The sequence below is a fragment of the Hirundo rustica genome, chromosome 16 (genome assembly GCF_015227805.2).
Source record: "Hirundo rustica isolate bHirRus1 chromosome 16, bHirRus1.pri.v3, whole genome shotgun sequence".
NCBI classification, from domain to species: domain Eukaryota; kingdom Metazoa; phylum Chordata; class Aves; order Passeriformes; family Hirundinidae; genus Hirundo; species Hirundo rustica.
The window spans coordinates 6921120-7045434 of NC_053465.1; the positions used below are offsets into that span (position 1 = coordinate 6921120).

A 124315-nucleotide genomic window follows, 5' to 3' on the forward strand; every position below is an offset into this window, starting at 1 on the left:
CAAATTTAAACTTGACGGAATAGATGACAGCCCAGACCTGCCTCAATTGCTAAGACTTCGTTATTTTGTTAATGAAGCACAAAAGTTGTCAGTTCACTGCCAGCAACTCTGAGATTTGAAGAGACACTGGGTTTGAATTCTACAACCAAGGGAAATAGGAAACTTTTGTTAAAATGCAGCTGACTTTTCAATTTTATTAAGAATAAAATTTTATTAGCATAAAATTTTCCAAATTCCATTGATATGAAAATCACCTACAGGGTACAACTTGCTCCTGCCAGGGCCATTAGGACTCAATGTCCAATGTTTTTATATCTGGCTATTTTTTTTAAATTCCTTTTTTTATCAAACCAAATTTAGACAAAATGGTTTTATTTTACACTCTAATTTACAGCAGCTACAGAAGATTTAAAATTGATACAATTTTTTTTAGGTTAACCATTTATACCCACTACTCACAGAGAGTGGAAGTAGTAAGGAATTTTTTTTTTTTTTTTTTTTAACCCATCTAACTCGATTAATTTAAAAGTTTTAAAACGTTTAGCTCCTTCTTCTTGGAAAGCAAATCAGGTAATACATGCAGGTGGAAACACCGGCACTGAGCGAAGAATAAAACCTCCTTAGAAGCACGTTCCAAAAAATCCCACCGTGGTGGATGATGGCATCAGGCTTTGGGGGGCACAGCAGACGAGAAGCAGCTTCTGCTCACCATCCCCCAGTGGAATTTGTCTGTAAAAATTGATCCTTTCAGTATCTCTGCTGCTGGAGACAGTGGCTGCTGCCAAACCCAAGCAGTGAAGGTGAATCACCTCTTCCAGGAACACCAGTGGGGTAGGGATGGGTAGCCTGGCCTCCTGAGCCAGCTCAGTTCCATGGTAGGACTGCTCCTGGGGTTTTCCCATGATCTGGTATTACCTGTAGGGCCCATAAATGACAGCTGCCTGCAGGATATAAAATTTCAGCCTCAGGGTGGCCACAGGAGGATTCAGAGGATTAAGTAAATAAAAAATTAATTTAGTTCTAACAGAGGACAATGTTCTGCTTTGTCTGAGGCAGTGAGACCTTTCAGGCTTGATCACCTTTGTCAGAAGACGACCTGTGCTGGGGCTCAGCTCCTAATCCAGAGACAAGGATGACAGGGATTTAAAGGAAGCTCCATCCTGCTCCTGCTCAGCCAGAGCCAGAGCACAGCCATTGCCTTCTGCTGGCACAAAGGGCCTCCTGCCCCTCCTGAGGGTGGCATCAGGACCAGAAGAAAGCTTGGAGTAACCGCTTCTTCTTCACATCACTGAGGCACTTGGGGCACTTCTTCACCACCTGCAGAAATCAACAAATAAAACACACTGAGAATGCATTTACTGTGGAAATGCCATAAATGGAGGGAGTTCTCATGTGGGCAAATAGTGACAGGATAAGGGGCAATGGTTTTAAACTGAAGCAGGGAAGTGTTAGGTTTCATTTTAGGAAGGAATCCCTTACTCGGAGGGTGCTGAGGCCCTGGCACAGTTTCCCAGAGAAGCTGTGGCTGCCCCAGCCCTGAAGTGATCGAGGCCAGGTTGGACAGGGCTTGGGGCAGCCTGGGCTAGTGGAAGGTGTCCCTGCCCATGGCAGGGGGTGGGACAAGATGAGCTTTAATGTCCCTTCCAACCCAAACCACTCTCTGAACCCCTGATATTAAATATCTCTACCACATTTTGTCCAATATGAACTACAAGCCACAGCAGCCACGTGTCAGCTCCCAGATCATATCTGCCGTTTGCAACCTCACTGTTACCACACAGTCAATTATTTCTTTGGTAGCAATAAAAAGGAGAGGAGGCTCTGTGGCACCATGCAAAGTGGCAGCAGACTTTACAGCGCTTGTTCCAGCTATGACACATCTGGAGGACTGAAACACAGGAACGAGGAAATGCAAAGCTGCAAGACCTCTTGGGAAGTACAGTTGCACTTGTGAGTAAAATCCTGTCAAGGGGCTGGTGGGTTCCCTGAATCCCTGCTTCCTCTTGCACAGATGACAAGGAAATGTCTCCTCCACACCCGGAAATGGGTGACACTCATGGTCATTACCAAGAGCTCTGTAGGGGAACCAAGTACATTTATTTCTTCAAGCACGCCACACCTTTCTCATTAGCAGCACGAGACATGAAGGCACACGAGGCATCATTTCTCCACTAGGGTTTCAGTTTGCTGCTTTACTAATCATCGATTTTAAAGTCATTTGACTTGCAGATGAATCCCAACTGCTCTGCTCATAGCTTGCAAATTACTGATAAAGCTGAATTGGTCTGTTTGTTTCAAAAGGGAGATAGTAATTTTTTTTTTTTTTCTTTTAAAGAATCTTTGGTAGAAGATTGCCAACTCAGGAGGCCTAAAAAAGATGGTCAGCTACATCAGTGGCACTGCACAGCCTTCACTGCAGCGTGGAAGTTCATCATAAGAATCAAAGTGGTTTGGGTTGGAAGAGACATTAAAGCTCATCTTGTTCCAAACCCCTGGCACAGGCAGGGACACCTTCCACTATCCCAGGCTGCTCCAAGCCCTGTCCAACCTGACCTTGGACACTTGCAGGGATGGGGCAGCCACAGCTTCTCTGGGCACCCTGTGCCAGGACCTCCCCACCCTCACAGGGATGAATTCCTTCCCAATATCCCATCTAACCTCTGGAAGTGGGGAGCCACAAAAGGTGCAGACTGTAAAGCAGGCTCGGGCAGTAGGATTTTGGTTCTGGAGACATTGACTGAAATATTATAAATGGAAGGGGAGAGGAAAAGTCACTTTATGTCCCAACAGCCGGTGCTTTGCCAAGGCAATTTTAACTGTAACATTTAATTGTGAAATCTTCGATTATTTGCCTGTATCACAGATAGTCCAAATGAGAATAAGTCAGTCTTCCTGGAAGACCTGCATGAATAAACAGTGCATTAAAACACTGTGAAGCAGCAACAGAACCTCTGGAGACAAAACCACACCCCAAAGCAGCACATCCTCGTCCAGTCTCTGGGAGGCTTCTCCTAGCACACTGAGTCACACAACATGCTCTAGCATTAATCCACCTAATCCTCCTCTAGCTGCAGGGAATTCCATCTGCTCTGCTCTGCTCTGCTCCTCCAAAAAAGCTTGTAAAAGCTTCCAAACTTATTCATTACCTGCCCCCACCACTTTTACCAAAACAACAAATTGGACAAGATCACAATTTGCAAATCCCGTGCTGTGAACGACGCTCTGAGTCACTTCCTCAGTGGGACAACATGCACCAAAGGGCTTTTGAGCTGAAAAATCAGTGAGTTATGAGGAAAGTAGAAGAGTTTTAAATGCAGCCCCGTCAGAGGTGACAAAGCCCAATCCCATCGGATGAGAGGTCAGAGCTCGGACGTGGTTGCTCATTTCCTGCTGGTGAAGGTGCCCCTATCCCAAACACATGGAGAGTGTTGTTTGTCCAGCCTCCTGGGCATGAGTGGGAACGGGGATGGATGTGGTAGGACACAGCTCCTCTGGGATTGGGTTCAGAGAAGCACAAGATAACCTTTGTGTTTGCAGTCCTGTGCTCCCTCTCAGCTGCATGACCAGCACAGCTCTGCCTCATCACTGGAGAAGCATCTCTGCATCAGCCCAAATCGTATCCTGAACTGCAAGGGACAGGGGAGTTTGGACAATAGAAGAATTTCTCCGTGGGAAGGGCAGTAAAGCACTGGAACTGGCTGCCCAGGGAAGCGCTGGAGTCACCATCCCTGGAGGGTTCATAAACATGTGGCTATGGCACCTCAGGACGTGGCTCTAAGGTGAACACAGTGCTGGGGCTGGCTTGATGGTTGGACTTGATGGTCTCTGAGGTCTCTTCCAACATTAATGATTCTATGACTCTGTATCTGACTTTTCATTAACCAAACAATGCCTGAATCACATAATGAGCCACTTAATACTCCTATGCGCTGAGAACATTAATCACTAAGCAAGTCAGCCGTAAGTAAGATTAATCAGTGGCAGATATGGAAATCATGAATAAGATTATTCAGCTAAGTAGCAAATATGGAAATAAATACTAGCAAATGACCCATGACTCATTTCCTCAAACATGGTTTTGCATGGGATATCTAAACAGAAGAGAAAGAATACTTCCAGTTGGAAGGGACCTACAGCGATCCTTGAGTCCACGGGCCCGACCTCTTCAGGACTGAACAGAAGTTATGGCATTGTAAGATTACAGAGCATTAGGGCATCTCTAGGAAGCCTCTTCCAGTGTTTGACCACCCTCTTGGTACAGAAATGTCTCCTAATATCTAGGCTGAACCTCACTGATAAAAGCTTTGGACAGCTCCCATGAATCCTGACATTAAATCCCAAGAAGAGCTCAGCTCCTCCCTGTGTCCCCTCCTCAGGAAGCTGCAGAGATCCACTAGCTCACCCCTCAGCCCTCTTTCTCTGAACCAGACAAGCCCAGAGTCCTCAGCCTCCCATCCCAGGAGGTGCATCCAGCCCTTCCCCTCCTCTGGACACTCTCAAGTACCTGAATCTGAAACACAATCTAATCTGACAGGCCAGACTATTTTAATCTCTGGTCTGAGAAAGGTACAATCAGATAAAGGAGTGATTAATAAAAAATTAGGCTGACCAAGTTCATGATCTCTGAGCTATGAAAACACACATTAACTTGAGAATTAAGGAGAAATCAAGACCATAAAATGACCAATTTCAAGACAAAAACCAGAACAGGGCAGTACAATTGCTCAATATACAATAGTTCTAATTTTGTGGATTCTTAAACTGACGAAACAAGTTTCATCTTACTGGTAAAAGGAGTGAATTTTTCCCCCTTTATAATGTCAATATTTATTGCCTGAGATAACATAACCGTGCCGTGGTATGCTGAAATGCTTGCCTAACCAAAAAAACTCCCCAGGGACCTCCTTCAATCCTTAAGCAACTCAAGTCTCAAATGGCAAAGATTATGAACACATGCTTGTAAAATTCTTGTCATGACTTCGTTGGAGCCCTTTCTACTGCGAAGGATGCTGCCTGTCAGATATTCATTCCCTTTACTCTTCAGCACAAAAGGAAAAATTACACATTCTGCAGTAAATCTGACTGTCCCATCTGCAGCAAATATGAAATGCCTTTCTTTGACTTTCTTGTACTTTCTTAAGTATGTTCTTTATGATCCAACGCTTTTGGATTTTAACATTTTTAAAGAACTATGACAAAACAGACTGAGAAAAAAATTTAGTTGAACAGCTATTCTGAATTCCCTCTAGATGTGTCTGAGACATCAGTCTGGACATCATGGAATAAATCCAGAGGTTCTGTGGTGTTAATTACAGGGCTGCAGCAGCTCTGCTCTGGAGCCAGGCTGAAAGAGCTGGGGGTGTTCAGCCTGGAGAAGAGAAGAGTGTGGGGAGACCTTAGAGACTCAGAGATGGAGAGGGCTCTGGACAAGGGTCTGGAGTGACAGGACAAGGGGGAATAGCCCCAAAGGAGAGCAGGGCTGGATGGGAGATTGGGAAGGAATTCATCCCTGTGAGGGTGGGGAGGCCCTGGCTCAGGGTGCCCAGAGAAGCTGTGGCTGTCCCAGCCCTGGAAGTCCATGGCCAGGTTGGATGGGGCTGGGAGCACCCTGGGATAGTGGAAGGTGTCCCTGCCCATGGCAGAGGGGTGGAATGAGATGAGCTTTAATGTCCCTTCCAACCCAAACCATCCTGATCCTATGCTTATTCTATATTCCTCTTGGACCAACTCTGCCTTGGCTGTTACACTTTATTTGGATGTCAGTCCAATGTTTTCTAGGCTTAGCTGACAATTCAATGTCTTCTCCCTGAGAAGAAGACCTTTCTCTGGAACCTGGAATAACTGATTTTTTTGTACTTGCTTATATATTGACAAGCTGAAGAAGTTTCTTTTCTTTCTGTACTGTTTTTGGATATTCCTGAGCTCCATTGATCAGCAGCCCTCTCATCACGTATGAACGTTTAGAAACTCTTGCATTATTCTGGTTTTGAAAGTCTTTTAGCACCTGGCTGCTGAATCAAATGTTGGGTAAGATGCTGGCAAACCCAGGCACCCCGGGACCAGCTACATCCTCTTACCTAAAGAATTTCAACCACCAATTTACTCAGCTGGCAAAACCAACAGACAGGATGACACAGGAGATCCTTGAGCAGGAATTCAGAATCACAGATTCACAGAATCATTTGGTTGGGAAAGACCCTAAAAGTCACAGAGTCCAATGGTTGACCCCACACTGCCAAGTTCACCCCTATACTATGTTTCTATACTACACATCATAAATCCATCCAGGAATGGTGACTCAACCACTTCCCTGGGCAGCCTGTTGCTTGTTTGCTTCCTTCTCCTGATAGAGCTTTACAGGATTTTGATGGGGAAAATGATGAAACTGAGAAAGAAAAAAAAAATTAAAATAAAAACGAAAATATTCAAAAGACAACACAGTTTTTTCAAGTTGACTCCACAGCTTGTTGCCTATGTAGCTTTAGACCAGAAAACACGTGGAGGCAGCTCAGAAAGATGCAAAGGTGTAAAAACCCCAGCTTAGGGCAGAGATCTGCCTCCAATCATATCGCAAACCACGGGAAACAATGGATCAAGTGGTAAATCTTCCACTGGCATTTGAGTGTTCTCTCTGGAAACAGAAGAATTCTGATTCCAGGCTTGTTCACATCGTTCTCCTGAAAAGCACAAAATTCCCGGCAGTTTTGGAAAAAACCAAACCCATAAACAGGAGAACCTTTAAGAACTGCTCCCAGCACGTTTTGCAGCAAGTGAAGTCACATAATGGGCATTTAAAAGGCACATCATCCTCGCATTTGCAGTTAGAGCAGTGGAATCTTCCTAGAACAGAGGGGAGGGTGAAGAGAGGGGAAGAGAGAAAGAGAGGGAGGAAATGACTAAATTCCCGTAATCACCTGCGAAATTCTCATGTATCCACCCTTCCAGTGCAGTCCAGACAACAATGACCGTGAGTGTCACCAGCTACCTCAACAGGGCCCTGCCACATTATTCCTTTCAAGTGACCTCACAGTCTCTTGACGCCTCAGATCTCAGTAGGAACTCGGGTTACGTCCTTCCTTTACAAGGAAGTTGTCGAGAAAAAAAATCCCTAAAGTTCTCAGGAAACAACTACAGCATTGTGATGAAGACAATGAAGCACTTCGAGAGCACATGCAAGGTACAGAAAGTACAGCTTCTACTCAGCAAATCACACTGCACCTGGGCAAATACGGGTAGGAACCAGTGGTTTCATACACCATCAGCCTCAGCCTCATTTCTGTAATTTATCTTTATTCCCAAGTGTTAGGAAAACACATCCCAAGGCTCCCCTGTACCTACCACACTCTGGATCCAACTCTAGAGGAAAGATAGGCACAACTCCAGAGTCTGTGGGTGCTCTCACGTTATTGGTTTCCTTGGACACTTCGGTCTTTGGCAACTCAGGTTCACTTTTCTGGCTAAAGCAGAAGGAGGAAATCTTACTTTGAATTTTTTCTGGTGCCCCACTCTTAGAAGGGGCTGTGTCTGGGGAGAAAAAGAGAAAACCAGTGTGTAAACCTGTATCACGCAGAACAAGCACTCAGACTCTGCAAAACACAGTCAGCAGGAAATTCACTCAGTTGGCATTGTATAAGAAGAAAAACTAATTTGAAGAACTAATTTTTATACCATAACTGCTTGGCAACAGATTTTTTGATAGATACTAACACGTTGAATATTACTGACAGAGAGCCTTTATATTGGAATAGTTCTGTGGAAATTCTCCCTTCAGAATGGGCCTTGATCCACTCCTGCTCCCATCCCACTAAAACGTAAAAATTCTGCCTTCACCCTTAACACATTCCACAGTTTAAACATGGCAGAACTATAACTAATTTCTTTCTTATTTCCTTGCACTTCCCCATCTCATGTTACCTTTTATCTTACTCCTGTTTGAGCGTGTTTTATTAACCCAATGTAGAGATTACCAATGGCTTTGATTCTCCTTGACAGGCCGCAGGCAGGGAGGCCATAGCCCAGGAGAGGGACTTTTCACAGGGGTGGGGAGTGATAGGACAAGGGCAAATGGCCTTAAACTAAAGGACAGCAGCTTTAGATTAGAGATTAGGGAGAAATTCCTCCCTGTAAGGGTGGTGAGGCCCTGGCATGGGTTGCCCAGAGCAGCTGTGGCTGCTCCATCTCAGGAAGGGTTCAAGGTCAGGTTGGACAGGGCTTGGAGCAGCCTGGGATAGTGGAAGGTGTCCCTGCCCATGGCAGAGGGTGGAACTGGATGAGCTTCACGGTCCCTTCCACCTCAAGCCAGTCTGTGATTCTGTTGAATCCACCATAGTAATAAGTAAGATTCTAAACTTCTGACAGCTGTTCATTCCCTACCTTGTAGGTGGCTGATTCCTTTTGTGCAGCTCTCCAAGCTCTGGAGTTTCCCTTCCCTTTGCTCCAGCTCTTGCAGCTGCTTCTCTCCATCACCACAGACCAATCCAGTCAAATCCTTACACAGCTTTCTGAACTGCTCTTTGTGGTGAGGACGCACGAACATGTAAAACCCTGGCCAAAAGAAAATACAGTCAAATGCACAGGAAAATTAATACCTGACCATGGAAGACTCCTTGCTCTGGAGGGGAGAAATTCCTTGGAAGCTGAGTAATATCAATCAGGCTCCTCAGAGTATCCTTCAGCTTGGTGGAACACTTGATGCTTTTGTGATTTTTTAAAATTACGGGGTTTTCCTTGCCAGAAGGCAGATGAGTATTTGGTATTGAAAATAATCTCTATTTATCTTGAAATGCTTCCACAGCCTACAGCTCAGAATAAACACCCGCCCCAGCGCTTCAGCTAATGAGTGATCTAAGAGCACCAGGTATACACACAATATCCAGAAAGACTCTCAGGAAGGAAATTTCTTGTTACTGTTCGGTCGACAAGGATTCACAACACACAGAAATTCTAAAAAGCCCCAATTATGACTTACTGCCAAGCACAGACAATTCTACCATGAAGTCCTCTGAGGTCAAAACATTTGCTGAATAGAGACAGTGACTGTGAAAGAGTGCTCAGGGGGAGGTTATGACTCACAGTATCACACAGCTCATTTTCCTCTCACTCTCCACCTTGCTAAGACTAATCTAACTGGTTAACATGCCATAAAAAGGGTATTCTCTCACAATTTGCAGACTATGGTATCTATTCAAGGCCAGTCTACTTATGGTTGTCTGCTAAAGATAACAAACAAAATTCCAACAGCATTTCCCAGCATACGCTGAATGCATCATTTCCAGCAGAAGAGTCACCCCAGAAAGCTGGGAGAAGGTGGAACTGAGGTGTCACATCACACAAGGTATCACCATTGAGGCAACCAGGATCAGCACATAATAATGCCTCCTCTTCTGCTTCTTTTAAACAATCAAGTCCAATTTCAAATTTTAAAAACCTGTAGCTCCCTAAATCCTTCCCTAAATCACTAAATCTACGAAAGGAAAACAAAACACAGCACTTCTGAGAAAATAAATTCAATTCCAGAAATATTTTCAGCTGAAGCTCTGTAGGAGAATAGTAAATCAAAAGCCTGACTGCTTATGCTGGAACCTGGAAGTTATCTAAGAACCTAGCAGCAGTACAGCAACCATTGGTCATGGGAACAAAATTGGGTCTGTTCAATAGTCAGCACTGTCCTTTCTAAAGAAAAATTGTAGTAAGTGAGGAGAAAAAACAGTCATGGAAGTATCTGACTGAAGTTAGCTGGGTGAAGGTTAGGACTGGAATTACTGAGCTCTCGTGTAATGTTTTTAATGGACAGTTTCTACCTGAACAGAGATAACACTTTATAACCTTGACATTTTTTGCTCTCTCAATGGCATTCACTGGACACGTTGTTCCTGCCACTCCATCGATCTGCGCAGCTGAACCAAAAGGTGAGACCTCACATGAGATCACAGCACCCACACTTTCCTTTCAAATAAATAAGAGTGATTTTTAAGAAGCCCCTTACTTCGTAGGAGATGAAAGTCCTGTGGCCTCTCCGTGGTGAGGGCTGCTATCACCGACACCATCGCGTCATAATCATCCGTCTTCTTGTAAGTCAGCAGAGCTGAGTAGAACTGGCTGTAGCTGCTTTTGTCCAAAGCCCTCTGCACATCACTGAGATAAGCAGTCCTGAGGGCCTGGTGATGCTCTCTCCTGGAGCTTGGAGCCTTTTCAGCCTCTTTCCTGGGAGCTGCACTGGCACTCTGCCCTGAGAGACACAGAATGTGTGAGCAGGGCTTGAGGAACAGAGACAAACAGGACACTGCATCCTATCCACTTCTCATTTCGTTGGAAGGGAATTCCTGAACTACTTCAAAGTGGTGGAGCCAACTCCACCTGCCCAGCCCTGTGGCATGGCCAGACCTGCCCTGGAAATGGCAACGGAGCAAAACTATTCTGGGGATCACTTTTAGCGTCTCCTGGAGTTCCTTGATCATTTTAAATGGAGAAATATGTCAGAAGGTCACTAGGGAATGAGGAAAAGGGGCGTGGAGGTCAGCAGTAAATTAGGTTTTGTGGTCCACTGAAGGACTAAAAGCATCTTAAACAGATGTTACCCAACTCCACTGGCCTGAAATGGGCAATTTTAAAGTGCAGATTTCTGACCCCTTGGCAATCAGAGCAGACAAAGGTTGAGGTGTGTGTTTCCCAACAGGAAAACAGTGTCCAAAAATACCATCTAACCTGAAACAACACTCAAGCGAGCACAAGAGCATTGTAGGAAGTCTTGGAGCAGCTTGGAGCATCCTGCTAAATGCCAAGTGAACTTTATTTACAATGTAATTTTCTGATTTCTGGTAGTACGTCTTAGAGAAAAAACGTTCTGGTTTGCATATCACAGGCATGCAAATATGGATGAAGGATACGATAAGAAACTGATTTAAATTAACCTGCCATATCTTTTGGTATCTGGATCTTTAAAACTCCTTTATTAGATGATAAAGATAATTAGGTTTCAAGACACAGGCTTTATTCAATTTGCTGCAAGGGAAAAAACTGGGGTGTGGATTTTATAATCAGTATTTATTGCATTTCCTAGAGCTTTCTTATATTTCCACAGAAGCATTCTCTTCTTAAGGAGCGAGGCACAGAAATAACACATCCATTTACTCTATTCTTTTCTCAATTACTTTTAGTGCAAATAAGTTTCTGTGAAACCATTCTAATGGTTTCCGAACAAGATAAGTACTAAAGATTCTGCTTTATTCAAATATTCACGAAACACAAAAGAAAATGGGAAAATAAATCAAAAGAAACAATATGGCTTCGTGCACGAGAAGCATTTAAAGCTTTCCAGGAAACTGGCTTGTTTTTTTAAAGAAAGGATTAACATTTGACTGTTCTTTGTCCTCTAAAGAAAGTGATCCTACTCATTTCCTTGTGAGAAACACAAAAAATTCCCAGCTGTTCTCTGGAAAACCCAGAATTAAATAATAAATGAGCCCAGGAGTTTGAAGATAAATACTGGACAGAGTGAAATTACATGGATGCACACAGAGATTACGTTTTCTGCCCCCTGCTTCTGCAGAAAAAAGAGGCTCTGTCCACAGAGGGAGCGTACACATTGCACCAAGAACAGAACGAAACAGTTTCTTCATACCTGAACTCATACTGATAAAATCTTAACTCACACTCCTTAACTGGCTCCCTTTCATGGACCCTGGACAAACAGGAAGCCCAGCAGACCTGTGCTCAACCCCCACTTTTCCCAGCTCAGTCTCCAGTAAAAATGCCTGGTTTCGGCTGGCTTATTTCACATCCACCTTGATTTAATTTATTGACTTAATTTAATTTATTCATTGTGTTCTCTTTTGCACAATCCTGGCTGAAAATTCTGACGTACCATCCCTCCCACCTCCAGAGAGTGAGCCACTGTGCCGGGTGAGCATAAAGAACGTCGGTTTGCCCCAGGAGATCTTCAGGTTAGTGATGAAATAAAACAGGATAGACTGGGTTTTTATGAAACATGGAGGGTACCTGCACTGTTCAGTCCTGTTGCCAAGTGGGATCCTCCTTGGTTCAGGTGGAGCGCAGGGTTCAGCTGAGCACATGAGGCCTTGGAGAATGTACTTTTCTGCTGGCTCTGTTTATCTTCTGTTAAAGGAAACCAGCCCATTAACAGTGAATTTAGGGAAGAATGAACATTGGAATGGTGCATTTCAAAGTAGGCCATCCTGAAAACATCTGAGCAACCTAGAGAAGCCGTGGCTGCCCCAGCCCTGGAAGTGTCCAAGGCCAGGTTGGCTTGGAGCACCCTGGGATAGTGGAAGGTCCTTGCCCATGGCAGGGGGGTGGAACTGGACGAGTTTCAAGGTCCCTTCCAACCCAAACCAGTCTGGGATTCCACGCAGATTTATTTCTCTGATGATGAGCTAACACCCCGCTTTTTCAGAACTTTACTGCTGCAGGATTTCACAGATTTCACAAGTTCTGTGAGGACACAATCACCCTCTCTTCACAATTCTGGTGGCACTATGTGGGCAGCAAAGCAGACACACACAAGGTTGTTTAATTCCCCAGACGAAATATTTTAAGCAGATCAGTAAAATCCCCTTTTGAAACAAAATTACATCATTATTAACTCTGCAGCAACCGATGCTCAGGCATCTGCACAGGTCAAGGGAAGGCAAGAGAGGATCATGGAGAGCAGAGACTTAGCTCAGTATCGATTCAATTGAACTTCCATGCATTTCTACACACCAGACACATCCTGCTCTATGACTGGGTGAACGAGGACATCTGTCATTCAAATGACACGACTGAACCAAGCTCCTCACCCGTTCCCTTGGCCAGGATCTCCCTCTCCTCCCGTGGGAGGCTGTGCTCAGGTTTGTAGCCACAGCCCGCTCCAGTCAGATTGCAGCACGCTTCATCAAACTGCTTTTTATGCTGGGGTCGAACAAACTGGTAAAAATCTTGGATCAGAGAGAGAGAAAAGAGGGGGGAAAAAAGAAAGAAAGAAAAAAAAAATCAAACTACAACAGGAAATAAATGCTACTGAAACAGTGGAACTTCAAGGTTAGATAAAAAGGCGCAACTAAATAAAAATCGAAAGGCTTTTTTATCTAATATTTATATAATAAGCACAAGTTACACATTACAAATTACGCATTACACAAATGTCAGCTATCGTGCAAACATTGAGTAATAATATTACCAGTGGGTAAAAACCTCATTTTTTCACTGTAAATATGAAGTAACTCCCTTCTCAGTGAGACAGCCCTTAAGGTGCCTCATAAACCATCAGATCCAAGTTAACTGCTGGGCTGACACTTTAAATAACTGATGTACTGTTAACTTTACACCTCATGTTACTTACTTACCACTAAATGCCCGCCAACCAGAACCCTAAACATCAAACCAGCTTTAGGTTTTAGGTGCCTGACAGTTTTCAAAACTAGACTTAGACCTCGATTTGGTGATCAAATACTTTTGTATTTATGTAGATCACAGCAAATTGGGAAACTTTGAAGCAGAGCTTCCCATTCTTTAACCTTAGAATTTCCCTGAAACAATTTACAAGACGCATAACTACGCATTTATTATTTCAGTTGATGAAAAAGTCACAGAAAAATCTGTCCATTTGTTCACAAGCTGAGAGGGAAATGAAAAATTAGACAGAAAATACTGTTAAACTAGAAGAAATCTTGGTGGGAATTCAATTCCTGTCAGTAAAGTTGTTAAAAGGCAATAGAAAACCAGCTAATGCAGTAACTATCCATGTTCGCCCAGATCCTTCATCTTATACTCACTATTATTTAAATAGAAAATTTCTCTGTATATTCTATTTATTTACTGCTTTAGCACTGAACCCTTATGAAGGCACCCCTCCAACTCACGTAACCACACTCTTTATCTCCTAAATTACCAGAAGTAAGTCACTGTACTTTTAGACAAGGTTTAAAATAACACAAACTTCCACGGAATATGATTTTCTTCATGAGCTAACACATGATAATTAGATTTACGATATTCCTCCGTGTTATCCGGGGATATAAAGCGATGAATCATCCGAATCGAGCCGTACTTCACATCCAAAACACTTCTGAAGTACCCAAGCCCGTTTAAAAGGCACAAGTCACTTCTACAAATATACCAGGGATACACCGACACTCCGAACGTACCTCGCAGCAGGACGTGCTTCTTTTCATCCTCGACGAAGAGAGAGCTCATTTGGGACAGCATGGAATGGAAGTCATCTGTCTTCTTGTACTGCTGCAGAGCCTTGGAGAAGAGCTCGTAGTTCTGCTGGCTCAGGGTGCCCTTCACCGTGGCGATGTAAAGCGTGGCCCGCGCCTTCCTGGGCTCCGCCGGCTCCGCTCTCTGCTCCTGCTGCGAGGCAGCAAAGGCTCCTCAGTAAAGAGCAGCGACTGAGGAGTCACTTCCAGGTGGAAGCAATAGGTTTACAGTTCCAACAGCACGTAGTTATCGAAAGGAATCGTAGAAATGGCTGAGGTTGGAAAAGCCCTCCAGGGTCCTGGAGTCCAATGGCCCACCCAGCACACCACTGCGCTCACCACCAAACCATGAATGCTTTCACCTAGCTGTAGTTATGGCAGTCACCCCCGTAATCCATGGATTGTTCACCTTCCCCACGGACAAAACAGACAGCTTCAGGAAAAATTCCTAGAGAAGGCAGCCATGTATCCTTGCACAATTCTATTCATAGGAGAAGGGTTAATAAAATGACAATTATTCCAAAGCTGGAGGTTGAGCTGACTCATCATGACATCAGATAGCAACGAACTGCAAACAACCTTCTGCATGAACCTGTTCTGTTCCTTCTCTCAGATATTATCAGCTTCGGGACCAGTTTTGTTTGCCAGGTACTTGGCAGATTGACAGACAGGGAACATCCAGCTAGGACAGCACCTTGGACAACTACCGGTACTCACATCACCCAGGGAATTCTCCTGAGTGTACTGTGACTTAAGCAATTAGCTGCATAATGAGTTAACAGGCCTGGGAGACAGGGCAAAACAATAATGAACAGCTGCAGAGCTAACACACAACCACGACCCACCTCAGAGGGGTAGGACGTGATTCCATACCCCAACCATTTCAGGCTCTACCTGAGCAGCTGGATTTGCTGATCATTGTAGGCCACTGCCAACTGAACTATTCCATTTTAATCAAAAAGAATGAAACCACCCACCACCCCAGTCAAACTGTTCACAAAGCAATCAGTGTCAGAAAACAATTCTTTCCACCTACCATCCCTACCTGGACCTGTGCTTGATTTGGGCTGGGATGTCTGGATTTGGGAAAGAGCGTGACAAATAGATTTCAGATGTGCACTGATGAATATTTACAATTTGGAGAAAAAACACACTTGTTCCGGCATCAGTCATCTGTCTGCCTAGAAATTTGCAATTCAAATTAAAGCAATCTACAGATCAAAGGGATGGCATAGACACAGGGAAACACGTACTGTATTGCTGACTAGCTTTATTTTCTTCCTTCCTCCTTTCTGCTCATCTGCTAACTTCTTCTCATACTGAAGGGAAAGTGTGGACAGACGATGTGCCTGTGAAGATGAAAAGAAAGTAAGTAAGGTACAAAAAATGCTTCTTAGAGTTATTGCCCATTTAATTTATGTATTTTCAGCAGTAAAACTTGGTAACCAGTTTGTGACACCATTCAAGTGCAACAAGTCAAAAATTATTGTAACAGAGCCTGGGCACCGGTTTCTAGAGGGTAGAAATTTACTGGACAACTCAAAGAGACCAAACCAGAAGAAATTAAAGACAAAATTGGTCTTGAGCATGCAAATTCCTGACTAAGCAAAGCTGGACTCGCAGCAGACTGTTCCAGGGCAGTCTGAGAGTTACAGACCTGTGTGTAATTGGTGCTTCACACTCTCCTTCACTTCCCTGCCTGGAACTCCTTGTACGTAAGGGAACGCATAATTGGAATATAAGCAGCAAGTCAAATATTTATGATACATGCAGTAAGTCAGAAAAATGATCAAAACCATCCTCTTAATCCTGTGCTATGTAAAGGCAGCACCTTGCAAAGCATGATTCAGCAGAAACAAGACTTCCTAGACAAGTTTTCATGAGGCGTAACTCACAAGGAAATCTGATTACGGGGAACTGTTATTATTTAAATGGATCGAGAAATTATTATTTGCATTGTGAATTTTTGAGGTGACAAAGCAAATTCTTTCTGAATGAGAGCAGCTAAACTTTTGTTATTTAGGGAACAGAAGTACAGTGTAAATTTGATAAAAGGAAAAATGGTAACACAGACACTTTGCTGGATGGCAAAGACAGGAAACGACACCAACTCCATCCTCAGCCCAAATCCAGTGCTCGGTGCTGGACTCAGTGAAAGCTGCCTGAGAGCCACTGCCTGTCTCAGGATGACACTCACCAGGACTGCTGGGGCCAGGCCACCAACGTGGGAGCAGCACAGGGTGATCCCAGAGCTCTCCACAAGCCTCAGACAAGCAGCAAAGGCAAATACGCAAATAGGAAGTGGACCTGAGCGACTGCCAAGCGATTGGGTCTATCATCTTTGACTCCAGGAAACACTGAGCTCTGCCAAAAGCACTGCAGCTGTGTTAGAAATATTCTGCAGCTGAGTTACCAAGTGCCTGGAAATGTGCCACGCTTTCCAAAGAATAGGTTTTGGTGCCTATGTCATGGCCACCCAACAGGTGACAGAGCCCATTTTCCACTTGGCTGCGCACAAGTTAAATATTTGCTGCCCTTTGTACGTTCCCTCTGTTTTGTATGTGTCACCATTCACGTCCTTGGGCCTTACTCAGATATTCCCCAGATACTCCTACATTTACACGTTTTACTTCAGGCATTCTTCCCCTAGGAAAAAACTTAAGAATGCTTGCAATAGGCATTGCTGAAGAACGGGTCTGCAAGGCAGAAGGAAAATACTCCAGCCAGGTAAGGGAGCCCCCCCTCCAACTACTGCAAACAGGGAATTTGGGAAACCAAAAACACCGCCAAAACACTGATGTACCAAAAATATCCAAGCCGTGCAGAAAGAAAATTAACAGCACAGAAGGAGCTTCGTTAATCTTAACACGATAATGGATTTTTAATTCAGATAAAATATTCTACAAGTCAGCAACATCCTTTCTCTGGGGCAAATCAAAGATTTTCATCTGATGATCCATAAACACTCTCCCACCCTATTTTGAATCAATATCTGATGTAATTCCAAAGGCTGATGCAGACTCCAACCAGGACAAACTGTGTATTTACAAACCTCTTCTCTGAGAGCTCCTTGCTCCTCAGAAAACGTGGTTAACTTCCAGGAATCCTCCTGATCAGCAGCCTTGGAGCACAGAACAAGCACAGACCGTTGATTATCTACTTGAAAGTGGCAAGGAAACCCATTAATTTAGTAATGAGAACCTGCAGTTACTGGTGCTGATTACAGTGAGCTTTTCTTGGAAGAGGGTTGAGCTGGTTCCCTTGAGGCCAAAACCATTCTGCTTTAGAGCCTGCAATTTTTACTTATAAGGAAGTATTCTGCCATTACCTTTTCCTCTCCTGGCAAATCAGTTTCCTCCTCTGCATCTTCATTGCTCTTCTCGCTGCGCTCCAAGGCATCCAAGAGCCCAACACATTTTCTTTGGGGTGAGACAAACTCTTGTTCATATTCCACACATAGGTTGGGTGCTCCATCTCCATTTTCTGCCATCACAGCAGAACACAGGAGACAAATTAACATTCCACATTCTCTCCTGCATCTTCTTTAGTGATAGCTCACAGTCTTATGAAGCAATCCATAAATGTGTGTTGGTGAATTAAATAATCTTCCACCTCTTGCAAAAGTGCACTATATAATTTAATAAGAAGACTGCATCACTTCCAGAATTGCTCAAGCATTTGGTACCATAACCTGGCAGATTGCTCTCAAACTTTTCCCTAAGTGAAGGTGACATTTAACCCCAAAATGGTTTAGGATCAATGGGAAAAAGTCTTACTGCAGCAGCTGTCTGTGTTCAATTATTTTAGATTTATGGATTTACCCAAAACCAAGTTCCAGAGTTTTTAAGCGATTTTGGTACAAACCATGAATTACTATTTTTAAACAGAGCAAGTTTTTTTAAAGCCTACAATTCTTATAGTACCAATACCCATAAGACAGTCACCAAGGTACCAAATTACATTTTCAGAATCCAATATAAGAATTTTGATCTGTAAATAAGGTTAAATTAGTATCAGTTTGATATTTCTGTAGGGCATTATCTTCCAAATGAATTTCCACTACTTTCTGGAATTACTCCAACAGTCAATTACTAAGGAAAGCCATTATTTTGAGAAGAATGGGATTATGATCACTGTGACTACAGGGGAGTTTGATGTTACAGCTGATGCACTGCAACTGAAAATCTCCATTCAACAGGAAATGCAGCTTCTTCCCTTCACCTCCAGTCACACATTCCAGTCCATCCTTGGAGATGGATCTACCAGTCAAGTGTATGGAAGGTAAATAAACTGGCTCAGCAAAGCTCAGCTGCTCACTCTGCAACTGCACAAAAGACTTCAAATCAAAGGAAGGAAACTTTCAAAAAGTGCACAGTTGGAAAGAGAGGGGAGGAAAAAAAGTGGTGGCCCAAGCAATCCCTTTTAACAACAGCCAGCAATCCCACTGGCTGTTACTGATAGGAAAGGCTTTAAAATGTTTTATAAAAGCATTATAAAGCCTTACCTGTAGGTAGCAACCTGCTTAAACGTAATGTGAACTCACCCTCACTCATAACTGATTAGGAACCATAGCTTTAAACAAACTTCACTGTTCTGCTCCAAACCAGCAAGCAGTCTAGAATGCTGAAAGAATATCTGACATGAGAAATGCTCTATTCTGTGGCATTAGCTACCCACAAAATTTTGTTTTGTTTTGTTCCCACGTCCTTTTTGTTTTCTTAGATGGATTACTGAGTAAGAATCATCAATACAACAGGAAGGAAGAAGGACATACGGAAGACAGTGCGAGGCAGAAAGAGACTTCCAGTTCTTATTTTCCAAACTATCTGTGATACTCCACCAAAAACACCTCCTGCTCTGCGGGACACTTTTGCCAGCCCCATCTGCCTCTTTTCTCTGCAATTGCAACTGTTTTTCCTCATTTTCTATTGCTTAACTATGTTCCTTCTGACCAGACTTTTTCATCAGGCTTTGAGCTGTCCTTGCTTTCTCTCCCATTTCAGTTTCTAGCCTCTTAATCCTCCTTTTCGTGGTTCAACTTAAAACAAAAAGGTATATCTGTGAGGATCCAAACGTTACCTTTCCTTTTCCTCTTCAAACTTGGAACATGGTCATCCAGGTTTTTAGCTTTTTGCAGGGCGAGGATCTGCTCAGATGAAGTAGATGGTGCTGCATTGCTTTCACTTACGGAACCACTATGTCCAGGAGGGCACTGAGGCAGGGGTGGGGGCATCTGCAAGCAGTTTACTAAGTGTTACAATAGGCAAAGGCCACTTTTCCACTCTCTGTGACCAAAAAAATCTCAGTAACAATCTAAAGACATCTTCTTTTCCCCAAATAACCTTTGATAGCAAGACTGATACACACTCTGGGTTTATGGGCTTTTGAAAAAAGGATCAAACAGCTCACGAGTGACACAGCTGAAGTGCAGTAAACAGGCTTAACTCTAAGTAACCTTGTACCAGAAAAAGGACCATGACCTGCTGAAGAACAGTCACTTCCTAATGCTATCCCTGCAACAACAGCTCCTTCTGACAAAGCACATCGAGTTGTGGTTTTGGTTTACCATGGAACTCTCACTCATCATCAGAAAAGTTCATCAAGTCCTGAAGCATCATCCATCTGTAAATAATTAGTTTGAACAACTTTTATTTGGCTAGAGCATCTTCCAGGAAGTTGTCCAAGTCTGTATATGAAATTTTAAGTACTTATTTTAATCTTAACCTCCCTTCTGGGAGCAAAGAATTTACCCATCTGGCTTCCAGCCCATTTCTTGCTATGACTTTCCCCAGTGAATTGGGAAGCCTTTTTAAAATATTACTTTTTAAATCAAGGAACTATTACAGACAACCTCAGCTTCCTAATGCTAATAGAGAAGTTGTTTTAGTTTAAACGACCCGGTGATGATCTGCAATAACAACTGATGGTTTGTATTACTCTTTATTACTAGTCAGTTTCAATTCAAATTTTGAGGCATGATCCTTCCACACACATAACCTCTCCCTAAGAGAGAAAGCTTCTGGATGCCAATATCAGTTCCAGAAGTTGCATGCCAGCCAATATATACATGCTTATTTAGGAGGAACTGGAAGAGGAAGTTATTTTTTTGATCTAATCTAATGAGTTGCCCAGCGTAAGAACAACATCCTGTCCCAGATCACTCTTGGAGAAAGATGAGGCGTATTTCCTTTCCAGTAAATCTTCCAGTGCTCAGAAGGGACAAGTGACTCCAAGTTGAGCAGGCTTGTGAGGAGCAGAGAGCTGGACTCAGTGATCCTTATGCACCCCTTCCAACCCGAGATCACCTGTCATTCTCTCACATCTCTCACCTAGCTTAGCATTCCCAGTCTCACTATTCAGGAAAGTTGTTATTTATTTGTGGGGGTTTTCTTGAAGACACTTACAATTTCTTGAGCAACACGGAAGAAGAGGGAGACACTCCTGACCGCGTGCCCAAAGTTGTCATAAACGTTCACGTAGGGACGGACCCACGAAGGCAGTTTGCTCCTGACATCAAAAGTTGTGAACCTGAGCAGGATGGGAGAACCTGAGAATTATTTGTCAGGTTGAGCTAAATTAATTAAACAAACCCTAGACCACTACCCAAAAGGACAGGAGAGGAGTACTAACACAAATAAGGACAGCGCAGTAAATACAGTGGGGTGACGCCTTCACTCAGGAGAGAAGGGCTTTGGTGATTCCATGTACTATCAATTGAAATCACTGCCTATTATATACACATGATATTAATTAGCATTACAGAAATGGATATTAATGCAGTGTAACGTTAATATAGGATATGGCTATAAATAGTATTGTTTCAGTAATATAATCTGTCCTCATTTCTGTTCTTCTCTCAAAACACTGCAGCACTGCTGACCGCCATCTCAAATTGAAAGATGGAGAAAATGCAAGACCATAGGTTGTTGTCACATAATTTCCTGTGGTATTACAAACATGAATTCCAAAAATTAGTCTACTTTCCATTAAAACTATCAACCTCCTTATGCAGCTCCAAGACTACATAGCTGTGGAGCAGAAAATAACAATCCAGTTACTTTCTTGAAGTAGTGCAATATTTATATCACCTGCTACAAAAATTAATTTTATTATCATGAACTGTAGCCTTTTCCAAACAGCAACATCAACACATTTATATCCAAAATACCAACACCTCTGTTGGGATATAAAGCTGTTGATGTCGTTGGCGACCCATCCCTGGGATTGTCCAAGGCCAGTTTGGACGGGGGCTTGGGGCAACCTGGTCTGGTGGAAAGTGTGTCTGCCCTTGGCAAGGGGTTAGAATGAGATGAGCTTTAAGGTTCCCTCCAACCCAAAATACTGCGGGATTCAGTGAGCCAGGGCTCACCTGTGGTCACACAGGAAGATGGCCCCGTAGTCCTGGCGGTGCCTGATGACGCGGCCGATGGCCTGGTTGACAGCCCGGGACGCTTGCTGGCTGTACCACTCACGCCCAGACAGATACTGCAAGAGGCAGGAGGAAGAATTAACATTTTTTACCAGGTAAAATGTATTCTCTGTCCTGTACAGTCACTGGGTTTTTTTCCTAAAGAAACAAAAAGTGCAGAACAGACGTTGGATAGCATCAACCAGATGTACTGACAAATCTCAAAGAGCTGAGGAAAACCAAACACAGGTGGAGTCAAAAGTCACACCTGAATTACAGAGCACAGAAAACTCAAGTAGTGATGTCTAGCTGGAGAGGCTGTTTCCTCCTATATGGTGCAGCAGTACAACAGATTCACCATATTCCTTAAGACCTGTTCTCTGCAGAACAGACTAAATTGTAACTCCATTCATTCTTGCACCTGAAACAATAGAAAACCAAACCAAACACCCCGACACACACCACCACACCTCCAAAACAATAATTCCCAAACCAGGCAGCACTGACCATTCTTCCTGCCCATGCTCTCTCTGGATGAAATACATCCCTCAGAAGGAGAGATGGATAACACACGTACAAAGATTTTGACTTAAACTTTAACTACATCCTTTTTGGGGGCCTATATTTAAGACTGTGCCAGAATTCGGAACCCTCAGCACTATTTAAAAAAGGTGGTTGTATTTGTGACAAATTCCTGTTTGCATTTTTGATATCCACAGTCTCACAAGCCTGAGAGGACAACAAAACCCCAAACCCACTGGGACAAGAGGGAAACCAATGACACAAACATGCAAACAAAAAAAAGGAGTGAGAAGCTGCCCAGTCTTACCTGAGCACCTGCACCACTTTTCCTCATCTCATCCAGGAACTGCATCTTTAAAATGACTCTGGGCTCCATACGAGGGGGAAATGGAAGCCCAGTAATGATGACTCCTCGTCCATTTATGTCTGCAAAGTCCAAGCCTTCACTGGCCTGCAGGGACAGAGTTTTCCATCATCACTGGGGTTTGAAGTGACATTTCTGAGCAATTCAGTAGCTGTTGGCCCTTTTTGTCCATTCAATTAATTCCCTGGCCAAGTGTAGTATATCAATAGTTTCAATTAGATTTTCTTTTCTTTTATTAGCAGGAGTTCAAACTTGGCTTTTTCCTCTGCCAAAGCACAGCTCAGCCAACCCTGTTAATGGCTGGCCTGTTCCTAGACAGGAACAGCTGTATTGAGGACATGTCAACACCTTTGTTTAAGTCTTCCACACCCTGAGTTGCTGACAAGACATAACAACATTGCAAACCTTCCCTGACAGTAAAAATTAAGAGAATCATTTCAGAGCAATAACAGAAAGCCATCAGATTCACCAGACTATAGTGCCATACCCAGCAGCTGTGCTGTTGACACCACATCAAGTATTTGTCACTCATGTCACCTGTACATGCTCACTGTGCAGGCAAATCACTTTGTGAAATGAATAAAGTTGAACAGATGGAGAAAAAAATAAGGAGAAAAAAAAAAAAAAAAAAAAAGAAAAAAAAAAAAGAAAAAAAAGAAGCCATTCTGTTTTTCAGCTGAATCAATTCTCCAAATCTCAGCATCGAGACTTGAGAGAGCTACGTCTTTCCTTCACTCTAACAACCTCTTTGGAGATTGGGACCAAAGTTTCAAAAGTTGGATCTTCTCCTGGTACACAGTAAACAACAGCAAAAAGGCTCTAAGAGTAATTCCACAAATATTTCCACCGATAAACATAACTCAGTCTACCAGCACTGGAAGATGCAAAGGAAAGGTCAGCAAATGTGTCCAGAGAACATGAAGTTAACAAGGCAAGTGTTTTAAAGCTGAGCATTTTGTTTGGTTTGCAGCAGTGTTGTTTGAACTTGTTTCATTCCAGTTCTCCAGAACAGCTGTTCTCATCTCATGGGTTATGTTTTCAGTGAGCGTTCAACATGAAATGCCATTATGATGCTCATCCACTTCAGAGAAATCAAAATGTGTAAGAAAAACGTTTAATAAAATGTTTAATAAAAACAGGAGTGTATCATACAGAAATGTGACATAATTTTGAAAAACCTTCAGAGCACCTGTTTTTTTCCCCCCACATATAATTACAGTCAAGTAACAGAAATGTTATTGAAATCGAAAATGAAGGGGATTTCTATCACTTACATAATCTGATCTCAGATGAAACAAATTCTCAGTTACATTACCTTGCCCCGACACACTGCCAAAAATGCAGCTCCATTGGACTTAGGACAGGTGACTTTATCATAGTAGGCATCAATAACCTAAAATACAAACAAGTTTAAGAGGAAGAATGGTATAATCCTGTACTAACTAAATTTGACTCATACTAAGATCTAAACTGTGATTAATTTGGCCTAGCATAATTGTTTTACTTTTAACTAATTGCAAATGTGAGAAGCCATTTTCTCAGGAAAATCCTTATATCCCTGCAAAAATCAGAACACATCTGGGTAAGCATAAAAAAATTCAGAGACTTCTGATGAGAAGATGGGCCATCCTGTGTTTTTGCTGATTATTAAATAAAATAGACAAAACAGGAAAGCAATTCTCAGATATTGAGATTCTTCTTATTCTAAGAAGAAAACAGAATGGCTACAAATAAACAGGATGACACTGCACAATCCTTTAACATCCAAAACAGAATGAGCTGGGAGGAAAACTCCTGCAGAACGCTCACAAATGCTGACTACTGAAGTGACAGCTCTCAACCAGCTCCATTACTCAGCACTTGTGTATGTTAGCTGCTGTTACATCACCAGATTTAAATGAAGACTGAACCCTGCATGGCCAGACAAGAGAGGAAAGGAAGGATGCACAGCAAAACTTCCAAGAAGCAATCTGTTCTACTTTCACCCTAGGCCAAAAACTGGGGTGTTTCACACCCAAATGCACCTTGGACAGAGACACAGAGACAGTTTCTGAAAATGACAGAGGTACGTAATGCAAATAAATCAACCTCTGAAAAGCTTCCTTTGTTCCTGGGTTCCACAAACATTGGCTTCACTTCTTCTATTCTTTTGGCAAAATCATGCTCCTGTTAGAAGAAGGAGGAGCAGGTCAGAAATGCCAAGTGAGCTCACACCACAAGAACAGAAACGCTCAGAAATGGTCACTAACATCCCCAGCAGAGCCTGTTCCTCTCTTGCCGAACACGGGAAGAGATGGAAGCAGAAACACGCAACCCCCCAAGAGCACTAACAGTGATCCCCTGCAGATGGGAGAGTTCCTGCACGCACCTCCAGCCCCACTCCACAGCACGAAACCTCTGCCCCTGCCTCTTCAAGGAGCATTAAAACCAAAACTGTTCTAGCAAATCTCACCAGCAACATTCAACTCATGAGCACAGAAGTACCAGAAGTTACAGTCGCAATGGTTATAAATTAAATATAAAGGAGACATGCTCATATTGGGATTTTTTTCCCCCAGGTGTTGAAACACAGAGAGGAATTCTAATTGAGAGGTTCAATAAAGAAAGGTGTGGTGAACTAAACAAAATGTGACATCATATGGAAAAATATTTTAAGATACTTCTGGGTTTCGTTGGATTCTTTTGCTTTCTACGGCACTGCACTTTAATACGTTTGCGATTAAAGTAAAAAAAGCCTTACCTGAGATTTTACTTTCCAGATTTTACAATTTACTTATTAACCAAGAATTTTTCATAGAATACCCAAATGTTTTTAGTTGGAAGGCACCTTAATAATCATGTAGTTCCAGCCCACTGGCATGAGCAGCGACTTCTTTCACTAGAAGGTTTTTAATTAATGTGGTTACATGGAATAACTACAAGCTGTCTGATGCATGTAGCCAAACCACTTGAGAAAGGCAGAGCAATGAACATACTCTCCAGTATTCCAGGCTCTTATCCATGACAGGATAGGATGGGAAGAACACCAACAGCCCATGTGGCACAACTCGCACAAGGTTACCTGCAGTGAGACAAGACAAGTGTGCACCTGAGGATATTTTCATCCTGGGACGGAGAATATAGACTGCAGAGGAAAAACAACAGCATGGCTTCCTTCCAAAATGTTTTCCACTTTCTTGACATGAATGATTGCGTATTAGAAGTTGTTCCATTTCGTAAAATCATTTGATAATCTTGTCAAGGTGTAAGCTTTAACACAGAACCAAACCAGCTTTCATTTCTCCTCCATGTCCTTCGAGCTCTCCTAGATTTAACAGATTCTTTTCAATCATGTCAGCCAAGCTACACAAATGCTCTTCTTTTATTCCGTCCTTATGTGTTATGACTTTGTAATTCTATTATATTCATAAAACATTACCAAAACAATAAATGCTGACTCCAGGCAGGCTTGACACAATTTAAAGTATCACCAAAAATTGCCCTGACTTCCTGTGATCCTCAATTGTTCTGCTCATCCTTGGCTGCATCATCTCTGGCTATTGATTTCCTAATCTGAGCCACTTCGTGACTGTCTTTAGGAATCACATTTTTGATGCAAACAGAAACTCTTCACAATAAAAACGAAGTCCAGACTTGGGAATATGAAGCCAAGGAGTCAATTTTGTGTACTACTACAGCAGCCAGCTGCCTTGAGCAAGGAGAAGCACAGAAAACAAGACAGCAGTGAGATATGCACTGCAATCCTTTACCATTCTCTTACTGCATCTTCTTCAGCATTGCCCTTTCTAAATTTCCAAAAATCCTGGGCATGAACCCATTTCTGAAATCCACTTCACTCACCAATTGTTTTCCCCAGAGAAGATAAATAATCCTCGGAAAACCTACAAAGAAGAAAAATCAAATAACACCATTGCATTTCCTTTTCTATGTTTTTCATCCACACTGACTTCCTTTGATATTCATCTAAAATAGCATTTCCAGACTCCCAGTTGCTCTCCCACCTGTGGCAAGCACCAATACCAAGAGCAAGAACTAATAGCACCTTGACTACATGTTACTAATACTATGAAATACTCTTACTGATAGCTCTGAAGATAATCTAAGCTTCAATACTTCAAAATGCACAGGTTAAAATAGGCAGCCATGTGAGTAACAACACACATGTCAGAGTTCTGCCAGAAAAGTCTGCCAAGCCTGACTAACATTACAACAATTTAAAATAATAATTGATGATTTAGGTGTGGTGTTGCTGTAGGGCAAAAAGCGAGTTTGGTTACTATGGTAACTATTCAGTAAATCACTTTGTCCTTGGCTGAAGAAGGCCTGCTCTCCAATAACCCATCTTCCAGACCTGACTGAAAAATCCCCTGTTCTCTCACGCCTTTATGTTCCTTTCTTTTTAGTGCCCTGTAGTTCTTTGTACTGTTTTCCCAGAAAATTTATATATGCAGGGAAAAACCCTAACATATGTACTTTTATAATACCCACAAATACCAATGTCAACGCACAGATGTTGTCAAAACACAGCGAACACTGTGAATACCTTTCCTTCAAAAAATCCCCACGTTCTAAAGCCTTGAAGGGGTGGAATCCCCAAGCCTCGTTCTTTAAAAAACAGCATCTTCAACAGAATTGAAATGGCACATTAAAACTTCTGAAAATGAGAAATCCAGTCTGAGGGGTTTCCGGATTACGACTTCTCCATAAAAATCCATTACAATTGCTGAGTCCCTTTCCAGTTCTATGGAACATTTGGCCTTTGCTGGCAGCAGAGGCACTGCCAGCTCTGAGCAACAGATAGACAGAGGGAAAATGATGGAAGGCCAGATGAGCAACAAAAATGATGACAAAAAGCTTGACAAATATTTGGACGTGTTTTCCTTAAGCAGGGAACCCAGAGGTGAAAGAGAGGCTGGGCATGGTGACAAGCTTTAAATATAAAAATTATTGCAAAGGCCAGTCATGTTTCAAGTCAATGAAGCCTTTAGCAAAAAACAAATTTTGGATGGGGTTCAGTGTACCCTGGGGGATGGTTGTGGGGGCAGGTCCCAGCTGAGGCTGGTCAGGGCCATCAAGGACTATCAATGCCTTGGATCTGATCCCCCCCAGACCTCCAGTTCTGAATTTTCAGTAGGAGTGGTTAAAGGGTGTCATTATTCAGCATTTATCCAAGAAAACTGCTAGAGGTCCCTTACTTAACTAGCACACTCCTGTTAACAGAACCCCAAACTTCAAAGCAGGATTCCACATGGAAGTTCATTACCTTCTTTCATAGGTGGAAGTAAGCACAGTTCCATCGGGGCCCTTTGGAATGATCCCAACCCAGAGCTGGTGTTTATCAATTACATGATGATTCTCCAGAGAAACAGGAAAAGGGCTGGAGAAAAAAAAAAGAGGAAGATCCCAGTCATACTCATTCTTTGATTCTCTACCAGTTCCAGAATCATAGAATGCTTTGGCTGGAAGAAACCTTAAAGCTCATCTCATTCCAACCCCCTGCCACGGGCAGGGACACCTTCCACTACCCCAGGGTGCTCCAAGCCCCGTCCAGCCTGGCCTTGAGCACTTCCAGGGATCCAGGGGCAGCCACAGCTTCACTGGGCAAACAGGACCCTTTAAAATCCTGAGATAAAACCTAAATCCACGAGAGCAGATTGTGCACTTTTCAGGAATGGCAGTGTTCCCACATCCAGGTACTCACATCTGCATTTCCATTGTAAATGATGAGAGGGGGGAGAGCGTCCCGCTGGTGAGGATGATTGTCCTGACTCCCTGGCGAACGAGCTCGTGCATGCTGTACCCAGGGCTGAAACACCAATAGCTTAAAGTCTTCCCTGCATTAAATTAAGAGAAAACACTAAGGAGTCAGTCAAAGTGGAAAAGCTAGACTATGACCAGCATATGGCACATTGCACCTGAACCTCTGAGAGTAAAACAGACAGCGTCCAAAGTTAATTCCAAATGTATGGTATGACCTGCTTTGGTTCTTCCCAGATTTAATAACTTTAAATTAAAACATCACTGCTCCATCATCATCTAATAAGAATGTATGTCCAACCTTGCACTTGCTTGAAAAAAGAACCCCCTCTCTACAAGGAATTTCCTATATATCTATACAGGCTATAAATCTTTCACCCAAACATCCCACTTTCCCCACAGTAACTCCCAAACGTTTCAATTTCTCTTCAAATCTTTCGTGGGATGTGGTGAAATACAGATATACACAAACATATGTATTTCAGTGTGTGACTCTAAAAATATGTAAGACACCAACAAGAAGAATATTAAGAAAAATAAATAAATACTATCAGCCATTTCTTTCATTGCTCAGCTCAAGCTTGCTGAAACTGCATCAGCTTCTCAGAGACACAGGCACAAGGGAATGAAAACCAATATCCATGTCAAGAACAAGCACAGCCAAATAAAACATCAGCTTTTGTTTCTGTTTCTGTTTCTGCTTTGCATGATTAGTTTCAGTGATAAAAATAAAAACCTCTCACCCAAGTATCACGTGCATTTCTTTTAAATTTACGCATGTCAATCAAAGCTTTAATTTCTGAAAGCAAAAGCTGACGTTTTCAGGAAATCCCCATTAATATCTGCCCAGTGAGTCACTTTCTGCTTAGAATTACAAATGAACATTTACTCTAAGGTAAAGTTTTACCCTTCCATCTCATCCGGACAAACACATCCAGACAATGCCCAAATTTTACAAGACTCACATTCCAAAATTCAGCAAATTCTTTGTCTAACTCACACAAACAATTGGTGCAAATTAGTTTGGATCTGTGCATGGACAGGCCAACAAGTAACTACAGACAAGAACAAAGTCACCCAGCCAGGGACCCAAGAAATGCCAGCACAAATCCAAACTGGGCTGATGTGGGATGGCCTGGAAAAGGACACCAACCCCTCGTCTGCTGGAAACACATTTCTGTAACCCAGCATGGCAAGTGCCAGGCACCAGCTCCTGGACATTTTTAGCATGGTGTGCTGCAATTATGTCCTTAAGCTGAACAACAGTTTTCAACCATTTTCAAGGTCCCATTCACCAGCAGGACGTGTTGGGTGTTAAACAAAGCTGATCTCTGCAGCAGCTTTTCCCATTCCTGGTACAAGGACAGTGAATGCAAGGAGCAATGGCTTGCTAATAGTTTACAACATGATGATTTTGAGCAAATCATGAAAAAGAGCATTTTAACTTAACGCTAAACAGCAACAGTCCAATACTGTAGACATAAACAGTGTCTGTTCCTAGATGACGCAGGCAGGAATCTCATCAGCTACGCCCCTTCTCCTCACCGATTACTTTGCAGAGAATGATGTTTGAGTGGATAATTTCCACAAAATCCCTGGAAAACAGCTGTTCTTAAATGCTTGAATTATTTCTATACTATTTGCTATATCACTACAGGAAATCAGAGACTCCATCATCTCTGGCCTCTGCCAGGCTTACACAAAGCACAAGTCTCAGCCTACTCAGGTGTGTTACACAGGTACTTGCCAATACTGGTTTTATTTGAAAAACAAATATATCAGAATCTGTCCACTGAATCCCAGAATTAACCAAAAAGCGTTTGTATTAGCCTCTTCCTGCACCCATCTTTAACCACATTTACTCAGAATTGTTCCTAACTCTTAAAACTCCAGTTGAGGAATATCTCAGGAAACCAACATTTGCAGATTGCCAAACAGCACTAATTTCATGGAAACATTTAAGAGGCTATTATGTGCAAATCCAGTAAATTCTTGGAAAATCAGCCTTTGAAAAATGTTACTTTTGTCCTTAAAAGAAGGACTTCCATGAAACAGATACTTACATACTCACGAGCACTTAACTGAGTAATTAAGTAGTTATGAGGCAATTTACAAAACCCCCTGAAGAGTGCTCTGTTAAGAAGACTTAGGTAAAGGGATCTGCAGATCTCTAACTAACCTAACTATTAAAAAAAATAAATTTAAAAAGTCAGAAAGAATGAATGCTGTAGTCCAACAAAGCCAAGCTTGGAGCTGCTTTATAGGAGCACTAGGATAAGCCTTTGATTCAGAAGCCAAGTTTCTTTTCTTCTAAATATATGGTTTTGAAGAATGGTTATGTTGAGGTAATTCCAGATACTGGGTTCTGCAGAACATAAGGAACAAAACAAGTGGGAGGAGAGAGACAAGGAGAGGGAGAAATCCCAGTTGAACTGGAAAGTGTAGTTGAAGCTGAAATCATCAAGAACTAACAGTACATCCTGAAGAATTTAAGAAGTTGCTCAAAGTAGGAAGTTTCCCAAAGCAGGTCACCCCAGAAAAGGTAACATGCCCCAAGGCATGGCATTTTCTGCCTAAGAATTCACATGATCTGGACAAGATCTCTGGCACATCACGTGAGCGTTCCCTGCAGAGCTCCAAAATGAGCCAACAAACTGCAGCACCTGCACAGTGTGAATTATTTCAACAGAGAATGAGAACTTTTATGGAATTTACTCTTGCACCACCTTTAACAAACATTTTTGCCATCATAACTGTACCTGAACCCCTTCTTGCCAAAAGCAGTTACAGCCTTGTGCAACACCAATTTTGTGTTTAACCCAACACAGCTGTACAGAGAAATCCAGCTGGTATGAGGAGAAGAGAACATGTCATGAGCCTCAGTATCAGCCTGAGGGTTGGAGGAGAGCTCTCCATTCTTGGCTGCTCTGAAGATTTTCTCTACACCAATACAAACAGCAGTTCCATAGCGGAGATTTATCTTCTTTCACCAGAATCATTGCCCTGAAAGAATTCCAGCAGTGCACAAAACACCAACGGTACAAGAAATTTTTATACTGAGATGGCACATGTCACCTCCCCTTCAGAAATAACTATAGAAGTGAAAAGCTTGTCCCCAGCTCATTGTATCTACAATGGAGCTGCACTTGTTTTCTTCTAATTGAATCAGAAAGGAGCAGATGAGGAGCTTTCAATCCAGTTTTTGCATGAACCTCCCCAAGGGCAGTCCTGTACCTTGTCTTTTTGAAGAGGATGAATTCCAGAGATCTGTCCTCTGTTTCTTTTTCTGATTACCATTATCCACATGAATATGTACCTGAAGGAAAGAAAGAACCGTTTCTAGCAATGGCTGCAGAAACAACCTTGCACTTCTTCCCTCAAAAAAACCTGGTCCACATTAAGAGTAATTAATGCAATGACTGTCACTAAGGTTTTATAATTTCCTGTATCTTTTCTATTTTGCTTCCAATATTTCATAACTAAGGAGCAAAAATTAGTGCATCACCATTCAGCCAGTCATTTTTGGTTCAGATGATGGGAGCAGCTTTTCATGTGCTGACCTGAGCAGAGACCAAGAACCCAATTATTTGGTTATTTCCACCAGCATAAACCACGCAGATCAAATGTAGAACACTATCATGGTGGAAAGATTTGCTTCATTTGGCAACAAAAATAGTATCAAGTCTTAATTAAAAAGATGTGCTTCTAAAATGCATCATAACACATCCCATAAATTCCAAACTTTAAATAAATTAAAACAATTTCAGGGATGAGGTTCTGTTGCATTTGCTTAGCACTGGACTAAATTAAAAACACATTACTGGAAGAACGCATCAATTTTTGCTTAATATCCAATATCAAAATTTTCTAAAATTCCCATTTGCTGCACCTTCATAATTTAATCTACAAGTTCCTTTAAAAATTGCGTTTTTCTTCTGAATCTAAATTAAGTACAGCTCCTTTGATGTGGTTTTAGGGCTTTTGGGGGGTTTTTTTGGTTTGGGTTTTTTGGGGGGGTTTTTGTCTTCTTTTTTTTCTCCCTGTAATCAACATCATTTGCTGCACTATGCACGTCCTTCCAAGTCTTAGGTATACAACACACAGACATTAAATGCTGTGAGGAAAGACACAGCACACAAAGCTTCCCATACCTTGTAATATTTAGATACTGCCTGACGTGGCAGGAACCCTGTTGTGACTCCTTCTGGGGGATCGATGCTGAACACTGTCTGCAAAGTGGAGGAAAACACAATCACAGAATTATTTAGGCTGGAAATAACCTCCAGGATCGTTGAATCCAACCTGTGACTGATCCCCACTCTGTCACCGGGCCCAGAGCACTGAGGGCCACGTCCTCCAACACCTCCAGGGATGGGAACTCCACAACTTCCCTGGGCAGCCCCTCTCCATGCCTGACAACCCTTTCCATGAAGAATTTCTTCCTGATGTCCAACCTGAACCTCCCCTAGCACAGCATGAGTTCATTTCCTCTTGTCCTGTCCCTGTTCCCTGGGATCAGAGCCTGATCCCCACCTGGCTGCAGCCTCCTGTCAGGGAGTTGAAGAGAACAAGATCCCCCCTGAGCCTCCTTTTCTCCAAGCTGAGCCCCCCCCAGCTCCCCCAGCTGCTCCTGGTGCTCCAGCCCCTTCCCCAGCTCTGTTCCCTTCCCTGGACACGCTCCAGCCCCTCAATGTCCTTCTTGAAGTGAGGGTCTCAACTGGACACAGAACTGGAGGTGAGGTTTCACCACTGCACAGAGGGACAATCACCCCCCTGGTCCTGCTGGCCACGTTATTTTTGATGCACACATACATCCTTTTGATTTTTGCTTCCAGTAAAATCCCTAACGTGTGTTTGAACTGAAGTGTCTCCACAAAAGTTACTGCTGCAATAACCTTAAGTTTATTTCCTTACTCTTGTTATCAAACACAACAGAGAACCTTGAATAAATATGGTTCTTCCAGGTGATTCCTGCTACCCACAAGTGCTCCCATTGTTCCAAAAACTGCCAGCCAGTATCTGAATGTACTCAATTTATACAAATGACAATATTATTATTCCCACTGTTCATGACTCTGGCTGTGGATACACAAACACTCTTAGGTAAGAGATCAGTCACAACCAAGCATAGAAGAACATTTTGAGTTCCTTCAGTTTAAAATTTCATCTGTGGTCCCTCTGCTAATAACACTCTGCTTGGAAAAACAATCAAGTTGTAACCACATCTAATTGTCCGTATATTAAATTAAAAGCTTCTATCAGAGTTATGCTTTTCCCCCCTTTCCTGTATGTGATGTCTTGTGACTTACAGATGATGCTCTCTCAAACATAAGGCATCCCAGTGCAGCTTCAATGAAAACAGCTGTGCTTCTCAAATATTTACAACTCTGTTAATTTTTCTAAACAAAATTTCTCCAGACATTGATAGGAATTACCCAAGCTCATAAGAGATTGAGCTAGTTACAAGATGTTCCCCAGCAATTTAAAAAAAAAAAAAAAAAAAAAAAGAAGCACATTTCCTGGAAATATTTACTAATGAAAAATAGCCGAAGATATGGTGTACAAAAGAGATTTTGGTAAGTGTTCTTTGAAAAGGAAAAAAAAAAATTATTATTAATTAAAACAAGCTGATGATAAATTAAGACTCAAAGACAAGGCTCTGCAAGAAGCCAACGCAGTTTACCCAACAAAAGCTCTGTCCTAGTCCCACCCATCTCAGGATGACAAAGTACCCCCCTGGCAGATCCTTCACAGTCACTGTCCTCAGCAGCAGCAAAGGGATCTGAGCTTTCTCCTCTGAATTCAAATCTCCTTTTATCTATGCACAGCCCAAAAGAGCACACACAGACAATTATTCCAAGTTGGTCAACAGTCCTCTGGGATCAGGGGACCTGGTTTCTGCTTCTGAATTTTCTCATCTCTCAGCTTTGAAACCTTGAGAAATTAATTTAAATTAGGCTCACCTGACTTGCCCTCAGAACAGCAACATCTCCCAGGACAAACCATTTGTACCAGTGTACACAAATCACCAGGACTGTACTGGAAGGTTTTGTTTAACCCCTGCTAGAAACAAACCCCTGTGCATGCCATTGTGAATGCACCCTGACAAACCCCCGTGCATTCGGATTCAGGGCTGCAAATCTGCCAGGACCGTTCAAAACACACCCAGGTGACCTGTCCTTATCATACAGGTCCGCAAAGTTTGAATATATTTTTCATTTTCAGTGTCAAACAGGGTGTTAATCTCTGGTGCCCTTTTGCATGCATATATTTGGCAGACCACCGGCCCACTGCACCTCTGAATTTTATGGGCTTGGGATTTTCATAATCAAAGTTTTGGAAGTGCAAAACAGGGAGACAACTGACAGCATTATGTGGGTACCCACAAGTGTCACATTCAGTTCCCATGGAACTGAAAAGATTTTTGTTTTAGACATCTCATAAGTTAATAATTAAATAAAAAAAACACATTAAATTATTTTTTGTCTGCTTTTTTCCTTAGCCTCTCTTGTTACTTCATGAGATGATCTCATATTCCTAAACACCGTTTCAAACAAGTTCAATGACCCAGCTCCACCTGGTGGAGGCTGAGCCGAACCAAAATTAAAATCCAGCATCACCACAAAGGGAGACCAGGACTATAAAAGAACAACCTGGGTAAAAATCAGATTAATCCATCCCATCAGGCAGCAGCTTTCTCCTCAAAAATTACAAACCACTGCACAAGTGTGCATCCCAACAAGAATAAAATTGATCCAATATCTTTCCACATCTCTTAAACCAACTCTTCTATCCTTCAGATATTTATAGTAGCAGCATTAAATATTTACCTGGATAATATCTGAGACCTTATGCAATCCAGATGTATTGATAAATATCCCAGTGCCTGGAGAAAACAACACAAGATTACATTTAAAATACAAATATACATCCTCTTGTGTACAGCCACACTTTAGCTGAACAGCTCAACACTCTGAAGGTGCCTTCAAAGTATTCTCTGAAACAAATAATTTATTTCAAGTTTTTCATCATTATTCAAGATGCAAACAGAAATACAAAACTGGCATTCCGTGTCTGACACACTGGGAAGCTGTCATCCCAGAAAATTACACACACCTCCTAAAGCTCCTCTGAGTAAAAAAAAAGGAAAAAGAGCTAATTAAAGCAGCAATTAGAAGAGCAGTTAAAAGAACATATGAAACATTCTGATGGTGGGGATTTTGCAGCAGAAATGATCAACAGATGCACTTGTCAGGCCAGAATGCAAATGGCCTGAAAGGAGAAAGGTGCTGGGCAAAGAACAAAGGAAGGGGGGATGTGTTCTCCAGGGATGCCCTTGCAGAACTGACAGGCTGTATTCTACTCCCTTCAAGGTTTCTTTTTCTGCTGGTAAGAGCTAAATCATTTTCTTAACACATGTAGAAGTTGAAAACATTCTTTACAGAAGAGTAATTTAAGAACAAGTTGCTGACAGATATTAGAAAAGCAGCTTGTTAAATCAAAGAAAAAAAAAAAAACCAAAAACCAACAAAACGTATATTATACATTCCTCTACATTCCTGTCTTTTAACTCCAGGACCAAGGAAGAACTCAAGACACTAAAAGTACCATCAGCAAGATGTCAGCAAGCTTCACACCACAATCCATGTGGTTTTGGAGAACAAATGTGTCTGTGTAAAAATCCTCTGTGTGGATGGATGGACCCACACACGGGAACACACTCATGTTTTGACACAAGGTGGTTCTCAGCACTAGTTCAGTTACATGAACGGACATAAAATATGTTTCCCAGCAGAGAACCCTGGAAATCTCAATAAAAAGACAAGTCCTTAAGGTCAGATTTTAGCTTATGGAAGATTTACCGTTTGATTGTATCACACAACAATGCAAATTTCCAGTTACTTACACTAAAGAGGAAAGTCTGAGTAAACCAGCTAAAAATAAAAAGTTCATGCACTTACGGCCTGAAAGAAACTGTAAAATCTGCTCCAGTGACTCCAAGAGGGAGGATTTGGTCTGCCATGTTATTTGGGCCTCTGCAAACAGATCAAAGATGTAGCTGCAATTTACAAAGAAAAAGCAGAAATGGGTAAACACTGTAAGGAATCAAACAGGCAAAAACAGAGCTATTCTTTCAGACCAACAATTTCACCTCAAGTAGCAAAACATGTTTCTGTCTCCATGAGAATGAAAAATTTACAAGAATAAAAGTTAAGTACTTATAAAGTCATTGCACAACACTGCCACGGCAGAAAGCACAGACATCATTCCCTTTTTCCATCATTCCTCTCCAACATAAAATCCATTACTAATTTAGAAGCAGATTGGCATGCAATTTCCATGATATTTTTTTTACCATGTACAACAGGCACCAGTTTAGAAACTGGCTCCCAGAGCTCAGAGGTACCGCCGACACATCACTGCAGCATTGCTAGCTCTGCTTAAACCGTGACACAAAATTGAAAGAACCACAGTGAGGAGCTTCTTCCAGCTCAGGAAACCCAAGCAGAGAATTTTCCACTCTTGAAACACTAAAAAAGGGAGTTCCTCCAAAAATAATGACTACTACAGATAGGGGGATTTGAGGAAAACCAAAATCTTGAATAAATACTATTCCCAGAAACTAGACTAGAGCTATAACCCCAGCTGGAGCTGACCCAGCTCAAATTTGTTGTACTTTTAAACATTTAAGAACATTAATGAGAAGAAATTTACCTTCCATCTTTGGTGACTCCACTGGCATTGGCTGGCAGCTCCACTGCATCAATAGCACTTTCAAGCTGAAGAAGAATTTCTTTAGAAAAATTAAGAGGGGAAAAAGTTAGGGCACACAGAAAGTCACGTCTGGGACACATCTAAGTCACTTTTTCAAATGTACTTTATTAAAAAGGCTGTTACAAAAGAGAGCAGCTTCTTCTGTAAACAAACCAAAATGACCAAAACAAGTTTCCTGGATATCATCTTTAAACACTCATATTCAACTCTAAGAACTTCCATGACCTCAATTCCTAGATGAAGCAGAAGTCAGCAGCTCAATGTTAAAGTTGTTCTTGGAAATGCTTTGCATACATGGGATATCTCAAGCTCCTGCTGTTAACTTCAGGTTCTGACAGCAGAATGATGCAACCGATGAAACTCCAGCACACTGACAAGATTACAGAACACAGACACTTCTAACAAAGAAGGAAAAGACACATTCATCTGCCAAATCTCTCTTCTTGGGAAAAAAAAAACTAACTGAACACTCCAAAAAGTTCTTGGGAAAAGCCAAACAACTTCAGCCTCTATGAAGGTCTGTTATAAGTAATGTACATGGCAATGCTATGTGAGCTTGATTTATAATTACTGACCTTTTGAAACTGTTCCAACAATTGTCAACAACACCAAAAGTAAACTTACTCTTAATCTTTGCTATATCTTCCAGTTCCATGTTCAGTCCTGTTGAAAAAAGTAAAGGTTTCACAGAGGTTGTTTCACACCCATTTCATTCCCAGTTTCTTTATGCCTCTTCAGAAATTATGGCTATGAAGGTTCCAATTGTGTGCACGGAAAGATATTTTTTTGTGTTATCTTTCATAACCCCTCATGTCACATTGGTTTGACCAAATCTTCCAGTGTCTGGCAACAATTACTATCTAACAACAATTTATTTACTAACGAGAGTGCAAATTTTCCAGAAACTTTCCCTAAAAAAAGTTATTTTCCAGCCCTTGGTGGTGGCACTTTATAATCCCAGAGAAACAGTGACGTGTCACTGTCAACACACCTGAACTGGCCAACTCCATGTTGAATTCAGCATTGATTTCATTCTGCTGAACCACTTTGGCTTGTTCCTCCAGGACAACATTTATTGCATCCATTGCTGAAGCCAAATCATAGGGAGTCAAGTCAAAAGAAGAGGACTCCTCACACAACTTCTCCTAAAATATAAGGAATGGAAGAATTATTCTGACCACTCTGTGTGCAGTGTGTTCAGGCAGGTTCAGACGTGAAGTCCAGATGACCAGGCTTGATTTCATTTTTATCTCCAGCCCAGGCCAGAGGATATTTTATAAACACCTAAAGACTCTGACAATAAGTAATCATCATTTTTTCTGAAACGTAGAACAGATTTTGCCTCTTTCACATTATCAACATTCCTGAGAGTACAGACAGTAATTGTCTGATGTTCAAGCAGGATTTTTTTTTTACTTAGAAACTCAGTTTGTTCTTTAAAAAAGCTGTTTCTATTTAAAAAGCAGTAATAGTTTAAACACGCAGGATGGGTAAGTTTGACAAAACTTTCTCTGACTTTGAGAATTAAACCACATATTGCTTTGCCAGGAATTTTCATTCACAAAAGGAATCATGCTAAATAATAATGCCTAACCTACACAAATATTTGACTGTAATAGCTATGAAGAAATAAGTTAAAAAGAAAAAAAAAAAAAAAAAAGCTGAGCGAGCTGCATTGTGTAAACAATCTAATCAGAAAGAAATTCATTTTATTTCAGGGTAATCACTAAATTTCCACATATTAACCTGGAAGAGACAGCACCATCAGACAACTATTGCAAAACGAGAAGCTGGCTAATTTCTGCATGCAGGCATCAATTAGTACTCCCTGCACACTACAAAGGGAAAAAAAAAAGAAAAAAATCCAAACCCCAAACAACTGTGACAGGATTTCCACACATTTTTTCAACAGAAAGAGAGATGTTCTCATGAAAGGAGCAAATCCTGGCTGCAGCTATGCAAGTCTCTGGAGGGAAGCAGAGCAGCCCCGGGTGGCTGTTTACTGAAAGGACACCAGGCACTCCGACAGCAAACCACAGCTGTTCAGCAGAAATCCCGCTGGGAGACTGGGGCTTCGTGCGGCAGAGAAAGGGACATATTTCAAATGCTCCTTTGCGTTTCATCTTTTAAGAAAAGGGCTGTAGTCTCAAGCCAGCGAAAAGGAAGAGCACATAAGGCAGCATTATTTATTTTTTCTTGTTTTCCTCTATGAGTGAGGACTTGGAAATATTACAAGAGTCCTGTCTGCCATCTACTGCACTTGGGAGAGCTGATGCAGCTGAGGGTCTTTCATGATTTTTTACACAGTATTTTCTCAAAAGTCTCCAAGAAAAGAAGCACCTCATATATCTGCAGATGTACTCTTCAGAAAGAAACCATCACCTTCTAAAAAATCAGCAGAGTCAAAGGACTGTTAATTAAACCATAATAATTTAACTGAATAATTTAACAGAAACAAGAAATGTTCATGAATATGAATATTAGCAACGTACATCTGAGCACAGATTTTACAGGCTGTTTGTAATAGGAGGGGCTTTGTTTTACTCTTTGGATGCAGATTGAGAAATAGTAACAGACCAGAACAACCCACCACATTGTGAGCTTCATCAAGTATCACCACAGTCCCCTTCAGGTCCAAGTTGTGTGATCTCCTGCTCTAAAGACAAAATCAGAACAAGGAAATGGACAAAAAGGCCACTGAGAAATGTGAATTCGATTGGCTGAGAAAGTGGATGATGAGATACTTTTGAGTTTTCGTGTATTTCGAAGTTGGGTTGGTTTTTTCCTTTGAGAAAACAGTAAGTAATGGCTGTGGCTGCCCACTGCAGAAACCACAGAATCACCTTCTCGGGAAGTGAAGGTGCTAAAATGTATCATATAAATGTTTACAGAGGTTACAATTTGTAATAAAGGAAAAAAACCACCCAGGTGTGCTATACTGAGATAAGTTTAACTAATTGGAGAAAGTTTAACTATTAATTTGAATCACTTTGAGTCATTTTTGGCAATAGATCTGAGAGAAGCAAGGTGTAAAGCAGAGGATTTGCCTTGTATTTACAACTTTATGCTTGTGTTGTCTTTGCAAGTGGATATTCTGGAAGCACCCCCACCAGTACCAATATCACTCTATTCCACAATGCTTCTCTGCTTATGGGGCTTAAGGGGTTTTTTTAATTTATTTTTTTAATTTATCAAACTTTCGGTCTTCCAGGGTTTGGTCAGTTTTGAATCATACATCATGCATCCACTTGCCAAACATCACTTTTCACTGTTCATCCGCTAAAAGCCAACATAAGACAAACAGAAGAACAATTGTATTTAAAAGCAAAGTTACGTGTTACCTTTGAGTCTAGTAAATAGTTGTAAGGCATAAAAATAATGTCTGCTTGCTGCTTCAGGCTTCGAGAGAGATAATAAGGACAAGCTCTGTTTAAAGGAAAAAAAGAAAAGTACAAAAATAAAACCAGTACAGACTATAATGCTTACAGAAATATTAAGAAAGTATTCAACATTCATGCACTATGATACACAAATGGATTAATAAAAGTGAACAGAGAAACAATTTTCGTTACTTGCACAAGGCAGAGGGAGGAAGGTCAGAGGGGATCACTCACCTGTGCCTGTTTCCATTTTTAACCAAGTCTTCAATATCCATGATTGATTCAATCAGTTCTTTCTCTGTGCTCTTTTCTGTAAAAGATTACATTAAAACCACCAGCTTAGGTGAAGGCACCACACAAAGATTTGTTGTTACCCTGATCATCAAACTCATCCACTAATATTTCATTCTTGAAAGACAGTAACAGAGAAAAACACAGAGGTGGATTCTGCCAACTCTTCCAAACCTTTCCACCTGCCTAGCAAATCCCTCCCTCTCCAAAAAAACAGGGCTTTGCTTCCAGGGGAAGTTAAGGTGAGCCACACTCACCTTCCACATTGTTATAGAAATGACAAGCACGAGCCATCACTTTCATTCGGCACATGTAGATCTGTAAAACAAAACCTATTTCAGCCCAGAGTAGCACAGCTTGTCAGGCACTGAAAGCAGGCTGAGGAGTCAAATCAGTTCTAACACCAGCTAATGAATAAATGCTAATCACAGTTCTTCAGCTTTAAAACCACATGTCCTGCTCACCTTGCAAGTTAGGCTCTTTTCCTGCAGCAGAGAACACCCACATGCTCAGAGAAAAACGTGTTATATTTTCCCATTAATACTCTTCAAAACTAATCTTTGATATTGTAAAAATAACAGCTAAATCAATAACTGAAGCAATGTTTTGAAATTATTATTGCTCTTGACAAACACATAAATAGCAGACCAGAAAGTAACCTACAAATTACTAACTGTCATGTTCTACACAGTGACATCTTTCTCTGGATAGAAAATGTCACTCAAAATTACATTCTGCACTCACAAAACTGGAAACTAAACATTCCTAAAAACACACTTAACAACGACTGTGTTTCCTTGCAGCCTCTTGTAGTTAAACAATGTCAGTGAAGAATGACACAGAAATGACACAAAAGCCTCCATGTTTCCCCTGAACATCTTCTCCATGCTCTGATCTCACCTGCATGTGGTTGCCCTCCTGTCGCTTCACTTCAGGATTGATGCAGAGCTGCTCCCTGGATCCCAGCACACAAATCTTCGGCCTGGATAAACAAAACTGAACATTAGAAAATAAGGCAAGAAAGAACAGAGTGGTACATGCTTAGATTCAGTGTATCAAAAGTGAAAGATTCGGGAGAAACAGATGAGCCCAAAGCAGGGGTCAGAGCCAGAACAAGTCAATTTGTCTGTAACTGCTGTGTTATTGGACTTTGAGGCACTGCATCTCTGCTGGCAGCAGTGGGTGTTAATAAGCAGCAGCAGCTCACAGCAAGAAGTCACAAGCAGCAATTTACACCATCCACCACAAAATCTGGATTCTGTTATGACAGCTCAGCCCAGTCAGCTGGGACCTGTCATCCAGTACAAGCTTTTCCCAGCTGGTTCTGATGTTCAGAGCAAGGTTAGGACAGAACTGATTCAGTACAAACAGTCACCATGGTTTGGGCTTTTCTGCTATTACAAGGCTGTACCTTTCCAAGAACTACATAAACAAATTACTGTGCTTGTCCAAAGAGCTCAGCCACACACTGGCATGGAAACAGCTGAAAACTGTGCCAGGCACCGGTATAACAAAACCACAAAGTTCTTCACAGATTTACATCGGCCTGAGGAGTTCAACTTGGTAATGGCTTCCCACTGCCGTAAGAAAACACCCCCACAAAAATACAAAGAGGGAAAATTAAAAGCGGTAATTTTATAAGTAAATGCACCAAATAAAAAACCAAAACCAGACTAAGTTCAGAAAATTTTATGACTGAAGGAGAGAAGAGACACTGTGAAGTATCAAAATAAACCAAACCCATCAACAAAGAAAGCCAGGTTCTAAACATGCACACTAAAGGAACTACATTTCTCTGTATACCATCTTTTATGTGTTCATCCACAGAAGTTCAAACAATAACTACACAAGAGGGGTTTCTCTACCTTCTGTTTGAAAAAGGACACTACCCTACATCATACTCACTTGTACACTGTGTTCTTTAACTCGTTAATGACCTGCGTAAGCTGGGAGTGAGTCCTGGAGGCATAAATTATTTTTGGAATGTCAGTGTAATAAGCTGCCAAACAGAAGAGAGAAAAAAAGCAGAGAGACATTATAAGCATAGAAAGGAGAACTAAGGATATTCTTAGCCTCCTTCCCCAGCTGGTACTATGGTAACAGCTTGCCTTGTAGGGACAGCAGGAAGTGCTGTCACCTAACTATTCACATATATAAAATGAGCTAAATGAGCTTCTAAGAAACTAAAGAACTCTAATAAACTAAATGAGCTCCAAGAAAAATTCCAACTATGCAAAACACCTCGAAAATGTATAAAGCAGGTGAAACTGCATCAGCCGCTCAACAACAGCTCCATAACTTTTATAACTGTATATTTATTACAAAAGAACGATAAAAGCACGTGGTGACTGACATCCCTGAGCGCAGAGGTGGTGGTACTCACTTGGGACATCCCCATCTGTGGCAGCAGTGCCCCAGGAGGACAGAGGTCTGTCAGGAAAGAGCTCCAGGCCATTCATGCGCTGCGCGATTTTCCGGGCTGAGATGGTGTCCTTGAAGTGCTCCCGCCAGGCCAGGGTGGAACACAGCAGGCAGAGGGTCTTTCCTGTGCCTGTAGGGCTCTCCAAAATGCCATTTACCTTCTTCGTTGGAGAGAAATAGAAGAGGGATTCAGGGGTTCAGTAGGACAGGTCTTGGTGCAGAACTGAATGTTCTCTGCCAGGGAGCAAACAGCAGCTGGCAGCCCCACCAAGAACACCCACACACGAGGTCTAAGCAACCTGTAGGACTCTCTGATTAACTTACTGAGGTTCAGTCAAAAACCCAGAGCCTGCCATCAGATTTATTTAGCACAGGAATTCAGTTCTCCGCTCTTAGAGCCATTGGAGTGTGTCACATTGCAGCATAAAATACGTGAAAATATGAGAAATTATTGAAAAACCAGCCTAGAAAGTGGCTCCCAGATAACAGAGTGCTGGTTTCCTTCAGGATTAAGGTTTTATCCCAGGTCATTTTAGGCAGGAAACTTTGTCAGCCCTTGGAACACCTTGTCCTGAGGGATGTTACAATTTTCAAGTGTGTGGCAATACTAAAAATTGGGAAAAAGCAGCAGCCGAGCTCAAGTGTATGAAAGGAATTTATATCATGAATGACAACACTTTGAGTTCAATGAGAGGAGGCACCAAGCAAGTACTGATACAGAGCAATGCAGAGCCAGTGGAAAGCCAATAAGTTTGTCTGGACCCTCAGGAGAACAGGGACCATGAAGATGTGTCCAGAAAGAAAAAAAAGATAACCACTGTGAAAAAACCATTTTTTTTATTTTGACGTTCATTCAGTAAAATTATCCCCTCGCACAGCAAATGGAAAATTATACAAATAGTCCAAATATTAACAAGACAATACCAAATCCCTCCTATGAGGAAAGGCTGACACAATTGGGATTGGAGCCTGGAGAACAGAAGACTCTAAAGTGAACTAAGTTGTGCTTTCCAGATTCTGAAGGGAGCTACAAGAAACATGGAAAGGATATTTATAAGGACCTGTAGTAACAGGACAAGGAAGAATGGATTCCTACTGACAGAAAGTAGGTTTATATTGGAGACTAGGAAGAAATTGTCCCCTGCGAGGATGGTGAGGCCCTGGCACAGGCTGTCCAGAGAAGCTGTGGCTGCCCGATCCCTGGAAGTGTCCAAGGCTGGATGGGACTTGGAGCAGCCTGGGATGGTGGAAGGTGTCCCTGCCCATGGGAGGAGGTGGAACAAGGTGAGCTTTAATGTCCCTTCCAACCCAAACCACTCATGATTCTGTAATCAGACCCAGCCAGCCAAGGACAGACTGCATGAATACAAGCACTACTTTCTCAGCCTTTCTTCCTCTTCCCAGTTTAGGCAGGAACATCCCATCTATACTTCTACTGACTGTCACCTGCCAGCCACAATTTTAATTACCACAGAGCAAAATAAAAATACAAGTAAAAGGTCAGAGAACACTTGGAAAGGCATCACACAAAACACATAAAAGAAACTTGAACTGTGACAACCTCTTCTTAGAGAAACCATTCTGTACAGTCAGAAATAACACAGAGTTGGACACTCACGCACCTTTTGCAGGCATTCCAGCACCTTGGCCATGTAGGCTTTCTGGCATGGGTAGGGCTGGAAGGGGAAATCCACCGTGATCCCGTTCAGAGTGATCCTGGGCATGGTTCCTTCCCTGAGGTGCCTGCAAGGGAGGGAGGGCAGATGGTGACGACCCTGCCGTCGCGGTGATACCATGCCATGACAGGGCTGGAAGAGACCTGAAAGTTCACCTCCTCCAACCCCTGCCATGGGCAGGGACACCTTCCACTAAGCCAGGTTGCTCCAAGCCCCATCCAACCTGGCCATGAACTCTTCCAGGGATGGGGCAGCCACAGCCTCTCTGGACAGCCTGTGCCAGGGCTGTCACCACCGTATCGCGTCTAACCCTGCCCTGGCAGGCTGAAGCCGTTCCCCTCAGTCCTGTCACTCCGGGACCTTGTCAACAGGTTCCATCTTTCCTGTCAGCCCCTTCAGGAACTGGAAGGAGCAATTATATCACACCTCTCCGGGACGGGCCGGTACCAGCGGCTCCGCAGGAGGCTCACGGGCACTCGGGACCCGTTCCCGTACGCCCGGGCCGCACCGCCCGCTCCGGCCCGGCCCGGCCAGCATTCGCGGGTCCCCGCGGTCCCGGAGCCCTGTGCTCCAGGATTCCCGGAGCCCTGTGCTCCAGGATTCCCGTGCCCTCCCGTGTCCCCGTGTCCCCCGTGTCCCCCGTTCCCGGCTCGCGGCGCTCCCGCACCTCCGCCTGCGCCGTTCGGAATCCCCGCGCCGCTGTCACGTGCCGCGGCAGCGCGCGGTGCGCCACTTCCGGCGCGCGCCCTCGCGAGAGCGGCGGCGTCGCCCCGGTAACGGGCCGGGAAGGCGGCGGCCATGGCGGGCATCGCCCGGGAGATCCCGGTGGAGCCCGGCCCGGGCTGTCAGGGAGCGAGCGGAGCTGGGGGCTGGTGGCGTCTCATGAGGGGCCCCGGCCAGAAGCGGCGCAAGCCCCGTGGGGTTTGAGTGTTGCCGGGTCTGAGGGAAGCGGGTGCGGCTCCCCAGACGGGCCCTGCGTGGTTCAGCCGCAGGGTTCCGCTGCCGCTTCCCCCGGGGCGGAGGCCGAGGTTCGGCCCCGAAGAGGCGGAATATCGGCTGTTCGCTCGAGAAAAGCTGCATTTCCAAAGTCTCCCAACCCTGTAGAGGTCCCCCTTGCCAGGGCCACCCGGGACTGGTGTTTCTCCCAGTCCCATGATAAGCGATGCCCTTGGCCGCAGTTTGTCTCCTTGCTCCCGGCCGTGCTTTGTGCTGGGGTGGGCCACCCTTGGGCGGTGCTGCACTCAGGAGAGGGCAGAACACGGCGGGATTCTTTGTGAAACCCTCGGCATTTGAGGTGGGAGGGTTCTGTGGCTTTATGTTGAGCCTCGTGGCTTCTGCGTTAGGAACGGTAATGAATTCTGACGGGTCTCTTTTGTTAGGGGTGAGTGTGCCGATCCTTTGTTCCCGGCTTTTCTTCAGCACGGTGCTCCCACCCTTCAGTCCCCTGCCAGTGTATCCAGGCACATCCAGGAACGGCTTTGTCGGCATTCCAGGTTCTCGGTCCGTGTGATTGTGGTGAACTGCTCTGAACTGACGGATTAGCCAGTTTTGTCAGAGTCTGGTTTTAATAAATGCTTAGGCATGGTTCACCTGGATCTCCAAATTTTGTAAAACTATGCTTTATGCAGCTCTGTGAGAGAGAAGGCAGGAAGAAAATACTTTGTACTCATCTCTGTGGTTTATTGCTGTACCTCATGCTGTCACTGCATAGGTGTAGAACAGGATGTGGCTCCTTCTAATGTAGCTTCAAAATGCTTTGCTCCTGGCCAGCTGCACAGCTTGTTTGTGTGTAAAACAGATCTGATGTTAAAAGGAGCAGACCTTAAACTGTGTAAATTAAACATTGTGTGGTCTGTTCCGTTCCCAAACTTGTTGTACCTTTTGTGTCATGTGTTGGGTCAGGGGAGCTCATGGGTGTTGCTGTTTTGGTTGCCAGCCCTTAAATTCCTTGAGCTGATCTTCCCTGGATCATAAACTGTCTTCAGTTGTAGGGAATGGGCTGGAGAACACTGAGTTATTCCTGTGCTCTACACAAAATTTAACAGCTGGTTTTGCTCGTGTTTCTGACTGTGAACTCTTTGATGTGATACCCATCACACACGATTAAGATCTTAGTTTGTAAAGATTGTGAAGTAAGAGTGTGGGATAACTTGAGGGGAGAAGAAATGTTCAGAACTCCTCATAAATACATGGAATACTGTGTTGTTGTTATTTCCCGTAAATACACCTTTCCCACATGGAAGAGCCACATCAGTGGTGCATCAAAGGATATTATTTTGCCTTTTTCCAGTGTCACCTGCTGAGGGAGGGGCGCTGGGAGGTTGAGCAGCCCGAGGCAGGAGTGGGCAGGTGCCCGTGTCCAGCAGCAAACATGAGTCAGCACCGGCCGCTCCGCAGCTCCTTGGAGGCTGCTGCTCTGCACCAGTGACCTCACCTGACCAGGGCTGCAGCTGCCTCCAGCAGTGCTGGCAGCCTAAAAACAGAACTGACAAAGTGGGTTGTAAGTTTGGAGGGAAGAATGTATTCCTTGTGGAGGTTTAGTGAAGCTGCAGCGTCTGTCGGGATGAAGACATGATAAATAAAGGTGTTGGTCTCACACTGGATTGTCGTGTTGGTGCTTGCCTAAGATTAACGCTGAGTTTTTATAAAGCCACAGTTTGGAGAGGGCAGAGAGAATTCCAAATTGTCCGAGCAGCACAGAGAGTTGTGTGACAGCCCCTCACCAGCCTGTCCCTGCCAGCCCAGCCAGGAGGAACCAGCCCATCTCCACTGCTCGCTCATTACTGGGTTTTTTTAAGATCGTGGATAAACAATTCTTTCATTTTCAAGAAAAAAAAAAAAAACAAACAATGTACAGAATAAAAACCTTGTGAAAGATGATCCTTAACCTCTGTGGGGAAGTGGCTGAACCACACCTGAGACCCCAGCAAGGGGAACAGCTGCACTTTTGCTCTGCAGAGCTGCAAAGGGAATAACGGCCGTGTTTGTTCAGAGGCTGCCCAGGCAGGATCTCCCTTCCCAGATGAGAACCAGATGCGGACAGAGGAGCAGGAATCTTCAGGAATGGGACAAAAGAGTCACGAGGGTCATCTGTGAAACTCCTGTGGTTGGCATGAAGGTTATTTACCCCTTTTCAGATAGGGGAGGATTGTGCTGCCATTTGTTGTCTTTCTGAGTCTTATTTGCCCCCCAGATTATTTGATTTCTTTCAATCCTGACAGTCCAGAGCCTTTCAGTCCATTAACTGTTGGGAAATAACAACACAGCTTTCTACCTTGACCCTCCAAATCATTTGCTCCCCGTTTCTTGCACAGTGTATTCCGGTGGGACACATGGCCATGGCACCTTTAAGTCATTCCACACCCTTTCCTCAATAAAAGGAATAAAATGTGTGCTGGATCAATGCCAAAAGATCGAGAATGTTGCAAGAGGTAGCCAGACCCTCTTGGGACTGCTGGGAATATCAAAGCCAGAGTTCATCCTGAACAGAAGGGGGAAATCATTCCAGCAGCCAGGTGCCTGGGATGGCTGCCTTCCTCTGATCATATTTCGTTTTTGAAACACACACAAGATAACCTGTCAAGTCATAGAGATCCAATCCAAGGAGAAAGTAGAGAGAGTTGGAACTACAAAACAAGGCCTTGGACAGAACAGGCAGCAGTTAAAGGTCATTTAAAAAAACCTTCCTGTGGCAAACACATTGAAAGTGTGTGGATACTGTTCATTTTATTCTGAGTTAGACATTTTCTCTATTTTTATTTTCTTCCACAACAGTGTTAGAATAGGACACTGGGAGACTGGAGGAAAAATTAGGAAATAATAAAAATCTCTGTCTTTCTAACTGAATTTAGTAGGCAGTGTTTTTGGCTTCTGCCCCTGAGCAAGCCAGAGCACTGGCAGGTATTCCAACAACCTGTGGTTCTCTCTGCAGCAGCTGGAATTGTTTGGGAGTGTCTGCATTGCAGCGTGCCAGGAGATGTGTGGGTTTGGGAGGATTCCTTGCTCCCAAGTGTGTGTGGTGCCCTGAAAGCACACAAGCGTTGGCCCCTGGCAATAGCCGCAAATGGAAATTATAGAAAATACAGAAAACAGACAGAAAATCATAAGAAAAGAGGTTCTGATGCCTAAGGTGGGGGGTGAAACCCAGAGAATTCTTACTGAAATCGAAAGGCTCCATTCTTCTCTTTCTCATCGACTTTTACAGCAGTTTCCTCCCCAAACTGCAGCTCCTTTTAGTGCCTCAGTGCTGGTGCAAAAAAGAAAAAAAAAAAAAAAGGAACTAATCTCATGCCTAAAAACCTGCTGGGATCCCTCCTCCCTTTGCTCTTTGCTGCAAGGTTTGGGGGTTGGGTTTCATACCTCAGCCCAAGCAAGCCAGACCCCCGACCTGGCCCTGCAGGTGAGGCTGCCTTGGAATAGGTGGGTTAAAAGAAATAAAATAAAATTAAAAAATAAATTTTCTTGCCTAACTCTGCTTTCAGCAAGAGAAAAAGCAGTTTAGCCCATCTCGAGCAGACAAGAAAGGGAGGAAGAGGAGGAAAAAAATCCTCTTTTGCCAGCGCCCGGCTGGGTGTGTCTCGCCCCCCCCGCCGTGGGGCTGTGTTCCTGGCAGGCAGGCTTGCCTGGGAGGGATCTGCCGTCAAAGCCACCCAGGAAAGGAGGCCTGATCCGCTCATTAATATTCTGAACTAGTGACCCTTCTTTTTCTTTCCACCCCTCGCCTTTCTCTGGGCGCTCCAGCCTCTCCCCGCCGCGGATGGCTGCAGCCCCCTCCAGCTGAGTCAGTCCTCCCTCCCCGCAGCATTGCAGCACCTCCGCAGCTCCTGCGCTCCCTCCTGCTCCTGCAGCACCGCTCCGCTCCCGCCGCAGCATGGCCAGCACCGTCTCAGGTAGGACAGGCGGCTTCTCGGGGGCTTGACATCAACGAGCTTCTAAAAACATCAAGTTTTAGACAGTTTTTTTTTTTTAATTTAATCATTTATTCTGAAGGTTTGTGTTGGGTTGGTTGGTTTTTCTTTTTTTTTTTTTTTTTTTTTTTTTCCTTTTTTTTTTTTTCTCCCCGTGGGTTTCGGGGGAGTTCTATGCCGAGGAGGCAGCTGGTATGGCAGCATTGTTCCCCTTCCTCCCCCATACACACACCCCTCTGATGCAAGATAGCAGGTGGGCTTTTTATTTTAATATGAATACACGTGTGATAAACTTGCCAGTTTAAAGTATCGCTGCCGTTTCATTGTGCCATTAGAAGATGCTGCTACTTGCCAATTAAATGTTATTTTTGTAACGTCGTAGAGCTTTTTTTTTTTTTTTTTTTTTTTTTCCCCACTAAGAAAAATTGCACGCGGTGCAGCTGCATGTAAGGAAATCGGAAATAACGTTTTGTTTTGTGAAGATCATGTATTGCCTAAACGGGTAATGAAGAGCAAGACATGGGCAAGAGTCAGTAATGCCCTAAAAAAATCCCCCAAAGCCAACCAGAAGAACCTGGCTGGGGTTTTGTGCTTTCTCCTGGCTTCCCAGCCCCAGATTTCTCGCACAGCTCGCGTTTCTTGGTTCGAAGATGCTACAGGGGAGCGGTCCTCTGATGGCGTTGGGTGAAATGAGATGCTGCAAGGGAAGCCCTTCCTCCCTCCTGCAGCAGTGCCGGGAATCAGCGCGGCTGCCCGGGAGCCTGCTCGGGTTTGGCTTCAGGATGGCAGCCCGAGGATGCTGTGCTGCTTCAGTCCAGCTCCCTAAAGACCCCTCTTGCCCCCTTTGACTGGGAAGGAGGGATTCAAGCTGCCGAAACCGGGAGCGTGGGTGAAGGAGAAGAAAAGCTTGAAATGGTACAATTTACAGTGGGTGGGTTTAGAGGGTCTTTTTCTTTTAGAAAACCGATTTTTTTCTTGGAGTGACTCTGAATTCTGCAGCCCACAAAGAGGGGCTTGGGAGGGGGAAGCGAGATCCTGGAGAGCTGAGCAGGAGCGACAGACAAAAAGGAAGAGCAGAGCTTTTTGCCTTCCAGGCAGGGAACCAGCCCGCAGGAGACCAGGCAACAATTCTTGCTTCTTTCACTGCCCTTTGCAGAGGTTTCCTGCCGTGCATTTTCTCTTCCTTGCTCCTTTTAAAAGGCCAGTAGATGCAGGGGGAAGAAGGACAGAGAGATGGAGGGGTGTGTATGTGGGGGGAATACAAGGACGCAGCTGATCCTGAGGGGGCTTTGCATGCAATTAAAGACATAAAGCGGCATTGTAAAAACGTGTTTATGATAGAAAACCTCCAGCTATTGTATATATTCCTGCGAGTATCCCTGTCTCGATGAATGTCTGCAGCAGTGCCCTCGTGGGAGGTGCCACCCATCTCCTGCCTTCCCCACCGAGCAGGGCTGCACCTCGTTTGCAGAGCGGGGGTGGGAGGGAAGGCTCAGACTCGCCAGCCCTCTAAACCAAGGTTGCATCAAACTTGGGGTGGATGAGTGGTGGATGAAACACACGTAGGCAGAACGTGCGATTTCCAGTTGGTGCATTCGTGCCCTTCCAGCCCACTGCATGCCCATAGCACATTTCGTCCTCCCAAGGATGCGGTTTTACTGTCAAAGAGACTTAAGATCATGAAGAAGCGTGAAATGGGGCTTCCTTGTGACTCAGGTCGAGCAGAGAAGCAATTTCAAGGAGTAGGAAGTCACGGGAAGCAGTGCTGTGGCAGGAGGGAAGAGAATAGGCGCTGTGTGCCAAGGGAGGGTCGGGGCTGAGCCTCGCCCAGCTGCCTTTGCAGGAGCAGCTCCCTATCAGCTCGTACAGCAGCAACGGAGGGCAGCCTGGAAAGAATTAGGAATCCTTCAATTAAGGAATGAGTCTTGTTCGCTTTCTTCATTATTTCCTTCTTTATTCCCAGCCAGAGCCGATCCGTGCTGAGGGGGGGGGCAGCTGCAGCCGTCTGCGGCTGACGCCCGGGGGCTTATCCCCCCTCGGGGAAGATTTCCTTGGTTTGTTTGAACAAACAACCAAATCCTCGGGATGAAAAGAAGCAGAGCTCGCTCCCCCGAGCCTGGCCGCCCTGTGTCTTTGCTCGCTGGTCACCTCGGGCGTTTTCTCGTGGCCCCCGGGGGTTGTTTTCGGCGCTGGGGCGGGCGGCACATGCTCAGTGCCGGCTCAGCTGCGGCGCCGGCCCCGCTGCCGGGGCACAGCCCTCGCGTCCCTCCCCGCAGCGTCCGCACAGGGCTTGGGGCTCCGGTGGACCGGGGGCTTCGGTGGGGCTCTGCAGGGCTACGGAACTGCCCCCGCAGCTGGGAGCACCTGGCTTGAACGAGGAGAGGTGAGATTATGAAATGATGCAGAAGGTGACATCCCCACCGGCGCTGGCGTGTCGGAGAAGGTGGAGCCAGGAGGAAACACCGGGCTGTCGTTCCTGGCCTCGTGGCTGGGCACGGTAAACGGGCCTTGGCAGATGCCAAGGTTTCCCCGTCCGGCACTGAAATGTGAGAGCTGAGGGACTTCATGCAGCTCTGGGTTATCCCCTGATCCCTGTTCTGGGTGGCATTGAAGGACACCGTGTGCTGTTGCCCTGTCCTGACATTTCTACTGCCCACGCTGGAGAGTCAGAGTCCTTTCTATCAAGCTCTGCATCTCTCTGTGTTCTCAAAAAATGACTATTGTCTTTTTCTTTGGCTCTTGAAGAAGTCTATGTGGCCTTAAAAAATTATGGTTCTTTCAGTAGGAATTCAGTTTTACATGCCAAAAGAGCCTGTTATTGTAGGCATATTTTGTTTTCCCACCAGTGTATCCAAACAAGGTATCTAAATAATTAGCAAATACTAGTTCTTTCTAAAATATATATCGTGTTTAATGGCACCATGTAGACTCTGGGAAGATGCTTCAGATACCTCAAATGAGCCCTTTCTTGGAATCTGTCACTGTTGGTTCAGATCTGGAGAAGGCACTGTTTTATCAGATGAACACATTTTCCTTCTTTTGAGTAAAAGCTGGGATTTACTGGTCTGATGTGGCACCCAGAAGGCTGCAGATAAGCCCATTGTGACAGCAGCGTGGGCAGCAGAGGGGTGAAAAAGGCTGATGGATCTTCATGTCAATCCTTGGAGGGACCTGAAGCTCACTCAAGGTTCTATACCCCTAAATTAACTGGAAACAGCATGCCTGGCTAATCCCTCCCATGTCCTACTGACAGGGGCTTTAATCCTCCAGATGTGAGTTATGCTTTAAAAATTAAAGTCTCCCCTCCAGAGGGGAGTTAAACCAATGTGCTGTGATTTAGAAAATACAAAAGAGCCAGAGAGCAACCAAAGAACATGTGAACGTGCTGTGGCATTTTGGCACCTCCCAAATGGTGAAGAGCTGCTCAGCATATTTCCAAATAATCCTTTTATTCTTTCAAGGTACCTCTATATAATTATTGCCCTGCTGGATAATCTTATCCCCCCTGAATTTGTTTATACAAATAGTACACTATATAACGGGGAAATACAATAATCCTCAGTTAACAGAAAGGAAACCCAGATCCAAAGAGACCAAATGTCTGTCTGTGGTCACACAGCACGTCTGTACCTGACACATCATGGCCCTGGGCTCTGTCTTTGACTGTCTCATGAATTGCTGCCTCATCAGCTCCACAGCTCCTTCATAGCTCTTTGTCTCACCCAAACCTGGCTGTGAAACCTCAGCTTGCCCCAAATCCACAAACACTCCATCAGCTGCTTCCATTTGGTTCCTTCCTCTGCTTTATCAAGCAACACAGCCCACACTTCTCTCCTTCCAACAGTAACCCCTCAGCCAGGGCTCTGCTGCAGAGCTTGGACCCTCCTCTGTTCCTGAGCCCAAAAAAGAGGAGATTTCCCTGGGCATTTTCCTGGGAGCAACCCACATGTTCCAGTGCTACAGCTCAAGGGCTCTGCGGATGCGTTGGCTGTGCACAGCACAGCTTGTTGTGACATTCATGAGCTGCCAATAAAACCTGGGGGGAAGGAGGTGGGTGATTGGAAGCCATGCCTGGGCAATAGTTCAGCAGATGTCTGACAGAAGGCAGAGTAAACCTCACATCTGCCTGTTCTCAGGGGTGATTCCACATGAGCCCATGGTAACTTCTGTGCCTGGATCTCGGGGTGTCCCTATGCCATCAGTGTGGGCTACAACCACTGAGCTGACAAAAACCCCAAACCCCTCAAAAACCACAATCAACCAACCAAACAAAAAAACCAAACCAAAAACCCACTAGTGTTTTCTGGTTCTGTAAGATCTGCTGCTGAGTTGTTTGTGGAAGCTGGGGAGCAAGAAGGTGGAAGTGCATTAGACTGGAGGTCTGGCCAATATTTCTATGATGGGGTTCATAGCAGGGGAGAACATCTAGAGCCTGCTGTACTCTCAAGGCTTGTTGAGGACTCTGGTTGCTTTTGTTGTGTGTGTGGCATTGCAGTCAGTGCTGGAGGTCTCTGTTCTCTGTCTCTCCATCTTCTGTACCTTCTGTTTAAGCTTTGCATTTATAATTGGCCTGTTCTCTTTTTTTTCCATGAGATAATATTCATTATGGAAGCAATTCTTACTTCTCCAAAGTTATCTTCACAAACCAAATTATTTTCTTGTAATAACCTTCCTCTGACCTTGCTATCAGACAGAGCACATCCAGTCTCATTCATTTAAATTTCACATGAATTAGCCTTGCTCTGCCTCTGGTTCACTGTGACTCATGTCAGTGTTGTGCCGAAATGGCCTCGCTCTCTTTTGCTGGATGTCATTAAATACCCCCCCAAAACCTGGCTGCAGTTTAGCTTTATGTATTTAGGAATCAGAGAACAAAACTTTTTAATGAATAATAGGTTTCAAGCCCCTCCATCCAGGCACATCATGAGCAGGAAAATGAATCCCATTGCTCCTGCGCCACACCATTCCCAGCTGTTCCTCCGCCTCTGGCACCACCAGCACTTGGGGAGCAGCTGGATAATGTCTCCAGGGGTTGACTTGGAGATAAACACTTTACATGGATCGATGGTGTGCACAGCACTTGTGCAAAGCACTGGGGAAATGGAAATGCAGGATATTCCCTACAGCACGAGAGGGAGCACAGGAAAGGAGTCAATAGAGAGAGCTGGGAGCACCCTGAGCCTCCTGGTGCCTTGCTGAAGGCTCAGGACATCTCCCTTCTTCTCTTTGCAACAAGGAGAAAGTGATTTTTCCCAGGCAATATATTCTATTGTACTCTAATAGTAATAGGCAGAGAAAAGTAAGGTGAAAAAATTTTAATAAAGATTGATTGGCTCATGGGGCATGGGGTGGAATACAACAAAACCAGAACCAGCCTGTGCTGATTGCAGGGCATAAATGTTCAGAAAGGTTGATGAACTGACTGCACCTTTATGGATTGTAGCCTAATCACTGCTCAAATTCCTCTAAAGCCAGCAGAATGTGAGTTCACTCCGCTTTACAGGATGGGATACCAATATATTTCCTCTAACTTCTGCAGTTCATTCATTTTTTGGTCTACACAACTTAGTTATTTGCAATGTTTCGCCCCTGTTCTGACATGACAGCAGTGAAATGTTATGACACAGCAATGGAGACCGTACCAGAGTGAATGAATTTGCTGCTGATCCTTCTATTGCAATGTTTGCCTTAAAAGAGAAGTAAAATGTCAGTAATTCGTACCTGAGTGAGCAGCCTGTCCTAATGCTCTGCCCACCAGCTGGGCAGAGTTCTAGCTGCACCTCTGAGACTGAAGCAATGCTTTGGTATCAAGTCCCTGGGGACCTGAGTCAGATTAATTTATACAGAAATGAAATATTTGCTCAGTGCAAGCTGAATTTATTTTTACTAAGCTAATAGAATTTAAAATGCTAATAGATGCTCAAGTGAAAAGTTCAGCATTCCCTGTCTAATTGTTCTTAAAATATGTACATTTGTGCACTAGATCCATCCTTTCTGGGCAGGAGCTCCTTGGCCATGTCATATCCTGGCCAGCCACATGTCTTTTCCTAGTTAAAGGGTTTTCTCCACTGGCAAAAGTGTGTCCTCAAACCCTTAAATCTACTGCAAATGGGAGTGCAGATACTTCTGGAACAAATTCTAGTGTTGAGGTTGGCAATCTTTTACCCCTGAATTTTAAGCAGCTGTGACTGAGCCAAAGTCTTGCTTTGGGAGATCTCAGGTTTGATCTTCACAGACACCAGTTCCTAAATAGCAACCCAGAGGTTATGGTTGTTCTTTTAGTTACTGGATCAGAGGATGTACCTCTCCTCACAGGATGGCTTTTCTCGTCTTAGCCTGATAAAACAATTATTTGTCACGGAATATGTCATGAGCACAAGGCCATCACTGTGATGCTTCTGAGTGCCACAGGTGTAACCGCTGGCTCTGGAGCGCAGGTGCAGGGGTTTCAGGGATCCGTGTAGTTCTCAGGGCATGGATCAGGGGCTCCTCAGGACATGAATGACATTGAGGGGTTGGACTGTGTTCAGAGAAGGGAACAGAGCTGGGGAAGGGGCTGGCGCACCAGCAGTATCCGAGGGAGCTGGGGTGGGGCTCAGCCTGGAGGAAAGGAGGCTCAGGGGGAACCTTCTCACTGTCACAAGTCCCTGAGAGGAGATGCAGCCAGGTGGGGCTCGGCCTCCTCTCCCAATTAACAAGTGACAGGACAAGAGGACATGGCTCAAGCTGTGGCAGGGGAGGTTTAGATTGGACTTTAGTAAATGTTTTCGCTGAAGCAGCCGTCAAGTCCTGGCACAGGCTGCCCAGGAAGCAGGTGGACTCACCACCCCTGGATGGATTTAAAAGCCACGCAGATGGACACCTGGGGCCGTGGTTTAGTGGTGGGCTTGGCTGTGCTAGGGGAACGCTTGGACCTGATGACCTTGCAGAGCTTTTCCAATACAAACAAACCTGTGACTATTCTGCGCTCCTTTGATTCTATAGTTTCTTCAGGAGCCAGTCCTTGCCCCTGTTCGTGCCCGGCCCCCGGGAGGTGCTGAAGGGACAGCTCCGGCCGGGGTCCGGCGGGGTGCCGGTCCTGAAGGGACAGCTCTGGGCGGGCAGCGCAGCCCGGCGGCTCCCGGGGGGCTCGTTCCGCCGCAGAGCAGCGTCCGGCAGCGGGAGCCCCCCGGGAGCATCCCCCGCCGGGCCCCGAGCGCAGCTCCAGCCGCGCTCCCGGCCCCGTGTGCCGCTAATTGCGGCTGGCGCCGGGCTGCAGCTGCAGGCTCCGGGGCGGGGGAAGGACGCAGAGCGCTCCCAGCGCTCACCGCAGCCCAGGGCCTTTTGTCCTCTCGCTCCTCTTCATTTTAATTGACGGAGAGGGACGGTCAGTTCGCCGTACAGGAGGGAAGGCGGGACAGGGGAGAATCCCGACGGAATGGAGGCAGCTGTGGGATCACCGCGGAGAGCCTCGCGAAAGGCGAGGAATGCGGCACGGGATCATCTGCGCACGGTGCCCGTGCTGAACGCCAAGTCATGAAATACAAAGCACCGCGCTCTGTAACGAGGGCTGTCAGACGATTAAATTGAATTAAATGAGGAGGTCAGGGGTGTGGCACATCTGCCTCATGCCTTGGTTTCACCCAGGACCAGACGTAATGGTGGAGCAACGACTTTGTTGACTGGTTTGTTTGTATTAAATGATAATGTCTAAATGATAATAAATGATAATGCCTCTCATCTATTCCCAGGGATCCTCCTCAGGGCTCTTGGCAGCACATTAGGAGATGCATTAGCTTCCTGCACCATGCCATGGCTTTGGGCCTCTCAGAGGCTCTCCAGAGGTTTTTTTCATTAAGAACAAAATCAAGATGTCCATCTGCCAATGCTGGTGTAAACTATTCTAATTTGGTTTACATTTAGCAGCAGGACTGGGCAGGAGGTTCATATCAGAATGGGGAGCAAGCTAAAAAAGTGTTCATCAAGAGCTGAGCTTCAGGGATGGTGGTTTAGCAAAAGAAGAGTGTTAATTGAGGTGGAGTTCTGTACCTAGGAGGAAAAATAAGTGCAAGCATGGAGCAGGCATAGGCTTTCCCTCTCAAAACTGTGGGAAGGCAGAGGAGAATACCTGAAAGATGCTCCTGAGGGCACGTGATACACACAGTGTTACTTTTTTTCAGAATTGCTCTGCATCTAATGCCTCTTCAGATCATGAAGTTCTGGGGATTTCCCTGTCCCAGCTCAGGGGAGGGTCTTGCTCTGAAGGTGGCATTGGAAGCTGAGTTGCAGAGTTGCTTCTGGCTGGAGCACGAAATGAGCTCAGTGCAGAGGGGACAAACCAAGGCCAGAGCACCAGGATATGTGGGAAATCCAGAGGCAGAGGCAAGGCAGGGCAGCAGGATGCCTGTGCCTGTGGCAGAGGCAGGAGGAAGGGCAGCACAAGGAGGCTCAGGGCAGGTTTGTCATGACACGCAGCCATGAGGACACTGTCCCCACGTGCCTGGGTGTCACCCAAGGAGCCAGACCAGGACAGAGCCTCACAGGACCCATGAGGCATCAGCAAACATTGCTGAGCCCCAGCTGCTGACCTGCCACATAGGAGTGATGCTGTCAGGGTGTTACTGGTGTGATAAAGGACGTGACAGCCTGACAGAGTACCTCACTGATTTCAACTCCTTCTATTCTGAGGCGCTTTGTCAGGAGGGTGCAAACAGTTCACTGCCTTGAAGGTGCTGAACGCCAAAAGTACAGGTGAAGATTGCCCCAGCAGCAGATTGCTGCATTCTGTGTTGGAGCAGCACTTGTGATCACCGAAGATGCTGTGGTGCCTCCTCCAGTCACAGGAACAATGGGCAAACCAGAGGGCTCACGGCAGCAGAGCTCAAAAGGATTGTGTGTTTCCTGTCCTTTACAGAAGGACAGTTACTGTGGTCACAGACTGTGCCATCCTCTGTCTGTGTGGGTCAAAATGGTGGCAGAATCCATTCACATCCTCCCTGATCTGCTGCTGCAGGGCAGGAGGTACCCTGTGAAATTGGGGTCCAGCTCTTCCCCTGGTAGCAGAGCCCCTGAACAGTTTCATCACTCAAATGCCCCTTTGTTCTCCACACTGCTGACCTCCTCTTGCCTCTTCGCCCTCACCTCAGAAATGCTGAATTGTGAAATATCCCCAGCTCACCGTGTCTTGAGCAATGTTTCCAGATGTCAGTGGGCATCACTTATCTCAGACTGGAAATTCCACTCCCAGTGGAGACAGGGTGGGGCAGCTGTCCCAACATGTTTAACTAAATGGGCTGCAGCCTCCCAGCTCCTTTGGAGGGAAAACCCTGCACAGAAACTTGTACCCCTAGATGTGTTAAGTCCCTACTCTGAGTGTTCCCATAACATTTGCCACCCTGGCAGATGCTAGATCTAGATCAGCTAATTTAGGCTGCTCTAGATCAGACACCCCTTGGGGACCTTTGGGCAAGCTATGGCAGCATGGAAACATCTCCACAGAGTCTGGTAGCTGCAAATGGGATTTCCTGGCAGCATGGAAAAGCCTCCACAGTGTCTGATAGCTGCAAAAGGGATATTTACTTAATTTCGAAATGGAAAAAGAGATTGGCTGTTGCCATTAGAATCTCTCTAATCGCTATCTCATATTTTTCAGCCTACAAGGAGAAAATGAAGGAGCTGTCTCTTCTCTCCCTCATCTGCTCCTGTTTCCACACCCAGCCCCATCCCAACACCATCTACCAGTATGGAGGTAGGTAATCTGCTCCCCCAGCAGCTCCAGCAGCATTTGGATTATTCTGCCACAGGCAATGTGGGAGCTTGCCAGAGTCAGAGTCTCTGTGCTTCATGCTGGGGTGACACACAAGGTATTAACAGCAATGTGACCTTTCTGTAATTATGCCATGACTTTAAATTAATTGCATTTGCATGAAGGGGATGAAGGTGATCGCTAATCAAGAAATTTTGGAGATAAAACAAAATCACCCAGATCAGGACATGGGAAAATCTTAATTCCCATATGAGGAGCTCAATGACCTCAGGTCACTCTCCTGAGTGGCGCAGGTTCACAGAGTCACTGGGTTTTTTTCCCCCACAAAGATATGGAGGTGAAGCAGCTGGATAAGAGGGCATCAGGCCAGAGCTTCGAAGTGATCCTGAAGTCCCCTTCAGATTTATCTCCTGAGAGCCCAATCCTTTCCTCCCCTCCCAAGAAGAAGGACCTGTCCCTGGAGGAGCTGCAGAGGAGGCTGGAGGCTGCAGAAGAGAGGAGGAAGGTAAGGAGATGCCCTGTAGAAGCAGTGACTTTTCTGGTACTAATTGCACCAAACCCTAAAACTCAGCAGGAGTAATCTGAAACAGCTGGGAAGCGTTCTGACATTTGTTATTCCACTGCAAATTGTCAGGTGAGACATAGGAATCATGGAGTGATGTTCTGCAGCATGATTTAGGCAGGGAATTCAACTCCATCATCATCCTCATCATCGTGTAGATGTGGCACTTGGGGACATGGGTTAGTGGTGGGCTGGCCAGTGCTGGGGGAACTGTTGGTCTCAATGATCTCAGAGGGTTTTTCCAACCCAGATGATTCTGACAGCAGGAAAAAGGCGTCAAAAGTATCATCCAAGGCAAGAAGATTGTGTTATGGGGTGGAGGGGGTTGGCAGAGTGGTTTGAGCAGGGGAGGGAGTCAGAAAGGCTCTCTGGGGAGATGAAGGCTGGAACAGCCCCTCCGGTGGCCTCACCCCCACCCCTCGGCAGACCCAGGAGGCGCAGGTGCTGAAGCAGCTGGCGGAGAAGCGGGAACATGAGCGGGAGGTGCTGCACAAGGCACTGGAGGAGAACAACAACTTCAGCCGCCTGGCCGAGGAGAAGCTCAACTACAAGATGGAGCTGAGCAGGGAGATCCGTGAGGCACATCTCGCCGCCTTGAGGGAGCGGCTCCGCGAGAAGGTGAGCGTGACCCCTGCGACTGGGCTGGGGATGGGGGGCTGACCCTGGCCGAAAAACGGGGTCTGGTCCCAGTGTGACGGGTGCAAGGGACAGAGTGTTTTCTTGGTGGTGGTTGCTGAGGAGGAGCTCTGCTGCAGAGCAGCGTGAGGAGGGGGGTTGTGTCCTTCAAGGTCAGTAGAGAACACAGCCTGGATAATCGTGATAAATGCAAGTCCAAAGCCACAGCATCAGGCCCACCGAGGGCCGCATGGCTGAAGGGTTTTGCAGGAGAGAGGAGCCAGGAGTGTGTTCACTGGAGGTTTCATCACCTCCAGGCTCCCACAGGGGATCCTTCACTCCTCGCAGGTGTAACCCCCTGCCCTAGGAGTGTTTTGAATGGAAAACTGGTCTTTTTTCATGTCTGATGCAAATCCTGTGTGCAGGAGGAAAATATTGATCACAAGAGCGGGGCGTGTCAGCCCGGTGTCATTTCTCCCGTCTTTGCAGGAACTGCACGCAGCCGAAGTCCGCAGGAACAAGGAACAGCGGGAGGAGATCTCCGGATAAAGGGCTTTTCTACACATCTAGCACCTGATTCCTGTTAACAAACCAACCAATCGACCGACCAACACGTTTTATTTTGTTTGTCTAGATGCGACATTCGGTTCTCCATCCCCCCTCCCCGGTGTTCGTCCCCCAGCTACACGCTTCTCTCTGCATCCCTAATCGTCAGTGCTTGCGGGGATTCACAGATCATAGGGACCTCTAAGCAGAATAGCAGCTAGTTCACATCAAATAGAGAATCAACCGGTTGATCAGTCAATCAAACAGCTCCTTTGGAGGGTTTTGTCCTTTTTTTAAGCAGAAAAAAAAAAAAAATTTCTTAAACTGATGTAAAAAAAACACAAAACAACCCCAAATGAAGATATTAATAAATTCAACCAGCAGTGTCACAGAGATACAGATTTCTTATCCAGGGCTTTTCCTTCTCTTGGTGTTTGCTCTGAGCCAAATATCAGATTCAGAAAAATGGGAAGTAAGTGATAATTTCTGTATGTGCAGTAAAATAGGGAGCAGCCCCCTGTTTGCCCACGGTAGGAGAGAGGAAGGACAGGGATGGGTGGCTCAGGAGTTGCAGTGTGCAGAACCCCATCTTCTGGCTGCCCCCAGAGCCAGCCCAGCTAGGCAGTGACCACAGTCCTCATCTTTGGGTGATTTTTGACAACCTGTGTGGAAGCAGCTGAGGGGTTCCACCCAAAGCTTGGTGCCAGGTGCCACATCACGGCAAGTCCCTGTCACAGCGGGCACTGCCTGATGCCCTGGTTGGCCACTGAGCCGCCTTCTCCCAGCTGTGTGGGGACTGAGAGGATTTGGCTGCTCTTCCTGGGGGAGCCATGGGTGGTGATTGCATTCCCAGCTCCGTGGGAGCCCTGGGAGAGACCCTCCGTCCTCTGTGCGCTCCCCAGTGCTCCCACATTATAGGATTCCACCTTGTTAGGAAAGCAAATCCAACAGAGAAGGTCCATGGTTGTGAAACAGCCTTTTAGCGAACAGAAGAATCCTTCCCTCTTTCCAGGGATGGATGTGGCTCTTTGGGGCCATCACAGGGCAGATTGCTGGAGACCAAATCCTTGGGGCTCATTTCTGATCTCCACAGAATTCCCAGCTGGATGTGGGAGTGAGAGATCCCTCCATGGCCATGGCTTGGTGTCAGGGGACTCCGCTCCTAAAAGGAAGGGCTACCTTACTCCCAAATCCCTCCTCCTGGGCTGGGGGGAGGACAGGGCTGTCAGAAAGCTCCTGTGCTGTCAGTGAGAAAAGAAAACTAGATTTAGGGTGAAGAAAGAGACTGAGGGTTGAATTTCTTAACAGTAGCTAATGATCAGTTTATAGTAGCAGCTGTCTTAGATAAGCATCTGTGTAGAGCGCGGCATCACCGCCAGCATCACCTCATCCATATAGTGGCGAGAAATTTTAAAAAGTTTAAAAAAAAAATTTAAAAAGTAATTTAAATGAAATGTTTGTGTGTAAGAAATGGTTGAAACTGTCAAATGTCTGTGTCCCACGTTGGTGGGATCTGAGAAGGTATCTGCGAGATATTAACCCTGTCCTACTCTCTGTGGTGCTGAGTGTTTGCTTGGTGTGTAATTCTGACCTGGAGCTTGTTGTAAATACTGTTTTTAGTACTATGATTATTATGATTATTATTATCAGAAATGTTGTACTCATGAGCAAGAGTTGAAAACAAGAGAAATGTCCATTTTCACTCTCTCCTGGGGGCTCAGAAGGAGTCAGAGGCGGGGCCAGGTGAAGGCAGGGTGCCAGTGGGATGCTGGACCAGAGAGCAGCTGGAAAATGGTGGAATTGGGAGCTGGAGGCAGCCGAGTCCTGCGGGCAGGGCGGTGAGAGCGGGGACGGCTGCTCCTCATGCTGGGAGGAGAAGGAAGGGCTGAGAGGAAGAACAGAGGTGATGCTTCAATTCTGGTACATATAATTTAGTGCTGATCTAAACCTCCCCGTGTGGAGGTTCCTGGTGGTTCTCTGCAGCCCCACAGAAGCTGGAGGATCTGTCAGGTCTAGCATGTGCTGGAAGAGGGCTGTGTCAGGTTGTGCCGGTCAGAGCCGTCCTCTCAAACAGCTCCTGAGTCTCCTGGCTCGATTCCTGCCTGGATCTTCCCTCCCAGTCCCTTGTGCTGCCCTGTGCCCCTCTCTTCCCCCTCCCTGAAGCCCAGATGGGTCTGAAGGGGGGACTTATTCCTGCAATAGCTTTTCCTGGCAAAAATCCCTGTGGCAAGTGCAGAATGGCCTGGCAGATGGTGCTCATGCAGGTGTGAGCACTGGAGAACTAATTTTTCTCCCCTCCATCAGGTTGGTGCAGTGAGGGACGGTGGATATGATTGGAAAATGTGTTACTGCAGGAGAAGCTGCTGCACCAGAGGAGCAGGGACGTGCAGGGAGAGCTGTGCATTGGTAATGTCAGGGAGCTGCTGCCGAGACACGCTGTGCCAAGGAAACAGCCTCACCTGTGGGGCCAGAGGCTTTACGTGTCCCAGAGCCATGTTTGCCTGGTGCAGATGGATGGAGCAGGGATGTTCAGGAGCTTGTCCAGTGTCACTGGGCGCTATCAGGGAAATGTGTGACTGCTTTGGCTGCAGGGTGTTGGCTGGATGAGGGGTGTCCACCCACTGCTCCAAAACCCATGGCGGCCAGGAGCTCATGCAGCACTGTGCCCGACCGGCAGCACGTGGCAGGGGCCAGGATCATGGTTATTCCATGCCTTTCCATATCCTTTCATGCTACTGGCTGCGTGCAGCTGCATACTTCATGCTTCAGACGGGAACTAATTAAGTACCCTCATTAACATCCTTGCTGCCCCAGCCTATGTCATTCCTGGAGCATTCCCATGTACTGTGCATGTGGACACAGCATGCAACCCCCCCAGCTTTTGGGGTCACCTTCCTTATTGTGGGGCTTGCGGTCTCCACTGACCCCGAAGGTGTTTATGAATCGAGTTCTGCGCCAACAGTTTTCGGACCCATTTTTGCAGCAGCATATGGACATGGGAATGTGCCTTGTAGGGGGAGCATCCTCAGGGCACCCACGGTGTCCCTGCTCAGACCTTGAGTGTGGCAGCGGTGTGAGGGAGGAAAGTCAGGAGGGTGACATCATTATGTGCAGGTATAGGCCTTCCAGGAGTCCCCCTGGAGAAGAGCCTTTGATTTGGACAAGAATGAGGAGCTGAAGCTGTAGGAAAGCCAGGACAATCAGCCTCAGCCCAAATTACAGCTCCGTGCCCTTCTTATTCCATACAGCAGAGCTCAGCTCTGCCTGTAAATAGGCATTTCCAAGGATGCCGGCCCCTCCCACTGCTTCTGGACTGAGCCTATTCCTTGTCTTATTATTTTGGAATAATTAAAAAATCTTGCTCTAACCCAAGGGGTTCCCTTTGAGCTGACCTTCCAGGGCCGGTGGGAGTTGAGGAGTTGCATGCATCCTACCTCGGGGGTAGGTCGCTATTGCTGCTCCCTTTCAAATGTAAACTTCAGCTTGCTTGCTTTAGCTTAGCCCAGCCTGCCTCTGTGGCCCTGGCTCTGCAGTCCTGTCTCACGGGGTTGGTTATATCCCTCCCATGGCGTTCCTGTCCTCCTCGCAGCGGCTGTGCACCCGGCTGTGCACGCGCGCACAGAAACACGTCCGTGGAAACGATATATGCACACACACTCTGATACCACTTGAAATGAGTCAGGGAGCGGCTGTTTACGGTGCTAGAGAACTCTTACTCTCCATGCTAGGGACGAGATGACATAGTAAGACCAATAAACTCCACCTTTGTAGCCAGTTGTCTTTAAGCAAAGCAGCAGAGGGGCACTGGCCCGTGTGGGTGCTCCGTGGTCCCCGGGGTGCAGGGACGCAGGGGACAGCCCTGCCCCGGCATCCCCCGTGCCTCAGTTTCCCACACCCGTTGACAAGGGAACACAGATGCTCCCTCCCCACGGGGACCGCGGGAGAGCCGATGCCTCCACATCTCTAAAGTGCTCTGAAATGGAAAGTACCAAAGTATGGAGTGGGGATACGCAGCTGTGCACCCCGGGAGGAACGCCCCGGCCCGTGGCTGCAGGAGAGGGTTGGAAGATGACTGTGTGGGCACAGGGCTGAGCTGGCACCCCAGGGCTCAGCACCCTGGCTGCCCTCTGGGCAGGATGTGCTCCTCCTGCCACAGCTGGGGCCACACCATCCCTTGTTGCTGGGTGGGGAGCAGGCACAGTGTCATGGAAAGACTTTCCATCCCTAACAGAGCCTCGTCCGGTTCCCTTTGGTCTGCCACGTGCATTTCATTGTCAACTTGAGGTTGTTGTTGTGCAAAAGAAGTGATCATGAAAAAAAAAAAAAAATAAAGGAAAAAAAAAAAGAAATAAAGTTGGTATGAAACCGTATGCGTCCATCTCTCTCCAGGAATGGGTCGTTTTAGTTCCAAGGCCTCTTTTTGTATTGTGAGAATACTAATAAACAGCATTAAACAGAAAATTGACCTAAAGATTTAACAAAATAGGCCCACATCCTCTGAAAGCTCAGTGACTTGTTCACACAGAATAAAAGAGGCAGAAATTGACAGTTTGTCACCATTCTCAGAGCGACAAAGTAATAAATGCTTGAATGAGAGTCCTGCTGCCACCCCCTGTGGCTGGGAGGGTGTGCAAAGTCTTTACACTGGAAGATCGAAAAAGATATAAAACAGTTACAAATACAACAAATGCAGATCTAGAAACCACACGAGCTTCTTTATTAAAAACTCCAATGCTTCCTTCACGAGCTTTTTCTGAGAAAGGATCCAGCCTGGGCTGGACAGAGTGGGAGGGATCAGGGCTGTATTCCTCAGGGAGATGGGACCCCAGACCACGAGACCCTGCATGGCCAACGCTCCCAGCCCCATCCCTGGAGCCATGTACACAAAAATGTCCAAAAAGCTGCAACTGAAAACAGGGAAGTTTGTAATCCACAAGGACAGGCGGGGGAGGGTGCCTGGCTGCGCCGCTGGGGAAAGGTTTCCCCACTTGGGGAGGGCTTTTGTGACCACAAGCGGTGCCCAATGTCACTGGCCACTGTCCTCCCTGCCCCTGAGGGGAGATTGAAATAGCAGCATCCTCCTGGGCTGTCCTACATCTTGTGATCCCATCAAAATAACCAGTGTGGGAGACTTTCCACAGAGCTCAGCAGAACTTGGTGCACAAGGAGACAAACTGAGGAGAAGGCAGGGGGGTAAATTTTAATTCCCAGGACAGTGTTCTGTAAGGGCAGGGAGGACAGTGCCAGGACAGTGCCGGGGCCATCAGGGTGGTGGCAGTGGCAAGCAGCCCATGCCTGATGCTTTTCCCACGTGTCCTCAGGACGCTGCTGCCCGCACAAACAGGAATTCTATTTTTGCAGCTTGACCTTCCTGATTCTGGAGATAACGACCTGACTGCAAACGCAGCATTGCTCACTTTTCCTCTGAGATTTGACACAGTCCACTAGCCCAGGCTCTTCTAAAACATGGATGTAGTAAAGTAAAACTCTGCATCTGTCTTAGGAAACAGGCGCTGTTCTTGGTGCCAGACAATTCGAGATATATTGATGAAACCAAGCACAGTCACCTCCTAACTATTTAATTCCAGACACATCCTTCATACTTTCGTGGTCTGAAGGAGAAAACCACAGAGGTATGGGATCTGTTGGGGCAGGATGGGGTGGGATGTGTGGAAGGAATTGTGGAGAGGCTCCCATCACCTTCCAGCCCTGCCCACTGTGCAGCCCTGTGGGGCTGAGTGCTGAAGACAAAATACTGAAGGCTTGACCCACACTCAAAATCATAGAATCAAGGAATGGTTTGGTTCCAACACCCTGCCATGGGCAGGGACACCTTCCACTATCCCAGGCTGCTCCAAGCCCTGTCCAACCTGGTCTTGAACACCTCCAGTGATGAGGGAGCCACGGCTTGTCTGGGCAACTTCTGCCAGGGCCTGCCCAGCCTCACCAGGAAGAACTTCCCAATATCCAATCTAACCCTGCCCTCTGTCAGTGCCCCTTGTCCTGTCACTCCAAGCCACGTCAAGAGCTCCTCGTGCAAAAAATCAAAATCAAGTCAAGAAAGCAAAATACCTACCTCAGTGTTGAAGGGATCCCTACAAAGTGCTTGAGCTGTGCCTGAGTACGGGAAGGGATCAGAGGCTCTGCCAAGGTAAATGCAAAGGCTCACCTGGGCAGGCAAAACCCAGAAATTCTGCAGTGATTTGGTTTGAAAAATAACAGCTCACCCAGTTTCTGCAGCCTCGCTGGAACCATGGCTGGAGCGAGTCTGCCCACTGATTAAAGGGCAGAGCAGGGAGCAGATTAGGTGCCAGGAGGTGGAATCATCCCACTTTCTGTACTAGGAGTAGCACAGGGACCTTCCTGAGTCCTGGGATCTGACAGCCAAAGCCAGGTTTTGCTTTCCAAGAGGCCACTGACTGCTGGCAAAACTGGAGTAGGGCAGAATTACTGGGGGTTTGCTGCCTTCTTACCACCTTGCTAAGGCTGCTGTTCTTGGGCACTGCAGGGAGAGGGTTTTAGAGGGAAAAGGGACCTTTTATCTGTCCTGTCCAACCCCACTGGCATCCCGAGGATGCAGCTGCCAGGGAAGACAACAGCAGTAGAGAGACAGACATGCTTCCATGGAAAAGGGAGTCACCATTTCCAGTGGGTGATTTAACCATGCTGGTTACTGCTGGTTATCTTGGAGAAGGAAAAGAAATACAATTCCTCATGGAATATCACTTTAATGGCATTAGCTTGGGTAGACTGGTGAGGGGGAACATGAAGGAAATAGAGGTGGCAGCTGGTTATCAGGCAGGGTTGGTTAGCATGGGGATTAAAAAAAAAAAATTAAGAAAATTAAGAGCCTTGGGAGAAAAGCATTTTAAAAACTACCACAAATGTACCAGACAGGATCATTAGAAATTCGTGTAAAAAGTACTAAACAGATGAAACGCCACCTGAACACCTGTCAGGAAAAGCCACCCACCCAGTAGCTGCGAAAAGCTGACAGGATGGAAACATAGCGAGTGTTTCCAAAAGGGATTCATGACTTTTTGGGGCCTCTGGCCCTGCTCATCCCTTCCCAGAACGTGTTACCCACCTACTCACAGAAGAAGTGCAATGTGGCAAAATCATGCAAGAAATCCTCCCTGAGAGATTCTTGAGTCCCTCCCAAACACTGGGGATCACAGGCACAGAAACGACAGAAATTAACCAAAGCCTGTGACAACTTCTCACGGCTGGGGAAACACGGAGAGCAGAGTCACAGCTCAGTGCTGATATGGACCAGCAGCACCTCGGGGATGGCACAAATTGGAAAAGAGACCCTGAATCAAAGAGGTCAAGGGCACTTTTTAAATACTGGAAATGACACCAGGGAGACCTTAGAGCCCCTTCCAGTGCCTAAAGGAGCTCCAAGAGATGGAGAGAGACTTTGGACAAGGGTATGGAGTGACAGAGTAAGGGGCATGGCTTCACAACTGACAGAGGGCAGGTTCAGATGGGATATTGGAAAGAAACTCTTCCCTGTGAGGATGGTGAGGGCCTGGCACAGGGTGCCCAGAGGAGCTGTGGCTGCCCCATCACTGGAAGCGTTCAGCCATGATCAGCTGAGGGCTTTCATAAAACCCTGGAGAGCCAGAGAGGGACACAGGGTTTGGGGGACACACACACAGCCCAAGGGGAGTGTGCAGGGAACATAGGGAACCTACAGGGGCACGGGGGGAGATGCAGAACCAGGGAAAAGGATACACAGGGGACATGGGGGACACAGAGAGGACATAGAAGGAATGCAAGATCTGGAAATGTAAGGGACACAGGAGCACACAGAACCCGGGAAAGGGACATGCAGGAGAAAAGGTGTCATGCAGGACCCCAGACGGGGACACGCAGGGGACGTGGGGGGCACACAGGGGGCACACAGCCTGAGAGGGGACATACAGGGGACACGGGGAGCATGCAGAACCCTGGAGGGGGACACGCAGGTGACACGGGAGGCACGCAGGATGCCAAAGGGAGACGGGCAGGGTACAGGGTGCGGGGGCAGACAGGAGATACGGGGGGGCGTGCGGGGCACAGGGGACACGCGGAGAGGACACGGGGGGATAACAGGAACCAGGAGCAGGACACGAAGGGCACGGGCCGGGGAAGGACGGGAGACACAGGGGACACTGAGGGGACACAAAGGGGGGGATTCCCCCACAGGACCCCGCTCGCGGGGACCCCCCGGCGGCGCGCGCCGCGCCCCCTCCCACCCCCGCCCGGCGGCGGCGCAGGCGCAGAGCGCCCGCCCGGTCCCTATTTCACGGGGAGCGCGGGCCGCGGCGCCCGCGCCAAATAAGTCTCGGTAGCCGGTGCGGGCCGTGCGCCTGCGCGGGGCCCGAGAGCCGCGCGGCGGAGCCCCGCTCCCCCCCCGGCCCCGCTGCCGCCCTGCCCGCGCCCACCGCCGCCCGGCCCCAGCGCCCGCCGCCGCAGCCCGAGCGGGGCCCGCGGGACCCCGGCCCGAGGTAAGCGCCGGGCGCGGCCTCGCCCGCCCCGGGGCCTCCGCCGCACGCGCCGCCCGGGTCCCTGCGGAGCGTCAGGACGTTACGGCGGCGGCGGCAGCGCCCGGCCGCCCGCCCGCCCCGCGGCCCCCCCGCCTCCTCCTCCTCCTCCTCCTCTTCCTCCTCCTCCTCCTCCTCCTCCTCTTCCTCCTCCTCCTCCTCCTCCCTGCCAGCGGGAGCGCGCCCACGCGCCCCTCTCACCCCCCCGCAGCCCCCCTCCCGCGCTCGCCGCCCCGCATGGGGGACACCGCGGCCGCGCTCGGGGCACCCCCTGCCCGCCTGGGCGCCGGGGGACCCCCGGGAGCCCCGACCCGGGCAGCCTCCACGTGCAGCGCCCTCCACCCCCGTGCACCCCACTCAGCAACCCACCCGCCCCGCCCCGGGCACCCCCTCTCTGTGTCCCCCTGTGCCGCGCTCTGTGTTTTTCCTGCCCTCCTTGAGGCCGCTCTCCATCGTCTTGGAGCTTCCCTGCCGCTCTCTTCCGGGCAGCGCCCGGCATGTGTCCCCCCACCCCCGTGTAGCTGCAGCCCCCTTGCGCCCCCCTCTTCGTGTAGCCCCCCTACCCGTGCTGCCTGTGCTGCTCTGCATCTCCTCTCTCCATGTAGCCCTGTGCACCCCCTTGCACCCCCATGGCTTTCCCCACCCTGTGCACCTCTCTGCATCCCCTCTCTCTCTGCATCACCCCTCTCTCTGCATCCCCGTCTCTCTGCACAGCCTTGCTGGCTGACCACAGTGTGCTTTCCCAGGTCTCTGCCCTCCTGATGCTGCACCCTAAAAATCTCTCTCCTCTCCCAGCTGTGCTGTGCGGTTTTTTTTCTTTCATATGTTTTTCCTCACTTCACCCCAAGTCTTTCCCACAGCCCTTGATACAGCCTCAGCACCCTTCAAGGTGCAGCAGGAGGGACATGCATGGACGCCCTGAGTCCTGGTAGAGCTGGGGTGCCCCTCGTCCCCTTCTGCAGCCCCACTGCTGGTGTGTTTTTAGCCACTTTTTAGATTACTTATGTTTTTAGCCCACTTTTTCTCCATTGCTGGCTCCTGCCCAGAGGCATCTGAGCAACGCACGTGGAGTTCAACCCCATGATGCTGGGCAGGATGTCTGGAGCATCCTGAAACCAGGTCCCAGCTCAGGGGCGTTGTGAGTGATGCTAATGCTTTGGGGAGGGGTTTTACCCCAAAATGAAGGACAAGGGTAGGGATAGAGTGATAACAAAAATTGGAGTGGTCGAGCTGGAGGCAGCTGAGCGTATGTGCTGCTGTGAAAGCTGAAATGCTTCTGCTGGTTGCTTTGTGCTGGGCTGGCACAGAGGGGCCGTTCCACCTTGGATAAACCCTGTGGGCTCCGTGGAGGTAAAGAGCACCTTGTGGTGTCCCTGGCAGGTGTTTCTGCAGGACCTGAACTTGGTTGTGAAGTCACACTGGACATGCTGGATCAGTGTTCTGCCCCAGCTGTGGCCTGGGGAAGTGGTGGGAGCCAGGTTGGCATCTCTGCTGTGCTCTGTGCCACAGCTTGGAGTACTCCATGGTGCTCTGAGCCTGGAGCAGCCAGAGCTGGACCAGGTGTTGCCTTACCTGTCCCTGTGTGGACTGCACCAGTGCTATAGATGCTGTCAGAGATGCTTTGTAGGCATCGACTTCTGCATGCCTGGGCATGGGCAGATCCCCGGCGCTGTGGGCAGCAGGGCAAGGGAGGGGATTCTCCCCCTCTGCTCTCCTCAGGTGAGACCCCACCTGCAGTGCTGCATCCAGCTCTGGAGCCCCCAGCATCAGAAGGATGTGGAGCTGCTGGAGCGAGTCCAGAGGAGGTCATGGAAATGCTCTGAGGGCTGGAGCGCTTCTGCTCTGGAGACAGGCTGAGAGAGCTAGAGAAGAGAAAAAAAAGGCTCTGAGGAGACCTGAGGGTCCTTTTCAGTTCCTAAAGGGGTTCCAAGAGAGCTGGAGAGGGAGTGCTGTCTTACATCTATTGCTGATTTATTAGAAATGCGCACTTTGAAATAGTTTCCAGATGTCACTGTTCCTGCGGGCTTGACGTGCTTTTTTAATTTGATTTTTTTGTGTGTGTGACTTTGGAGGAGGGAAGAATCCCCGTTCTGCTGTGGAGGAGACAGTGACAAGCTCCTCCAACAGTGTGAAATCGTGAGATAGTTTGAAATACATTTGGAAATGCACCTTCAAACTGAGTATCTTCGTAGAGTTTATGGTGGATGCCAGGAACATTTTTTTTTTTTGGACCTCTTTCACACTCTGCCCTTCACCTCCTGCAGCCCAGTCCCACCCATGCCCATCATTCTCACCCAGCCTGCAGAGTGTGTGTTTTGTTGAGCTTCCCCTCATCCTTCCTCCTGAGATGGAGCACGTGGGGATTTGCTCACCCCCTTCTCCTTAGGGCGTGGGGTCCCTGCAGTCCCTTCTCTCCTTGCTCCCACCACACCCAGGATCCTTCCATGACCAAGTTCAGCAGGGAGACCTTTTGACTCTGGCCTTCCCCCTGTTTCTCCACGAGCAGCTGGTGACTGACGGCTCTCCCGCTCCTGCCACGATGGCGACGCCGGACGTCAGTGTCCACATGGAGGAGGTGGTGGTGGTGACCACGCCGGACGGCGCGGTGGACGGCGGCGGCATGGAGGAGGTGAAGACAGTGCTGGTCACCACCAACCTGTCCCAGCACGGGTAAGAGATGAGATGGGAAACCCTCCCACGCGTGGTTGTACGTTGGGATTTGATCCCCCGCTGCTTCCTCTTGAATCCCTGCTCACTCTGGGGACCTCAGTGGCGGCCATGGAGTGTCCAGCTCCTTGCTAGGGCTTCCCAGACCCAGGGCTCTGCAGGTCTGTGCAGAACAGGCTCCTCTTTCCCTCTTTTGTGGAGGGGGAAGAATGACCAACCCCAACTACCTTTTTCTGAGTGTATTTGGATGTTGGAGTGGACGCAAATCCACTTGGAACAGGACACCGGTAGCTAAATCAGTGTTTTTCTGCTATTTATTTCATGAGAGCTGTGCTGAACTCCGAACTCCAAGAGACAGGTCTGTCCTCACCACGTTGAGGGTGGTGCAGCTGAGCTCTCCTTCCCTGGAGGATGAGGAGGTTTGGTGTTGGCTGTTTTTCTGGCTGAGCTCTGCAGGAACCTCCACTGCCAGCAGTGGGAGTGAGAGAGGGGTCCTTTCAACAGTGTTGCCCTGAATGGGGAGGCACTGATCAAAAAAACAGAGTGAAGGTCTGATTGTTGCAACAGTGCTGCTGTTTTACCCAATTTCTGCCTTTTCTGTTGGCATGGCAGATTCAGGGCTGCTGTTTTTTCAGGTCTGGTCTGTTCAGTGGCAGGTTGGCCGTGGCCGAAGAGCCTGGCTGGTACCTTGAAGCTCACTTTGCTTTCCCTATGGTTTTTTTGGGTGGGATAGACCCAGAGCCATTTATGTGTTTTGTTCTTTCAGTGGGCAGAAATTCCAGGTTCACACCTGGAGCTGCATCCAGGCATGTTTGTCTGAAATAAGTGGGTGTTGAATGGCTGTTAATTGCTCTCCACAAGATGTTTGTCTCCTTTTCTCAAACGCGTCTTTGTGTCAGTGCCCTGGGGCTTTGGGCAGGGCAGAAGGTGACAGCTCAGTCCCCTTTCTGCTGCTCCAACTGAGATAAAGCCCATTAATAGATTAATTTTTGGTAAAGAACAGGCAGGGAAAGGCAGAGGCAAGAGCTGTTGGTGCTGGGATAGACAGGATCTGCCCTGTTCTTCCTCCATACCCAAGAACCTTTTCAATTCCCAGAAGAGCGGTGATGGTGGGAAAGAAGGGCTCTACTCCTGTTATTTTCTGTCCCATAGAGACTCCCTTGTTTCCCCCAGCGGAGAAGCAGCCAAATGTGACACTTGGGACGTGGCTGCTCTTGGGGAAGAGTGCATCTTTGGGATGGTAGTGGGGATGTGAATTTTGGGGTCACAGAGTAAAACCTGCCTGACTCCCCTCTCTGAGCAGGGCGCTGGGGCTGGTGGTGGGTGGCAGCACGAGCCACACACGGTCTCTGTGGCCTTGCACAGCTGCCCCACCGGGCTCTGCTCCTTCTGGGGCAATGCCACAGTGGCACGGGCTCCTCCCTTTCCCTCTGCAGCTGCAGCCACGGGCTGGGACTCCTTGGTGTTGGCTCAGTCACCACTCACATGGGGAGCTTTCAGTTTGCTTTGTGTGACAGTTAAACCAAACTCAGCTTGAGGGTTGGTGCCTTTTTCTAGTGCTCATCTGGGTATGGGTTTGCTATTGAAATAACCCTTTATACGACCAGTTGTTAAGAGCTTAATTAGTTCATGTGTTCTTAAGGAAAAGGCTGAGGGGGAAATGGGAAAATAATAATGAGCAAGAAGCTCTTCTCTTTGGTCTGTGAGAGGAGGGTGTCTGTGCTGGGTGCTCTGATGGGGGTCTTGTATTTATGATCAGCACAGGATTCTCGGGGAGACTTTTCTCTCTCAAGTTTCCAGGCAAGGCAGGAGCAGAAAAGAAAGGAGACACCAGCCCCCTGAGTTATCTGCACGTGCTTTCTTCTCTTCCTCCCATCTGGTTTATGGATCCTCCTGGGGAGGAAGATGAGAACCATCCTCCCCTGCCTTTGTCATGGCAACTGGCAAAGGCAGGGCCAGCTGGGGGGCTGCACTGCTGGGCCTTGGAAGGTGTTTGTGTTTTCCCTTGCATCTGCCTCAGTCTGCTTCCCTGGAATGGGATGGGAGAAACAGCATGGAGACACTCGCTTTTTTTGTGGTTTTCTCTCCCCCACATGTCCATGGCACACGCAGACTTCAGTTGCCTGAATTTTTCGTACAAGCTGGGAGTTGGTTTGTTTGTTTTCCTCTGGAGGTTTAAGGCATGGGCTGTGTTATTCCTCCCCATCCATTTGCACCTTTTGGTCATTTTTCGGAGTGGTGCGAATGCGGTGGAGCCCTGGAGGGAGCCCTGAAAGGTGCTGACTTTTCTGCTGAGGGGTTTCTTCTGAGTAAGTTGGTGGAGGTTTTTGATCTGGAGGCAGGTCAGGGCTGTGAGGTGCTGGGCTTTGCATGCCAGAGGGGTCTGCTTCCTCTGGCACCCTGCTGAAGTGCCATTGCCGTCCTTTCACCCTGAGAAATGCAAGAATCCAGCAGCAAGCTGATGAAAAACCCCAGGTTAGACTGTCAGACTGCCACTCGTGTAATAATCACCTGTGTGCAAATGCCTCAGCTCAGAGTTTACCTTTTCGAGTCTTTTCAGGTTACTCTCCCGTGCTCTGCCAGGGCTGATGGTCACTGTGAGCTGCAGGGGCAGAGTTGTGTCCATCTTCTTTCTGTCACAGCAGGAGCTGTCTCCCCTGTCTCTGGAGCAGCATCTCTGAGCCACTCACCTGGTGAGGCTGAGCTGCCACCCACACCATTCCTTATCTCTTGTGCTCCCCACAGGAACCTGCCCTGCAGCTGCTGAGGGGAGGGAGGCTTTGAAGCTGCAGTTCCACCCTGGAGCTGTGTGTTAGGAGCCCAGAATGGAAAAACCAGTTGCTCTTGAATTTGCTTGTCCCTGTGGCATCGAGGTTGCCAGTCAGTCACTAGGGCTGTCTTTTAATTTATCCATGGTACCAAAATGAGGGAGGTCTCAGGTTTATTTTCTCTGTGTTGTTCTCCTAAGGGGTTTCTATGCCAAAGTATGTGAAAAGCTAATTGTATTTCTCCCCCTGCCCCTGCAGGTCAAGCTTTCTGCAGCAGTTAGTCAACTCCAGTAACACTACCAAACATATGTCAAAAAAAATCTTAAATCAGATATTAGGAAGAAATTGTTCCCTGTGAGGGTGGAGAGGCCCTGGCACAGAGTGCCCAGAGAAGCTGTGGCTGCCCCATCCCTGGAATTGTTCAAGGCCAGGTTGATCAGGGCTTGGAGCAGCCTGGGATAGTGGAGGGTGTCCCTGCCCATGGAAAGGGCTTGGAACAAGATGAGTTTTAAGGGCCCTTTCAGCCCAAACCTTTCTGTGTTTCTATGAAAACCCGTTAGGAATGGTCCCTGCTGAGTGCTGGCTGTGATGTACGGGTGGGATCCATAAGGGCACCAATGTGGGCTCCCTCCCTTTGGGACCTCACAGGCAGAAGTGCCTGTTCCCCCTGAGTGTGGGGAGCTCCTTGGAGGGGCTTGGAGCTCTGTATTGCCATGGCAGAACTGGGATGGGAGAACAGCGAGGGAGTGGGCGCTGTGCAGGACCCTCTGTGTGACTCCATGGGCAAAACACCCGGAGAAGGGGGAGATCTCAGTGTGGGGCAATGGCAGCAGTTGCATAGCCAGCTATTAATGATGGATGTAAGTTTTAAGAGGCTCAGAGTGTCTGTAACTCATGTTATGTTATCTCTGCTCACAGATCTGCTCTTGGTTTTTGTCCAACTCCTTTATGGTGTCTCTGTGACTCCTTGAGGTCCTGCTCGCTGGAGCCTCCTGCATACCAGGGGATTGAGCCAGTCCATTGCCCAGACAGCAGCAGCATGTTTCACACATGTTTTTCCTGGGGAAAACTCAGGCAAAGCTTCCAAAAGCTGGCAGTGACTTCTGAGCAAGGGGCTGTGCTGACAGCATCTCTCCATGCCAGCTCTCCAGCACGGGCTGGGCTGGAGGCAGATCCACAGGGCTGGGATTAAAGGGGAGGCAAGAGAGAGCTGGCCAGGCTGCTGACAGGGGCTTGCCTGCTGTGGGGTTCTTCATCTCCGCATGAAAAAATGGAGCTGAGCCTCCCAAAGCCAGAGCTGACTCTCAGCTCTTGTGGGAAAATGTGATCCTGGGGACTTCTGAGGCAGTGTCTCCACAGGGCATCGGGTGTGGGGGTGGCACAGCCACATGGCTTAAGAATGCCTCTGCCTCTCTTCCCAGCGGTGACATCAACGAAGACACTCTGGAGACTGAAAATGCAGCTGCTGCAGCTGCTGCTGCCTTCACAGCCTCCACAGACCTGAAGGAAGCGGTTCTAGGTAGGTCAGCTCTTTGCATCGCCCCTCGGTGCCAGCTCCAGCACCCCGGTGTGCCACAGCCCTGCGCTGCTGTCAGATGGGACGCTCCAAGCAGAGCTGCTGGGGCTCCGGGGCTGTTCCCTCCTGGGCCTTGGCGATGCTCTCCCAGCATCCAGGGGGACGTGGTGACCAGCAGGGAGCTGGCAGTGGCTGGCTGGGCTGCTGCTGCCCTCTCCTGGTCCGGGATGAGTCCCTGTGTCCGGCCTGGCTCCTGCCGTTCCAGCTTGCCGCAGGGATGTCAGTTTTGCAGCGACTTGCTTGCTTTGGTGGCAAGAAATAGTGAGTTTAGGGAGCAAAGACTGATCTTCTGGGCTGGAGTTGACTTAAAACCAATTTTACTTTAAAACCAAGAGTGACTCCACCCAGATAATGTCATTCTTTTTTATCAAGAATGGATGGCTCCTCATATTCCCTGTGCTCAGCTGCAGCTGGATTGGCAGAAGTCTGCCTGGGCTGTCTTGCATGAGAAATTTGGGTGCTTGGTTGCTTTCATAGCAAAGTGCAAATGAGTGGTGGTGACAAACCCCAGCACCATGCAGCATCTACTTTTTTTTTTTATTTCTGAGTTTCAAAACTGTCATTGCACGTGTGGCTCAGGCACGGGCTGTGGCTCATGTTTCTCTTTGATCTGTCCTTTCCTCTGATCCCTGTGAGAAGTGAAGATGGCTGAAGATGAGGACAGTTTGGAGGCAGAGATTGTCTACCCCATCACCTGCGGGGACAGCAAAGCCAACCTCATCTGGAGGAAGTTTGTGTGCCCCGGGATCAATGTGAAGTGTGTGCAGGTGAGAGCAGCGAGCCCAGCACTGGATTTGTGCTTTCCCCTTGCCCACATTGCGAGATCACCTGGCTTGTCCTGGCTGTGATGAGCTTCGATCAGATGCTTTACATCAGAACCATGTCATGGTAGGAAAGGATGACATTTTCCCCCTGCTGGGTACCTGATACTTGTCCTGACTAAATTGTGTAGTTCTGGCTGGAAAGATGGTGCATCAGTTTAATGTGTTACTGAAAATTTGAGAAATTTGGACACTTGGAGTGTCTGCTCAGTCGGAAAGTTGATAGTTTAAGGAATGTATTGATTGGGGACCTTCTGAAGGGTTGCCTGCTGTGTCCTGGATAACTCATGGTTAAAATTTGCATGAGTTCAGGAACATGCCAGGAGTGAGTCATTGCTGGCATTTGTATACAGCCTAAACAATGCCCTGCTGAGGGAGAGTCTCCTTAGGCTCCCAAAGGATGGTCCTTGCCCTTCCCAGCAGAGGTGGTCTCCTCTATCCATAAGGCAGAGGATAAATGCTGCTGCCTCCCAAAATCTGTCCTCACTGCACTGAAGCCTTGTCCTTGTCCAGAGATGCAGTTTCTCATGCAGTAACAGTGAGTTGCTCCATGTTGTTCAGCATGACCGTGGGAAAGAGGAGGCCTGGATTTGGGAAATCCTTTGAGATGGGCTGTAAGGCAGTTCTTGAGAGGACTGCCTGGGTCATGGCTGGACTCGAGGATCTTGGAGGTCTTCTCCACCCTTAGTGATTCTATAATCCTGTGATCCTGCAGGTTGCTGTTAGGTCAGCATGTGGTTCAGGCACAGCTGGGTGTGTAGGGCAATAAAAGAAAGGGAAGGGTTGGCACGGTGTGTGGCAGCTCCCTGAAGCTGGTTTGCTGTGGCAGTGGGTGTGCGCTGCCACAGAGGCCAGAGGTTCCCTGATACCAAGGCTTGTGTTTGGGAGCAGGAGGTCAAAGAACAAATGGATTTTCTCCCTCTCTCCTGTGGGGCATAACATGCCCCTGGACCCAAATGTTTGCAGTGCAGCCCAGCTTTCACTGAGTCCATTGTTAGTGGGAGCATGAGCAGCTCCCTGCTGTTAATGATACTTTGCACAAGCTCTGGGTGTTTTCCCAGCTGAGCTAGGCACTCCCTGAACCCTTAGGTTGGAGCAGATGTTAACTAACCATCTGTGACAGCAATGTTTGGCTTTAATCTTTCTAACTTGGGCAGTGTTCTCTGGGGTGGGGAGTGCCTGGCAGCTATCTGTTTTGGTGGTGTTCAGTGGCACATGGAGGCTGCAGCCGCCGCTGGGCACCGGGAAATGCCACCGGGCTCCAGCTGAACCCTGCTCACAGGGCACCCTTGGCTCGTTTATGGCTTGTGGCACTGATGTTGCACCCCTGCCTTTTGCAGTTTCACGATCACCTAATCAGCCCCAAGGAGTTTGTCCACCTGGCAGGAAAGTCGACTTTGAAGGACTGGAAGCGAGCGATCCGGATGAACGGGATCATGCTCCGGTTAGTCCCTTCCTTTGTATCTCTGGACACTTCGTTCTGGGAGATTGTGCTGGGGTGGAACAGAACCTTTGGAATGGCAGTTTTGTTGCAGAGGGAGCAAATGAACCACTAAACACTCGTCTTAATGACAGCCTGGTCCCAAATGTGGTCGATCCAATGGCTTTGTTCTCTCTTTTTGCCTAGGGAATAATTTGGGGCAAGAAATATTTCTCCAGTCTTTTCAGGGCTTGAACCACACTGAGCTTCCAGCTGGTGTAGGGACATTGGAAATTTTAATGGCTGTTGGTTGTTGGGCCATGCTGTCTGTGGATTCTCAGCATGACACACCAAATGAAATCAGTCTGGTCATCACCAATGCTCTGGTTGCAGCACTCCTGCTTGACATCACTTCTAAATAAGTCCTTGGCAAAAAAAAAAAAAAAAAAACAAAAAAACCCCCCCCCCACACCTGCTTTATTGCAAGCATTTCTCTTTTCTAGTGTTAGCTACAGTAATTCAATTCCTCTATGGTCCTCCTGAACGCCAGCCTGAGACTGATTTAATTAAAGTCTTTCCCTGCCTTTGGGCAGGATAAAAAAGAATCACCTCTTTCCCCAGGAATTGTCAGTGGTTTTGTGCTCTTTTCACAGGGTGACATTGCCTTCCCCTGTATTCTTCTGCTTCAATGCAGGCATCTCTCATATTCCTTTTAAGCAGCTTTTGCTCCACATAAATTTTGCATAATAGGTTTAGACTTAGCCGAGGCAGGGCTTTGAGAGGGGGGGGGAAACTTGATGGGAATGTCTGAAGGCAAACCCAGCAGCCCATGGGAGCAAATCTTGGGAAGCTGAGGTGGTTGTTGGCCAGCAAGGCCTGGGAGTGTTTTGGAGATAATGTTCTTGGATTGGAAGATCCCATGTTCCAGTGTTGCCACTCCCTTTGAATGAGATGAGAGACCTGATTTTAGTTTATAAATAGGGTTGTGTCCTGTCTCCTTTTGAGCTGTAGAGTCAAAAAGGCAAGAAAGAAGCTCCCTGTGGTCTCACCCTGAACTGAGACTCCAGCTGACCCTTTGGCTGGAAGCTGCAGCTTGGGATGTGCTAGTGGGACCAGATAGGGGCTCTCTTTTCCCCTTCCTTCCTCAAGAAATGAGTTAATCGGTCCCACTAAGGCTCCTGTTGGCTCTGCCTGCTCTCCTGGCATTTTGGGACTCAGAGGTTTGGGGTGAAGGCTGCTGGGAGCTGCATCTCAGAGCTCTTAGCTGTTGCTGACGTGCCTGTCCTTGTGCTTGCTCCTTGTCTTTCAGGAAGATTATGGACTCAGGAGAGCTGGATTTCTACCAGCACACAAAGGTCTGTTCCAACACCTGCCGGAGCACCAAAATTGACCTGACTGGAGCCAGGGTGTCCCTGACCAGCCAGACATCGACGGAGTACATCCCTCTGACCCCTGCCTCTGCCGATGGTACGTGCAGCCGTTCCTCACCCTCAGCAGGGCCTTTGGTGCATCAGAGCACACGAGTGCCACAGAACCGAGGTCCCTGTGGCTGCACCATCCCTGCAAGTGTCCAAGGCCAGGTTGGACAGCACTTGGAGCAATCTGGTCTAGTGGCAGGGGGTTGGAATGAGATGAGCTTTGAGGTCCCTTCCAGCCCAAACCATTCTCTGATTTTATGAAACTGACCTATAATTACAGGCAACTGTTCCATTGGAAACTGTTCTAATTTTGAAATAATTCTATATTTACCTCCTTTTGCCCCTGAGCATTAAGAACAGCCCCCGAAGTGCCCCACACCCCAAGCTCCTGGTGGTGCCTCTGAGACAGGATAAGCCTCTTGGCTGGCTCTGCAGAGCACTCATCCACCACTTCCTGGTTTTGTGGTGGGGAAGCTGATGCACAGCACAGCTCACTGCAAGCCCTGCTGTTCGACAAAAGCTCACCGATGGGAGATGTTTGCCAGCTGCTGGGCTGTGCTGAAATAAACAGAGCCCTGAAAGCTGTGGAGTAAAGGAGCAGAGGGACTGGATTTAATGGCTGCGGCTGAACATTCCAAGGGCCCTGCACAGCTCCGTGGGGCTCTGGCCAGATTCCCATCCATCCCGCTCCTGCGTGCGGCATGGATGACGCCTGTTCCCCGGCTCTATGGTAACGAAACTGCTGAGATTTGGCAGAGCTGGAGGGAAGGAGGGATCCCCCCTGCATCCCTGTGCAGTGGGTGGGGGGGCTGCTCTTCCCTTGGAGGCTTTAGAAACCCTCCAGACAAACAGTGGCTGGGTAAAAAGGCCAAAAGGATCAAACTCTAAATCTGTTTGACTTTTGCCCTGAGCAGTGCTGGTGTGTTTGCAGGGGGCAACGGGGGGGAAATGCTGCTCTCAAGCATGTGTTCTTGTGCTGCAAAGGTTGCAGGAGCAATCCCTGGGGATTGCACTCCAATGTAGGAAAATCAGTACAGCTGGCACCGCAGCCACTTGTGCGTCTCTGTTCAGCATTGAGATCTGCATTCAAACAGATGTGATCCTGTGCAATGTAAAGGAGAAGTCACAGACATGCAGCAAGGGAGTGCTTCCCTTGGAAACAGCCTGTGAAAATACAGGGAAGAATCAGGACCTGGGAATTCTTTTTTTCTCTTCTTTTTTGCTATTGGTTGCAGTGAATGGATCCCCGGCTACAATAACCATAGAAACATGCGAGGATGCCAGTGATTGGAGCACCAGCATTGGAGGTATGGCCTGGGATCCCGCAGGGCTCGCTGGGTGGGGAGATGTGGGGGGAAAGAGGGAAGCAGCAGGGTAAGGAGCAGGAAGGCCCCTCTTAACCAGAGCAGCTTTGCATGAACCTCCACTGGGATTATTCCTTCGCTGCCTGTGGAATAGCGCTGTGTTATATCCTGGTGTGCGAGCTGGCTGTGCAGCCTTGGGATGAAGTTGTTTCCAACCACCAGCGTATCAAAGCCAGGGCCAAATGTGGCTCAGGGGAAAAAACTTCTTATCAGAGGAGTCATGAAACGATTCTCCTTGGTGCTACTGGCTGTAGCACAGTGTCCTGTTGGTGTGGGATACGGGTGGGGGGAGCGTTTCCTCCTCTGAGTCCATGCTCTGGGTGGGTTTTGCCCCAGCCCTGTCACCTCAGGGGTCTCTCCCAGGCTGGCAGGACTGCACCTCTGCAGGGGTTTGTCCACAGGGAACCCATAGCAGGTTACCATTAAACCCTGCTGAGGGTTTAGAGGTTCTCCCTTGCTTCCTCCTTCTCCAGATGACACCTTTGCTTTTTGGCAAAGTCTGAAGGACAGTGGTCTCCTGGAAGAAGTGATCCATGAGTTCCACCAGGAGCTGGTGGAGACCATGAAGGGCTTGCAGCAGCGAGCGCAGGATCCCCCACTGCAGCTCGGGGGTAAGGACCTGGACATGGGTGGGCAGTCATCTTGGGAGAGGGGCTTGTGGATATTTTTATCCTTAGGGATATCTGGATGGCACAATAGGGACGTAGTTCATCATGAAAAGATCTCATTTCTGGCTAATTGGTGAGGCTGCTTGGGGATAGTTCAGGTGACCTCAGTTCTCCAGTTCCCCGTGCCTGGGGCTTCCTCTCTGCTGGCTCTGGGTCTGGACAAACCGTTGGCTTGGAAACTGAGGTGGAATTTAGGCCATTGGAATAATGATGCAGCAAGCAGCTACTATGCCAGCAGATTTCTTATCACCCCTGCTAGGCAGGAGGGGACTGTTTACAAGCCAGTGACCTCTTGCCCTTTCTCATGGCTTCTGCCTTCTCCTCTTCCCCAGCCTCTTGCCTTACCCTCCCGCAGATTTTGGCCGTCTCAGCTGGACGTGTTTGTTGTCGTGTGGCTTTTGCCAAGGCACAAATAGTTTGCGCGGGGAATTTTGCTTTCTCAAAAGATTCCGTGTCTTGTTTTTAAGATGCTGTTTTACTAAACAACATAGTCCAGAACTTTGGGATGCTGGATCTGGTCAAGAAGGTCCTGGCCAGCCACAAGTGCCAGATGGATCGCTCGAGGGAGCAGTACACACGGGATTTGGCAGGTATGCCCCGCACACACCGCTGTGGCACTGCGCATCGCTGCCAGCGCCTTTTCTTTTGGCCTGAGAAAGTGGGGGTTGTGTTAAAGCTGGTGTTTGTTAAACCAGCCACACCAGGCATTGCCACAGGCTTCTGGGAAGCTCGTCCAGGATCCAGGCTGAGGCAAACCTCTTCTCTCTGCAGCTCTGGAGCAGCAGTGTGACGAGCACCGCAAGCGAGCGAAGGAGCTGAAGCACAAATCGCAGCATCTCAACAACGTCCTGATGACCCTCACGCCCGTCTCCGTTCCCACGCCTCTGAAACGCCCCAGGCTGACCAGGGCCACCTCCGGACCGGCTGCCATCACCTCCCAAGTCCTGTCCCAGCCAGCGCAGCTCGCTGTCACCCCCGGCGTGCCCGCCGTGTCCCAGGTTGCCAATCTCCCTCTCGGCAAAGTGGTCTCGGCCCTCCCTCCTTCGGTGCTGGGGAAGAGCCCGGCCCAGCCCCCCGCCGCCAGCTCCCCGGCCTCCCCTCTGCTGGGGGGGTACACGGTGCTGGCCTCTGCCGGCTCCACCTTCCCTGGCACGGTGGAGATCCACCCGGACGCTTCCAACCTGACGGTGCTGAGCACGGCTGCGGTCCAGGATGGCAGCACAGTGGTGAAGGTGATGAGCCCCTTCCAGCTGCTGACGCTTCCAGGACTTGGCACGACCATCCAGAACGTGACACAAATAGCTCCCGGCGGGAGCACGGTCGTGACTGTCCCGTCCGGTGCCGCCGAGGCTGCCGGGGATGAGCACGCTGCCGCCGCCATCGAGGTGACCGCAGTGGCCGATGAGGCGGAACAGAAGTGAGAGGGGGGACTTGCCTGGAGGGACGCTGGCCGTGCCACTCTGGGGGGAACTGCCTCTTCTCTGGCTGCGCTGTGGGACGAGGAGCGGTGTCATGGGCTAACGAGACTCAGAGCGGCTCGTGTTGGGAGCGAGGAGGTTCAGGCCAGAGGGAAGGAGGGGGGAGCAAGGATGCCTGGAGAAGGGAAAGGCAGAAATGCTCTGCCTAGTTTGGAGGAGGGAAGAAAAAAAAAAAGCTTATTTTTTTATAAAGCTTTCCTCCCCTGTTCTCTTGGAATAGTTTTCCTGCTCTGGGTCGTCAGCCTCGTTGGCAGGCACGGCTGGAGCAGTGTCCATCAGAGGTGTGGGCAGGAGCAGGGAGAAGGCGGCAGCAAAAAGAAGCTGCCGAGGGGTCTGGAGTGCAGGGAGCTGGCTGCTCCCCATCCCTGGGAGTGGAGGGAGATGCCAAGAGCAGCAATTCTATGGACGTGTACAATCATTGACACCAGGAAGGGCTCTGGCAGCACGGGCACAGGCCCTGGGACGTTGAGTTTTGTGTGTGACACTGGCTTTGGGTGGCAGAAACAAGTGGGAGCTGTTGTGACAGTGGGCATGGTGGTTGCCCAAGTCTGCTAGGGAAAGGAGCAGGAAAAGAGGAACCCAGAGGGCTGAGAAGAGCTGTGACTTCTGAGGATTTAGGGTCTTTTTCTAGTTTTCTCAAAAAAGAAAAAAAATCCATTCTTGGGATTTTTTTTTTTATGCCAATGGCGATTTTTAAGCAAAGCCCTGGTTGGGAAGCTCGTTCTGCATGGCAGAGCCGTGCTGCAGAGCGTGCAGAGCTGAGCCCCACGGCCGTGCTCCGGGGAGCTCACACTTCCTCACAAGGGGGGACCCTGCTGTCCCCAGCATCCCACGGGAGCAGGGCGCTGCCTTTCCCTCCCTGCAGGGATCGAGCAGCTGGTCTGTAACGGGGTGCTGGGTGCCCCCGTTCTCCTCCAGCCACCCCACTCGCTGCGACTCTCAGCAGGTCCCACCCCAGGGCCTGTGTGTCTCACGCTGTCTCCGGCTGGAAGGAGTCAGGTGCTTGGAGTGTTGGGGTTTCTCCAACCTTGATCTGGCGACAGCAGCAACGACAGGTCACTTTATTGAGTAATAAATATTTTTTTGAAAGAATCTTGCTGGTTTATTGTGTTTTCTGTGTCCAGGTATGACAGCTGGGATTGTGAAATTGGGCTAAGGCAGGACAGGAACACACTTGCCTCTGTGTTCCCTCTGGCTGTGGGTGTGCAAGGAGCCTGAAATGCAGCTCCAAAGTCTGGTTGTCCGTGGCACGGCTGGGACAGCCTGGCTGTGCCCAGTGCTGATAATCACTGGTCCCCAACCTATGTTTAGAAGAGTCCTGACACGTAATCAGGGAGAAAAGTGATCTATTCCTCTGAAGCATTAGATTTTGTTTCGTTTTGGCCGAGGCTCAGCTGGGGCTGCAATTGAGGAGGAGTCCTGCCTTATCAGAGGTTTTTCCCTCCCAGCTGGCTGCTGCTGAGATATCGCTGTCATATCTCTGTACTTGGGACAGCAGTAGCGTGTCAGACCGAGGTCATATAAAGGGTTGTGATCAGCCTGAGCTGCCTTTTGCCTCTCTAGCGTGAGCAGCAGTGCTGAGCCACACCTGAGGTGTGTCCCCAGGCCGAATTCCCCCCTTCCTGTGCTGCAAGGGTGAGTGAATGTCCCTCTGCATCACAGGGCCACCGTTCCCCACCAGTGCCAAAGCTGTGGTGCCTTTGCCCAGCCTGGAGCGCTGTGGGCTGAGCGTACTCCAGCCATCTCCGCTTTGGCCAAACTTGTCCAGGTTATCCGGGGGCTGTGGGAGAGGGCATGTTCAGGTGGTAAGGAGAGAGCTGCAGGGACCTCTTGGCTCCTCTTCAAAGGCATTTGAGAGGGCATCAGGTGGAGTGTGGGGTGGGACAGGATTTGTGTTAGCTCTGTGTTGGTGTGGTCAGCAAGGGCCGGGGCAGAGCAGAGCAAGCTGGAGGCAGCAGCTCCTCTCTGGCTCCGTGCACCTTTACCTGCTCTGGAGACGACAGATCACCTCACCGGCAAAGCATTCCCAGCAGGGGTGTACTTTGCCCGGCAAAGCAGCTCTTCCTTGGGATGTAAACAGCTTCCCAAGCAATAAAAGCTCAGCAGGCAGATTTGGGCTGGTGCAATTCTTCCTTCCCCTTGCAGCATCTCTCGGGGCAGCCAGTCAGGGAGGTGCCGGTGGCCCAGGTCAGCCTTGTGTCCCTCGAGAGAACGCCTGGGACTGGGACGTTCAGGGATGCCGCGGGGATGCATGCGCTCGCTCCTGGGGCGGCTGTGCTGCTCCCGAGGGTGCCGCGGTGCTTCCCCGCCCGGCCGAGGGCAGCAGGGGGCTTGCAGAGTCAGCAGCTGGCGGAGGGATGAGGGCTGAGAAGGGAAGGAGAGAAGGGAAGTTGCAGCGAGTTCTCTGCTGAGATTGTCTGGATGAGTCGCCTCGGGCTGCATGTGGCCGTGGGCGATTGGGCAACATTCCATGACCGGGGGAGAACTCCCGTAAAAATGTGGCTGCAGATCCTGGCCTTGAAGCCCTGGTTTCAGCAGGGGTGATAAAGCATTGCTCGTGCAGAGCACATCCCACCTGTGGACCAGCTCTCCTTCCCCACGGTGCTGAGACCCGGGGCTCTGCAGGGGGAGCCCCCAGGCCCTGCCCGGGGGCTGCACCCATCACTGTGGACTCCCGAGGCTGCAGTGGGTGTCGTGCACCCTGCACCTGGGACATTGCTGTGGGTACCAATGTGTCAACCTGCTCTGTGAGCCTGGGGGCCCTGGGCAGCGCTGGGGCTCTCGGCACCCATTTCACCAGCCTGGTGCTGCCGGCACCGACTTCCTGGGGTGCCCTTGGCTGCTCAGGCTGAGATCTGCTCCCCTTTCCTCCCGTGGGGAGCCCGGGGCTGCTCCGCTCGCAGCCGGGTGCGGAGGACTCGCACCCAGAGACAAAATTACATAAGGGCTGCAGATGATTCATGCCGAGCCCCAGCTCCCTGTTTTAACCTGGCTTGTGTGGTGGTGGAGACACAGCCACTCGCATTTTCTCCTCCAGGTATCCACGGGAGCAGATTGCAGTGTTTGGGAAAGAGCAGAGGCTCCCGCCTCCCGGCACCACCGTGAGCAGAGCCTTGCCACGGTCCTGCCTGGCAGGGGTGCCAGGGATTGGGGGCTGTGAGAAATCACCAATTCCTCACTCTGCGTCTCTCTGGGCAGGTTAGGGCAATTAACGGGACGGGAGATGCTCCAGCATCCTCTCGGGAAGGCTCTCCCAGCTCCCAGCAACTTCCCGGGACAAGCGGGGGGTGCGCAGCACACAAAGAGCGGCGTGTCTGACGCCGGGGCGAGGAACAGCAGCGATGGTTTCCTGGGGAAATCGCTCCCTGACTGTCGGCCGTGTCGCCGCAGGAATGGAAACCGAAACTCGGGGCTTTCGGCTCGGTGTTTGTTTGTCTAAAATCGGCAGATGCTGGGTTTCGGCTCTCCCCCGCCCTAATGCCGTGGATGTGGTGACGCAGCTTTGCCTCCTCCCTGCTTCCAGCAGTGGCTTCCTGCGCTCCGCCGCCAGCGATGGAGGGACGGCAGAGCCGCCTGCTCCCTGCGCTGCTCCGCGGCTCCTTCGCGCGGGTTGAGCAGGGCCGGAAGCTTTGTATAATACCGTGAAAGCTGTTTGCTTCTAGAGCTGGAGGGGAAAGATCCCACCTGTAAAATCGGTGAAACCTCCAGATATCCCACCTGTGAAACCAGAGTGAAGCCTCAGGCTGCTCCCCCTGGGTGAGCTGGGCGCTGCCCATCCTGGCTCCTCAGGGGGGTAGTGCCAGGTATTTTGTTTGTTTGTCGCTGCTGTCTGATGCTGCCACGGAGACCTTTGCTGCGGTTTAGAGTCAAGGCAGCAGAGAGGGTGATTCCTGCCCCAGCAGATGAAGGTGGGCTCCATCAGTACAGACCAGGCTGATACCAGGGCTGGGACTCACTTTGTCCCTCCTTCCCAGGCAGGGACGGGGCCCTGGTGCTGCACAAACCATAACAGCTCCCACGGCAGCTGCAAGGACAAAGCTGGGAAGCTCTTTCCTGGATGGGAACACTGAGCACGGGGGCTCCCCGGGGTCAGATCCTGCTGAGGCTGAGCCACCCAGTGCTCCTGACTGACAGGAGTGCAGCAGAGCCCCGCAGCCGTGACCCTGTGCGGGTGGCCATCCTGCCACGGCTCCAGCAGTGACCAGGGTGTTGCTGCACAGACCTGGTGGCTTTGCTGCCCAGGAATGCCTGCTTTCCACAGCCACACAGTGCTCTGCTGGGATCCACCCAATGCTCCAGTGGGGTCCATTCAGCACCCAGAGGCCTGGGCTGCCCCACTCCTCTCCTTGCTGGGAAAACCCTTTTCTTGGCTCCCTAGGGTGCTGCTGGATGGGCGCAAGGTGAGAGCTCCCTCTGAGGCACCCAGGGGCTGCGACTGCACAAAGCAGGAAGGTCAAAAACAGTTTTTCTTCCTCCTTGCACTGGCGTTGACAAATGTGCCAGAAACCAGTCCCTGCCCCTCCTTCCTCCTTGCTCCAGTGCCGGCGTGCCCCGCAGTCTGGCTCTGTTTCCTCCTCCCATTTACTTTGAGGAAAAACTTTCCTTTTGTTGCTAAGGCTGGCTTTGTGTTGAGGTGGCACCACCAAGCACGACGTGCCCATCAGTCCGTGGAAAGCCCCTGTCAGCGGGGACACCCTACCTCTGGTGCCGGTGGTATTTTACAGCCGCTTGTAGCTGGAGGTGTGTTCGTTTACCCTGGTTGTTTCCAGGGCTTCTGGCATGAAGATAATTCCATTAAGTGGGAATCCTGGGGCTTGACCGCAGTGTTGTGCACAACGCCTGCTTCACAGGTCAGGACTTTCTGAAGCCGTGTGTCCAGGCTGGCGAGATGTGGCTGCCGTTGTGGGTTCCTGGGGCTGCTGGAGGAGCTTCCTGGCATTTTGCTTGGGTGCGAGTGTGTTGGGGTCATGTCGGTGTCAGGGTTTCTTGGTTCTGTGTGTATTACCCACAAATTTGGCCCATCACCAAACCGAACTGTCTGCTGGGATGAGGTGCTGAGCTGTTGTGGGATGGGTTTGGTGAGGTGCGAAGCGGCTGAGAAGGGGCTCCACGCTGAGGACCCCCCACTCCTCGAGCATCAGCTGATGGTGCTTTGCGTGGTACCACCTGTTCACAAACCGGGGTGCGGGGTCTTGCCCCACGGCTGTCGGTGCTGCCCCATGAAACACGATGCAAACGAGACTCGGCTGCTGCCGGGGGTGGATTTCGGGTTTGCTTTTGGCTCAAGGCTGAGCTCTGCAGCGGGCGCATCGCGCCAGGAGAACCGAGCGGAAAACGAAAGTGATGATGAACAGAAAGGAGGGCAGCGTTCTGCCCTCTACCTCCGCCCTCCCCGAGCCCGTTAAAAAGGAGGCTGCCGGGGGGCCGGGCTGAGGACAGGGGCTGCCGCTCAATATTTACTTTAAACTCCGGTGCCGCCGCTCCTGACTCTGGACCGAATCTGAGCGCGGGGAATCCGGACCTGCTGCGGGTGAGCAGCGCCCCCGGGAGCGGCCCCTCTGCACCTGGGGGAGACACGGCCGGGGGAGACTCGGCCCCCGATGCGGGGAATGCGGGGGTGGGACGGGGCCGGGCTGTGAGGTCGGTACCCCCAGGAGCGCCCGTCCATGCGGGTGGTGGTGCTGCCCCGCCGGTGCCGCTGCCGGTACCGGTACCGGCTCCTGCTGCCCTGGATGCTGGTGCCCGCTCCCCTTGGTGCTCCTTCCCGGTGCTGCCGGTCCCCCCACCCCGCTGCCTGTCCCTCCGGTCCGGTGTCGGCTCCCCCCTCCCGGCGGCGGTCCCGGTGCCCGCTGGGGCTCTCGTCGGCGCCGGTGCCGATCCCCCCTGCCCGGCGCCCGCAGGATGCCCGTGCCGGCTCCCTCTCCCCCCGGTGCCGGCGGGCGGGGCGGGGCGGGGCCGCAGTGATGCAATTTCCGCGAAGTCCGGCCCCGGTTTGAATGCAGGGAGGCCCGAGAAGCGAAACTGCCGCCGGCGGCGAGTCCCCGGCTCCCCGCGGGTCCCCCCACCCCGGCGGCGGCGGCGGTGAGAGCGGCGGGGGGCGTTCCGGGGGTGGGGGAGCTCCGGGGATGTGCGGTCAGCGGGGCGCCCTGGGGGGCTGCAGGACCGAGGGTGCCCCCGGTAGCCCGGCAGCGAGTCGCGGGGTGCTGCGGGGCGTGCGGGGTGCGCATCCCGCTCAGCCCCCGCCCCGGCTGGCAGCGTCCCCGCCCGGGCTGGGATGCGTTCGGGAGAGGAGGGTCATAGCCAAAGTGCTGGGTTTGAGGTGCAAAGCCCTGTCTGGAGGGTGGGGAAAATCCCCGGGGGTGCACAGTGCTGCCTTCGCTGAGCCATCCCCGACAGCGATATTCTAACCCTGCTGCCGCCTCTGAACTCCGGGGGTGGTGTCTGGGAGCTCCCGGTGAACTTCTTACAGTTGGATAAAAGCAAATGCAGCATCCTGGGGTCCACGTGTCTCGGGGCTCTGCACGGACTGGAGGGTCTGTGCCCGCACACACAGTGGCGTCGCGGCTGCACGCAGCAGCCAGGCTGGTAGTGCCAGCTCTTGAGTGGGATGTGGAGTGAGCTGTCTAGTTGAAAAAGGCTGGGAAAGGGGGGCGCCAAGAACTTCGGAGGCTGTTTTTGCACTGGAGGGAGAGTCCAGAGGAATGCGGTTTCGGTACAGCCGGGTGGAGTGCGGGTGGGGGGCGTGCACCGGCCAGCATCTGCCAGGCAGCCCCTCTTCCCCTGCTCCCAAACCCTCCCGGCCAGCCCGGCTGCGCTGCTCGCTGCTGGGGTGCTGGAGATGCTGGGAAGGTCTTGCACTGTTGCTCCGAGTGCTGCTTGTTGCTGTAGAAAAACTTCGGAGGGCCGGTGCTTGGCTGGGTCTGGTGACCGGGGTGTGGGGCTGCGGCCGCCCGAGGCACACGGTCCCCTGTCCCCACCCCTCTCCCAGCACCGATCCGCGCCGCTTGCTCTGATCGAGGGGCACTTGGCTTACTCCAGCGTAGCGCGTTGCCTAATATTCCGTCAATAATTAACGAAGCCAAGAGCTCAGAGCAGGGCCGCCTTCCTCCTGGTGGGGTAGGATGGGTGCAGAGCGTCAGGATGCAGGGCACCATGAGCATTTCTCTACAGCCGCTCTTCCCCTCGCCATTTCCAGGGAAATGTGATTATCTCTGGCCGCAGCGCTGCCCTGCAAGGCGCCTGTCAGGGACGGTGCTTGGACACAGCGTGGCCTGGCCCTGACCCAAAACATCTTCCTGAGCGGGGAGGAAATGCCATCAGCGAGGCCGTGGTGTGCTCTGTTGGAGTTTGGTTTGTGGTGGGGCTAGACCAGAGCTGGGCAGAGTTTGTGTGGGGCTGTGCTGGTGCGTGGAAGAGAGGCAGAACTCGCCCGGGTGGGGCTGGGGGTACAATAAACCAACCTCTGTCTGTCATGGTGATTTGTCACCCATCAGCAGGATGTGAGTGGCTTTAAATGCCAGGCACAAAATTCAGCTTGTAAATCATGGTCTGGCTTGCTGGTAAATACTGCTCCCCATCCGCTCTTACCTTCCCTGAAGCATTTGGATTTTGCCCTGTTGACATCAGTTTTATTCCCAGTGGGACAGCTGTCTTGGGGCACACCTCCCCAAGCTTCCAGCTTCCTCATGTCTTGTGTCTTCCCTCCACCCAACCCTGGATTGCAAAAGTTCCCTTAGCTTGCTGGGTTTTTTTTTTTTTCCTTGTATAAGAGTGCTGTAGAGAGAGTGAAAAAAAATAAAAGCTTTAATTTGGCGTCAGCACTAGTGCTGTGCGGAGACTTTGAGCGGGGTTTGCACTTCCCCTTCCTCTTCCCTCCCACCTCCAGACCCAGAGCATGTTCTGGCAGTTTGCTCAAAATCAAACGCCTTCTTAAAAAAAAAAAAAAAAATAATAAACAGCCGGGGAATTGACCCCTTTAAAGGTGGAATATTCCCTCTTAGCTTTTTCCAGCCCGGATGCCCTGCCTTGGCATGAATTCCAGCAGCACCCTGGCTGTCCCGCACGGTCTTTATGGGCAGTTCTTGAGGGTTTTAACCGGGCGGGTCGGTGCCGGTGGTGCTGCAGGACCGCGTCTCCCAAGAGCTCCGCGGCTGTGCCGGGACCGGGAAGTTCGGCTCCCTCTGCACGGAGCCCAGTGCCAGCGACAGGATTTCTTTCTCTCCCGTGTGTATAACTGAGGTGCGCTGGAGTTTTCGCCAGTTAGCGTTGCGCAGATGTCGCACAAACCCTAAGCTCGGGTGCTTTTCTCGGGAGGGCTCGGCCGGAGGCGCAGACTTCCAGGGGAAGGAAGGTGGGACTGCTATCGGAGGGATACCAAAGTGTTCCCGAAACTGCAGATGTCAGTTCCACTGGGAACGTGCTGCCCTCGCCAGCTTCAAAGGAGCTGAAAGGCTGTCGGCGGCTGAGCGTGACCTGTGTCCCGCTCCGGGCGTTCCCGCTGTGGAGATTCGGGAACAGCCCGGCCCCGCCGCCCTCCGTGTCCCCTCTGCCCTGTGCCAAGGTCCCGGGCCAGCCTGAGCCTGCGGTGGCGAGGGATGCTCCTCCTGCCCTGGGGTTCCGCTTGGCTCCAGCCTGTCCCTGATCTCCCAGGGAAAGCCGTGTGGGAATGCTCTCCTGGAGCAAACTGTCTCCCCAGGCTCAAACAGGTGGGATTTTGACCCCCAAAAGGTGCAGGGTTTTTGCCTCCCGCAGTCCAGCCCTCGGAGCAGGCTGTGTCTGCCCAGACTTCTGCCTGGTTCCCGGTGTCCGGGGGGTTTCTGGTATTCCCAGCCTGCAGCAGTTGGACAGGAGCAGCTCCGGGGGGGTCTGCATCTCCCACCAGCACCGTGCTGCCTTTCCTGTCTTGCTGGGAATCAGAGGAGCATCCCTTGCTGCCCTTGGGTGTGAGACAGATTGTTCCACTCCCCCTCCTCTCTTTATAGGTGCTTATTTTCAAATTTCCCCAAATTATTTCATTTCAGTGCAAAGCGTTTTATTTGCATCAGGCAGCACCAGAACCTCAGCTGCGGCTCCGATTTTTATTTTTTGTGGTAGAACCAAAACAAACAAAGAGCTCCTGACCCCTGGACTGCAGAAAGTTTTATTCCAATGATCACAGCCTTGTTACAGCCAGAGGACAGAAATACCCTGTCTCTCTGCTGGCCCCAGCCAGCTCGGGGTCACTGCTCTTCTTTCACTGCCAGCCTGCACTGAGTGCTTCAAGTGGAGGTTTGGAAGCGAAGTCACAGAGCTGGGTGATTTAGCTCTGGCTGCAGAGCTCGTGGCATGGCACAGTGACATGGCACAGTGACCCCAATCATGCCAGCGCTGGTGTGGGAGTCTGCCACGGAATCCCACAGCTTCTTGAAATGGAAACCTGCAGCTCTGCCCAGCGCCAGGCTTGCTGCCAGGCCTTGAGAGATAAACCCAGCGGGTGTTTATCCATCGAGCACGTGTCTGACCTGATGCACACAGAGAAGTAGGATTAGACGACTCCTTCATGGCTCAGCAGCAGGTGGATGCTGTGACACTGGGATGGGAGGTGAGGAGCTCTTTAAGGATATGCTGGGAATGTGGGTGATGCTCCAGCCACTTCCAGCTTGGTGTTTGTTGCCTGGAGCTCCAGCTGGAGCAGCAGCCTCAGCACTCCCTGCCCGCTTTGTGCAGCACCCTGTCTATCCCAGAAGAGAGGAAATGATTCTTAATTAAAAGTGCAGAAGCAATGCGAGGGTTGTCTTCCTACTCCATTGTCCACTGGACCTCAGCTGCAAATCCTGCTCTCCCCTGGTGTTGCTAGAGAGCCAGTCTGTGGTGGCTGCTGGCCAGGAGCCCGAGTTGGGTGCTCGGCACAAGGCCGGTGGCTTTCCTTGGCAGCACACCCTGCCCACAGATGTGCCTGGGCATGTTCCCTTCACCCTGACCACGTGGTCCAGCCACCAAACCCTGCAGCATCATTCCCAGGAATGCTCCTGGCCTCTGGTTACCCAGGAAACCAATGGCAAATGCCGGAGCTGGGGGCTGGAGAGGGCAGTGAGCTGTAAGTCGCCTTCTTAGCCGCCAGGGCCGAGCTCTCCCAGCCGGATGTTTACCGAGCTGTCAGCTGGAGAGATGTCGGCAGGCCCCTGTTCCAGCATGCCCGTCTCCTGGCCTTGGTCGCTGCATCCCAGGAGCAAAGAGGGTGGTTGCTTCATTAATTAATTCCAATTAATCTTTTGTGCTATGGGGCAGATGGGCTGAGGGGCTGGAGCCGTGTTCCTCTCGCTCGGCGTGGGGCTGCCCGGCCAAATCAGGGAGGAAAACAAGACAAAGAAAGAGAAAGTTGGCAGGCGGGAGCCAAGGTGGGGCAGGTGCTGGCAGCAGGAAGAGGAAGCTGGATCATGTGGCTGCTGTGGGGACCGTGCTGGGCCCTCTGGAGCAGCCGCTGCTTTCCCACTTTGGATGGTAAACGCTGGTGGTCTGTGGGGGCAGCGAGGACCAGGCTGAGTCCTGCTGGGAACCAGCACCACTTGGCAGCCTGATTCCAAAACACTCCCCTGGGAGCTGGGCTGGTGCGGGAACAGAGCTGGGGGAGAGGGTGCCGTGGCCGAGGTTTCCTGGGTGAGGTTCCTGGCTGTGCCAGTGACACTGTGTGTGCCCAGCCAGGGATGACCCCGCTAAGTCACTTGTTCCTTGTTCCTTTGTCAGGCTTCATGAGTTTGCACCGATGACTGGCAGGTATGCAGTGAGCTAGGACGAGGCCACTCGCTCCATGGCACCTCCTCCCCACGGCGTCACCTTCTGAGATCTTCCCGCCATTAATTTTGCTCCACTCAAGCTGCTGCCAAAGATGCCGGCGGCCAACGGCCCAAAGGTGCCTCTGGGCAGCCTCCAGCAGCAGCTGGAGCTGCTCCTGGTCTGCTCCAAGTGCAGCGTGAAGGAGAACGAGATCACCTACCACCCGCGGGAGGTGGAGCACGAGTGCATGTACGAGATCCTGCTGGCGCGCCGCCGCAGCCGCAGGAGCGCAGCATGGAGGAAGGTGTCCCGGCGGCCCGGCTTCCCCAACCCGGCGCGCTACGCTGTCTGCAGGTACTACGTGATGGGGCTGGGCTGCAGCAGGCACAAGAACCAGTGCACCTTCGCCTGGAGCGCGGAGGAGGCCGTGGTCTGGAACTTTGAGAGGGAGCACCAGCTGGAGCGGCGCTGGCTGAAGGCGGCGGTGCTGCAGGCGCAGCTGGGGGACCGCCCTGCTGCCGGCCCCCACCCCGCTGCCAGCGCCGCCGGTGAGATCGCCAGCGAGTTCGGGGGCTGCTTCCAGGAGATCTGCAAGCGTTGCTTTTTCGGCTGCCCCCAGCGCATCACAGCGGGCGACTGCGGGTCCCACCGCACCTGGGACCCGCTCCTGGTGCACGCGGTGCTGGACAGCCGGAAGAAGCAGCAGTACACGGCCATCCGGCCCTGCCCCGAGTTCATCGAGACCCTCGCCTACTGCCGCTTCGTGTCGCGGGGCCGGCCCTGCAGGCACGGCCCGCAGCGCTGCCAGTACGCCCACAGTGACGTGGAGATGGCGGTGTGGGAGGCCGAGAGGGAGCGCGGGCTGCTGCGCTCCCACCTGCTGCCGTCTGCGGGCACTGGCAGAGCCAACGACAAGCCGGCGGCGCCCGCGCCCGTGCACTTCTACTGCTGCATCTGCCTGGTGACCTGCAACTCGCAGGAGAGCTTTGAGAACCACTGCTCCTCCATCGAGCACGTGCAGATGCTCTCGGCCGACAGCTCCATGCAGTGGGTCCATCGCGCACCGCCGCTCGGGCTGAACAAGTTCTCACTGTGTAGCAGGTAAGGCATCCAGCAGGGAAGAGGGCAGCGGCAGGAGGGAGCTGCCGGCCCCCCTGAGGATCCCCCTGCCAGCAGGCACGGGTGGCACCTGGAACGCCTCTCTCCTGACAGAGCGGAGGTGTGCGAAATGGGGAACAGCTGCACCAAGGCTCATTCCAAAGAGGAGCTGCAGGAGTGGATCCAGAGGGTGAAGGTTTCCTCGAAGAAAAAGAAGCAAGCCCTGAAGGACGGGCTCTTGTCCTACCAGGACCGCCTCCTCGCTGAGTATAAGATGTGCTCCAACGAGGTGTTAATTGTGAGTTAATTGTGAGTTAATTGTGAGTGGCAGGCACGGGGGTGGGAGCGCTTTGGTCCGGCACATCACAGGAATCCTCTGGTGTGAGAGCTTGGGAATGGAGACTGCTGCTCACCTCCTTAATGGGGATGAAAAAAGGGATCCTCCTTCCTTCATCTCTTTGGAGATGGCAACCTGAGAGCCTGCTCGGGGTACCTGAGCTATGCTGTGGGTGCTCTTGCTCCCCGAGGTTTCTGCGTGGGGACCCGGAGCAGTGGTGAGTGAGGATGGAATATGAGAATGTACTCCTGATCCCTCTTGGGAGGGTGTAGTGTAAAGACAAGGATGAAGATGGCACTGTGGGGGGCTCTGAGGTGTGTCCTTGGGATGCTGCCTTCAGTCCCTCCCTCATGACTCCCCACAGATGGCTGAGCAGGTCGAGGGTGTCCAAGTTGTGTGTGAGCAGCCTCTGCATGTGCAGCTGGAGGACAGGAAGAAGAAATACCAATGGCGGTTCAAGGTCTACTCTCAGGTTAGCTCAATCCTTTGGAGGGTTTTGTTTGGTTGGGTTTTTTTTAGTTATTATTTCTGCAAGGGGCAGAAGGATGGGGATTTGGGCATGTTTAAATGAAGGCATGTGTTGGGTATTCAGGAGCTGCTCAGGTGGTGCCTGCACTGGGGCTGTGTGCAGGGGGTGCAGCCGCTGTGTCTCCTGTCTTGTGCAGTGGTCCTGGGGCAGACCTGGCTGCTCTCAACACCTCCCCTGTATCATCACAAATAACAACATTCAGCTGCTTTCCTGCCCGGGATTTTGTGGATGTTAGGGGCAAAAGCCCGTCTTCTCCAAAGTAGACTTCCCATTCACTGCACACTGGTTGATATTAAACTGAAGTTCTGAGGTTCTCTGAGGCCTTAAAGTAATCGCTGCGGGATTGCATGAGGACTAAGTCGTGGTGAGACTGACACAGTGTTTGGTTCCTCTAGCAGCTTTTTCTAGGAAATGCTGCTGGAGCACCTCACCAGCTGCTGGGCTCTTCCCGTGGGCTGCCCTCACTGTGTCCCTGTCTTCTCCTCAATGGCAGATGCATCTGCAGCACGTGGCCCTGCTGAAGCGGGAGCCTGGAGTCAACTTCTGCTTCTCGGGGAATGGCCTTTCCCGGGGCCTGCAGTACATTTGTGGGGAGCACGTGGCCACCGCGTCCTCCTCGCCCCGCGCCGCGCTGGTGGAGGTCAGCATGGAGTGCTGCGTCCTGGGCATCTTCGAGCAGTGGGTGGTCTTCGACTTTGGCAAGCGCCCCGTCCTCATGCAGAAGATCAAGGTGAAGGTGGGCCGGCGGGAGACCCCCCAGCACGTCCCCAGCACCAGGGAGAGCAGCCGCCCCGTCAACTTTGTGCGGTGGGATCGGGGAAACCGGATCATCATTCCCAGCATGCCAAAGACTGGTGAAGATGTGGTTCTGCTGGCAAAGTACAAACCTCCTGCTCTGGCGCTGGATTACCAAAGTGAGAGTAGCGCAGTCGTTCCCATCACCCGGCTCAACTATCGGGAGAGGATGCACAGCTTCCTCTTCCGTGAGGAAGAAGCTGAGCAGGCTCTGATTGCCAAGTAAGTGCCAGGTGTGAGCCCTTTTGGGGTTCCCCTTCACTGGGGAGCACAAATCTGTTGATAACCCTTGGGGCCACGCTGCTCCTCGGGCCTTGTGTCCGTTCTGGGTTGGGTCTTGTGGTGCCTTCCCAGAAACCTGCCAAGAAGGATGGCTTGCTGGGTTTCGTCCTGTGGCCGTGGATTAGCTAGAGCACGGTTTCTGTCTGTGCGTGCTTGGGGGGCTGACACACCCTGGGTGTAGGTGGCAATCCCCTTTCCATGGGGAGGGCTCAGGAGCTGACAGATCTTTTCTCTGTTCTTCATTTGGGTGTTTCCCCCTTTCAGACTCAACCTGCGTGTGCTCATCTCGCTGACCCCCATGCTGCAGAGCCTCTCCATGGGGGCGAAGTTTGCTCTCTCTGGGGAGCTGTTTGCTGAAGTGCCTACCCCTTACAACCTCTCACCGGACACGGACGAGGGGTACCTGCTGAGCAGGTCTGTGCCCACCGCCTTCCTGGCCCTGGACCCACCTGTGGACAATCGGGTTTATGAAGTTCTCGTGGAGCATAAAGCCACCACAGAGAAGACCATCTGGCTACAGATACCAAGCAGATGCTGCTCAGAGCTGAACTTCAAGGCAAACACCTCCCACAAGGTGGAGATCCAGTTCCAAATAGACCAGCTGCTGTTCCGGCAGTGGCACCAGGCTGTGGACTCCCTGTTGGATGAGAAGCTGGTCGTGCCGGATGTCGCCAGTTGCTCCATCCCCTACTCTCTCAGGTCCCCAGAGCGAGGGAATAGCAAGCAGAAACAAGCCATCTCCTTCATCACGGGCCAGCCGACCACCAGCCGGCAGGTCCCACCTCTGCTCATCTATGGGCCTTTCGGCACAGGGAAGACATTCACCTTGGCCATGGCCACCTTGGAGATCCTCAGGCAGCCCAACGCGCGGGTGCTGATCTGCACTCACACAAACAGGTTAGCAGGGAAGAGGCAACGACAGCTGTGGGCGAGCTGGTGCATTGCTCACTGGGGAGGCTGAAGGGGAGCCAGGGTGTAAGAGACAGGGCCGAGCTGCCCTTCTCTTGGTGTGCACTTCAATTGCTTGTTTAAGTAAATTAGTTTTTATCAAATCTGTGTTAAACTGCTCTGGTTCCTGCTAGGAGGAAGCCTGGCATGGGTGGAAGTCTGTGGAAAAGCCAACGCCGACTCACAGAATCCCTAAATGATTTGGGTTGGAAACGACCTGACAGCTTGGCTTGTTCCAAATCCTTCCCCTAGACCAGGCTGCTCCGAGTCTTGTCCATCCTGGCCTTGAACACTTAACATATTCCTGCCCCATCATAAAATGGGAATGTGGCTGAAGAGACAGTTTTCTCCAGCCTTTACTGTGTACTGCAAGAAATAGGAAACTGCTGCCTGATCATGCTGGGATAATATTGTGCTCTGGTTGCCCTTGAAGACTGTTTGGCTCTGTGTCCATGCCAATCTATTGACTTTTCCAGGGAGAGCTTGGGGAAGAGAAAGTGCAGATCTGGTCTGGATGCCATTGGATCTGTCTTCAGAGAAACCAGGCCAAGACTGTTAAAATTAGAGCAGTTACACTGAAAAGAGTGTCCACATCCGATCCTGCAGGCTGTTACTGCCTCAGTTTTTAATGCATAATAGATGGTGACTGCTAATCTTAGCCTGTTCCAGGCTGTTTGCTTGCACGGAAGATTCTCCTGTAGGTCTTGTCTCACCTGGGGATGGGGATGCTTTGCTGTCGGAGGAGAGCTCCTTGTCACTTGGCCCTGGACAGCATCAGGGCCACAGGTTTTGTTGGGCACATCACGTTTTTTCCATAAGAGCGTCAAGAGATGTCGTAGTCTCAAATACCAGTTCTTATTTTAAATCATACTGTTGAAAGAGGCTGGGAATTGGTGGCTGCGTAGGCACTGGTTCCTTTGTGCAGTTGTAAATGTCTGCTGTGACAAGTGTGGTGTAACCAGAGCCAGGAGAGAAACTGGATGTGTGTTGCAGAATGATGAGAGAGAACTTTGTCTCACAGATTTTAGGATCAGCACCAACAATTCCTCGATGCTTTCCCCTTTTTTGTTGCCCTCCAGCGCTGCTGACATTTACATCCGGGAGTATTTTCACACCTATGTGACCACGGGGCACCCGTGGGCTGTTCCCCTGCGGATCATCTCCACCGACCGGCCCGTCAACATGACGGACCCCATCACCCAGATGTACTGCTGCCTCTCGGCAGACCAGCGCTCCTTCCGCCACCCCACGCAGGCCGAGATCGACAAGCACCACATCATTATCACCACATCCATGCTATCCAAGAACCTGAAGGTCCCCCCGGGCTACTTCACCCACATCATGATCGACGAGGCCGCGCAGATGCTGGAGTGCGAAGCTTTGGTTCCGCTCTCCTACGCCACTTTTGCGACCCGCATTGTCCTGGCTGGGGACCACATGCAGATAACCCCAAAGCTGTTCTGTGTTGGGAGTGGGCAATCCGCTGATCACACCCTCTTGAACCGGCTCTTCCAGTTCTACCAGAGGGAGAGGCATGAGGTGGCCACGAAGAGCAGGATCATCTTCAATGAGAATTATCGTTCCACTGCCGGCATTATTGAGTTCGTCTCCAAGCACTTCTACATCGGCAACGGCAATGCTATCCAAGCCAGTGGGAACATCCCACCCCATCCCGAAATTTATCCCCTCGTGTTCTGCCATGTGTCTGGTGTGGCTGAAAGGGATATCTCCATGATTTCCTGGCAAAACGTGTCCGAGATAATACAAGTGATTGAGAAAGTGAAGGAGATTTATCAGAGGTGGCCAGATGAGTGGGGCGTCCGGGATCTGAAGAAGATCTGTGTGGTCTCCCATGGGATGCAGGTGTGTAGGGGAATTCTGCATTCCACTTCAGGGGGCTATGCCTGCACTGCTGACTGAACACTCCCTAAGAAAGTCCTTTTAATCCATTTATTATTATTTGTGCTAGTAAAAATAGGAAATCTGGGGTCTCATGTGACTTCAGTGGTTTTTTTGAGGCACTCTCAATTTAGGTAGCGTGTCCTGGGTGGTTGGAGCAGAGATGGGGGGATGGCTTAGTTAAACACTTCTATCAGCATCTCCTAGGCAGGTTAAGGACAGGGCAGTGGGAGCTCTGGCTGAAGTCAGCCCAGCAGTGTGGATGTTTTCAAGTAATTTGGGGAACCTGCAGCTGGGCAGGATGAGGGACCCTGGTGTTTGGTGGGGGGCATTTCTGAGCCGAGTTCAGTTGTGCCTCTTTCTTACCAGGTTTCTGCAACAAGACAAGAGCTGAGGAAAAAGCAGCTACAAGATGTGGTGGTGGAAAACTACGAAAATTTGCCAGGTTTGTGTCTTGTGCAACAGTCCCTCACGCCTGGCTGCATCTGGGGTCTTCTCTGTGTGAGAGTCATACACAACTTTTGCAGTCATGCTGGTGGACAGGAGGGTCCACAGCAGTTCAGCTGCTGTGCAACAGGCAGAGGGAAGAGACACTGGGGCATTAGCAGAGGAGTTTCCAACATCTTTACATTTTCCTCCTTGATAAAATGCAAAATATTGGCTATTGTTGTGGAAAAATACCTCTCTGGGAGGTGCTGCCAGGCAGAGCTCCCCTGCCCTCTTGCTGTCTCTGCCACCACCCCAGTCCACGTAACACCAATTAGGAGGGAGTGCCTGGAACTCCTTTGGCAGATTTCCGTCCCCTTCTGGTTGGTAGAGCTTTGATTTTGTCTTTTCCTGAGTGAATAGGATTTCACACTGAATTAAATCTGCACCCAGCTGACAACCCATTTCAAATATACCGACGTTGCTTTGTAGGAGGGTAAAAACCCTGCAAGTGCCATCCCAGAGACTTGAGTATGTGTGAATCATGTGAAGTCCTACGTACCAGGGAGGGAGGCTAGCGACAGAAGGGAATTGAAACCAGGATGGGTGCCAATCACAGAACAGCTCACTAGAGGAGGAGTCTCCTGCTCTGGATGACAAGAGAGGCATAAGGCTGGTTTTGTCCTCGAGGATTTAATTTATGACTCATCCGTGTTTTCATTATCTTTTTTTTTATTGCGCAACTGGGACTCCTCGTGGTGCGAATTACTGACCCTGGCGGGGGTGTTTGTGATCTCCACACCCTTTCTTTGCAGCCTCTTCCCAGCTCTGACATCACTAGGATGACTCTTGTTGGTTGTTATTTGTTGTGTGATCAGCAGAGCTCTTCCTGAGGGGAGAGGGATCCTTGCAAATGATCCCTGCTCTTGTTCCTGTAAGATCCTCAGGTCCTCCAGGGAATTTGAGATTCACAGCAAACTCTTCCTGTGTTTGCAAGGAGGGGCTGCTGGTGGCACTGGGCACGCTGGGCTACTCTGTGGGTACTCATTGCTGCACTGCTCCAGTGCTCTGCCTTCATCCCTTCTCCGACCTGTCCTTCCCTCCCCGGTGTGTGGGTGGCGGTGCCTTGTGATGTCCATCCTGGTTCATGCACAGGGGATCTTGCAATCCCCAAGAGCTGCTTTACCCACACCAAGTGACCCCCACGTTTCAGCCAAGTGAGGTTACAGCCCCACGTGGCCACGTGGCGCCCTACAGACGAGTGGCAGCCAGGCGGGGTCTTCCCTGTTGGGCTCTCCTGAGTGACTTCTCCCTTGTCCCCTCTGGTGCAGGGCGTGAGTTTCGAGTCATAATCATCAGCACGGTCCACACCAGCGAGAGCCTGCGTGTCTCAGCCTCCCACCACCTCGAGTTCTTCAACGAGGCCAGAGTGCTCAACACCATCATGACCCGGGCTCAGTCGCTGGTGGTTGCGGTGGGCGACGCCGTGGCCCTGTGCTCCCACGGCCAGTGCAGCAAAGTGTGGAAACGGTTCATCCAGCAGTGCATCGACAAGGGGAGCGTCTTCCCGGAGAGCCTGACAATGGCTCAGATCAAACAGGCTGCGTGTGACAAGGAGAGCTGGAGCAGGAGCCTGGAGAGGGACGAGGAGGACAGCGACACAGACTCCTCGAGCTCTGAGGGCGAGAGCATGAATGCCGATGATCCCATCCTCCAGGAGCTCTTGGATGAGAGCAAGAACATGCTGGTGACAGTGTCTGATGAAGGGCTGCTGAATGTGAAGTCCGAGGCTTCCAACCAGAGGAAGGACAAGTGGGACTATGTCAGCTTCTCTTCTCAGACGATGCAGCAGTACCTGCATATGCACCCCCAAATGTACAAGAGGTGTGAGCTGATCAAAGAGGCGTTCGACAGAGCTTCTGCCTTCACCCTCAATGACTCCCCTGCTATGAACATTCAGATCAAAGGCAGAGTTAACTGCGGAACAGCCTTCACTGGGGATGAGGTGCTGGTGGAAATCCTGCAGAACAGCACAGGCGACAGCAGCAGCCACCACCCACAGGGGAGGGTGGTGGGCATCCTGAAGCGTGCCGAGAGAGAATGGACCTTCATCTGCATGATGGATGAGTTTGATCCCCGTGTGATGATACCCATCGATCCCACTGTCACCAAAATATTCGTCCCAGGGCTGAAGGAGAAACCCAATGTCATTCCCATCCGCAAGTTCGTCAATGGGAAGTACAGAGTGGTCAGCTGTGAGAAGATCAGCCAGGAGACAAGGAGGTGCCAGTTCTTCTGTGTCCAGATCATCTCCTGGCGGGAAGGGTTTTACTACCCTTTGGGGATAATAACAGAGATTCTGCAGGCAGCACTGACTTTGGAAGAAGGCTTAAGGGTCCTCGCCTTGGAGTATGGTTTGCAGAGCAAATACCCAGCTGCTGTCACCAGAGAGTCAGCAAAATACAGCTCCAACAGCAACATAAACCTCACCAAGGAAACTCTGAAGGACTGTCGGAATTACATGACCTTCACTGTTGACCCCCAAGGCGCCAGGGATTTGGACGATGCTATCAGCGTTAGGGATCTTGGGCGTCGCTACGAGATTGGGATCCACATTGCAGATGTGGCAGGTGTAATTCCCAAAGGCAGTGCCTTGGACCTGGAAGCAAAGAAGCGGGGTGTCACCTACTATGCTCCCAATCAGGAGCCTCTGTGCATGTTCCCACCCAAAATCAGCCAAGATGTCTGCAGCCTCCTGCCTCAGAAAGATCGACGGGTGATCTCCTTGTTTGTGACCGTAGAGAAGGAGACTGACCAGATGCTAAAGGGAATCTTCACCATCTCCGTGATCCGCTCGGACAGGCAGCTGTCCTACGAAGAGGCAGAGCTCTGCATTAAGAACTGCTACAAGGGAGCAGCAAAGGCCCTTCGTTTTGATACTTTGGAGGACTGCATAGCTGTGGCTTATCACTTCTCCAGGATCCATCGGAAGTTTCGGCTGCAGGACGACTGTTTCTATGACCGGCTGGATGAGGAAAGCTCCCCAGGTAACAGGGGGTCCCATCAGATGATAGAGGAGTTAATGATCATGTTCAATAGTTTCGTGGCTGAGTTCCTCACCAACCAGGAGGTGACCAGAAATGTCACTCCTCTCCGGTGTCAGTGTGAGCCAAGTCTTGGACAGCTGTCACACATGAAAAACAAATACAGCCACATTGTTCCTTTGTCCCTTCATCTCTTGCATCACCTGGGAGAAATGCCTCCTGGACAAGACTCCCCTAAAAATGTGGAGTTCAGTCTTCTGGGTCCCATCTGGGAGCACCTGCAGTCAGCTGCTAAAGCCCGTGACTTCCAGAAGATGCTCGACCTCGTTGTCACTGATGACATCCACCCGAAGCTGGCCCCAGTGATCCTGGAGTTCAGGAGACTGCTCAGCCGCTCCTACTTCTGTCGCTCCAACTCCACTGTCCAGTCGAAGGCAGGCCATTACTCCCTTCACGTTGACTCCTACACCTGGGCCTCCTCTCCCATCCGCCGGTACGTGGATGTCGTGGTCCAGCGGCACCTTCATTCTGTGCTCCGCAAGAAGGCTCTCATCTATTCTGCGGATGACATTGAGTTTCTCTGTCACGACTTCAACAGGAAGAATAGCCAGGCGGTGGCGTACCAGAAGAGAGCCCACTCCCTGCAGATGGCCAGCCAGCTGAAGGACCAAGTCCTGCAGAAGATCGCCTTTGTGGTGGATGTCGAAGAGATGAGCAGGTTTTTCAAAGCCCTGTTTCCCCTGAACCAGGAGAGTCTTCCGGATCCGCAGAAAATTAACTACAGGTCCCTTCAGCTGGTAGAGCAGCCTGTGTTTATCCAGCAGCGGAGCAGCATCAGGCTGACCTGGAAGAGGAGGATGTACTCTGCAGAGACAAAGGAGCAGAGCCTACGGGAAGGAGCCCTCCGTGACAAGAGTGTCACCCTCCTCCATACCCAGACGTGGCAAGACGTGCTCATGGCCATCAGGAACGAGGAGTTTGACAGGGCCGCGGCCCTCCTGCGGCAGAGCAAGGAGCTGTACCACCGGCACATAGGCTGGGTGCAGAAGAGCTCCTGCTCCCACTACATGGAGCTGTCCCTGGAGCTGAGCGCCGGCGACGCGCTGTGGTTCCAGCTCACCACTGACGTCAGCCGCGGCTTCCTGGTGCCCTTCGTGCAGCTGTGGTGTGTGACACCGGGGTTTGAGGTCTGCCTGCAGCACATGGAGAAGCCAATCGACTGCTTCTCGGCGTACGCCACGCTGCAGTCCAAGGACAGGTACAAGAGCACGACGGAGTACAGCAAGGTGTGGATGCCCATGAGCGCCATGGAGTCTGCGTCGTGTGCCGTGGCCGAGAACGACTCGATTGTCATCCATGATATTAAAATAAAGTGGGCAAAGCAAAGGACAAGCAAAGGACAGCTGCAAGGGAGCTTTGTGCTGAACAAGAAGTGGTTGGAGGACTGCTCCATTGAAGTGGACTTCTTGCACTGTTACCTGTGCATTCGTTTAGGTGGGCTGAAGCTTCCCAAGAGCCGTCAGAGCGATGAGGAACACCTTAGCCATGGCCTCCAGAACCTGTCTTTGCTTGACAATGGCAAATCAGAGAACAAGCTCGTGGTTGATCCTGATACCTACACCTGGGTGGCTCACGGGGTCACGGAGGAGTTCAACGATGACGGGAAGTCGGACAGGTCTGGTCAGCAGACTATGAACTTCTACATACACTACATGTCTATGGAGACCATCCCTGTGGAGATCTCACAGGATTCTGCCAGGTTCACGGTGGAGCTCATTCCAAAGATGCTGCCAGACATGTAAGTGGGCTCAGCAGTGTGCTCTGGGTAACCTGGCTTCTCAAGGGACCCCTCTGCTGCACCCCCATGACCTTTCCTCACTGCTGTGGTTGATCCCCTGAAAAACCTGCCCTTCTCCTTACTCTGACTGGCCATACTGTTGGGCTGTGGGTCTTTGGGGGGTGTGGCAGCACTCCTTGGGTCTGTTCTCCAGAGGGTCTCATGCTCTTCTGGTTGTCCCTGAGAACGGGGAGATAAGGGAAGGTGCTGAAGTTTCCCTGAGCACTTGCTTCTTATGTTACTAGGTTGCTGCAATAAATGTTACAAAAGGCCAAGTGAAGCTCTGGAGTGGGGTTTGCTTAGCAGAAGAGCTCCCTGATTTCCAAATCATTCCCCTTTGTTGTTGCTGCAAAGCAAATTCTGCTCTTTTTAAACCTGAGCTGATGTCAAGTGTGCCCTTCCTCGTACACAGCACAGGCTGCTGTGCACCCCCAGTGCTGCAGTTCTCAGGGCAGAATGTGCTTCCTTTAATACCGTGAATTTTAGGAAACATTGGAAGCTAATCCAGTAAAAGGGTGTGGGCCATAACAAAACAGAATTGGGACAGGAGTTGTGTTCCTTGCTTGCAACATCTTTGCAGACTCAGCTCTTCAGTCAGTTGAGAAATGGTCCCAGATGCAGAGGAGCAGAATAAGTTTAAGTTATTTGGGGTTTAAGTTCTTTGTGGAATGAGTTAATGCAACAACAAAGCAGAGAGAAAGAATAAGTAAGGCAATTATGCAAAGCTGTATTACGATTTTTTGCTACTTTATGCTATGTTCTATTCATTCTTACATTTCCTTTCCTGTCAGACGGAAAGAAAAAGCAATTTGGAGGCTCAAGTATGCCTCTCCTCTTGCTAGAAGCATTGCCCTTGGCCACGAACCTCCTCCAAAACGTAAGTGCAAATATTACCCTGTCTTAGCTTGTGGCTACTTGCTTCAGGCCGGGCAGGTGCCCTGGCACTTTCTGTGGGCCCTTGCCATAGGGGTGATGCTCCCACACCAGGAGGTTACCCTGACAAGGGGATGAGAGGAGCTGCTGTGTAGTTTGGGATGCCCTGCTGGTGGCTGGCACGGCTGAGGTTGTCATCCCCAGGACTCACAGAGGTGGTTCATGGGCAGAGTGTCTTGGCATGGGACAAGGATTATCACTAGTAATGGACCTAGGAATGGACCACCATCGCTAGGTACCAGCTGCACTCTCTTGCTGAATCACTTCCGTGCTGTCCTTAGTAACCTTCTTTAAATTTGTTTCCTTGGCTCCTTGCTGAAACAGTGACAACATCCAGACTCCTGCAGCTAAAATCCTTTGATATCCCTGGCAGCAACCGGAAACTTAACAAGAGTCAGAACCAGGCTATTCTGGATGCTCTGAGAAAATCCTTCATGCTCATCCAAGGCCCACCAGGTAAGGGGAGAGAGCAAAATGTACCTGCTGTGGTATGAATGGCAGGTGAGAGCTGATGTGCTGCTTTCCATAGGACCCTCGGTGAGCCAGGAGAAGGGAGCGTGGGTTGGCATCACCTACAGCTGTGCAAGGCAGACCCCTCTGTCCTTGATTTTATTTCATGGCTGATCAGCTGGATGTTGATCCAGAGCACGAGCATTGTTAAAATGTTCTCAGCATACTCCTTTTGTTTTTTTCCTAGGCACAGGGAAAACTGTTGTTGGAACTCATATTGTCTACTGGTTCCATAAACTGAATGAGGAGAGTGTCGAGAAGGACCAAACACCATGCTTGGAAAAAGAAAAGGACAAGAAGAGAAAGTGCATCTTGTACTGCGGCCCGTCCAACAAGTCTGTCGATGTTGTTGCTGGTAACTATCATCTTTTAAGCCCCTGAAGTGGCTTGTCCTGGTGGGAGGGAGGGAGAACATGAGTGTGGAGGGGCAGAAAGCGGGGCTGGTCCTTACAGAAGACCCTGCACTGCGGGGTGAGGACCAGTGGAGATGGGATGACGACTGAGGGGCAGGGAGAGACAGGCCTGAGCATCACAGTGCCTGGTGCTGTCTGAGCAGACCTGCCCTCCTTCTCCAGAGATGCTGCTGAAGAGGAAGGACCTGAAACCACTGAGGGTTTATGGGGAGGCCATTGAGACGATGGAATTCCCATACCCGGGGAGCAACCGGAACATCTCCCGTAAATCCCTACGGGATACAAAGCCAAAACATGAGCTCAGGTAGGATGGCATGGCCCTGCAGGCTCCTAGGATGCTGGGGAGAGGTGGCTTCTGCATCACTAACACTGAACAAACCGGAGCAGATCGTTTCATTCCACCACTGCAGAGTGGCACTATTAACCTGCTTTCTAATTAATCTGTAATTAATTTTTTCAAGTGAATGTGTACACTGTAATGTAGCACCTAGTCAGGAAATTCAGGTTGTTGGAAAGTCCCTAGATGTTTTCATCCCCTTTTGGAACAGCCTTGAACGTCTCTGACTTCATTCCTGCTTGCAGCTGCTAAAGGGAAGCAGTTGTATTTTATATCCTTGAGGCTGAATTATTTGGTCTACAAAGATGGGAAAGTTTGGCTGTGAGTTTTATAGCTAATGGGGTTTCTCCACATAGGCAGGTGGAGTGGTCTGCTTCACTGTAGAAGAAATCACTCAGGTCCCAGTGTTGAGGGAAAATATTTATATATTGACTCTTTATTCAGCGAAATAATCCTGCATCATCGCATCCGGCGGGCGCCCAGCCCCTACTGGGACAGCATCTGTCGCTTTGACACTCGGGTGAGGAACGGAGAAGAGATCACAGAAGCAGAAACAAATGAGTGAGTAGGAAGAGACCCTGGTGAGAGATGGCTGACTTTGGCTGTGTGCCACCTCTGACGCACAGATTAATAAACTGTGTGTTCAGAAGAGTGATAAAAAGTGATGAGCTTGAGGTTACAGGTACAGCACAGAGCCTCAGAATCCCTTCTGCCCTGGTGCTGTTGTCCATCTGGACCAAAATTCCTATTCTGCCTATGTGACCTTTGAATCCTTCACCTGGACCCCCTGCCCTGCTGAGTTCAGGACAAAATACGTTTCCTACAGTGCCCATACAAGCCCTTTTCTGAGAACACCAGCTCATCCTGGGGAGGGTGGCGAAGCCATAATCATTTGGGAAAGCACAGCCTCTGCCTGGTTCCCACATGAGGAATCTGGGGGTGTTTCTCTTATGCATAACCTGGTGTTTTCTGCATCAACACTAGGTACAAAAGTTGGTTGTCACAAGGTCGTTCGTATCAGCTGGCGTGTCACGATGTCATCCTGTGCACCTGCTCTGTCTCGTCTGCCGGCGCCCTGGAACAACTCAATGTCAGGCAGATAATCATCGACGAGTGTGCCATGTCCACAGAGCCCGAGACCCTCATCCCCTTGGTCTGCCACCAACGTGCTGAGAAGGTATGTCCCTGCCAAAGACCTGTCTCTGGGACAGCTGCTCAGGGCTCCCAAACCTTTTCCATCCTTTCCTGTCATGCTGCTCTTACAAGACCTGTTAGGATTTTAAGGTTTGTGCTTCTTTTTGGGGTGCGTATTGCTGCCACTGAAAAAAATATTCTGGCCCAGGTACAAAGTGTTAACATGGCAAGAGGTATAGACACCGCTGGGGCTGTTCAACCTGGAGAAGAGAAGGGTCCAGGGAGATGTTAGAGCCCCTTACAGTGCCTAAAGGGGCTCCAAGAGCAATGGAGAGGGACTTTGGACAAGGGCATGGAGTGACAGAACAAGGAGGAATGGCTTCACGCTGACAGAGGGCAGAGTCAGATTGGATATTAGGAAAAAATTCCTCCCTGTGAGGAGGGTGAGGCTCTGGCACAGGGTGCCCAGAAAAGCTGCGGGTGTCCCATCCTTGGAAATGTTCAAGGTCAGGTTGGACGGGTCTTGGGGCAACCTAGTCTAGTGAAAGGTGTCACTGCCTGTGGCAGGGGGTGGAACAAGACGAGCTTTAAGGTTCCTTCCAACCCAAACCATTCTGTGCTTCTAGAATTCTATGGTTCTTTATTTTCCTCCCATCAGATGGAAACATTATCTAGGACAGGATCTTGATGTCATGTCCAATGTGGTCTTTGGCTGAGGTTGCTGTAAGCGTGACATAAATAGGTAGCACCGAATGTCTGTGTACAAAGCGCCTGTCAAAGAGCCGATGGCAGTGCCACCGCCCCGCAGCTGAGGTGTCTGCTCTTCCTCCCAGGTTGTTTTGCTGGGGGATCACAAACAGCTGCGGCCGGTGGTTAACAACGATGTCTGCAAGAGTCTTGGCATGGAGACGTCTCTCTTTGAGCGCTACCAGGGCCAGGCGTGGATGCTGGACACGCAGTACCGCATGGTGAGGCTCCCCAGTGGATTGTCTTCTCTCCGTCACAGAAAATCCAGGCTTGCCTTAAGCACCAGATAGCCTCCATTCGTGCTTCCCCTTCCTAGACGCAGGATTATATCTAGGAATATGCCAGTGCCAGCTCCAGCAGGATGGCATTGTGGGTGAAGCCCGCCCAAAAAGATGCTGCAGACTGAGAAGTTCCTTGGATTTTGTTCACCTCAGTTTCCCCCTTTTCTCTGCCAGCACAAGAGCATCTGCGAGTTCCCATCCCAGGAGTTCTATGAAAGGCGCTTGAAAACATGTTCTCAGCTTACTCAGAAACCCAGCGTTCTCCACCACAGAGATAACAACTGCTGCCCCATCATCTTCGGGCACGTGGAAGGGAAGGAGCACTCCCTCATGATTTCTACTGAGGAAGGAAACGAGAACTCCAAAGCTAACCTGGAGGAAGTGGCGCAAGTGGTGAGCCGGGTCCTGGGGAATTGCTGGGGATGCAGAAGGGAGGGCGTTGTGCTGGAATTGTGGAGGGATGATAAGGACACGAAGATCAGCAGCGTCTGCCCGGTGCCTCCCGGCTCTAGAGCACACCTGGACGCCCCTGGGCAGAGGCAGGTGTCGGGGTGATGCCGAGGCAGGCACCGTCACGGGGCTGGGGAGGGGTGCCGGGGGGCTGTCCCCTCCGGGCGCGCTCCCCGGCGAGCAGGACGCGGGTGTCCGCAGGTGCGGATCGCCAAGCAGCTGACACTAGGTGGCGCCATCCGGCCGGAGAGCATCGCCATCCTGAGCCCCTACAGCGCCCAGGTGTCCGAGATCAACAAGAGCCTGCAGAGGGAGGGCGTCCGCGGGGTGACGGTCTGCACCATCATGAAGAGTCAAGGTGAGGCCACAGGAGGGGGAGGGTTGGGTCTGTCCCCTCCTGCCTTCCTGGAGAGCTGCTCACGGATACAGTCTTGGAGCAAACCCTGTCCCAGGGTCGTTTGAGCCAGGGAAGACCAGATTTCTGGGTGATTTGTGATTTTAGTAAATCCTTTGGAAGCCTCTGGAGTGAGTGCTTGGGCAGGGTGAGGCTGCTGAAGGTAGGAAGGTGGAGGATCTCTAGTGGAAGATTTCTAGTGAAAGGTTCCCTGCCCGTGTCCCTTCCAAACAAAACCATTCTGTGATTCTGTGCTTCTATATCTGAGAAGGGTGTTAGAGAACTGCCAGAAGACATTTGTTCTCTTTGGAAAGCTATGGCCAGGAGTCCAAAGGCCTCCAAAGCTGGAGAAATCCAGAGGGCAGCAGTAGAGTAATGAGTGTCCTGTGGGGTAGAGAAATGGCCAATGCTTCCTTCTAAGAAAATCTGGTTTGCTTCCACTTTCTAGGAAGTGAATGGAAATATGTGATCCTGTCAACTGTACGCTCCTGCCCCCGGTCTGAGATCGATAGGAAGCCCACAAAGAGCTGGCAGAAGAAATACCTGGGGTTTATTACCGACCCAAACCAGGTCAATGTTGGCATCACAAGAGCTCAGGAGGGACTCTGCATCATAGGTGGGTATCCTTGGACGATGCACAAGCCTTTAGGGGTGTAGGATTCTCGGATAAAGGGGTGGTGATCCAAACTAGTACAACAAGTGGTCTTGCTTTATTCTTCTGCCCTTTAGTCTGAGGTTTTTAAACTGGGCAATCTGGGCAAAGCAGGGCTCATTCTCAGCTTGAATACAGCAAATAAAATTAGTTTATCTCACCCTTTGTTTTGGACCATGTTGTTTCTGCTGCTTTCATGCTAGAGCTCTGTCCTAACAAAAATCTGGCTGCTCATTTTGCTCCTAATCATGCAGGTGTAGGCTGTGATGTGTAGGGAAGCTGCTCACAGATATGACAGAATGGAAAATGGAGCTGGGATTTCACAGATGTGTCCCTGCAAGTGACCCATTAGCTAGAGGTTATAGAGAAAAATGGTATCAGCCGAGCCTCTCCTAGCCACTAACCTGCTGTCCCCATCACGGTGCCCACAGGGAACCGGTACCTCCTGGAGTGCAACCCTTTGTGGAGGAGACTGATCCAGCATTACTACCACCACAACAGCTGCACTGCAGCCCAGGAGATTCGTGTTAAGAGGCCCTCAGCCCTCTGCCGGTGAGGATGGGCCCTCTCCGCCTGAACTGCGTTATGTGTGCCTTGGGAAGGACCAAATCTTTCCATTGTTCAATGTCCTACGGAGCCAAATGCAGCGGGGATCTGGGAGCTTCCCGCACCGTGACAACTCAGCTTCAGCGACTGCTTCAGCACCTTGAGCTGTTTATAATCAGTGCAATCTTGGGCAGGAACTTTCAGTTCTAGCAAACCAAAAAGGCATTGGAGATGGGCATGTGACTTTACTGATGATGATACTATTTTTGTAGCTGTAAGTTGCTCAGCAGAACCCTCATCCTACCTGCCACTGCAGCTGCAGTTTGGGGGGACCAAATATTTACTCCAGCTGTCAGGGTTGCACTTTGGGGATCAAATGCTCAGTCCATTCATCGGGGTGGAACGACTGCACGCAGTGGAGCAGCGCAGCTGTTTGCCATGGAGGACCAAAGCTTCTGAGTACTGCCTCTCATTTTAAATCCAAGGACAGGAGATTTTTAAGACTTCTCATTTTTTACTTTTTTTCTTTTTTTTTTTTAAGTGAAGGAGGAAAGCAATGAGAAATGCATGCACCACTCTTTGTCTAGCCAAAGTGTTGTTCTCTGAGCGTGTAAATATCGCAGCGGCAAGGCCAAGGTGATTTTGTAAATAGATTTATGTGTTCTTTGTATGAAGGAGATTGTCCTCACCAGCATAAAGGCAATGAAAAGCGGGGACCTCTCCTACCAGGAAATGTTGGGATTTGTCAGGCCATTTTAAACTGTTCAGAATTTTATTTGAAATCTCCCATTGATCCCCCCACTCCCTTTCCCACCCCACTTTTTTAAAAGCTGCTTTTAATTTATTAACTTTTAACTCCGTGAATTTGTTTCACAGCCTTATGGCCTGAGTTTTTAAGAGCAGTGAAGGACTGTATGTGTATAATGTATTTTTATATTTTCTGTAGCCAAACTTCTGTGAGCTGGAAGCTGTGGTTCACCAGAGAGGCTGCTTTAATCGAGTGACATGTGGATGGTAGAGATGTATTGTGGTGAATGGTGCCCTTTGAGAATCATGGAGCTGCTTTTGGAAGCATGACAGTTTTGAGGGAGGGTGTCTTTTATCTCATTTCAATTCTGAATGTATTAAGTGCCTGCCTCGGCTCTCCCCAAACCACGTGCTTGGCTGTCCTTACGTGTTCACGTGGGATGGAGCTGAGATGCAATCACACAAGTTTTCCTTGTGGCGTGGATCCCTGTGATGTCACAGCACTATGGGAAGAGGAATTTTGTCCTGTTTGCAACTGAAATCCAGCATGGCTCTTTCCCCTGTGGAGGAATGGCAATAGGAAAGCATTGTGTCTGGAAAAGTCTCTATTTAATGCTGTGATTCTTCTCATGACTCTGTGTTTGACTTGACACCAGAACCTATGGAGAGGTTTGGTTGTTCTCTTCCTAGTTTAAACTACTTTCCTGCAGTCTGCCTTTGTGGGGTTTGAGCTGTATGCCAAAGACCACGTAGGCTTGCTCTCGTCCTACTGAGGCATAATAGTGGGCATATGGCTGGCAATTCCATGAAGGACAAAAACCCATAGGGAGTATCTCCTGCTGGTTCTAAAGATGCTTGGTTAAAGCTAGTAAGGTGTAAAGTTCATTGTTCCTCTTTGAAGTCATCCTGCCTATGATCTTAAAAGATTCTGCACCAGCCTGATCAGCAAATATTATTGTAATTCCAAAATAAGATTGTGTAGGGATCATTCTGTGGACTACTGAAATGTAATCATCTAGCTCTGAGATGCTACAGAGAATTGCAAAAAATGCTGGAATTGTTGGAATAACTACTTTAGCACGGTGCCAGCTTAATTTAACAAATCCACCTTGGTTCCTTTAGAACCAGTGGGTCTCATTTTCATGATCTCCTGTAAATGAAGAGTTTCTCCCCTGGGTTTTGTGCTGGTAGTTTCATACATGTAAAAAAACAAGGAGACTCACCCCAGATAAGTGGCTTAGTCAGTGCTCTTGGAGGGGGTTTGGCCAAGAGAAAGTCCTCATAAAGCAACTCCTTTTATCCTTAGTGGGAAAAAAGCATTTATTTCTACCCCATGGAGGTAGAATGAAATGTTTTGCTTGGTCACCTTGGTGTTGCAAGACAATATACGTGTTAATTTTTTTTTTTTTTTTTGTTCCTCTGAGGATGTATTTTATAACTGGTGATTAGGAAATGCACCCAAGCAGCAGTTAGAGCCAGGCTGGGTCCTTGGGCTGCTGGTGCTGTCATCAGGTTCCTGGAAAGCTGGTCATGCAATAGTCAGGGATAGCAGAAAGTGCAATTAAACTTTTTATAGACTGTAGTGACAGCTGAGTGTCGTGTTCTTGTCCTTATGCTCATGGAGAGAATCATAGATATCGACAGAGGAAAAAAAGTTCAAATTAGCCTGGTTTCATTTGCATGTTGCGTTTTGAATTTACTTTTGAAAGAATTTTATGTTCGAGTGATATTTCTAAAATACCAAACTTTTGGTAATCCCAGTAGGAACACCCTGGCAGCGTGCTGCCCAGGGCATCTGTCCACTCACAGCCTCTGTGTTCTCCATAAAGACAAAAGCACGTGGCTGCAGGACACAAATTATCAGTCCATCCAACAGCATTAACTTAATTTCCTCAGCCCTAGCTAGAGCTCAAGCACAAATTGAATGAGGGGAACCTGTGCAGGCAGCCAGAAGGGAGCCCAGGATCAGGCCAGCTGGACTGTTTTGTGAGGATTTGGACAGATCTGTGTAGGACAATCAATTTACTGCAATAAATTGTTGGAGTTTTTAAAAATAGAAATGAAATGTCAAGTGTCATGAAGTATCTGAATCAAGGAACTTGAAATGGGGCAGGTTTTTATCTTTTGTATGTCTGTGACTTGCAGGAAACCTCAAATGACCTTTTGGATACAAATATTTTTATCTGCTTTGACTGTTCATAAGAATGAATCTCAACATTCCTTTTTTGATATTTAAGCCATAATTGTAAAAATGATTTGAATTTATTTAAATAATAAATTTTATTACTAAAATGTCTGTTTGTGTTGTGGTTTGACTAGAATCTGTGTGGGGGCAGCTCTGTTTGGACTGAACCAAATGGTTAAAAAGAAAAATAACATTAACTGCAGATTTTTGGCAGAAAAAATATTTTTTTTTACATATTGATGTTCCTTCCCTGTTTGTTGGGAGGCTTGGGCACAGCGTGTAGAGGGTGAGAGAAACCAGTGATGGACTGGTGGGTGATTTGAAGAGCTTAAGAATTCAGTTCAGGTATTTTGGAGGGAGGACAGTAAAAACCCAAAACTTCATTGGAAGAAGCTGGCACTGATCATCCTTCAGTGGACAGAAAGCACTGGATGGTAGAGATGCTTCTGTCTCCTGTGCTCTGCTTCGGAGGTGTCCTGCAAGATTTCCTGGTTGTGGCTGCTCCCACCTATTGCCTCTGGCAGTGGGACAAAAGTGTTGAGTCCCAAATGCTGCCTAAAGATGTGATTTTTTGTGAGGAGTTTTGAATGGGTTACCACTAACCTGGAAAATTTTTGGGAAGGCACCTGTACAACTGCTGTTGAAAACAGAACGAGTCTGATTTTAAGCAAACTGTTTAAACAATTTATTTTTAATTACCCTTACTCATCTTTTTCGTTAAACCATTAAACTGAGGGAGTCGGCCTTGTGAGCTGCCTCATCAGGCCGCGGTTGGGGGCTTCCTTGGTGTCTTCAGCAGGGTGGGTTTTTGTCTTCAATATAATGCGGTCGTGCCACTGCGAGTAGACGAGCGTGTGAGTGTTGGATCTCCTCACTTTGAACTCATACAACCTGCCAGGCAGCAGGTGGTTGATTACACACGGGTTGGAGATGACTTCCTGGATCCGACCGTATCCTGGTTCTGTCTGAGTGTCATCTGTCACCAGCTTGATCTCCAGCTGCCATCGTTCAAGGTGCGACTCTTGACTTTCAGTGAACCACTTGAGCTGGGCCCAGGTCTGGCACGCAAACGACTCCATCCGATCAAAAATCGGAGGCTTCTTCGTATAGAGAGAAAAACTAATGGGAGGGTGTAGAGCACCTCCAAGATGTATCTGTGATACCAAACTGTGCTTGATATGGAGCTTCCTTGGCTCTTCCAAGGAAATGAGCTTATTGAAAAACATGGAAAGCTTGAGCAGTCTGTTTATATTCAAGTCCCACTGAGAGAGGAAAGTTTCCACGTCACAGATCTGTACGTAACGGCTCAGCTCCTCCCGACCTCGTTCCAACTGTTCCAACAGCTCCGTTAAAAGTGCCAGCTGGATTTCTGTCTGGTTTTTTCCCACCTTCTTGATCTTCTGTAGCTGGCAGGGGTTTGCTATTTGCAAGATGTCAGCAAAAATCATCATATTGTTCTGGTCTCTCACGCACACGTGTCTGGGCTCAAACTTCAAGTAAAAGTAACACTTCTTCAGAAGATGAACTTTGTTCCAGTGGTATTGGAGGTGGTGGGGGTTCAGGTCAGAGCGCAGGAAATCCAGAACAAGGTTTTTGTTTCTCAGGTACTGCTCCATGCTGGCATTGTCATCCTGCTCTTCTCTGGGTACAGTACTGTCCGAAGCACTTTCAGTCTCATGCAAAACCTCAGCCATGTTTCCAAAGCTTGGGTGCTCTGTAGGAAAGCAACAATGCTAACATTAGGAACCAAAGGAAAAGCAGCTGTGAGGGAGTACAATCATGGCTGTGACTCTTCTCTCCTAATTAAAGCTTAGTTCATAAAGAACTGTCAGACTAGATGTAGTTCCAGAGGAATTTTCTCTTATACTTGTGTGGTTTCTAATGTTCTGTATCCTCTACTTATGTGTTCCAACTGGTCTCCCTCTACCCGCCCTTGAGAGGTTCTACCTCTACTTAATAGATTCACTGACAGGAACTATTCTCTGATACACTCTGCCAAAATTTCTCCCTATCTTATTATCTTGTTTCATTCTAATTAGCTGCCTTTGTACTCCTGTAAGCAATTTCTTTCCATTCTTCTGCCTCTCTGGAGATGCCTATTTTTCTCTCTTTGTAATCTGCCAGGCTGTTGAGGTTTGAGGCCCATCTTCTCAGCCAGTTACTACAGCTACATAATCACATTGGTGATTCAAATTAACCCTCTGCCCCCACATGAGCTGGAATGCAGCAGGCAGAACAACACAATCCACTGAGTGCCACTTTACGAGAGCTTCCAAGAGGAATGACAGTGTTTTCCTTGCATTTCTACCTTCCCCAGTGGATTCACAGCCATAACCTGACAGTGTTTTCTGTGATGTGCTGCTTTCCCTATCTTTGGGTTTAGTTTGCATCATCTCAGACCATGAGTTCAACTTGCTTTTCTGCAGTGTACAGCAAGAGAATGACACAGGTGTAAAGCACCTGTAAGCAGGTAACAGTTTGCTCGGGGGGGGGGGCGTGGTTAGGCAGTGGTTCTTGCAGCACCACTTCTGCTGGCTTAATTTTAGCTGTTCGTGGAGGCCTGGAGTGACAGGACAAGGGGGAATGGCCTAAAACTGGCAGAGGGCAGGGTTAGATTGGATAATAGGAAGAAATTCTTGCTTGTGAGGGTGGTGAAGCTCTGGCACAGATAGTCCAGAGAAGCTGGGGCTGCTCGATCCCTGGAGGTGTTCAAGGCCACATGGATGGGGCTTGGAGCAACCTGGTCGAGTGGAAGGTGTCCCTGCCCATGGCAGGGCATTGGAATGAAACAAGCTTCAAGGTTCTTTCCAACTCAAACCATTCTGGGATGATTTTACACCTCATTTACTGGCAAAGATGTACCCTGGCTGATGGTGCCATCTGTGCCAAGGTGGAAAGTGTTTTTCTGCTGTGCTGTAGCTGAAGTGCCTGTGGCTCACACAGCTTATGTACCACAAACAGCAATTAGCTAAATAAATGCCCGTGTCCCTGTTGTCAGTGATACTGTAATGAGAACCCAGATGGATATTTAGGTGGCTTTCACAAGCTGAATAGACTTGATTTGAAAACAATATAAATACAGTATTCTGAAACTAAGATCTAATTGGGATATCTTAATTCTTACATGCCCTGTAGAAGCTAGACTGTGAGATCCACTTAACAAAGCCATTTTTCTTGGCTTCATTTTCCCTAAATTCATAACAGAGCTAATAACACTTCCTCATAGGAATTCCAAGCGTTTGTAAACCTTTCAGCTGTCTGGCCCTGAGCTGCACCACAGTTTATAGTAAGTCACTCATTTGCAACTTTATCTTCCAAGAGAGCTGCCAGCTAAAGAAAAACAAGTTGTATTTCCTTTTCATTTTTTTCTTTCCACAAAAAAAAACCCCGACCTAAACCAAAACAGTGCCAGCTCCCGGCATCGTGTATGAAGCAGTAGGACCAGCACATGTGCCAGGTGACATTCCCCACTCTTGGAGGGATTTGGCTCTGACAAGCAATGTGTTTGCCCACAGACCGAGCTGTCATTGTGCTTATTTTCCCTTGCCTTTTCCCATGTTTTTATATCCCCCCCCTTTTTTTTCCCCTTTTTCTCCTGCCAGGGAGTTGGCTGTATTCCCTTCACTGCTGCTCTGTTTGCAGCCAGGGGGCTGCATCACCCAAGGAGGGAGCTCTGTGCTCACCCAGGCCAGGGTTTGGAGAGGTTGCAGGGACACCCAAGGGCTGTCCCTCGGACTCTGGCCCACCTTGTCAGGCCCTGAGAGCTGTGTCCAGGTGTCCCTCAGGCCCCGGGAGCTGTGTCCAGGTGTCCCTCAGGCCCTGGGAGCTTTGTCCAGGTGTTATTCAGACCCGGGAGCAGTGTCCAGGTGTCCCTCAGGCCCCAGGAGCTGTGTCCAGGTGTCTCTGAGGCCCCGGGGGCAGTGTCCAGGTGCTATTCAGACCCGGGAGCAGTGTCCAGGTGTCCCTCAGGTCCCGGGAGCAGTGTCCAGGTATCCCTCAGGCCCCGGGAGCAGTGTCCAGGTGCTATTCAGACCCGGGAGCTGTGTCCAGATGTTCCTCAGGCCCCAGGAGCTGTGTCTGGTTGTCTCTGAGGCCCCGGGAGCTGTGTCCAGGTGTCCCTCAGGCCCCGGGAGCTGTGTCCAGGTGCTATTCAGACCCGGGAGCTGTGTCCGGTTGTCTCTGAGGCCCTGGGAGCAGTGTCCAGGTGTTTCTCAAGCCTTGGGAGCAGCGTCCAGGTGCAATTCAGACCCGGGAGCTGTGTCCAGGTGTCTCTGAGGCCCCGGGAGCAGTGTCCAGGTGTCCCTCAGGCCCCGGGAGCTGTGTCTGGTTGTCTCTGAGGCCCTGGGAGCCGTGTCCAGGTGTCTCACAAGCCTTGGGAGCTGTGTCCGGTTGTCTCTGAGGCCCCGGGAGTTGTGTCCAGGTGTCTCTGAGGCCCCGGGAGCAGTGTCCATGTGCTATTCAGACCCGGGAGCTGTGTCCAGGTGTCCCTCAGTCCCCAGGAGCAGTGTCCAGGTGTTCCTCAGTCCCCAGGAGCAGTGTCCAGGTGTTCCTCAGGCCCCGGGAGCAGTGTCCAGGTCTCTCTGAGGCCCCTGGAGCTGTGTTCAGGCGCTCCGGCCCGGCCCGGCCCGGCCCCGCAGGACGCGGCCGTTGCCACGGCGACCCCTCGGCCTGTGGAGCTGCGGCTGAACCAGGACAGCCCCAGGGGCCATTTGTATCCTTCCCTCCCTAATTCACAGGATCCTTTGAGTTGGAAAGACCTTAAAGCTCATCCCGTTCCGCGCCCCAGCCGTGGGTAGCGATGGCAGTAAATCCCAGTAATCCCTTCCCAGCCGCTTTCCCCCCCGCCCCGGTCCCCCGTACCTTCGGAGGCTTCAGGCACGGTGACACCGGGCGTCGTGGGAAGAGCAGGTCTGCTCTGCCCTGCAACGAGACCTGTCCGCGGCCTCTGGGAAGCAGTGATACGGCAGTGACACGGGGCAGCAGCACCACGGCGCTCGGTGCCCGCCGCTGAGTCACAATGGGATGGTGGAAACAGGGACGGTGGGAGCCATGAAATCACAGGTTCACAGAGAGACTTGGGCTGGAAGGTCACCTTGTTTCACCCCCTGCACCTTCCACTCTCCCAGGGTGCTCCAAGCCCTGGCCTTGGACACTCCCAGGGATGGGGCAGCCACAGCTTCTGTGGACAGCCTGTGCCAGGGCCCCACCACCCTCACAGGGAGGACTTGCTTCTTCATATCTGATCTAAATCTCAGATAAAGCCCTCTGGGCTTTATGGCATTGCTGCAAATCTCCCCCATATTTGCCTTTTTGGGGGAGAATCTTGCAAAGTCCATCTGAGGCCAGACACCAGCACTTCATTCTCCACAGTGAGACTGAGGCTGTTTCATAGTGTCAAGAGTTTTGTTAAACACATAATCCTTATGAAAGCTGTGTTGAAATAGGATATAAAATACTCCATTAAGTGCAGCGAACTTCCTTCTGGGAAGGAAGGGATTTTCCTGCTCTGCTTTCCTATGGGACCTGGCTGCCCAGTCAGCTGTGTTACTGTGGAGGAGAGTGGCAAGCTCCACACCACAACTGGTGAACTCGTCAGCAAACTGGTCAAGCCTCTGGGGCTGAAGGTGCCTGCGTACTCCCTGCTATTAAATCTTTGGGTCAGGGCTTAGCCTTAATGCTGTCTGGTGCGCTCAGCTGGAGCATCTCCACTAAGCTTTTTTAATTGAATGACAGGCAGGATCCATAACGCCAGACCTGAGCTCCTGCTTGAACATCAAGGGAGGAGGCGATGTGTCATTTTAAGAAATCAATGCATCTTCTCAAGGCAGCCAGAGCTTACCGTTTCATTTCACAGCTGCCAAGAGGTTATACAACTGTCAGGTGTGATCCTCTAACAGACAAGGGAAATAACAAATAGGAGTGAAAGCAGGCTGGTAGCCTTGTTTGTGGAGGAGGGCCAGCGGAGATTAGTATCTGATAATTACACAAAGTTTCTGTGGGAAATGAAGGTTCATGCACATGTCATGGGTCTTGATCCTGTTGTTTGGACTGTGTGTGCTGGGACATGGAGCTGTCCTTCCCAATGAGCCTTGGTGGTCTGAGGGTATGAGAAGAGTCCTGTGGAGGTCCAACTTACCTTGCCTCCTGCTCCAGCTGGGCCCTGTGCCAGATGCCCAAGGAGGAATCATGGAACTGGAGAATCACAGGATGGCTTGGTCTGGAAGGGACCTTAACGCTCATGTCACCTGAGCACCTTCTGTGGGCACAGCATGGTGCATTTGAAATGGGGTTTATGGCTGGAGTTGTGCAGAGACTTTCACTGAGCTTGCATGTACTTCTATTTCCATAAATACTAATCCAAATCCCAACTTCAGCATGGAAAAAATGAAATCCCTTTGGCTGCTCCTATTCTCAGCTGCTGGCCAAGCTGTTTTCCTGGTTTTAGGGATAGGAGAATAAACTTGCTTAGAGTCTGCAACTGAAATTTTAGTATTTTCCATCACTTTGCATCAGAGATCAATTAAACTATAGGATTTTATAGCATCCTAGCTCTTTGAATTAATACACATACAAATGTGTTTGAAGCCTCCAACACCACGTAACCCTTTGCCCTCCTCATCAGCAGAGCTGGGTCTGTGACAGAGCTGACAGCCACTGTCATTGTTTGTCACTCTGCCTGTCCTGTCTACAGCATCAAAATAAAGAACTTGTTAGTCCTGCCTGAGATCAAGATATAAGCAGACAATTGATTTTCCTCCTTCTTCTCATTAGTGAGCTCTGACACTTAATAAAACATATATTTCCACACTCAGGGTAAGCAAAACATCCAGAGAGTGCCTGTCAGAGAAGGCTGGGAGCAGGGATTAATCTTTATGGAAAATCAATAGCTGGAACAGAAAAATTGGCAGAACCCAAATTAAAAGTCGCTGGCAATTTCTGTCTTCATATTTCACATCTTCTGCATTTCTGAAAAAGAGATTTTCTGTAAAGGCAACAACCACAGAGGCAGGTAGGAGGGTGGGCTTTGTGCCTGGTTCCTCTTCTGCTGCTTCCAGGAGGTACCTGGCAGGTTGAGGTGGGTGCCAGGTTTGGAGCAGTTCTTTGGAAACCAGATCTCCTGGTTCAAGGTGATCCCTGTCCCAGGACAGAGAGCCATGCAACACTGACCTTTCTGCTAGAGGTTGTGTCCCAGTGGCAGCACTGTCATTAGAGTCTCTCAACATCACCTCCTCCAGGGTGCCTGAGTTATCCCTGCAGCCCCAAATATTACCCATCCTTCATTATATTCACCCAGCTGTGTGGAAGCAGGATTTTCAGAGCAACATAAAGGCTGCAGCCCCCATCATCACAAGGATATGACTGATTTACTCACTGCTTGCTCCCAGTTTCACTGGTGCCTCAGATACCTGAAATAAATTATACATTCCAAATATATTTCAGCTCTAAATCACAGCCACACATCAGTGAACTCGTGGCGTTCGTCAGACTCTGATTCAGAGGCTCACTTTGAGAAGGGAGAGGAATTGAAGTTTTCTAAGGAACCCAGGGGAAGGAGAGAGGGAATTGCTCTTGTGGGATGCAAAAGCCCCAGCTGGACCAGGGCAGGAAAGAGTTAATTGTGTCCCCGAGGCAGCAATTATCTCCAGCTCATTACACCCACTAATGGCACCCGAGGAGGGAGCCCCAAAGCCTGGACGTGCCAGAATTTGCAGTGGCTGTTTGCACAGAGCAGGTCAATAAATTTGGTGGTTTGGAGGCTGGTTTGGGACAAAAATCCTCCCTGGTCTGAGAGCCCTGTAATTCCTCAGGAGCAGTTGCCTCCTAGGCCCTTCTTTCCCCCCTGCTGATGGATGGACAGCCCAGACAAGTCTTGGCACCAAAGGGGCCCCCTGAGGTGGACACCCCCTCCTTTCTCCAGCGGTGACACTAATTTAAGCATCCGACACGTGTGGACATGAGAGTCGAGAGCCCCTCTGAGCCGCGGGCTGCAGCGGCGCTGGTTTATTGATGATCTCGCTCAGGGAGACGGAGCGGGATCAGGGGAGCTCCTTTATCTTGCTGGAAGCTCATCAAAAGCCCGTTCGGATCTCCTTGTGCTGTGCTGAGCTTTGCAAGACAGACGTCCTTGAGCTTGAGTTCAAGGCAGGTTGTCCTGTCCCAGATCCCACGAGACATCCCTTGCTGGCAGCCTCATCCCAGCAGCGAGTGTGCTTCCCCTTTTTCCAGGAAACTTCCCAAGGGAGTCACGTTTCCTTGGATGTGGGAGAGCAAAGATGAGAATTGGGAAGCTTGCTGAGCCTGCAGCTTTGTCCCCTGGTCACTGCTCAGGGCTGTGCCAGGCAGGGAGCACAGCCAGGATAATGCCGGGGTGCAGCAAGCCTGGGGAGCTGGATGTCTGCCCTCCCCAGGGAATGGGACATGGACAGAGCTCGGGGCTCGAGCATTGATCCCGCTGGGAACGCGGTGACCGGCACAGCTGCAGAGCAGGGCAGGCAGAGCTGCCCTTGCTGTGATTTATCGCCCTGCTGAGCTTGTGCTCCCTCCCATCTGTCTGGGCTTCCATCTCCCATGGATAAATCAGCCTGAAGCGTTTGATCCCACAACGGCCTACAAGCAAGGGGGACTGCAAACTGCTAGGGCAGGAGCAAGGGAGGGCTTTTATTTCTTGAATGCTAAAGAGGTTTGAGGAACGTTTGTCTGTGTGTGGAGGGCCAGGACAGGGGCATGTCTGTACCACAAGGAGGGACTGAGGTCCACAGAGAGACAATGACCTGCTTGGGTTTGTGGAGAAGGGGAGGTGAACTCTGCACAGCCAGTTTAGTACCCTCGCTGATCCCCAGAAAGCTTTTCAGAGGGTATACGAGCATCTTTCACATGGTTACAGACCATATAAAAGGTTAAACAGGAGTGACTATGGGGCTGGATCTGTGTGAAGGGAGCAGAATCAGAGCTTGGAGTGATGTTGGGCTTTGCTGCTGCTCACAGGGATGCTCTCCCCAGGGCCTGATCCAGCCCCTACACTGGGGCAGGGGCTGTGACACCCCATGGCTGTGTTCTGGGGGGTTGATCCAGGGGGGCTGCAGCACAGGGCCAGAGCAGGATTCCTCTGGGAATCCTGACAGCCCCTGGCTCCAGCAGCAGGACAGAAGGGTGAAGTCATGCCC

At 49.2% G+C, this 124315-nt stretch overlaps 5 protein-coding genes across 10 annotated transcripts; 3 read left to right on the top strand and 2 right to left on the bottom strand.

The window, feature by feature from the left end:
• Positions 1–213: 213 nt before the first annotated feature.
• Positions 214–45508, bottom strand: RTEL1 (regulator of telomere elongation helicase 1). Its single transcript, XM_040080007.2, has 35 exons — positions 45460–45508; positions 44739–44859; positions 43079–43277; positions 42601–42694; positions 41596–41677; positions 40953–41013; positions 40639–40714; positions 40366–40450; positions 39615–39680; positions 38016–38169; positions 37649–37687; positions 36965–37043; positions 36211–36308; positions 35080–35135; positions 32401–32478; positions 31484–31565; positions 28194–28326; positions 27756–27869; positions 26333–26373; positions 25468–25553; positions 24581–24658; positions 23808–23885; positions 22436–22579; positions 21568–21683; positions 20603–20726; positions 19278–19431; positions 17527–17681; positions 15452–15547; positions 14145–14352; positions 12798–12935; positions 11998–12114; positions 9986–10228; positions 8374–8544; positions 7339–7524; positions 214–1317 (listed from the first exon to the last, which is right to left on the bottom strand). Exons 2-35 carry the CDS (start codon positions 44838–44840, stop codon positions 1286–1288), a joined length of 3765 nt encoding a protein of 1254 aa, XP_039935941.1. The 5' UTR covers positions 44841–44859; positions 45460–45508; the 3' UTR covers positions 214–1285.
• A 3874-nt stretch (positions 45509–49382) lies between these two features.
• Positions 49383–65537, top strand: STMN3 (stathmin 3). 2 transcript variants are annotated; one of them, XM_040080027.2, is made up of 5 exons: positions 49383–49681; positions 59331–59426; positions 59774–59949; positions 60433–60624; positions 61111–65537. In XM_040080027.2, exons 1-5 carry the CDS (start codon positions 49663–49665, stop codon positions 61168–61170), a joined length of 543 nt encoding a protein of 180 aa, XP_039935961.1. In that variant the 5' UTR covers positions 49383–49662; the 3' UTR covers positions 61171–65537. The 2 variants fall into 2 exon arrangements, with proteins under 2 accessions (XP_039935961.1, XP_058278717.1); XM_058422734.1 differs by lacking the exon at positions 49383–49681 and adding an exon at positions 50593–50614.
• Positions 65538–69613: 4076 nt separating this feature from the next.
• Positions 69614–84967, top strand: GMEB2 (glucocorticoid modulatory element binding protein 2). Of its 4 annotated transcripts, none has more exons than XM_040080015.1 (10): positions 69614–69659; positions 72202–72365; positions 76552–76649; positions 77343–77473; positions 78868–78971; positions 80257–80414; positions 81601–81672; positions 82203–82340; positions 82865–82987; positions 83169–84967. In XM_040080015.1, exons 2-10 carry the CDS (start codon positions 72235–72237, stop codon positions 83816–83818), a joined length of 1605 nt encoding a protein of 534 aa, XP_039935949.1. In that variant the 5' UTR covers positions 69614–69659; positions 72202–72234; the 3' UTR covers positions 83819–84967. The 4 variants fall into 4 exon arrangements, with proteins under 4 accessions (XP_039935949.1, XP_039935951.1, XP_039935950.1 ...); XM_040080017.1 differs by having other exon boundaries at positions 82889–82987; XM_040080016.1 differs by having other exon boundaries at positions 77346–77473.
• A 465-nt stretch (positions 84968–85432) lies between these two features.
• HELZ2 (helicase with zinc finger 2) lies at positions 85433–115196 on the top strand. 2 transcript variants are annotated; one of them, XM_040080006.2, is made up of 20 exons: positions 85433–85510; positions 94598–95728; positions 95840–96023; positions 96427–96534; positions 97085–97608; positions 97933–98565; positions 99696–100479; positions 100885–100960; positions 102273–105783; positions 106614–106699; positions 107080–107211; positions 107453–107620; positions 107841–107982; positions 108460–108576; positions 109000–109192; positions 109983–110117; positions 110352–110570; positions 110829–110985; positions 111470–111637; positions 112105–115196. In XM_040080006.2, the coding sequence occupies exons 2-20, from the start codon at positions 94740–94742 to the stop codon at positions 112227–112229; spliced, it is 8451 nt and encodes a 2816-aa protein (XP_039935940.1). In that variant the 5' UTR covers positions 85433–85510; positions 94598–94739; the 3' UTR covers positions 112230–115196. The 2 variants fall into 2 exon arrangements, with proteins under 2 accessions (XP_039935940.1, XP_039935939.1); XM_040080005.2 differs by lacking the exon at positions 85433–85510 and adding an exon at positions 89865–89956.
• Positions 115197–115876: 680 nt separating this feature from the next.
• Positions 115877–119023, bottom strand: FNDC11 (fibronectin type III domain containing 11). The gene is made up of 2 exons (XM_040080302.2): positions 118898–119023; positions 115877–116865 (listed from the first exon to the last, which is right to left on the bottom strand). The coding sequence occupies exon 2, from the start codon at positions 116843–116845 to the stop codon at positions 115877–115879; it is 969 nt and encodes a 322-aa protein (XP_039936236.1). The 5' UTR covers positions 116846–116865; positions 118898–119023.
• Between the last annotated feature and the right edge of the window lie 5292 nt (positions 119024–124315).

What these genes read in the sequence shown, in the direction of transcription:
- GMEB2 (XM_040080015.1), top strand. Translation starts at nt 72,235, where the DNA reads ATGGCGACGCCGGACGTCAGTGTCCACATGGAGGAGGTGGTGGTGGTG. An exon ending in TCAATGTGAAGTGTGTGCAG is followed by an intron (nt 77,474 to 78,867) that starts GTGAGAGCAGCG and finishes TGCCTTTTGCAG; the next exon opens with TTTCACGATCACCTAATCAG. An exon ending in ATGAACGGGATCATGCTCCG is followed by an intron (nt 78,972 to 80,256) that starts GTTAGTCCCTTC and finishes CTTGTCTTTCAG; the next exon opens with GAAGATTATGGACTCAGGAG.
- FNDC11 (XM_040080302.2), bottom strand. Translation starts at nt 116,845, where the DNA reads ATGGCTGAGGTTTTGCATGAGACTGAAAGTGCTTCGGACAGTACTGTA.
- RTEL1 (XM_040080007.2), bottom strand. Translation starts at nt 44,840, where the DNA reads ATGCCCAGGATCACTCTGAACGGGATCACGGTGGATTTCCCCTTCCAG. An exon ending in TTTACAGTTTCTTTCAGGCC is followed by an intron (nt 35,136 to 36,210) that starts GTAAGTGCATGA and finishes TGTTTTCTCCAG; the next exon opens with GCACTGGGATATTTATCAAT. An exon ending in GGACTTTCATCTCCTACGAA is followed by an intron (nt 8,545 to 9,985) that starts GTAAGGGGCTTC and finishes TCTTTTGGCCAG; the next exon opens with GGTTTTACATGTTCGTGCGT.
- HELZ2 (XM_040080006.2), top strand. Translation starts at nt 94,740, where the DNA reads ATGCCGGCGGCCAACGGCCCAAAGGTGCCTCTGGGCAGCCTCCAGCAG. An exon ending in GCTCCAACGAGGTGTTAATT is followed by an intron (nt 96,024 to 96,426) that starts GTGAGTTAATTG and finishes GACTCCCCACAG; the next exon opens with ATGGCTGAGCAGGTCGAGGG. An exon ending in CACCATCATGAAGAGTCAAG is followed by an intron (nt 110,986 to 111,469) that starts GTGAGGCCACAG and finishes TCCACTTTCTAG; the next exon opens with GAAGTGAATGGAAATATGTG.
- STMN3 (XM_040080027.2), top strand. An exon ending in CTGCAGAAGAGAGGAGGAAG is followed by an intron (nt 59,950 to 60,432) that starts GTAAGGAGATGC and finishes ACCCCTCGGCAG; the next exon opens with ACCCAGGAGGCGCAGGTGCT. An exon ending in GGGAGCGGCTCCGCGAGAAG is followed by an intron (nt 60,625 to 61,110) that starts GTGAGCGTGACC and finishes CCGTCTTTGCAG; the next exon opens with GAACTGCACGCAGCCGAAGT.